Source organism: Pongo abelii, chromosome 8, assembly GCF_028885655.2.
Source record: "Pongo abelii isolate AG06213 chromosome 8, NHGRI_mPonAbe1-v2.0_pri, whole genome shotgun sequence".
Taxonomy (NCBI): Eukaryota; Metazoa; Chordata; class Mammalia; order Primates; family Hominidae; genus Pongo; species Pongo abelii.
In genome coordinates, this window is record NC_071993.2 from 49,533,901 (window position 1) to 49,678,079 (window position 144,179).

At 43.6% G+C, this 144,179-nt stretch overlaps 2 protein-coding genes and 1 non-coding gene across 24 annotated transcripts in view; 2 read left to right on the plus strand and 1 right to left on the minus strand.

Moving 5' to 3' along the window:
• The first annotated feature begins 17,417 nt into the window (after positions 1 to 17,417).
• Positions 17,418 to 103,508, plus strand: ZNF487 (zinc finger protein 487). 5 transcript variants are annotated; one of them, XM_054523276.2, is made up of 9 exons: positions 39,425 to 39,664; positions 53,250 to 53,376; positions 53,636 to 53,731; positions 58,871 to 61,463; positions 62,165 to 62,591; positions 68,828 to 71,007; positions 73,448 to 73,574; positions 73,866 to 73,961; positions 79,078 to 79,805. In XM_054523276.2, exons 2-4 carry the CDS (start codon positions 53,343 to 53,345, stop codon positions 59,359 to 59,361), a joined length of 621 nt encoding a protein of 206 aa, XP_054379251.1. In that variant the 5' UTR covers positions 39,425 to 39,664; positions 53,250 to 53,342; the 3' UTR covers positions 59,362 to 61,463; positions 62,165 to 62,591; positions 68,828 to 71,007; positions 73,448 to 73,574; positions 73,866 to 73,961; positions 79,078 to 79,805. The 5 variants fall into 5 exon arrangements, with proteins under 5 accessions (XP_054379256.1, XP_054379251.1, XP_063583614.1 ...); XM_054523277.2 differs by lacking the exon at positions 39,425 to 39,664 and having other exon boundaries at positions 58,871 to 60,584; positions 62,165 to 62,231; positions 62,536 to 62,591; XM_054523281.2 differs by lacking the exons at positions 39,425 to 39,664; positions 53,636 to 53,731 and adding an exon at positions 17,418 to 17,893.
• LOC112135313 (U7 small nuclear RNA) lies at positions 37,100 to 37,163 on the plus strand. The gene has a single exon (XR_002916613.1). It is a non-coding gene; the product is annotated as a U7 small nuclear RNA (small nuclear RNA).
• Positions 103,509 to 132,799: 29,291 nt separating the features above from the next.
• ZNF239 (zinc finger protein 239) overlaps positions 132,800 to 144,179 on the minus strand; it is an 18,253-nt gene continuing 6,873 nt past the window's right edge. For 9 of the 18 annotated variants that reach the window (XM_024253075.3, XM_063727120.1, XM_009245319.4 and 6 more), the window contains one exon: positions 132,800 to 134,628. In XM_024253075.3, the coding sequence (XP_024108843.2) occupies positions 133,160 to 134,628 (1,469 nt within the window). In that variant the 3' untranslated portion in view covers positions 132,800 to 133,159. 18 annotated transcript variants of the gene reach the window in all.

Here is a 144,179-nt window from a genome sequence, read left to right on the forward strand (position 1 = left end):
CAATTCTCCCGCCTCCCAAGTAGCTGGGATTACAAGCATGTGCCACCAAGCCCAACTAATCTTTGTATTTTTAGTAGAGATGGGGTTCCACCATTGGTTGGCCAGGCTGGTCTCAAACTCCTGACCTCAAGTGATCCACCTGCCTCGGACCCCCAAAGTGCTGGGATTACAGGCATGAGCCACCGTGCCTGGCCAAATCTGAGCTTTTTATAAAATCTTCATCATAATGGTTCTTAATGTTGACTTTGAAGTTTTCTTCCCTCCTACAACAGAGTGTGGGGAAAAAAGATAGTTCATAAAGATCAGTTGATCTTTTTAAAATAATTTTTTTTTTTAAGACGGAGTCTTGCTCTGTCGCCCAGGTTGGAGTGCAGTGGCATGATCTCAGCTCACTGCAAGCTCCGCCTCCAGGGTTCACGCCATTCTCCTGCCTCAGCCTCCCGAGTGGCTGGGATTACAGGCGCCCACCACCATGCTCGGCTAATTTTTTGTATTTTTAGTAGAGACGGGGTTTCACCGTGTTGGCCAGGATAGTCTCGATCTCCTGACCTCGTGATCCGCCCACCTCAGCCTCCCAAAGTGCTGGGATTACAGGCGTGAGCCACTGCACCTGGCCTAAAATAATTTTTAATTGACAAATAATTGTACATATTCATGGGGTACATAGTGATGTTTTGATACATATAACATATAGTGATCAGGATAATTAACATCCATCATCTCAAATATCTATCATTTCTTTCTGTTGGGAACATTCAATATTTTTCTCCTAGCTATTTGAAACTATTATGGTGAACCACAGTCATCCTATGGCATAGAAAACCAGATAGCTGTACTTATGTATATCCTTTAGCAAATCTCTCCTTATCCTTCCTTTCCCCCTACCATTCCCTTTTTAAATTTTTTTCATTTTTTTTACTTTTTGGAGACAGGGTCTCACTTTTTCGCCCGGGCTGGAGTGCAATGGCGCGCAGTCTGGGCTCACTACAACCTCTGCCTCCTGAGCTCAAGCGATCCTCCCATCTCTGCCTCCAGAGTAGCTGGGACCACAGGCTCTCGCCAGCACGCCCCGCTAATATTTGTATTTTTCTTTTTATAGAGACACGTCTCGCTATGTTGCCCAGGCTGATCTCGAACTCCTGGGCTCAAGCAATCCATCCGTCTCCGTTTTCCAAAGTGCTGGGATTACAGGCGTGTGCTACCGCGCCCAGCCTTGTTTTTTAAAATTATTTTTTGTTGAAGGGTCTTACTGTGTAGCCCAGGATGGAGTGCAGTGGTGCGATCCCGGCTCACTGCAGCCTCGACCTCCCGGGCTCAAGCGATCTCTCCGTCCTCAGCCTCCCAAGTATCTGGGACCACAGGCGCGTGCCACCACCCCAGCTCCTTCCCAGTTTAACTGTGGTTAAAACTGGTGTGTGAAGACAATGAGAGAGACCCGCGAAAAATGAGAAACAAGGGATAGGGCTGACCTCTTTTGCGGACAAAGAAAAAGAAACCAAAGTTTCCTCAGAAAACTTAAGTTGCCTCACAGCCGCCTGGTATCAGGAAGCACTGAGCCCGCCCAACGCGGGATCCTCCCGGGGCAGGCCGCCTGAGGCCCACCCGGAGCAGGCGGGGCGGCCGCAGGACCACGTGGCCCAGAGCGCCCATCCAGCGCTGCCGGCGGCTGGTGGGTGCCGGGCGTGCCTGCTGCGCGGGGCGGGACGCGGACTCCCAGGCTCTGCGGAGAGCTGCTGCCAGCCGCCTCTGTTTTTTTCTTGAGACCTGGTTTGGCTCTGTGGCTCAGGCTGGAGTGCAGTGGCGTAATCACCGCTCACTGCAGCCTCAGCCTCCTCTCGCCTCAGCCGCTCCGGTAGCTGGGACCACCAGCGGGCGCCACCACTGCCGGCTACATTTTTTGTATTTTTAGTAGAGACGTGGGTCTCGCCATGTTGGCTAGCCTGCTCCCAAACTCCGGAGCTCAAGCGATGCGCCCGCCTGGGCCTCCCAAAGTGCTGAGACTGCAGGCATGAGCCACCGCGCCCGGCAGAGAGCCTCTTTCGGCTCCTCCTTTCGCCTTTCCGGGGCCAGGCGTGTGCAGCTCTGTGGAGAAGGGTCCCCTCCCTCTGCGGGACGTCCTCGCTGCCGAGGTCAGAGGCGCGGAGAACATGAGACCCGAGGTGCGTTCCAGCATGTTCCTGCAGCCCTCCACTCCCTCCCGCGGTTGCGTAACGTCAGATCCCTGAAACACATCGCACATACGCGTGACTGGTGGTGTTTCTCCCTTTGAACCCTGATAGATACAGGAGGCCACTAACAGAGATAAGGAATTGTACCATGTACTCCATGCTTCAATAACTGGGTGCTTAGTGACAAGGCTGAGTTCTTACTGCCATCCTAACACCCGCAGCAGAAGTTAACCTACTATCTGAGAAGTGGTCAACTTTTCTGCCTTCGGGAAGACTTGGGGCTGGGCTGAGGGAGATAATCTAGAACTTTCATAGTGATCCCGTGTATATTTCCCCAGAATGATGGATTAGGGTATAGTGATTAAATATATAATGTATACTTTAATATACATTAAAAAGTTCTGGAAGGATGTACTTCAAAATGTTATCAGTGGTTTCTTCCATTTTTCCCGTTTGGAATATTGGAACAACCGACTATCTTATTTTAGCCCCTTCTCGTTCCTTCATTGCTTCTCCAAATTCAGGGGCCTCATTGGAGCAAACCTGTTTGCAGGTCATCTGGGCACCCTCTTGAAATAAATCGTCTCTCTTTGCTCTTACAGGTCTCAACTGCTTCTTACCAATGTTAATTCCAGTGACTACTATCAGAATCTGATGAGCAATCCACTCATCAGAGAAGCTGTTTCTACACTCTCCTGAATGACCATTTTATAGATGCTGGGAAAAAACTGTATTAAAGACTATGAGTTAGCTGGGCTTGGTGGCTCATGCCTGTAATCCCAGCATTTTGTGAAGCCAAGGCGGGAGCATCGATTGAGCCTAGCAGTTCAAGACCAACCTTGGCGGCATAAGCGAGACCCTATCTCTACAAAAAATTTTAAAATTAGCCAGGTGTGGTGGTGTGCACCTATAGTCTTAGCTACTTGGGAAGCTGAGGTGGGAGGATTACTTCAGCCTAGGAGGTTGAGGTTGCAGTGAGCTGGGATCACACCACTGCCCTTCAGCCTGGGTGACAGAGCAGGACCCTGTCTCTTAAAAAAAAAAAAAAGTCGTGGACTTTGTTATCCTTATGCATATGACTCATCAATATATCTGTACTTCCATATAGAAAGAACACTTAGACCGGGCACAGTGACTCATGCCTGTAATCCCAGCACTTTGGGAGGCCAAGGCTGGCGGATCACTTGAGGCCAGGAGTTCAAGACCAGCCTGGCCAACATGGCGAAACCCTGTCTCTACTAAAAAATACAAAAATTAGCCTGGTATGGTGGCACACGCCTGTAATCCCTGCTACTCTGGAGGCTGAGGAATGAGAATAGTTTGAACCTGGGAGGTGGAGGTGGCAGTGAATCAAGATTGCTTCACTGCACTCCAGCCTGGGCGACAGAGTGAGACTCCATTTCAAGAAATAGATAACTGAGTAAATAAAATAAAATAAAAGAGAACACTTAGAAAGGAACATGCTATAGAAAACTAAAATTATAGATGTCAAAAATTTAATCTGTTATTTGTTACTGGAATATGTTCATCCTTGCACTTGGGACTAGACTTAGAGTATTTTAGAAATTGCAAACCAAATAATGAAGCTCCCATGCAGATCTGACTCAGAAAAACACAGAACACTGTGCGGAACACCATCCCTTTTCTCACCTTATACCCCTATTCTGCCTCCTCCATCCCTGGAAACAAGGCAACAGTCCTCTTTTGTGGTTACACGGTACCTTGCTTTAGACATTCTAACTGCCTTCATCCTCTCAAAAGTAGATAATTTAGGTAAGACTTAAGAAGTTTCATACTGCTGGCCGGACACGGTGGCTCACGCCTGTAATCCCAGCACTTTGGGAGGCCAAGGTGGGCGGATCACCTGAGGTTGGGAGTTCAAGACCAGCCTGACCAACATGGAGAAACCCCGTCTCTACTGAAAATACAAAAATTAGCTGGGTGTAGGAAATATATATATTTCCATAAAGCATTGAGTCTTCTGTTTAATCACATCAGTAGGAATCTGAAAGCAATTTTGGATTTTTTTTTTTTTTTTGAGATGGAGTCTTGTTCTGTCACCCAGGCTGGTGTGCTATGGTGCAATCTTGGCTCACTGCAACCTCCACCTCCCGGGTTCGAGCGATTCTCCTGCCTCAGCCTCATGAGTAGCTGGGACTACAGGTGCGTGCCATCATGCCCAGCTAATTTTTGTATTTTTAGTAGGGATGGGGTTTCACCATGTTGGCCAGGATGGTCTTGATCTCTTGACTTCACGGTCTGCCCGCCTTGGCCTCCCAAAGTGCTGGGATTACAGACATGAGCACCGCACCTGGCTAATTTTGGAATTTTCTACAAAAAAATTAGATTTTGTTTCTGCTGCCATAAATATTAATTATTCCTACTCAAAAGCCTGGCAGCTGTCTGCCCACTGCTGTGTAGAACATATTTATGTGATCACTACTTCGCATGGTAACTCTGAGAGATGGGTGGTTTTATCTCTCGGAGGGACTTGTCCAATGTCATAGAAATACATTATACAGCCAGACTTCATTGTACAAGGCCCAGATATGCATGGATTTCGCTTACCATGGTTTTGTTAAGTAACATCAGTCTCCGAACAACAGGGTTCAAATATCAGTTACTATAGTGTATTAAGTATGAGCAATTACATAAAATATAAACTTCATTGCCAGCTCGTCAGTGTACAAAGCACTGTGTGAATAACAAATGTACATGATCAGTGACAAGTTGCGTAATTTCTTTGAAAGTCTGTTATTTCGTTCACTCATGCACAGAAAGGCATGTGGTTGTGTTGCTTCTTGTCTCCCACCATACCGGGCCTCTTGGTAGGCTTTTACGAAGAAAACTAATTCTCAATATTTCTTTCTTTCTCTTTTCTTTTTTTTGTTGTTGTTGTTGGGGGACGGAGTCTCACTCTGTCACCCAGGCTGGAGTGCAATAGTGTAATCTCAGCTCACTGCAAACTCTGCCTCCCGGTTCCAAGTGATTCTCCTGTCTCAGCCTCCCAAGTAGCTGAGCCTACAGGCGCCCACCACCACACCTGGCTAATTTTTGTATTTTTAGTAGAGACAGGGTTTCACCATGTTGACCAGGCTGGTCTCAAACTCCTGACTTCAGGTGATTTGCCCAACTTGGCCTCCCAAAGTGCTGGGATTATAAGTGTAAGCCACAGCGCCTGGCCTCAATATTTCTAATGTATTAAATTACATAGTACCAGATAAATATTAGTTTTACTATTTTCATTTCCCTGTACATTTAAAACTGAAAGAGTTTTTAATGTTTTGGCAAAAAATTTTGAAAGTCACAGAACAATCATAATTTTTCTCGTTGATCATTAAGATTGCTTTGCATGGTATCAGCTTGTATGTTCACTTTTACAGTCTTACACTACTTTGTACTTATGGTACGGTACTTATGGTACTTTTTACTGGGCAAAGCAAGGAGACACACACATGCATACACGCATAGCAAATAAATCAGTCTGGCTTGAGAGGAAGATGGTTAGAATAGGACCCGGGCACAGTGGGTTTCTGTGCAGCTATTCGCCATTTAGGCAACTTTTCCAAAGTTGCTTAGCTTAGCTTCCCCGGGATGAGTTTTCTGGACTGCAAAATAATGGGTCTTTTTTTTTTTTTTTGAGACAGAGTCTCGCTCTGCCGCCCAGGCTGGAGTGCAGTGGCACCACCTCAGCTCACTGCAAGCTCTGCCTCCCGGGTTCACACCATTCTCCTGCCTCAGCCTCCCGAGTAGCTGGGACTACAGGCGCCCGCCACCACGCCCAGCTAATTTTTTGTATTTTTAGTAGAGACGAGGTTTCACTCTGTTAGCCAGGATGGTCTCAATCTCCTGACCTCGTGATCTGCCCGCCTCAGCCTCCCAAAGTGCTGGGATTACAGGCGTGAGCCACCGTGCCCGGCTATAATGGGTCTTAACTGGGACTCTTTCTCTTCTATCCCAGCCAGTCTGACTTCTGCCAGCCAGGCCTAACTTTCATCCCCTAAGAGAGAGAGGGTCACTTGATTCAGTATACAACGAAGTAATGAATACTGAATCTATAAGTAAGTCTACCGATATCTGTAAAAGCAGTGAAAAGCAATTTGGTTTCCTGAAAATGTTAACTATAAGTATTATTTCCTATCAGTTTGCTGATTTCCTATAAGTTGGCTGACTTAGCCACAAAGTTAAGTTTTCTTTCATCTTGACCACACCTGACAGGCCTGTTTCCATGGCTGGGATCCTCTCCCCATGGTTCTTTCTGGTGCTGAAATGCACTTGGGCAACCATACCCCTTAAATGTGCCTTTATGGGTTAGATGTGGTGGCTCATGTCTGTAATTCCAGCACTTTGGGAGGCTAAAGCAGAAGAATTACTTGAGGTCAGTTTGAGACCAGCCTGGGCAACATAGTGAGACCCCCGCCTCCCCCTCGATCTCTTTAAAAAAATGTTTTTGGCCGGGCACGGTGACTCATGCCTATAATCCCAGCACTTTGGGAGGCCGAGCCAGATGGATCACCTGAGGTTGGGAGTTTGAGACCAGCCTGGCCAACATGGAAAAACTCCCGACTCTACTAAAAATACAAGATTAGCGGGGAGTGGTGGCGCTTGCCTGTAATCCCAGCTATTCAGGAGGCTGAGGCAGGAGAATCGCTTGAACCTGGGAGACAGAGGTTGCAGTGAGCCGAGATGGCGCCATTGCACTCCAGCATGGGCAACAAGAGCGAAACTCCGTCTCAAAAAAAAAAGTATTTATGGTTATAAAATCTGAGAGGATAGCTGGGTGTGGTGGCACATACCTGTAGTCTCAGCTACTCAGGAGGCTGAGGCAGGAGACTCGCTTGAACCCGGGAGGCGGAGGTTGCAGTGAGTCAAGATGATGCCACTGCACTCCAGCCTGTGTGCACAGTAAGACTCTGACTCGAAAAAAACAAAAACAGAGGATGTAAAAAATTTCACTTTTGCTTTATTTTTTAACATTTGAAATATTTATAAAATATGGAAGTTCTTTCTAAGGACTATTTCAACTTGCTTGTGTCCTTCCTTCAGGCAGGGGCCTTCCCAGCTGTACTGGATGCAGCAGTAACTAAGCTGAAATTGGTCGTTGCCCTTGATTACTGGTGAACAACAAAGCAATTTCCCCTTGTTAAATAAAACAGGATAATTTAATTCAAAATACATGTGGGGCCAGGTGCAGTGGCTCACGCCACTTTGGAGGCTGAGGCAGGTAGATCATTTGAGGTCAGGAGTTCAAGACCAGCCTGGCCAACATGGTGAAGCCCCCCCCCCCCCCCAGCAGTAGTGGCATGTGCCTGTAATCCCAGCTACTCGGGAGGCTGAAGCAGGAGAATCGCTTGAACCTGGGAGGTGGAGGTTGCAGTGAGCCATGATTGCACCACTGCACTCCAGTCTGGGCGATAGAGTGAGACCCTGCCTCAAAAAAAAAATAAAAAGGCCGGGCATGGTGGCTTACGCCTGTAATCTCACCACTTTGAGAGGCCAAGGCGGGTGGATCACCTGAGGTCAGGAGTTCAAGACTAGCCTAACCAACATGGTGAAACTCTGTCTCTACTAAAAATACAAAAATTAGCTGGGTGTGGTGGCGGGCGCCTGTAATCCCAGCTACTTGGGAGGCTGAGGCATGAGAGTCGCTTGAACCCGGGAGGTGGAGAAGGTTGCAGTGAGCTGAGATCATGCCATTTCACTCCAGCCTGGATGGCAGCCTGAGACTATCTCAAAAAAAAAAAAAAAAAAAAAAGAAAAAGAAAATACATGTGGGCCGGGCATGGTGGCTGACGCCTGTAATCCTAGCATTTTGGGAGGCCAGGTGGGCCTATCACTTGAATTCAGTGGTTTGAAACCAGCCTGGCCAACCAATAGTGAAACCCTGTCTCTAATACAAATTTAAATATAAGCCAGGCATGGTGGTGTGTGCCTGGAGTCCCAGTTACTTGGGAGGCTGAGGCAGGAGAATCACTAGAACCCAGCAGGGAGGCTGAGGCAGCAGAATCACTAGGATCCAGGAGGCGGAGGTTGCAGCGGGCCGAAATCGCACCACTGCACTCCAGCTTGGGTGACAGAGGAGACTCTGTCTCAAAAAAAAAAAAAAGAAACCAAAACCAAAAAAAACACAAAACACATGTGAACATGTGCTCACTTCAGCAGCATATATAGTAAGATTAAAATGCACATGAACTCTTACAGAAAAAATATTTCTAGTAGTCAGCAAATACTGAAAATTTATTGAGCTCTGTGCCTGATGGTATAGAAGGTAAGAAGAATTAAACTGTTCTGTCCTTGCTTTTATTTATTTTTTAACGTGTTGGATACCAGCATCCTTGCTTTGTTTTTTTTTTTTTTGAGACAGAGTCTCGCTCTATCGCCCGGGCTGGAGTGCAGTGGCGCGATGTTGGCTCATTGCAACCTCTGCCTCCTGGGTTCACGTGATTCTTCTGACTCAGCCTCCAGAGTAGCTGGGATTACAGGCGTGCACCACCATGACCAGCTAATTTTTTATATTTTTAGTAGAGACAGGGTTTCACCATGCTGGCCAGGCTGGTCTCAAACTCCTGACCTCGTGATCTGCCCGCCTCGGCCTTCCAAAGTGCTGGGATTACAGGCATGAGTCACCGCGCCTGGCCAGCATCCTTGCTTTTTAGAGCACTTACTGCCAAGCTGAGGGATAAGTCAGATATTATACATTTTCAGAAAAGAAGACATATACAGGAGCTGCATGTAACTGGAAACAAACAGAATATTTGAGAATTGAAAAGTTTGATTAAATCACACAACAATGAAATATAAAGACTAATATAAAAATAGCACATTTCCAATCAATCCTTATCTGAAATAAATGTATATTGTGCACCTGTTAGGAACCCTATACCATACTAAAAACTAAATTAAAACCAACCACATTAAGCCCTTGAGGCAAAGTCAGAACAAACCCTCCTGATGCCTATGGAGCAGCGCTCCTTCACCCTGTTTCAGATATCAAGTCCCTGTGCTGTTCATAAATGAGACAACCTTACAATAAGCTGCTTTCAATTCACAGACATTGGGTCAATGCCTTTGGTGTGAAGTCATCCATGTTAGGGTACAATTTCATGATTCGACAAATGGAGTTAGAGTAAGCTCCCTATGTCTCCCTTCTGAGAAATTTTGCATCGACAGAGTAAAAGTGGATGGATAGCATATTAGGAGGCTGCACTTTTCTTCTATACTTTTTTTTTTTTTTTAGGCAGAGTCTCTGTTGCCTAGCCTGGAGTGCAGTGACGCAATGTTGGATCACTGTAACCTCTGCCTCCTGGGTTCAAGCGATTCTACTGCCGCAGCCTCCTGAGTAGCTGGGATTACAGGCATGTGCCACCACGCCTGGCTAATTTTTGTATTTTTAGTAAAGTTGGGGTTTCACCATGTTGGCCAGGCTAGTCTCGAACTCCTGACCTCAGGTGATCCACTCACCTCAGCCTCCCAGAGTGTTGGGATTACAGGCATGAGCCACTGCACCCGGCCTCTTCTATACATATTAGTAAAACTCCCACAGCATACTGCAGCATATTGTGAAATAACAGAATAATAAGCAAGGCTTGTCAGATAAAGGGGTTCCAACCCTTCAGGGCAAGTCAAGAAAGGCAGTACCTTAGCACACAGACTGAGCAACAGGTCAGGTTTAAGATAGGACTTCCATTGTTCTGTCTCAGACTAGAGCTCATTGTATGATACAGGGGCCATGCAGAGTTGTTGAGCACCTGAAATGTGGTTAGTTTGGCCAGGTGCGGTGGCTCACGCCTATAATCCCAGCACTCTGGGAGGCCAAGGCTGGTGGATGACGTGATCAGGTGATCGAGACCATCCTAGTTAACATGGTGAAACCATGTCTCTACTAAAAATACAAAAAATTAGCCAGGCGTGGTGTCACGCACCTGTAGTCCCAGCTACTTGGGAGGCTGAGGCAGGAGAATCACTTGAACCTGGGAGGCAGAGGTTGCACTGAGCCGAGATCGTGCCACTGCACTCCAGCCTGGGTGACAGAGTGAGGTTCTGTCTGGAAAAAAAAAAAGAAATGTGGTTAGTGCCACTGAGAGGCTTTTTACTTTATTGTATTGTATTATTTTTTGAGCCAGGGTCTTGCTTTGTCTGTAATCTCAGCACTTTGGAAGGCTGGGGTGGGTGGATCACCTGAGGTTGGGAGTTCGAGACCAGCTTGGTCAACATGGTGAAACCCCGTCTCTACTACAAATACAAAAATGAGCCAGGTGTGGTGGTGTGCGCCTGTAATCCCAGCTACTAGGGAGGCTGAGGCAGGAGAATTGCTTGAACACAGGAGGTAGAGGTTGCAGTGAGCCAAGATGGTGCCACTGCACTCCAGCCTGGGCAACACAGCAAGACTCCGTCTCAGATAAAAAAACAACAATAAACTTCACTGTATGTATATACCACATTTTGTTCATCCATTCATCTAACCAGTGGACACTTGACTCACCTCTATCTTTTGACTATTGTGAATAATGCTGCTATGAACATGAACATACAGTATCTGAGTTTCTGCTTTGAATTCTTTTGCATATAGACCCAAAAGTGGTATTGCTGGATTGTATGTATGGTAATTCTATTTTGTTTCCTGAGGATCTACCAGAACTGTTTTCCGTAGTGGCTGCACCATTTTACATTTCTATCAACAGTACATAGAGCTGACATTTCTTCATGTCCTTGCCTTAAATTTAAAAACAAATACTCATTCAGTTATTAGAAGACTTTTTTTTTTCTTTTGAGACAGTTTTGCTCTTGTTGCCCAGGCTGGAGTGCAATGGAGTGATCCTGGCTCACTGCAACCTCTGCCTCATGGGTTCAAGCGATTCTCCTGCCTCAGCTTCCTTAGTAGCTGGGATTACAGGCGCCCACCACCACACCCAGCTAATTTTTTGTATTTTTAATAGAGAAAGGGTTTCACTATGTTGGCCAGGCTGGTCTTGAACTCCTGACCTCAGGCGATCCACCCGCCTCAGCCTCCCAAAGTGCTGGGATTACAGGCATGAGCCACTGTGCCCGGCCTAGAAGACTTTTAAGTATGTTTAGAACAACTTGGGTATGTGAATCTACTTTTTCAACTATTATTTTATTTTATTTTTGAGACGGAGTGTTGCTTTGTCGCCAGGCTGGAGTGCAGCGGCCTGATCTCGGCTCACTGCAACCTCAACCTCCAAGGTTCAAGCGATTATCCTGCCTCACCTTCCCGAGTAGCTGGGACTACAGGCACCCACCACCATGTCCAGCTAATTTTTGTATTTTTAGTAGAGACGGGGTTTCACCATATTGGCCAGGATAGTCTCGCTCTCTTGAACTCGTGATCTGCCTGCTTCGGGCTCCCAAAGTGCTGGGATTACAGGCTTGAGCCACTGCACCTGGCGTCAACTATTATTTTTTATGGATTCTAAATAAAAATTAAGTATACCCAGGAAAATATAGCATATGCATTGAGATGTGCTGTAATACCAGGTTTCAAAGACTTAATACAGAAAAAAAGAATGTCAAATGTCTCATGGATAACTTTATTAATCACATGTGAAATATAATATTTTGGATATATTGAATCAAATAAAATATTAACACGAATTTCACCCGTTTCTTTTTACTTTTATAAATGCAGCTAGTATCAGTTTTTTGTTTTTTTTTTTTGAGACAGAGTCCTGCTCCGTCGCCCAGGCTAGAGTGCAGTGGCGCGATCTCGGCTCACCACAACCTCCGCCTCCTGGGTTCAAGCAATTGTCCTGCCCCAACCTATGGAGTAGCTGGGATTACAGGCATGCGCCACCATGCCTGGCTAATTTTATATTTTTAGTAGAGACAAGGTTTCTCCATGTCAGTCAGGCTAGTCTTGAACTCCCGACCTCAGAGGATCCACCCACCTCTGCCTCCTACAGTGCTGGGATTACAGGCGTGAACCACTGTGCCTGGCTGGCTTATCTATTTCTATGATCTATTCTACAGCACTGCTACAGAGGTAGCCTCCACTCATACCACATAATTATGAAAGCCATCAGATTCTGGAGGACAGACTCCTTTCCAAGTTGCAATTGTTGTAAGTCAAGTAATCCCTCTTCTCCCTCTTTTCTGCCCTTAACATGCATATGCATCTTCCTTTTATTACTGGATTCCCTGAATGGAAACATCTGTCCACTATTACTGCAGAAGGCTGGGCTGTCCCATGGTGACTGTCTGGTGTCCAGGCTTGAGTAACCTATTTTCTGTTTTGTTGGTTGTCCTGTATAGTGTTGATTAATTTCTGTGTCTGGAGAAGTCTAGAAGTAGGGGATGGGGTCGGGTGATGCTGACAACACCAAGAAAAGCTCAGGAGATGTGTCAATGTGTTTGCAGAGTCTAAAGAGATACCTTACTTCCTTCTCTTTTGATTTGACAATGCCGCCTTACCAAAACTTTTCCTGTTCCTCCTGCAGATTTGTGGTTTTTATTTTTTATAGAGACAGGGTCCCACTGTGTTGCCCAGGCTGGTCTCAAACTCCTGGGCTTAATTGATCCTCCTGCCTCGGCCTCCCAATGTGCTAGGATTATAGGTGTAAGCCACCACACTCAGCCACATTTGGGGTTTTTAATTTTATATTTATTTTAATTAATTATTTTGACATAGAGTCTTACTCTGTTGCCCAGGCTGTAGTGCAGTGGCATGATCATGGCTCACTGTAGCCTCAATGTCCTGGGCTCAGGTGATCCTTCCACCTCAGCCTCCTGAGTAGCTGGGACCACCAGCACTTGCTACCACACCTAGCTAATTTTTTTGTATGTTTTTTGTAGAGACGGGTTTTAGCCATGTTCCCAGCCTGTTTTAGCTTATTAAAAAAAAAATTTTTTTTTTTGAGAAGGAGTTTTGCTCTTGTTGCCCAGGCTGGAGTGCCGTGGCACGATCTCGGCTCACCGCAACCTCCGCCTCCCAGGTTCAAGCAATTCTCTGCCTCAGCTTCTTGATTAGCTGGGATTACAGGCGCCTGTCATCACACCAGGATAATTTTTGTATTTTTTGTAGAGACAGGGTTTCACCATCTTGGCCAGGCTGGTCTTGAACTCCTGACCTCATGATCCACCTGCCTCAGCCTCTCAAAGTGCTGGGATTACAGGCGTGAGCCACCGCACCCAGCCTAAATTTTTTTTTTTTTAGAGATAGGGTCTCACTACGTTGCTTAGGCTGGTCTTAAACTTCCAGGCTCAAGTGATTCTCTCACCACAGCCTCCTGAGTAGCTGGGATTACACGCATCAGCCCCTGTGCCTGGCTACATCTGTGGTTCTTTTTTTTTTTTTTTTTTTTTGAGACGGAGCCTCCCTATATTGCAATGGCACGATCTCAGCTCACTGCAACGTCTGCCTCTCAAGTTCAAGCGATTGTCTCACCTCTGCCTCCCCAGTAGCTGAGACTACAGGCTTGCGCCACTACGCCCAGCTAATTTTTGTATTTTTTTTTTTTTTTTTGAGACAGAGTCTCGCACTGTTACCTAGGCAGTGGCACTGCAACCTCTGCCTCCCAGGTTCAAGCGATTTTCCCACCTCAGCCTGCCGAGTAGCTGGGATTACAGGCACCTGCCACCATGCCTGGCTAATTTTTTTTTTTTTTGAGGCGGGGTCGTGCTGTGTTGCCCAGGCTGGAGTGCAGTGGTGCAATCTTGGCCCACTGCAAGCGCCGCCTCCCGGGTTCATGCCATTCTCCTGCCTCAGCCTCCCGAGTAGCACTTTGGGAGGCTGAGGTGGGCAGATCACCTGAGGTCAGGAGTTTGAGACTAACCTGGCGAACATGACAAAACCCCGTCTCTACTAAAAATAAAAAAATTAGCTGGGTGCAGTGGCTCGCGTCTGTAATCCCAGCACTTTGGGAGGCCAAAGCAGGAGGATCACTTAAGCTCAGGAGTTCGAGACCAGCCTGGGCAACATGGTGAAACCTCGTCTCTACTAAAAATGCAAAAATGAGCCAGGCGTGGTGTCGTGCACCTGTAGTCCCAGCTACTTGGGAGGATGAGGCAGGAGAATCGCTTGAACCTGGGAGGCAGAGGTTGCAGTGAGTTGAGATCACGCCCCGGCACTCCAGCCTGGACGACAGAGCAAGCTTGACTCAGTGTCCAAAAAAAAAAAAAAAGAAATGTTTGTTTTGGCCAGATGCAGTGGCTCACAGCTGTAATCCCAGCACTTTGGGAGGCCGATGCGGGAGGAGGATCACTTGAACCCAGGAGTTAGAGATCAGCCTAGGTAACATAGCAAGTCTGTGTCTCTCCAAAAAAATTTAAAAATCAGCTGGGTGTGGCTGGGCATGGTGGCTCAATCCTGTAATCCCAGCACTTTGGGAGGCAAAGACAGGCAGATCACTTGAGATCAGGAGTTCAAGACCAGCCTGGCCAATACGGTGAAACCCCGTCTCTACTAAAAATCCAAAAATTAGCCAGGCGTGGTGGCATGAGCCTGTAGTTCCACCTACTTGGGAGGCTGAGGCAGGAGAATCGCTTGAACTTGGGAATCGGAGGTTGCAGTGAGCTGAGATTGTGTCACTGCACTCCAGCCTGGGCGTTGCAATGAGACTCCCATCTCAAAAAAAAAAAAAAAAAAAGGCCAGGCACGGTGGCTCACGCCTGTAATCCGAGCACTTCGGGAGGCCAAGAAGGACAGATCATGAGGTGAGGAGTTTGAGACCAGTCTGGCCAACATAGTGAAACCCCCTCTCTACTAAAAACACAACAAGCTAGCTGGGTGTGGTGGTGTGCGCCTGTAATCCCAACTACTCCAGAGGCTGAAGCAGGAGAATCGCGTGAACCTGGGAGGTGGAGGTTGCAATGAGCCGAGATCGCGCCATTGCACTCCAGCCCGGGAGACAGTGCGAGACACCATCTCAAAAAAAAAAAAAAGAAAAAAAAATCAGCTGGGTGTGGTGGTGACCCCCTGTCGTCCCAGTTACTGGGAGGCTGAGAGGCTGAGGTGGTAAGATTGCTTGAGCTGAGGTCAAGGCTGCAGCGAGCTGAGATCCTGCCACTGCACTTCTGCCTAGGGGATGGTGCAAGACCCTGTCTCAAAGAGAGTAAAAAAAAAAAAAAAGAAAAATTTATTTTGATTTCTCATTAGAGTATAGGCTCTGAAGTTTCATTTGTGCATGAGTTACGTATCCTTCATATATAAATATAAGTGTATCTATATTGGCCGTGTCTACCAGTCAGACTACCAAAGGCATACATATGGTGGAATGATTTGCTGTTTCAGTGACTGCATATATTCCTGTGAACTAGTTATTATTCGGGGCTATTAGTTGCTGCACTGAGACATCACACCTTTGAAACCATGGGGTGTCTTAGTAGACTTGTTAGAGGGCTTGTTATACCATTTGGACTTATGGCTGGTGATTTTGGGGAGGGTCCAAGGACAGGACTGTGTTTTGGATTGGGTGTTGTACTAACACAGGGGCAACTCAGAGATTATTTTAACAATTTTAGGTGGGGCGCGGTGGCTCACGCCTGTAATCCCAACACTCTGGGAGGCCGAGGCAGGCGGATCACTTGAGATCAGGAGTTTGAGACCAGCCTGGCCAACCTGGTGAAACCCCATCTCTACTAGGTGGCAGGTGCCTGTAATCCCAGCTATTTGAGAGGCTGAGGCAGGAGAATTGCTTGAACCTGGGAGGCAGAGGTTGCAGTGAGCCGAAATTGTGCCACTTCACTCCAGCCTGGGCGACAGAGCAAGACTCCTTCTCAAAAAGAAAAAAAATTTTTTTTTAATCCAGAAAGCAGGAGGAATAGAGAGGAGCTAAAGCTGTCATTGGAGAAAAAGCAGTAACTACTCATGCTAGCTGAAGAAGGGATGTTTATTCTTCTGTGTGTGTTGTTGCGCAGTGCCAGTTTTTATTTATGCAGGCAAGAGCACCGATCGGAATTATTTCTCCTTCCCTCAGTCACAGAGAGAACTCGTTTGATATCAATTTTCTGTGAACTTGTTTGTGTTCATCAAGTAATCCAGGCCAGCTACCGTGGTTCTCAGGGCTTTTCTTTTTTTTTTTGGGACAGAGTCTCGCTATTGTTGCCCAGGCTGGAGTGCAATGGCGAGATCTCGGCTCACAGCAACCTCTGCCTCCCGGGTTCAAGCTATTCTCCTGCCTCAGCCTCCCGAGTAGCTGGGATCACAGGCATGTGCCACCACACCCAGCTAATTTTGTATTTTTAGTAGAGATGGAGTTTCACCATGTAGGCCAGGCTGATCTTAAACTCCTGATCTCAGGTGATCCACCCGCCTTGGCCTCCCAATGTGTTAAGATTACAGGCGTAAGCCACCACGCCCGGGCTTTTTATTATTTTTCTTAATAATGCTGCACCTAACCACATTTAGGTGGCAGGCAAAAGAATATTGCTTAGCTGCTTTGCTATAGAAATGACAACTCTTGGGCAGGGGCGCGGTGGCTCACGCCTGTAATCCTACCACTTTGGGAGGCCGAGGCCAGTGGATCACCTGAGGTCAAGAGTTCGACACCAGCCTGGCCAAAATGGTGAAACCCCATCTCTACTAAAAACAAAAAAAATTAACCGGGCGTGGTGGCGGACGCCTGTAATCCCAGCTACTCGGGAGCCTGAGGCAGGAGAATCACTTGAACCCGGGAGGCGGAGGTTGCAGTGAGCCAAGATCGCGCCACTGCACTCCAGCCTGGGCAACAAGAGCGAAACTTCGTCTCAAAAAAAAAAAAAAGAAAAAAAGGACAACTTTTGATCCCTGAGGCTGCTAATTCCAACTGTGTGCATGTGCTTAACAAATACCTCCGCACCCAGGCCTGGGAAGTTGGCTGCTTTGTGTACAGCAAATACAGCAGGCCTGATGTAGCAGAACTCTGACGAAAACGAACTGGACGCGTATTTCTCCTGCAGCGAAGGTCATGCTGCTGACAACCTCTGCCTTGCACTTTGTCCCTGGGAAGGAGGCCTGTGGCCAGTCCTACCTCCTGGAAAGCCGGGGTGCGTCAGAGGACCTGATGCGGAGCGGGGACCCCATCCTCTCCGTGTCTCCCCAAGAGGCGGCGGCACAGGCTGCCTGCGCTCCTTAAGCTAGGTCAGTTCCCTGGCCCACAGTTCTCGTTCTCCCAACATCCTCAGCAGAAAACGACCTTCGTTTTTTCCTCTTGCGCCGGTCTTGAAGCGGGGCGTCCTTTGGGCTCACGTGCGGCGCCCAGCGGCCTCAAGCGTCAGCTGCCTCCAGGGCCTCAGGAGCAGTGGCTGGGGCCTGCCCTCCAGCGCCCGGGGTCCTCGGCCCAGCCCTGCTCCGAGCGCTTCACAATGGCGTCGCGGCCCCGCCCCCGGTCGCCCAGCCGCGGTCCCAGCCTCCTTCGGTTTCATGGGGAAGCCGGACTGCGCCGTGTCTTCCTGAAGAAGGCTGGGGTAAGAGTCCGGCCAGCGGACAAGAGGGCAGCTGATAGCAGGGTGGGATGCCCGCGGCATAGGGCCGAGCCCCCGCTAGGCACCCGTGAGCAGCAGGGCTTCCGGAAGCGCAGGGAGCGCTGGACTGGCGGGCGCCCGGGATTCCCGCAGGCCCGCCTCTCGGAGGCCCCGCCCAGGGAGCGCTGCGGCAGTTTCCATGGTGAGATGGTCAACAAGCCTGTAAGTTCCTCAGCTACGACGACCAGGTACCTCGGGTTCCTCCGTCCTCCGAGAGACCGCCGAGGTGCGGGCTGTGAGAAAGGGAGCGTGGAGCCTCCGAGGCCGAGGTGAGGGGCGGCTGGCGGGCAGGGGCCGGGTCTGAGGTCGAGGGCCGCACACCCAGGATCGAGCGGGGACTGGGCCCGCTGGGGGTGGGGACCGTGGGGCTGGGATTTGGGATCAGGGCGAGTCGTGGCAGAGAGAACCCAGAGGATTCTTGACCCCAGTGCGGGAGCGGCCAGCCCACCCTGGAGAAGCGAGACGAGGGCAACCAGAAGGAACCGAGTCTGAGGAAGCGCTTCCTCTGGGCAGGGATATTGGGAGAGTCCTGGACGAGTGACTCTGGACCTAGGAGGCATGAGAGGTCTACACACACTTGCAAGGAAGGATACCTCATGATTGTTGAGTTGTGGTGAGAAAAGAGGCCCTTTTTAGTTTATTTTTTAAGGCAGTACATTCACATACTTAAGAGTCAGAAACTTGCACAAGGCCTTATTACTCAAAACTCCCTTTTCCCAGTTCCTTCTGAGGAAATAGTTTCAAATCTTTGAACTTTTTTCTCCGGAAATTTTCTTTCTTTCTCTTACGTCGGCAGCTCTTCCCTGTGTTCTTCCTTCATTAGCTTTACTAAGTTTGTATTCTTTGGTTGGAAATATTTATTTATTTATTTATAAATAGAAACAGGGGTATCACTATGTTGCTCAGGCTGGTCTTGAACTCCTGGGCTCAAGTGATTCTCCTGCTTTAGCCTCCCAAAGCGCGGGGATTACGGGCTGAACCACCGCCTCCCACCGAAATATTTCTTCATTGATTTCCTTTGCCTCCTAGTGTTACTTTTCTGCTGTGTGTGTAATAGCCATTTGTTTTTTCTTTCTCCTTTCTAGTCATATCCTTAAATACATTTTGCACTAATTCTTTTTGAAACCTCATCATGGAGAGAACTTGAATTTAGCAGATGAGGGGTGAGTGCAGGCTTTTGTCTTAGGTTCCATATATATATATATATATATATATTTTTTTTTTGAGATGGAGTCTCCCTCTGTCGCCCAGGCTGGAGTGCAGTGGCGTGATTTTGGCTCACTGAAACCTCCACCTCCTGGGTTCAAGCAATTCTCCTGCCTCAGCCTCCCAAGTGACTAGGATTACAGGCACGTGCCACCACACCTGGCTAATTTTTGTATTTTTAGTAGAGACAGGGTTTTGCCTTGTTGGCCAGGCTGGTCTCGAATTACTGACCTCAGGTGATCCACCTGCCTCAGCCCCCCAAAGTGCTGGGATTACAGGCGTGAGCCACCACACCCAGCCCCCATATATTAAGAAATATACCCTTGTGTATTGTTGGTAAGAATGTAAAATGGTACAGCAGCTATGGAAAACAGTATGGCAGTTCCTCAAAAAATTAACAAATAGAATTGCCATATGATCCGGCAATACCACTTCTGGGTCTGAATCCAAGAGAAATGAAAGCGGGGACTCAGTTACTTGTACAGTCATGTTCATAGCAGCATTATTTGCAATAGTCAAAAGGGAGAGGTAACCCCAGTGTCCATTGATAGATGGATAAACAAAATGTGTCATATACAATAGAATATCATTCAGCCTTAGGAAGAAAATCTTGGCTGGATGCAGCGGCTTATGCTGGTAATCCCAGCACTTTGGGAGGCCAAGGTGGGAGGATTGCTTGAGTCCAGGAGTTCCAGACCAGCCTGGGCAACATAGCGAGATCCTGTTTCCACAAAAAATAAAATAAAATAAACAATACAAAAACTAGCTGGGCAGGCCAGGTGCGGTGTCTCACGCCTGTAATCCCAGCACTTTGGGAGGTCGAGGTGGGTGGATCAGAAGGTCAGGAGTTCGAGACCAGCCTGGCCAATATGGTGAAACCTTGTATCTACTAAAAGTACAAAAAAATTAGCCGGGCATGGTGGCACATGCCTGTAATCCCAGCTACTTGGGAGGCTGAGGCAGAAGAATTGCTTGAATCTGGGAGGCAGAGGTTGCAGTGAGCCGAGATCACGCCACTGCACTCCAGCCTGGGTGACAGAACGAGATTTCGTCTCAAAAAAAAAAAAAAAAAAAAAAATTAGCTGGGCATTGTGTTGTGGCATGTGCCTGTAGTCCTAGCTACTCTGGAAGCTGAAGTCGGAGGATTACATGTGCCTAGGAGGTTGAGGCTTCAGTGAGCCATGATTGCACTGCTGTACTCCAGCCTGAGTGACAGAGCAAGACTCCATCTCTTCAAGAAATAAAAATAAGATGGCCGGGTGCGGTGGCTAATGCCTGTAATCCCAGCACTTTGGGAGGCTGAGGAGGGCAGATCACCTAAGGTCAGGAGTTCAAGACCAGCCTGGCCAACATGGTGAAACCCTGCCTCTACTAAAAATACAAAAATTAGCTGGGCATGGTGGCAGTCGCCTGTAATCCCAGCTACTCAGGAAGCTGAGGCAGGGAGAATTGCTTGAACCTGGGAGGCAGAGGTTGCAGTGAGCCGAGATGGCACCACTACACTCTAGCCTGGGTGACAGAGTGAGACTCCATCTCAAAAATAAATAAATAAATAAATAAGTGAAAATAAAAAAGAAAATGTCATATACTGCAACATGGATGAATGTTGACGATATTATGTTAAGTGAAGTAAACCAGTAATGGACAAATATTGTATGATTCCACTTATATGAGAATCTAAAGTAGTCAAATTCATGTAAACAGAAAAGTAGAATGGCGGTTGCTAGAGGCTGTGGTAAGGAGGAATGGGAAGTTGTTTAATGGGTATAGAGTTTCAGATTTGCAAGATGAAAATGTTCTAGAGATGTTTCATAACAATGTGAATCTATTTAAGATTGAACTGTATACTTTAAAAAGATTAATTGGTAAGTTTTGTTTTATATATATATATATCTATATATATATATATATTTATTTTATTTTATTTTTTTTGAGACAAAGTTTCACTCACATTGTCCAGGCCGGAGTGCAGTGGAGAGATCTCAGCTAACTGCAGCCTCCGCCTGCCCGGCTCAAGCAATTCTCCTGCCTCAGCCTCCCGAGTAGCTGGGATTACAGGTGCCCGCCACCATGCCCGGCTAATTTTTTATATTTTTAGTAGAGATGGGCTTTTGGCATGTTGGCCAGGCTGATTTCGAACTCCTGGCCTCAGGTAATATGCCCGCCTTAGCATCCCAAAGTGCTGGGATTACAGGTGTGAACCATTGCGCCCTGCCTATATTTTTAATCAAAAGAGTTTAAGGAAGGGCACAGTGGCTCACACCTATAATCCCAGCACTTTGGGAGTCCGAAGTGGTAGGATCACCTGAGATCAGCAGTTTGAGACCAGCCTGTTCAACATGGTGGAACCCTATCTGTACCAAAAAATACAAAAATTAGCCCGGCATGGTAATGCTTGCCTGTAGTCCCAGCTACTTGGGAGGCTGATGTGGGAGAATCTCTTGAATCCGGGAGGCAGAGGCAGCAGTGAGCTGAGATTGCGCCACTGCACTCCAGCCTGGGCAACAGAGTGAGACTCTGTCTCAAAAAAAAAAGAAAAAAAGAAACAGACGACTACCCTCATATTTATGGTCCTTTGTGTAGTTCCTCCTCATGGCTCCCTCCTTTACCCTAGGGTGACCACTGTCTTCAACTTCATGCTTGTCACTTAACTTGCTTTTCTTTGTAATTTGACTAAAATTGTCTGTATCCCAAGAAAAGACATATTGAGTAGTTTTGCATGACCTTGGACTTTTTTTTTTTTTTTTTTTTGAGACAGAGTCACTCTGTTGCCTAGGCTGGAGTGCAGTTGTGTGATCATAGTTCACTGTAGCCTCGATCTTCTTGGCTCCAGAGATCCTCCCACCTTAGCCTCCCAAGTAGCTGGGACCACAGGTACATGCTACCACACCTGGTTAAATTTTTTTTTTTTTTTTTTTTTGGTGGAGACAGGGTCTCCCTGTGTTGCCCAGGCTGGTCTTGAACTCCTGGGCTTAAGCAATCCTTCCACCTCAGCCTCTCAAAGTGCAGGTATTACAGGCGTGAGCCAGGCTGCTCCCAAACTCCTAACCTCAAGTGATCCACTTGGCTTGGCCTCCCAAAGTGCTGGGATTATAGACATGAGCCACTGCACCAGACCGGTTTGCCTTTTTTTTTTTTTTTTTGAGATGGAGTCTCACTCCTTCGCCCAGGCTGGAGTGCAGTGGCACGATCTCGGCTCACTGCAACCTCCGCCTCCCGGGTTCAAGCAATTCTCCTGTGTCAGCCTCCCGACTAGCTGGGACTACAGGCACCTGCCACCATGCCCAGCTAATTTTTTGTATTTTTAGTAGAGACGGGGTTTCACCTTGTTGGTCAGGTTGGTCAGGAACTCCTGACCTCAGGTGATCCACCCACCTCGGCCTCCTAAAGTACTGGGATTACAGGCATGAGCCACCGTGCCCGGCCAATTTTTGTAGAGACAGGGTTTTGCCATGTTGCCCAGGCTAGTCAGGGCCTCACTCTGTCACCCAGGCGGGAGTTGCAGTGGTGCAATCTCGGCTCACTGCAACCTCTGCCTCCTGGGTTCAAGTGATTCTCCTGCCTCAGCCTCCTGAGTACCTTGGATTATAGGTGCATGCCACTGTGCTTGGCTAATTTTTGTATTTCTAGTTGAGATGGGGTTTCACCATGTTGGCCAGGCATGTCTTGAACTCCTGACCTCAAGTGATCCACCCGCGTTGGCCTCCCAAAGTTCTGGGATTACAGGCATGAGCCACCGTGCCCAGCCTTCTCCTGTCTTTACATATAAATTTTAGAATAAGGTTGTTTATAAAATATCTTGCTGTGGTTGGCCATGTAGGCTTATGCCTGTAATCTGAGTGCTTTGGGAGGTAGAGGCGGGAAAATCAAAGTCAGGAGTTCAAGACCAGTCTGGGCAATGTAGCTAACCCTGTCTGTACGAAAAAAAATTTTAAATTTAGCTGGATGTGATGGCACATGCCTGTACTGTAGTCCTAGCTACTTTGGACACTGCGGTGTAAGGATTGCTTGAGCTCAGAAGTTTGAGGTTATAGTGAGCTATGGTAACACCACTACACTGTACCCTAGCCTGGTCTACAGAGGGAGACCCTGTCTCTAAAAAAAAAAACAACAACAAAAAAAAAACAAAGAAAAAAACTCTTGCTGTGAATTTGATAGGGAAAATGTTAAATTTATATATTGTTTTGGAATTTTGGAGAGCACTGACATCTTTATTATATTGAGTCTTTTAATCCATTAACATAGTATGTCTCTTCATTTGCTTAGATGTTCCTGAATTTATTTTATAAGCATTTTGTAGTATTCAGGGTACAAGTTGTGTTCAGCATACAAGTCTGATATGTGTTTGTTAGATTTATAGCTAAGTGTGCTTGCTTCGACAGCACATATACTAAAATTGGAATGATACAGAGATTAGCAATTTAAAGTATTTTTAAATTTATAGCTTAGTAATTTTTTCAATTATTACGAATGGTATTTTATTTTTAATTTAGGTGTCCATGTTTTATTGCTAATATATAGAAATACAGTTGATTTTTTAGTTGAGCTTATGTTCTATGGCCTTTCTAAACTTACTCGTTCTAGCTTTTTTTTTTTTTTTTTTTTGAGACAGAGTTTTGCTCTTGTCGCTCAGGCTGGAGTGCAATGGCATGATCTCTGCTCACTGCAACCTCTGCCTCCCGGATTCAAGCAATTCTCCTGCCTCAGACTCCCGAGTAGCTGGGATTACAGCCACCCGCCACCACGCCTGGCTAATTTTTATATTTTTAGGAGAGACGAGGTTTCACCTTGTTAGCCAGGCTGGTCTCGAACTCCTGACCTCAGGTGATCCACCCACCTTGGCCTTCCAAAGTGCTGGGATGAAAGGCCTGAGCTACCCTGCTGGGCCTAGTTTTTTTTTTTTTTTTTTTTTTTGAGATGGAGTCTTGCTCTGTCGCCCAGGCTGGAGTGCAATGGAGCAGTCACGGCTCACTGCAACCTCCCCCTACCGGGTTCAAGAGATTCTCCTGCCTCAGCCTCCCAAGTAGCTGGGATTACAGGCACATGCCACCGCGCCCAGCTAATTTTTGTATTTTTAGTAGAGATGAGGTGTCACCATGTTGGCCAGGCTGGTCTCGAACTCCTGACCTCAGGTAATCCACCTGCCTCAGCCTCCCAAAGTGCTGGGATTACAGGAGTGAGCCACCATGCCCGGCCCGTTTTTTTTGTTTTAATTAATTTTTTTGTAGAGATGGAAGTCTCACTATGTCGCCTAGGCTGGTCTCAAACTCCTAGCCTCAAGCAATTCCCCCCAACTCAGCCTCCCAAAGTGTTGGGAGTACAGACATGAACCACTGCACCTGGTGGAGGAGTTGTCTTTTTGTATATTGCTTGAAATTTTTTTTTTTTTTTTTTTTGGAGACAGAGTCTCGCTCTGTCACCCGGGCTGGAGTGCAACGGCATGATCTTGGCTCACTGCAACCTCTGCCTCCCGGGTTCAAGCGATTCCTCTGCCTCAGCCTCCTGAGTAGCTGGGACTGCAGGTGTGCACCACCACACCCGGCTAATTTTTTGTATTTTTAGTAGAGACGTGGGTTTCACCATGTTAGCCAGGATGGTCTCCCATCTCCTGACCTCGTGATCCGCCTGTCTCGGCCTCCCAAAGTGCTGAGATTACAGGCGTGAGCCACCGTGCCCGGCTCCTAAAAGTTTTCTAACAAAGCTCCTTCTCTCCTTGTCCTTTGGCTAGAAAGCGACGGATTTTCTTAGGCTTTTAAAATCTGTACCCATTGATGTTTTCAGATTGCTGGCTTCTGTAACATCTAGTCTGGGATATATGAGGCAAAAAGAATACCCAGCGAACCCAGCACTGTGTCATTCTTTGAGTTCCAAGATCCCGTGCTGGTCTGCTATTTTCTACCTTTCAGTCCATATCATGTTTATTTATATATAATTTCAGAGTGTTGAGCTTCACTTAATGGGAGGAGTATGAAGCAGTACCCTGAACTGGAAGTGTTGCTTTCATTTTTGAAAGACATTTTTGTTGCCGGGCATGGTGGCTTTCCTTTGTTTAGGTTTCATTGAGCTTCTTGGAATTATAGGTTTACAGGTTGTTAGTTTTTTGTTTGTTTGTTTGTTTTTGAGATTAGGTTTCACTCTGTCACCCAGGCTGGAGTGGCATGATCTCAGCTCCCTGCAACCTCTGCCTCTGGGCTCAGGTCAGCCTCTCATCTCAGCATCCCAAGTGGCTGGGACCACAGGTGCACACCACCACTCCAGGCTAATTTTTTAATGTTTTTGGTAGAGATGGGGTTTCACCATGTTGCCCAACTTGTCTTGAACTCCTGAGCTCAAGTGATCCTCCTGCCTCGGCCTCCCAGGCAGTGCTGGGATTACAGGTGTGAGCCACTGCACCTGGCCTTAGATTTATGGGTTTTTATTGTAAGGGTAGAAAGATTTAGGCCATCATCTCTTTGAATATTTTTTATGCCAACAACCCCCCATCCTCCTTCCAGTTATGTATATCTTAGGCTGCTTTAAATCATCACACAGCTCAGTGATGTTCTTTTCATTGTTTTGGATTTTTTTTTCAGAAATGAACTTAGTTGCCTTCAGGTTCAGTAATCTTTTCTTCTGTAATGTCTAATCTGCTGTTCATTTCATTCAGTGTATTTTTCATCTCAAACATGGTTTTCATTTTCAGAATTTTTTTTTTTTTTCTTTAGAGACGAGATCTTGCTAGGTTGTGCAGGCTGGTCTTAAATTCCTGGGCTCAAACAATCTTCTCACCTCAGCCTTCCAAAGTGCTGGGATTATAGGTGTGAGTCACCACACCTCGCCCATTTTCAGAATTTTGACTGGATGTTTTTATATCTTTCCTATACTGTAATTCTCATTGTAGGTCATGTTTTCTTGCCTGTTTGCATGCCTGGTATCTTATTGGATGTTAGGCATTGTGAATTTTACTTTTTGGATGCAGGATATTTTTGTATTCCTGTGAATCTTCTTGAGCTTTATTCTGGGATATAGTTAAGTTACCTGAAAACAGTTTGTTCTCTTTGGTTTTTGTCTTTTTAGGATTATTAGGCAGGTCCAGGGCATTGTTCATTCTGGGGCAAATTATTCCCCACTGCTAAGGCTAGATCTTCCTGAGTACTTTACCCAGTGGGCCATGAATTATGACATTTTCTTTTCTTTTCTTTTTTTTTTGAGACAGAGTCTTGCTCTGTTGCCCAGGCTGGAGTGCAGTGGCACGATCTTAGCTCACTGCAACCTCCACCTCACGGGTTCAAGCGATTCTCCTGCCTCAGCCTCCTGAGAGCTGGGATTACAGGTATGTGCCACCATGCCCAGCTAATTTCTGTATTTTTAGTAGAGATGGGGTTTCACTATGTTGGCCAGGCTGGTCTTGAACTCCTGACCTCAAGTGATCTGCCCGCCTCGGCCTCCCAAAGTGCTGGGATTACAGGTGTGAGCCACCACGCACAGCCTGAATTATGACTTTTCTAATCTGCCTGGTGTGGGAACAGGCACTATTCCATGCCCTGTGTGAGCACTGGGCACTGTTCCCTCTGATCTTTTTAGATGGTTCTTTTGCCAGATGTGGGTAATGCCCTTATACTCATGTGCTGATCAATACACTGCTGAACTCTCAAGGGGGACGCTGCAGGTCTCTGGGGTTTTCTCTCCACCATGCAGCTCTTTCTTCTTTGGTGCTGTGTTCTGTGAATTCTAGCTGCCTGTGTCTCCCCAGACTATCAAATCTATCTTTTCAACTCAAGGAATCTGCCAGGCTCTGCCTTAGTTATTTTTCCTTGTAGCACATTCTACAAACTACTCAAGTCAGTTAGCTGGGGCACTTGTAGGACTCATCTCATTTGTTTCCTATCTCTTAGGGATTACTCTCTGTTTTCTGATGTTCAGGGTCTTAGAAACCATTTTTTTTTTTTTTTTTTTGAGACGGAGTCTCACTCTTTCGCCCAGGCTGGAGTGCAGTGGCGCGATCTCGGCTTACTGCAAGCTCCACCTCCCGGGTTCACGCCATTCTCCTGCCTCAGCCTCCGGAGTAGCTGGGACTGTAGGCGCCTGCCACCACGCCTGGCTAATTTTTTGTATTTTTACTAGAGACGGGGTTTCACCATGTTAGTCAGGATGGTCTCGATCTCCTGACCTCGTGATCCACCTGCCTCGGCCTCCCAAAGTGCTGGGATTACAGGCGTGAGCCACCATGCCTGGCCAATTGGAAACCATTTATTTTTATTTTTATTTATGAAGTATTTATTGATCATTCTTGGGTGTTTCTCGGAGAGGGGGATATGGCAGGGTCATAGGATAATAGTGGAGAGAAGGTCAGGAGATAAACACATGAACAAAGGTCTCTGGTTTTCCTAGGCAGAGGACCCTGCGGCCTTCTGCAGTTGGAAACCATTTTTGTCCTTATATTTTGTCAAAAAAAATTTTTTTTTCTAGTGTAACCTGGTCCCTGTTACTCAATTCGTCTTGCGCTGAAGTGGAGAATTGAAGATGGGGCATCAAGCATTCATTTAATCTATTATTGAATTCTAATAATAAAAGTACAGTTGACCCTTAAACAAAATGGGATTGACCTGTGTGGGTCCATGTATATGTGGATTTTTTTCTTTTTTAAAGAGATGGGGTTGGCTGGGTGCGGTGGCTCCCACTGTAATCCCAGCACATTGGGAGGCCGAGGCGAGTGGATCACTTGAGGCCAGGAGTTTGTGACTGACCTGGCCAACATGGCGAAACCCTGTCTCTACCAAAAATATAAAAAATTAGCTGGGCGTGGTGGTGCACACCTGTAGTCCCAGCTATCGGGGAGGCTGAGGCAGGAGAATCGCTTGAACCTTGGAGATGGAGGTTGCAGTGAGCCAAGATCTTGCCACTGTACTCCAGCCTAGGTGACAGAGGAAGACTCCGTTTCAAAAAAATAAATATATAAAAATAAAAAAAATGAGCTGGGCATTGTGGCGGATGCCCATAGTCCCAGCTACTGGAGAGGATGAAGCAGGAGGATCACTTGAGAGGAGATAGAGGCTGTGGTGAGCTATGATTGCATCACTGCACTCCAGGCTGGGTGACAGAGTAAGAACCTGTCTCCAAAAAAAAAAAAAAAAAAAGCTGGGTGCAGTGGCTCAGGCCTGTAATCCCAGCACTTTGGGAGGGTGAGCCAGGTGGATTGCCTGAGCTCAGGAGTTTGAGACCAGCCTGGGAAACATGATGAAACCCTGTCTCTACTGAAATACAAAAAATTAGCAGGGCGTGGCGGCATGCGCCTGTAATCCCAGCTACTCTGGAGGCTGAGGCAGGAGAATCGCTTGAACCTGGGAGGTGAAGGTTGCAGTGAGCCAAGATTTTGCCACTGCACTCCAGCCTCGGCGACAGACCGAGACTCTGTCTCCAAAAAAAAAAATCAACTGTATATCTAATGGTACTGAAAAGAGAGAAACCACAAGACACTAGTATATATTGACATACACAAGTCACAGAGAATAGAAATGGACTGGATGTTGAAGCACAGTGATGCATATATTATTAGTCAAGTCAACTCACTATTTAAAGCTAATTTCATAGGAAAATTCTACTTAATTCAGTCTAACATTATGTAAGTAACCAAGGAAGAGTTAACAGCTGTGTTACAGAAGTGAACTATAAGCTTGTGAAATCAGTATTTAAAAAAAATTCCTTTTCAGTATTTTGTAATGCTTCAACATGCATTTTGAGCTTATTTCTGTTTATATTGTTGTGATGTTCCTCAGCAGTTAACATGTATTGAAGCATTTTTTTTTCTTTTTTTTTTTTTTTTAATGAGACTGAGTCTCACTCTATCGCCCAGTCTGGAGTACAGTGGCACTATTTCAGCTCACTATAACCTCCTCCTCCTGTGTTCAAGCGATTTTCCTGCCTCAGCCTCCCAAGTAGCTCAAATTACAGGCACCTGCCACCACGCCTGGCTAATTTTTGTATTATTAGTAGAGACGGGGTTTCCCCATGTTGGCCAGGCTGGTCTCGAACTCCTGACCTCAGGTGATCCACCTGCCTTGGCCCCCAAAGTGCTGTGATTACAGGTGTGAGCCACCATGCCAGGCCTGAATGTTTACTTTTAATTTTAATGTAAGTTTTAATTTAAATACTGATACTTGATTCAGTTATTGGAAAACTTTTTTTTTTTTTTTTTTTTTTTTTTTAGAGGAGTTTTGCTCTTTTTGCCCGGGCTTGAGTGCAATGGCGTGATCTTGGCTGACTGCAACCTCCGCCTCTCGGGTTCAAGTGATTCTCCTGCATCAGCCTCTCGAGTAGCTGGGATTATTGGCATGTGCCACCACGCCTGGCTAGGCTAATTTTGTATTTTTAGTAGATACAGGGTTTCTCCATGTTGGTCAGTTTGGTCTCGAACTCCCAACCTCAGGTGATCCATCCGACTTGGCCTCCCAAAATGCTGGGATTACAGGCGTGAGCCACCAAGCCTGGCCTCTTTTTTGTTTTGTTCTTTTTTGAGACGGAGTCTCACTCTGTTGCCCAGGCTGGAGTGCAATGGTGAGATCTCGGCTCACTGCAACCTCTGCCTCCTGGGTTCAAGTGATTCTCCTGCCTGAGACTCCTGAGTATCTGGGATTACAGGAAATGTGCTACCACACCTGGCTAATTTTTTGTATTTTGAGTAGAGACGGGGTTTCACCATGTTGGCCAGGAGTTCAACTCCTGACCTCAGGTGATCTGCCCGCCTCGGCCTCCCAAAGTGCTGGGATTATAGGCGTGAGCCACCATGCCCAGCTGGAAAGCTTTTAAGTGCCCAGAATAATTTGGGTATGTGAATGCCTTTTTATCCATAGTAAATTTAATAAAATCTAATTATAGATCAAGTATTTCTGATGTAAATTTAGCATCTAAATTTAAGTGGCTGTTAAGTGTAAAATAACAGTAGATACCAACGATTTAGAAGAAAAAAAAGCCTTGACATCTCTATTTCCTCATCTCTAAAGGTGATAACACTTGCACTATGGTGATCCTACTAGTAATACATTTGGAGCCACATTGTAAACTTCAAAGTTTGCACCATTATTATTATTATTATTTTATTATTATTATTTTTTGAGATGGAGTTTCGCTCTTGTTGCCCAGGCTGGAGTGCAATAGCATGATCTTGGCTCACTGCAACCTCCATCTCCCAGGTTCAAGGATTCTCCTGCCCCAGCCTCCCTAATAGCTGGGATTACAGGCATGTGCCACTACACCCAGCTAATTTTGTATTTTTAGTAGAGACGGGGTTTCTCCATGTTGGTCAGACTGCTCTTGAACTCCCGACCTCAGGTGATACGCTTGCCTCAGCCTTCCAAAGTGCTGGGATTACAGGCGTGAGCCACCATGGACGGCCTATTATTATTATTATTAGAGATGGAGTTTTGCTCTTGTTGCCCAGGCTGGAGTGCAATGGTGCGATCTCAGCTCACTGCAACCTCCACCTCCTGGATTCAAGCGATTCTCCTGCCTCAGCCTCCTGAGTAGCTGGGATTACAGGTGTGCACCACCAGGCCTGGCTAATTTTGTATTTTTAGTAGAGACGGGGTTTCACCATGTTGGTCAGGCTGGTCTCGAAGTCCTGATCTCAGGTGATCCACCTGCCTTGGCCTCCCAAAGTGCTGGGATTACAGACGTGAGCCACTGTGCCTGGCCAAAGTTTGTACCATTATAATTATTATTATCATTTTTCTTTTGAGATGGAGTTTTGCTCTTGTTGCCCAGGCTGGAGTGCAATGGCGTGATCTTGGCTCACTGCAGCCTCCACCTCCCGGGTTCAAGCAATTCTCCTGCCTCAGCCTCCTGAGTAGCTGGGATTACAGGCATGGGCCACCACGCCCGGCTAATTTTGTATTTTTAGTAGAGACGGGGTTTCTCCATGTTGGTCAGGCTAGTCTCGAACTCCCGACTTCAGGTGATCCTCCTACCTCAGCCTCGCAAAGTGCTGGGATTACAGGCGTGAGCCACCACACCCGGCCAGTTTGCACCATTATTATAGGAGCGCTTGCAAAGCCTGCCAGTTGATGGTAGGGTGGAAAAGAAGAGGACAACTAGAAGAGAGTTCTTATACCACAAAGTAAATTTTGCTGGCTCTGCGAGGAACAGGAAACCTGCATGATGAGAACAAGGACTGGGTGGCACTGCAGGAAATGCTCAATTCCAGTTTCACTTCCTGTGTTATCACTTTTTCTTTGCTGCAATTTTATCTTTGTTGGTCAATTCTCTTTTAATTTTCCATTTTTTTTACATTCTATGTAAATGTAGTTTTTATGAACTAGAGAGTCTGACTCCATATTTTATCTTTGACTACTGTCAGCTCTCAAGCCCCACCTCTTCCCTCCCCTTCTGTCCCACACCTGGATGGCTGATTCGAAAGCCCAGGTGCTTCCTCCTTTGGCTCTAAAGGCAAGTTCAAGCCACGCAGGCCCCAGCATGTGCATTGGAGCCTTCACTTCCGCCCTACTCCTTAACCTTAATAACACCCAAAGCCAGTCTCTTTTCCCTGCTCTCAAGCCATTTTTTTTTTCTTCTTTTTCTGGAGACAGGGTCTTGTGTCGCCCAGGCTGGAGTGCAGGGCCATGATCACAGCTCACTGCAGCCTAGATCCCTGGGCTCAAGCGATCCTTCCAGCTCAGCTTGCCCAGTAGCTGGAACCACGGGGGTGTGCCACCACGCCTGGCTAATTTTTAAATTTTTTTTGTAGAGATGAGGAGTGCCACTGTGTTGCCCAGGCTGGTCTCAAAACTCCTGGGCTCAAGTGATCCTCTCTTGGCTTGGCCTCCCAAAATGCTGGGGTTACAGGCATGAGCCATTGCACCCAGCCTTAAGCTATTTTTGAACCCGTTTGGGATTCATCCCTGTTCTCCCCAGAAAGCCTCATGTGAGTCATAAGCCTTTACATATTCGCTCTGTGCATGTGGGGCTGTCACCAGTTTTGAAAAACCAGGTTTTGGGTGGGGAATCTATCTCGTATCTTTGGGTAATATCAAAGATAAACACAGCAGACATTAACATTTTATTCAGTAACCACTGACAGTAGGGGAAAGAGCTGAGCTCCATTCCGATTTGTGCAGTGATGATTGGGCTTTTTTTCTTTTTTTGGTGGTTGGATATTTTATATCTTTTTTTCATTTTCTTCCCTTTTTTTTTTTTTTTTTTCCAAATACTCTTCACTGAATGTAGTCGATTGGTGATTTTAAAGGGGGAATGAGGGAGTATGGAGGGGTACGAGTTGGGGCTCAGTAGAGTTGGGGATGTGAAAAATTACAAGGGACCAGTGTAAATGTGATGAGGCCAGCGGCGTCTGCCTGCTGGCAATGGTCAAAGTTAGGATTCCATCCTCCCACAGAGACTGGGAGACAGAGGCCTTATCTTTCCCAATCACTACATTTCAAAGCAATGGCTCCTTGAGAAAGCAATGTTCCTTGAGAAAGACACTTCTGAGCTGTAGGAGATACACACATGCATACACATACACAACATGTGTATCACATAAACATCTCAAAGGGACAGAGGACAGATTCATAATTGTAAGTCTTTTTACTTAATGCTGTAAGAGAGAGCGGTCAGGGGCCTATGGTCAGATATTGGCAAGAACAGTAAGTTATCCTGGCAGCACTGAGATTTCTCAGGCAGGCATTTTAATGGTGGGGACTGGGGTCATCCTGGGAACACAGGCTATGCTACTAGAAGCCATGCCAATTTGTCTCAGTGCAGAGTTTCAGATGGAGTTATGTGGGGAGAGTTCTGCAGTTCTCAGTAACCACAACAGTATATATCACTGGAAGATGAAGCCCACACAACTACAGATGTTACTGTTTCTGAGTGAGCTGAATAACAAACTTACAGTGAACAGTCACCAACAGAAGTGATGTGACTGGTTACTGATCATGACATTCATTTGTTATTAATGTGATGATGTGTAGACTGAAGAGCTAGCAGCCTGCACTTTATGCGAAGACTCACAGTTAATATACTGTGTACCTGAAATTTGAGTTGTGTTGTTGGGGGACTGGTGTTATTAAATCATGGTGACTGAATTCGTGCATATCAGAACTGTACCAAGCAAGGGCTGCCTGATGAGTATAATGCTCTCATGTTTTATGGGAATTTATACAAATTTAAAATAATATGAATAAATATTTGAAAGTTGTATGTTATGCACAAGGTTTGAAATAATGCAATTCTTTTAATATTTTAAAAAATTGTTAGGACTCAGATTTTCTTTTATCTTTTTTTTTTTAAGGTACGGAGTCTCGCTCTGTCGCCCAGGCTGAAGTGTAGAGTGCAGTGGCACGATCTCAGCTCATTGCAACTTACACCTCCTGGGTTGAAGCAATTCTTCTGCCTCAGCCTCCCGAGTAGCTGGGAATACAGGTGCACGCTGTCATGCCCGGCTCATTTTTGTGTTTTAGTAGAGATAGGGTTTCAGCATGTTGCCCAGGCTGCTCTCAACTCCTGAGCTTAGGCAATCCTCCAGCCTTAGCCTCCCAAAGTGGTAGGATTACAGGCGTGAGCCACTGCGCCTGGCCCTCGACTCACAGATTTTCAAAATACTTTTGAACAGTAAGCTGAGGACAGTGTTTATTATGACTATACTGGTCTCCTTTCACTAGCTCACAAAATTTAACTCCATCACTTGTCAGTCTCCTGAAAATGCTGTGTATGTGCTTTGAAATTGTGAATGATCTGCTGATTTGTGCTATTTTAATATTCAATGTTGTTGAAAGAATAGTTTTTAAACCAAGTAATGCAAAAATTTATTTAGTGTAACATTAATGCTTGTGCTGTAAAACATGCTGGAAAATCGATAGCTCTGGAATAAACTTTGGATTTTTAATTAAATTGATTTTGATGTACTTATGCAGTTAAATTGGTAGAGACTAATCTGAAAAGCTGAGAAAAGATAAAGCAGAATTAAAACAAAATCTGTCTTATTCGTAGAGCCATGTCAAGAATGCATTATCTCTACACCTATTCCAATGGGCACGTTAGTACTTGATTATGCAGGGAGTGAATCATGCCAAGTCTTCACGTACACATTGCTCCCATCACTGCTGTGCAGTGAGCTGTGACTGCACCACTGCACTCCAGCTTGGGCAACAGAGCCAGACCTTGTCTCAAAAAAAAAAAAAAAAAAAAAAGTCCTTTAAGGGATACGAGGCTGCGTGTGATAGTCGTTTTCTTTTAGTTTGCACTTTTTTTTTTTTTTTGAGACAGTCTCGCTCTGTTGCCCCGTCTGGAGTGCAGTGGCTCCATCTTGGCCCACTGCAAGCTCCGCCTCCCGGGTTCACGGCCTTCTCCTGCCTCAGCCTCCCAAGTAGCTGGAACTATAGGCGCCCGCCACCACGCCCGGCCAATTTTTTTTGTATTTTTTAGTGGAGACGGGGTTTCACCATGTTAGCCAGGATGGTCTCGATCTCCTGACCTCCTGATCCGCCCGCCTCGGCCTCCCAAAGTGCTGGGTTTACAGGCGTGAGCCACGGCGCCCGGCCTAGTTTGCACTTTTATTCACCCCCAAATTCTGTGTATTGCAAGTAAGTCTCAAATTTTGAGAAGCGAGCACCATCCCATTGGCATCGTGACTACGACCGCATCACTGAACTGCTTTGCTTTCCGGGAGAATCCCTGCGCCATGGATTCGCTCGCCTTTCCATGCCTGCCATGCAAGCGTCCTTTGTGGTGTCCGCGTCCTTTTGTCCGCGTCCGGGTCAACGCCTGACGCGCCCCTTCCCGGCTGGAGGATGCAGCTCGGGGCGGGGCGAGGCGAGGGTGTGTCACGGAACCTGACGGGAAAGGGCCCCTCTAGGTCCGTGGCGCGCGGCGCGCTTTGTGGCAGCGACGGGCACTGCCGCGCATGCGCGGCCCATTTCCGAGAGTGGCAGGGCTGGGCCCCAGTGGGGTCGCCTCTGGGGTCAAAGAGCACGCCGAGCCTGCGGGAGGGCGGGGCCGCGGCCTTGGCCCTTTGTCACGTAGGAGACAGCGCTCCAGGCTGGCAGGCGGCCTTAGCGGCGTTTGCCGCTCTTGTGCGGACACCAGTGCACGCCTTAGTGGTGACTACCGGGACGCTTCGCGCTCCAGGAAGGAGGCGGGCACCGCCCGCTCTACCACAGTCTGGGAGCTGGACCTCGGGGCTCGCCGCTCTGCCTGCCCACTAAAAGCCCATTCGGGGGAAGTCCAGTGTTGCGTGGTTACAGTACTGAGCCCCAGACATCGTTGCCAAGTGTAACGCAGGCTCTGTTTTATCCTGGGGCACTTGTAGTCAGGGTTCGTGGGCCCGCACTTCATAATGGAGGGCTGCGGGCCTCGTCTGAACCGTCCAGCCAGTGTGTCCTCAGTCGTCTTGGTTGGGTTTTTGAAGGACCAACCCGAGATTCTGGGGCACAGGGAGTTACAAGACTTGGGGCCCTGATGTAAGCCCCAAATAAAATGATTTTGGCCCCTAGGGCCAGATCCTAGTTTTTAAAAACAGAGCAGCACTTGTAAGGTAGAGGAAGCATGGCCCACCTGAATGGGGACCTCTCACCAGAGTTTCACAGCAGCGGAGGACGAGGCTGAGAAAGAGCACGGCCCAGATTTGCACGGAGAGGCAATATGTAATGCCTGTGCTCCACAAGCCACCCCAGCTGACTCAACGGGAGTTTTGCTCTAGCTGTCAGAGAGGTGAGCTGGGCCTAAGGCTAGGGTCAGGCTTGCCCAGGAAATGTCTCTCCATCTTCAGGGTTGAGAGAATCTGGTTGGGAGGGAAAGAAATGCTACCTACCTCTAAGAAAATTATTTTTCTTTTTCTTTTGAGATGGAGTGTCGCTCTGTCGCCCAGGCTGGAGTGCAGTGGCCCGATCTCGGCTCACTGTAGCCTCTCTGCCTCCCGGGTTCAAGCGATTCTCCTGCCTCAGCCTCCGGAGTAGCTGAGATTACAGGCACGCGACACCATGCCCGGCTAATTTTTGTATTTTTAGTAAAGATAGGTTTTCACTATGTTGGCCAGGCTGGTCTTGAACTCCTGACCTCCGGTGATGCGCGCTTCTGCCTCCCAAAGTGTTGGGATTACAGGCGTGAGCCACTGCTCCTGGCCAAGAAAATTATGTCTTAAACACCCCAACGGCCTTTGAATTTTTCTGAATTATTTACTCGTTCCAGATACTGAGAGCTTCCCATACTATGCCAATTACCACAGGTGGCCTTGAGAAATGTGGGTACTTCCACTATGCTTACTCAGAAAGTAGTTCAGGAAACAGTTTCCTGGATTACCAATTTCTGCCTGACATGAAAGATGAAAACCACTGAACTCCAGAGGGGTGAATGTCCAGGTCATCCCATTCATTAGCTACTCCAGAGGCTGAGGCAGGAGAATCCCTTGAGCCCGGAAGGCGGAGGTTGTAGTGAGCCGAGATAGAGCCACTGCACTCCAGCCTGGGTGACAGAGTGAGACTCCATCTCCAGAAAACAAAATAAAACAACAAAACAAAAACCCTAGCGCGGTGGCTCACGCCTGTAATCCCATCACTTTGGGAGGCCGGGGGGGGGGTGGTGTGGATCACGAGGTCAGGAGTTCGCGACCAGCCTGGCCAACATAGTGAAACACCGTCTCTACTAAAAATACAAAAGATAGCTGGGCATGGTGGCGCATGCCTGTAATCCCAGCTACTCCAGAGGCTGAGGCAGGAGAATCGCCTAAACCCTGGAGGTGGAGGTTGCAGTGAGCCGAGATTGCGTCACTGCACTCCAGGCTGGGCGACAGAGCAAGACTCCGTCTTGGGGAAAAAAAAAAAAAGAATTCCTCATGAGATCGCTTGAACGCGCGAGTTGGAGGTTGCAGTGAGCCGAGATCACGCCACTGCACTCCAGCCTGGGCAACAGAGGGAGACTCCGCCTCAATTAAAAAAAAAAAAAGAATTCCTCATGAGACATTAAGAGTTACAGCTCTTTGCTGGGCACGGTGGCTCACGCCTGTAATTCCAGCACTTTGGGAGGCCGAGGCGGGCGGATCACGAGGTCAGGAGATCGAGACCATCTTGGCTAACATGGTGAAACCCCGTCTCTACTAAAAATAAAAAAAAATTAGCCGGGCGTGGTGGCGGGCACCTGTAGTCCCAGCTACTCGGGAGGCTGAGGCAGGCGACTAGCCTGAACCCGGGAGGCGGAGCTTGCAGTGAGCCGAGATCGGGCCACTGCACTCCAGCCTGGGTAACAGAGCGAGACTCCGTCTCAAAAAAAAAAAAAAACAACAAAAAAACAAAAACAAGACAAAATAAAAAAGTTACAGCTCTTTTAGAATTTGTCTAGCAGGCTTTCCAGTTTTTGCCAGTATGAACCCAAAATATCTGAGACAGACCTCAGTTAATTTAGAAAGTTTATTTTGCCAAAGTTGAGGACATGCACCCATGACAGCCTCAGGAGGTGCTGATGACATGCGCCAATGTGGGCAAAGCACACTTTGGTTTCGTACATTTTAGGGAGACATGAGACATCAATCAATATATGTAAGATGAACATTGGTTCAGTCCGGAAAGGCAGGACAACTGGAAGCAAAGGTGGGACAACTTGAAGGGCAGGTGGCTTCCGGGGTCTTAGGTACAGAAGAGACAAATAGTTGCATTCTTTTGAGTTGCTAATTAGCCTCTTCAAAGGAGGCAATCAGCTTTGCATTTATCTTAGTGAGCAGAGAGGTGACTTTAAATAGAATGAGATGCAGGTTTGCCCTTAGCAGTTCCCAGCTTGACTTTTCTGTTTAGCTTAGTGATTTTGGTGCCCCAAGATTTATTTTCCTTTCACCCTGGAAAGCCCCTTAAAAACAAAAAACAAAAAACAGTTCTTGGCATTGAAGTCTAAAAAAATGTTCTTTTTCCGGTCTTCCTGTAGATGACTTAGTAGAGAGTCTTCAGTCTTTCAGTGGGTACCAGAAATCAGTGCAGTCTGCTGCCTGTAATTGAGTACTTCGTGTGGGTGGAGTACTCAGTCAGTACATTTCTAGGGATGGAGGCACCTTGGTCCCATAGACCTCTTTCTGATGGTCCTGCTTGATCCAGGCATAGAAGCTGGGATAGCTGCATGAAAGAATGGATTATATCACCTTCAGATAAACTCCTTAAATGTATGTATAGATTGTACAACAGCAAGGTTAAAGCTGTATTTCCTGGCAAGTATCTCCACATTTCCCTTTCTCATTTTGAACAACATGACTTGCTGGATCTGCCTGGTAGGGGTATCCAAATGTCATGGATACTTTAGTGCTTGCCTTAATTGAGCATTCTGTCCAGTTGATGCTCATGTTTAATCTCCCTAAAATGTCTTCTCAGTTGGTTTCTGATCTAGTCCTTCCTCTGTAATTATTTCTTTTCTGTCTTGTCCGTGAAGTCTTCTTCCTCTTCCTGCCTCTCATTATTGCTGTTCCCAAAGTATCCAGTCTTTTTCTTTCTTTCTTTCTTTTTTTAGGCGTAGTCTCACTTTGTCTCCCAGGCTAGAGTGCAGTGGCATGGTCTTGGCCCACTTCATCCTCCGCCTCCCAGATTCCAGTGATCTTCCTGCCTCAGCCTCCCGAGTAGCTTGGACTACAGGCGTATGGTACCACGCTTGGCTAATTTTTGTACTTTTAGTAGAGACAGGGTTTTGCCATGTTGGCCAGGCTGGTCTCAAACTCCTGACCTCAGGTGATCCACCCACCTTGGCCTCCCAAAATGCTGGGATTACAGACGTGAGCCACTGCACCTGGCCCTTGGTTTGCTGAGACTTTTTATCATCCAGTGGGTATTGAATTTGAACTTTTTAAAAAAAATTTTTAAGTCAGGTCTCACTCTGTCACCCAGTCTGGAGTGCAGTGTTGCGATCACAGCTCACTGCAGGTAACTCTGACTTCAGTCTCCCAGGTAGCTGGAACTGCAGGTGCACAGCAAAATGCCTGGCTAATTTTTTTATTTTTTGTACAGACAGGGTTTTGCCGTGTTGCTCAGGCTGTGAGTTAATTATTATTATTATTATTTTCTGAGATGGAGTCTCGCTCTGTTGTCCAGGCTGGAGTGCAGTGGCTCAATCTTGGCTCACTGGAAGCTCTGCCTCCTGGGTTCACGCCATTCTCCTGCCTCAGCCTCCCGAGTAGCTGGGACTACAGGCGCCTGCCACCATGCCCAGCTAATTTTTTGTATTTTTAGTTAGAGACAGGGTTTCACCGTGTCAGCGAGGATGGTCTTGATCTCCTGACCTCATGATCTGCCCGCCTCGGCCTCCCAAAGTACTGGGATTACAGGCGTGAGCCACCGCGCCCAGCCGTTTAATTATTATTATTATTTTTTAGCTAATAGACCAGAAGAATGAATTTAATTATTATTGAGATGATTATATTGTTTTATTCTTTTTCAGTGGATTGATTGATATTAACCTATGGCTCGAGTTAATTTTATTAATGTTTTGATTTTCAAATGTTAAACCAGCCTATTTTCCAGGAACAAAGTCATATTGTTGCTTTATCCTTTTAAAATGTATTCCATGACAAATTGTTAGATATTTTTCTGTCTTTGTTCCTGAAAGAGTCTGTTGTTTTCTTTCTTTCTTTCTTTTTTTTTTTGAGACCAAGTCTTGCTCTGTCGCCCAGGCTGGAGTGCAGTGGCATGATCTCAGTTCATGGCAACCTCTGCCTCCTGGGTTCAAGCGATTCTCATACCTCAGCCTCCTGAGTAGCTGAGATTACAGGCACCTGCCACCACGCCCAGCTAATTTTTTGTATTTTTAGTAGACACGGGGTTTCGCCATCTTGACCAGGCTGGTCTTGAACTCCTAACCTCAGATGCCACCCACCTCAGCCTCCCAAAGTGTTGAGACTACAGGTATGAGCCACCACACCTGGCTGTTATTTTCCTTTCTTAAAAGTCTTTTTTTTTTTTTTTTGAGAAAGAGTCTCACTCTAATGCCTAGTCTGGAGTGTAGTGGCCCTATCTCAGCTTACTGCAAACCTTCGCCTCCTGGGTTCAAGCGATTCTTGTGCCTCTGCCTCCCAAGTAGCTGGGATTACAGGCAGGCACCACCAGGACTGGCTAATTTTTGTATTTTTAGAGAGACAGGGTTTCACCATATTGGCCTGGCTGGTCTTAAACTCCTGGCCTCAACTGATCTAACCACCTTGGTCTCCCAAAGTGCTGGGATAACAGGTGTGAGCTATCACACCTGGCCTCTTCTAATATCTTATTTTTTTTTTTTTGAGACAGAGTTTCGCTCTTGTTGCCTAGGCTGGAGTGCAATGGCATGATCTCGGCTCACTGCAACCTCCACCTCCCCGGTTCAAGTGATTCTCCTGCCTTAGACTCCTGAGTAGCTAGGATTATAGGCGTTAGCCACCATGCCCAGCTAATTTTTGTATTTATAGTAGAGATGGGGTTTCACCATGTTTGTCAGGCTGGTCTCAAACTTCTGACTTCAGGTGATCTGCCTGCCTTGGCCTCCCAAAGTGTTGGGATTACGGGCTTGAGCCAACATGCCCGGCCCAGCGTTTTGTTTTTTTTGTCAAGGTCTTGCTCTGTCACCCAGGCTGGAGCACAGTGGTGTGATGATCATAACTCACCTCTCCCTTGAACTCCTGGGATCAAGCAATCCTCTGATCTCAGCCTCCTGAGTAGCTGGGACTACAGGCATGTATCATAATGCCTGGCTAAGTTTTTGTATTTTTTTTAGCGATGGTGTTTTGCTCTGTTGCCCAGGCTGGTCTTGAACTCCTGGGCTCAAGTGATCCTCCTGTCTTGGCCTCCCAAAACATCGGGATTACAGGTATGAGCCACTGCCCCCAGCCTTTGTTAGGTTTATATCAATTTTATGCCTGTTTCAGAAAACATGTTTAGTGTTTTCTCTTTATTCTCCATAAGTGCTTGTGTAAGGTTGGTGCTATTTATTCCTTAATTGCTTGTAAAATTGCAGCAGTGAATTTTTCTAGGGTCTGGCTTTTCTTTATGAATAATTTTAAAATTATAGATTTAATTTCTTTATATTAGGGAAATTATCCTTTAGAACTTGATACAAGTCCTAGTTGTTTCTTTCTACCTTGTCATTTGTCATCCCCAGGTGGGTGGCAGGTGTGTTTGTTCCAGGGCAAAGCTATGTCTCACACACACTAGTTCACATAACCCCATTCAGACCAAAAATTGTTCACAGTTTACTTTGCTTTTTGTCTCTTTATCTCCAAGGTTGGTCTGTAGTGAACTCAAAGCCTTAATTCTATCCCAGTCCTTTTAGTTAAGGTCAGCAGTGACCTCTAGTGGTAAAATCTTCAGTCTTCCTCTTAACATGTCTTTGTTTTTAAAAAATTGTCTAGTGAATTACTCTTTCTGTTTGTTTGTTTGTTTGTTTTTGAGATGGAGTCTTGCTCTGTTGCCCAGGCTGGAGTGCAGTGGCGCGACCCCAGATCACTGCAACCTCTGCCTCCCAAAGTGCTGGGATTATAGGGTTGAGCTACTATGCCTGGCCCCTCTTACGTGGCTTTCTAGCCATATTGATATCATTGATTACAGGCACACCTCGTTTTATTGTCCCTTGCTTTAATGTACTTTGCAGATATTGTGCTTTTTTTTCTTTTTTTAACAATTAAAAGTTTGTGGAAACCCAGCATTGAGCAAATCTGTAGACACCATTTTTTTTTTTTTTGAGACAGAGTCTCCCTCTGTCACCAGGCTAGGGTGCAGTGGCGTGATCTCAGGTCACTGCAACCTTGGCCTCCTGGGTTCAAGTGACTCACCTGCCTCAGCCTCCCGAGTAGCTGGGACTACAGGTGTGCACCACCATACCCAGCTAATTTTTGTATTTTTAGTAGAGGTGGGGTTTCACCATGTTGGCCAGGATGGTCACAATCTCTTGACCTCGTGATCCACCTGCCTCAGCCTCTTGAAGTGCTGGGATTACAGGCATGAGTCACCGCATCCGGCCTTTTTTTTTTTCTTTATAGAGACAGGGGTCTCATGTTGTCACCCAGGCTGGAGTGCAGTGGCATGATCTTAGCTCGTTGTAACCTTGAACTCTTCGACTCAGGGGATCCTCCTGCCTCAGCCCCCTGAGTAGCTGGGACCACAGCCATGCCTGGCTATGCCTGGCTAATTAAAAAAATTTTTTTTGGCCAGGTGCAGTGGCTCATGTCTGTAATCCCAGCACTTGGGGATGCCGAGGTGGGTGGATCAACTGAGGTCGGGAGTTTGAGACCAGCCTGACCAACATGGAGAAACCCCGTCTCTACTAAAAATACAAAATTAGCTGGGTGTGGTGGCGCATGCCTGTAATCCCAGCTGCTCAGGAGGCTGTGGCAGGAGAATTGCTTGAACCCAGGAGGCAGAGGTTGCGGTGAGCCGAGTTCACACCATTGCAATCCAGCTTGGGCAACGAGAGCAAAACTCCATCTCAAAAAAAAATTTTTTTTTCTTTTTGGGCCAGGCGGATGGCTCATGCCTGTAATCCCAGCACTTTGGGAAGCCAAGGCAGGTGGATCACCTGATGTTGGTAGTTTGAGACCAGCCTGGCCAACATGGCGAAACCCCGTCTCTACTAAAAATATAAAAATTAGCCAGGCGTGGTGGTGCACACTTGTAGTCTAGCTACTCGGGAGGCTGAGGCAGGACAATTGCTTGAACCTGGGAGGCTAAGGTTGCAGTGAGCCGAGATCATGCCACTGCATTGCAGTCTGGGTTTCAGAGCGAAACACTGTCTCAAAAAAAAGAAAAAAATTTTTTTTTTTTGGTGGAAACGTGGTCTCACTATGTTGCCCAAGTTGGTCTTGAACTCCTGGCATCAAGTGATCTTCCCACCTTGGTCCCCCAGAGCCCTGGGACTGTAGGCATGAGGCACCTCACCTAGCCTCACAACTGTTTTTCTTTTTTTTTTTTTTTTTAAACATGTGCTCATGTTGTGTCTCTGGGTCACATTTTGGTAATTCTTGCACTATTTCAGACTTTTTTTTATTATCTATTATGGCGATCTGTGATCTGTGATTTCTGTTATTATTATTGTAATTGTTTTGACCGTATATAAGATGGTTAAAATTAACAAATGTTGCCTGTGTTCTGACTGCTTCACTGACTGGCTGTTCCCCTTTCTCTCTCCCTTTCCTCTGGCCTCCCTGTTCCTTGAGACACAACAATATTGAAATTAGGATAGTTAACTACCCTGCAGTGGCCTCTCAGTGTTCAAGTGAGAGGAAGAGTCATACATTTCTCACTTTAAATCAGAAGCTAGAAATAATTAAGCTTAATGAGGAAGGCATATATCAAAAGCCAAGACAGGACCAAATTAGGCCTCTTGTGCCAAACAGCCCAAATGTAAATGCAAAGGAAAACTTTTTTTTTCTTTTTTGTTTTTGTTTTGAGACAAAGTCTCACTGTGTCACCCAGGCTGGAGTGCAGTGGCACAATCTCGGCTCACTGAAACCTCTGCCTCCTGGTTCAAGTGATTCTTCTGTCTCAGCCTCCTGAGTAGCTGGGATTACAGGTGTGTGCCACCATGCCCGGCTAATTTTTTGTATTTTTAGTAGAGACAGGGTTTCACCATGTTGGCCAGGCTGGTCTTGAACTCCTGATCTCAGGTGATCTACCCGTCTCGGCCTCCCAAAGTACTAGGATTACAGGCGTGAGCTACTGTGCCTGGCTGGCATATTTGTTTATAGCATGGTTTACTGAATTTTTTTTTTCTTTTCTTTTTCCTTTTTTTTTTTTTTTTGAGGTGGAGTCTTGCTTTGTCGCCCAGGCTGGAGTACAGTGGTGTGATCTCGGCTCACTGCAACCTCCGCCTCCTGGGTTCAAGTGATTCTCCTGCCTCAGCCTCCCGAGTAGCTGGGATTACAGGTGTGCACCACCACACCTGGCTAATTTTTGTATTATTAGTAGAGACGGGGTTTCACCATGTTTGTCAGGCTGGTCTCCAACTCCTGACCTTGTGATCCACCCGCCTCAGCATCCCTTAGTGCTGGGATTACAGGCGTGAGTCACCACGCCCAGCTGGTTTACTGATTATTTTAAACAAATTATTGAGTCCTAATGTTCAGAAAAAAATATTTCTTTCAAAATGTTACTGCTCATTGACAAGCTAGTCACATAAGAGCTATGAGGTATGAAATTAATGTTTTCATGCTTACTAGCATGCATCCATTCTACAGCCCATGGATCAAGGAGTAATTTTTTTTTGAGACAGAGTTTCGCTCTTGTTGTCCAGGCTGGATTACAATGGCGTGATCTCGGCTCACTGCAACCTCCGCCTCCTAGGTTTGGCGATTCTCCTGCCTCAGCCTCCTCAGTAGCTGAGATTACAAGTGCCTGCTGCCGCACCCAGCTAATTGTTTTGTGTTTTTTTTGGTAGAGATGGGGTTTCATCATGTTGGCCAGGCTGGTCTTGAACTCTTGTCCTCAAGTGATCTGCCTGCCTCAGCCTCCCAAAGTGCTAGGATTATAAGCATGAGCCGCTGTGCCCGGCCAAGGAGTAATTTTGACTTTCAAGTTTTATTTTTTATTTTTCTTTTTTTGAGATGGAGTCCTGCTGTGTCGCCCAGGCTGGAGTGCAGTGGCACGATCTCAGCTCACTGCAACCTCCGCCTCGCGGGTTCAAGTGATTCTTCTGCCTCAGCCTCCCGACTAGCTGGGACTACAGGCGCACGCCACCATGCCCGGCTAATTTTTGTATTTTTAGTAGAGACAGGGTTTCACCATATTGGCCAGGCTGGTCTCAAACTCCTGACCTTGTGATCCGCCTGCCTCGGCCTTCCAAAGTGCTGTTATTGCAGGTGTGAGCCACTGCGCCCGACCTTCAACTTTTATTATTTAAGAAATAAATTTGTGGCCAGGCGTGGTGACTCATGCCTATAATCCCAGCACTTTGGGAGGCCGAGGCTGGTGGATCACCTCAGGTCAGGAGTTTGAGACCAGCCTGGCAAACATGGTGAAACCTTGTCTCTACTAAAAATACAAAAATTAGCTGGGCGTGGTGGTGCATACCTATAATCCCAGCTACTTGGGAGGCTGGGGCAGGAGAATCGCTTGAACCTGGAAGGCAGAGGTTGCAGTGAGCCGAGATTGTGCCACTGCACTCCAGCATAGGCAACAGAATGAGACTCTATCTCAGAAAAAAAAAAAAAGAAAGAAATTTGTAAGGCTATATCTGCCATGGATAGTGATTCCTCTGATGGATCTGGGCAAAGTAAATTGAAAACCTTCTGGAATGGATTCACTGCTCAAGATGCCACTAAGACCATTTACGATTCATGAGAGTAGGTCCAATTAACAACATTAATAGGAATTTGGACGAACTTGAATCCAACCCTTATGGATGACTTTGAGGGGTTCAAGTCTTCAGTGGAGGAAGTCACTGCAGTTGTGGAAATAGCATAACTAGAATTAGAAGTGGAGCCTGAAGATGTGAGTGAATTGCTGCAATCTTATGATAGAACTTGAACAGATGAGGAGTTGCTTCTTATGCATGAGATAAGAAAATTGTTTCTTGTGATGGAATCTATTCCTGGTGAAGATACTGTGAACATTGTTAAGATGACAACAAAGGATTTAGACTTACATAAACTTACTTAATAAGGCAGCAGCAGGGTTTGAGAGGATTGAATCCAATTTTTAAAGAAGTTTTACTATAGGTAAAATTAAACAGCATCTCATGTTACAGAGAAATCTTTCATGAAAGGAAGAGTCGGCCAGGTACAATGGCTCATTCCTGTAACCCCAGCACTTTTGGAGGCTGAGGCAGGTGGATCACCTGAGGTCGGGAGTTTGAGACCAGCCTGACCAACATGGAGAAACCCCGTCTCTACTAAAAATACAAAATTAGCCGGGCATGGTGGCACATGCCTGTGATCCCAACTACTCGGGAGGTTGAGACAGGATAATTGCTTGAACCTGGGAGGCAGAGGTTGTGGTGAGCTGAGATCGCGCCATTGCACTCCAGCCTAGGCAACAAGAGTGAAACTCTGTCTCAAAAAAAAAAAAAAAAAAAAAAAAAGGCCGGGCACAGTGGCTCACGCCTGTAATCCCAGCACTTTGGGAGGCCGAGGCGGGCGGATCACGAGGTCAGGAGATCGACACCATCCTGGCTAACGTGGTGAAACCCCATCTCTACTAAAAATACAAAAAATTAGCTGGGTGTAGTGGTGGGCGCCTGTAGTCCCAGCTACTTGGGAGGCTGAGGCAGGAGAATGGTGTGAACCCAGGAGGCGGAGCTTGTAGTGAGCCGAGATTGTGCCACTGCATTCCAGCCTGGGCTACAGAGCGAAACTCTATCTCAAAAAAAAAAAAAAAAAAAGAAAAGGAAGAGTCAATCAGTGTGGCAGACTTAATTGTCCTTTTATTTTAAGAAATTGCACAGCCATCCCAGCCTTCAGCAAACAACCACTAGCAGTCATCAACATTGAGGCAAGACCATCTACCAGCAAAAAGATTATGATTCACTATAGGCTCAGATGATTGTTGGCATTTCTTTTATTTTACTTTATTTTTTGAGACATAGTCTGGCTCTTTCACCCAGGCTGGAGTGCAGTGGTGCGACCTTGGCTCACTGTGACCTCTGCCTCCCAGATTCAAGCGATTCTCCTGCCTCAGCCTCCTGAGCACCTGGGACTACAGGCGTGCACCACACCCGGCTAATTTTTGTATTTTTGTAGAGACAGGCTTTCAGCATGTCGGCCAGGCTGGTCTCAATCTCCTGACCTCAGGTGATCCACCAGCCTCGGCCTCCTAAAGTGCTGGGATTACAGGCGTGAGCCACTGTGCCTGGCCATCATTTATTTATTTATTTTTTTAAATAAATAAGAGACAGGGTCCCTTATGTTGCCCAGGCTGATCTTGGGCTTCTTGGTTCAAATGATCCTCCCACTTCAGCCTTCCAAAGTGCTGGGATTACAGGCATGAACCAATGTACTTGGCCTGCATTTTTAGGCGATGAAGTATTTTAAAATTAGGATTTATCTGTACACGGTGGCTCATGCACTTTGGGAGGCCAAAGTGGGTGGATCACTTGAGGCCAAGGGTTTGAGACCAGCCCGGCCAACATGGTGAAACCCTGTCTCTACCAAAAAATAGAAAAATTAGGTGGGCGTGGTGGTGTACTCCTGTAATTGTAGGTACTCAGGAGACTGAGGCATGAGAATTTCTTGAACCCAGGAGGCAGAGGTTGCAGTGAGCTGAGATCACACCACTGCACTCCAACCTGGGCAACAGAGCAAGACTCTGTCTTCCAAAAAAAAAATTAGGATATGTATATTGGTTTACTAGACATAATGCTATTGCACACTTAACAGACTATAGTATAGTGAAAACATAACTTTTACATGCATGGGAAACCAACATACTCGTGTGACTCAAGTGACATTTGCTTTATTGCAGTGGTCTGGAACTGAATGCACCTTATCTTTGAGGTATGCGTGTGTTTTTCCCTTCTGGTTGACTTTCTTCACTTGGCTTACAGGACACCACACTCTTTTAACTTTCCCTTTTAATTTTTTTTTGGTTGCGGGAACAGTGTTTTACTCTGTTGCCCAGGCTGGAGTGCAGTGGTGCCATCAAGGCTCACTTTAGCCTTGAGCTCCCTGGGCTTCAGTGATACTCCCACCTTAGCCTCCTGAGTAGCTGGGACTACAGGTGCATGCCACTATGCCCAGCTAATTTTTCTATTTATTTATTTAGAGACAGAGTTTCGCTTTTGTTGCCCAGGCTGGAGTGCAATGGCGTGATCTCAGCTCATTGCAACCTCCACCTCCCAGGTTCAAGCGATTCTCCTGCCTCAGCCTCCCGAGTACCTGGGATTACAGGCATGCGCCACTACACCTGGCTAATTTTTTTGTATTTTTAGTAGAGATGGGGTTTCTCCATGTTGGTCAGGCTGGTCTCGTACTCCCGACCTCAGATGATCCACTTGCCTCGGCCTTCCAAAGTGCTGGGATTACAGGCGTGAGCCAGCACACCCGGGCAATTTTTCTATTTATTGTAGAGATGGGATTTGCCACGTTGCCCAGGCTGATGTGGAAGTCCTGGGCTCAAGCAATTTTCTTACCTTGACCTCCCAAAGTGTTGGGATTACAGGTGAGAGCCACTGCACTTTGTCTTAACTTTTCCCTTTCTTTTTTGAACAGGGTCTCACTGTCACACAGACTAGAGTACAGTGGCATGATCATAGCTCACTGCAGCCTTGACATCCTGGGCTCAGGTGTTCAAGTGATCCTCCCACCTCAGCCTCTTGAGTAGTTGGGACTACAGGCATGCACCACCACACTAATTTTTGTATTTTTTTGTAGAGACGGGTTTCACCATGTTGCCGACCTTAACTTTTAACTTTCCTTCTCTCATCGTTTGCTGGTTCCTCCTTTTCTTCCTGTCTCTGAATGTTTATGTGTAGTCCTTGGTCATTGTGATGCAGGATTTTTCTTGGCCCCTTTGTTGGACTCGTGACAGGGCTGTCCCATTTACTTGGCCCACTGCGCTCAACCCCTTTCAGGATGGAGCACGTGAGTGAGTGCGGGATCTGGCTGGCTGCTCCAGGCACTGGCAGGAGCAAGCTCCATTGGTGTCCAAGAAGAATGTCACATGGGCAAACTGAAGGATGGTGAAGTCAGAGAATTTTATTGAGCAATGAAAATGGCTCTCAGCAGAGAGGGGAACTGGAAAGGGGATGGGAAGGGCAGGTTGCCTTCCCTGAGGTCAGGTTGCCCCTTCCCTGAAGTCAAGCCATCGCTCTGAAGTCAAGCTGTCTCTCTGAAGTCAAATTGTCTCTCTCTGAAGTCAAACTGTCTCCCCCTCTACTGACTGAGTCTGGGGTCTTTCTTTATAGCACTCAGAATGGAGAGTGTGTGCTCACTGGTTTGTGAGTATGCAAAAAACGTTAAAGTGAAGACACCACTCGATGGTGGGCATAGCAGTGTAGAAAACCAATTAGGAAAGGGTAGCTATATATAAAATAGGTGAAGAGTGGGGATTAGAGGAAAGCATGCCAAAGAGGAAGATAAGTTCTTAGTCTGGTCCGAGCATTTAACTTGTATCTTAGCTTTCAGGCTTTAAACTATCTTTGGCTTGGAGGTTTCACTGGGGACCTGCCCCTATTTACTTTGGCATTTGGCTGCCTCCGTTTGTTATCACTTGTACTTTTTCTGGCCGAGGCCTCTCCCTTGGCAATGTTTTGTCAGCAGTACTCTCTGGGGCCTGATCCCTCCTGGTAATCTCTCCAGCTCAGATTTCTTCTTACACTTCAGATGCATATGTTAACAGTCTACTCTGCATCTCTGCTTGAGTATTTTATAGACCCAAGCTCAACATGATTAAAACTGGCCTCTTGGATTTTCTCTCCCAAACCCACAACCTCTGGAGCATTCCTTCCCCTTCTTGTTTGATAGCAGACCCCTTGGAATTATTTTTGACCTGTTTTTTTCTTGTCTTACACATCTTATTTGTCAGAAAAACCTCTGGGGCATACATCCAGAATATATCCACAGAGTCTGACCTCTTGCAATCCTCTCTATGACATCTTTTGCCTGGATTACAGCAAGTTGCAGAGCAGTCTTGCTGCCGCTCAGACCTTGGCCTCTGGCATAGCACTTAGAGTGCCTGTAGGAAGAGTCAGGTTGCTAAACGCCAATCCTCTGCCCGACATCTACATTTTTCACTGAGTAAAAGCCAAAGTTCCACCAGTGGGTTATGTGATTCATTACATCTCTGACTTCACTTCCTTCTCAGCCTCTTGATCACTATGTTCCAGCTCGACTTGCCTTCTTGCTGGATGTACCAGGCATAACACCACCTTTGTCTTTGTACCGAATGTGCCCTTTTCCTGGAGTATGTTTCCTAGGGAGCCTTCCAACTTATTCTGTTATAATTTATAAAGGATTTATAATTTATAAGCATTTATAATTATGTCAACCATATTTAATAAGTTGATCATTGGCTGGGTGGGTGCAGTGGCTCATGCCTGTAATCCTAGCACTTTGGGAGGCTGAGGCGGGAGGATCACTTGAGCCTGGGAGGTAGAGGTTGCAGTGAGCCATGTTTGTGCCACTGCACTCCAGTCTGTGTGACAAAGCGAGACTCTGTCTCAAAAAAAAAAAAAAAAAAGGTTGATCATCCTTTGTATATGGTGACTTTACCATATATTAGGACACTTTTTTTTTTTTTTTGAGATAGAGTTTCCCTCTTGTACCCCCAGACTGGAGTGCAATGGCGTGATCTCGGCTCACTGCAACCTCTGCCTCCCAGGTTCAAGCGATTCTCCTGCCTCAGCCTCCCGAGTAGCCATGCCTGTCTAATTTTTTTGTATTATTAGTAGATATGGGGTTTCACCATGTTGGCCAGGGAACTCCTGACCTCAGGTGATCTGCCCGTTTCGGCCTCCCAAAGTGCTGGGACTAGAGGTGTGAGCCACTGCGCCTGGCATAGGACACTATTTAACTCTGTTTTGGGACTTTTTCTTTTCAATGGAGTATTTTTCTTTTTATTAGAGAAGTTCATAATAAACAGTAATATCTAGCAAGACAAGCCCATTTATAATTTTTGTTTTTGACATCCTTTTTTCCCTTTTTTCTTTTTTTTGAGATGGAGTCTTGCTCTGTCGCCCAGGCTGGAGTGCAGTGGCGCGATCTCAGCTCACTGCAAGCTCCTCCTCCTGGGTTCACGCCATTCTCCTGCCTCAGCCTCCTGAGTAGCTGGGATTACAGGTGCCCGCCACCATGCCTGGCTAATTTTTTGTATTTTCAGTAGAAACAGGGTTTCACCGTGTTAGACAGGATGGTCTCGATCTGCTGACCTCGTGATCTGCCCACCTTGGCCTCCCAAAGTGCTGGGATGAGAGGCCTCGAGCCACCGCACCCACCCTCCCCTCACCCCTTTTTTTTTTCTTCTTTTTTTGAGATGGAGTCTCTCTCTGTAGCCCAGGCTGGAGTGCAGTGTCACAATCTTGGCTCACTGCAACCTCCACCTCCCGGGTCCTGGTTCAAGCAATTCTCCTGCCTCAGCCTCCCGAGTAGCTGGGATTACAGGCATGCGCCACCAATGCCCAGCTAATTTTTGTATTTTTAGTGGAGACAGGGTTTCACCATGTTGGCCAGGCTGGTCTTGAACTCCTGACCTCATGATCCGCCCACCTCAGCCTCCCAAAGTGCTGAGATTACAGGTGTGAGCCACCGTGCCCGGCCCCTTTTTTGCCTTTTAAATAGAAATTCAGTGGATCTCCTTCACCTTTTTTTCTTTTTCTTTTTCTTTTTTTTTTTTTTGAGACAGAGTCTTGCTCTGTTGCCCAGGGTGGAGTGCAATGGTGCGATCTTGGCTCACTGCAACCTCCACCTCCCAGGTTCAAGCGATTCTCCTGCCTCAGCCTCTTGAGTAGCTGGGATTACAGGCCTTTTTTTTTCCCCCAGACCCAAACATCAACTTACCTTCTCCACCTTTTATAAAAGCAACTTAAGTACAACAGCCAGGCTGGGCAAGGTGGCTTATGCCTGTAATCACAACACTTTGGGAGGCTTGAGGTGGGAGGATCACTTGAGCCCAGGAGTTTGAGACCAACCTGGGTAACATAGTGAGACCCCATTTCTCCAAAAATTTAAAAATCAGCCCGATGCAGCGACTTATGCCTGTAATTGCAGTACTTTGGGAGGCTAAGGCAAGCAGATTGCTAGAGCCCAGGAGTTAGAGACTAACCTGGGCAACATGGTGAAACCTTGTCTCTGTGCAAAGACAAAAAAATTAACTGGGGATGGTGGTATGCATCTGTAGTCCTAGCTACTCAGGAGGCTGAGGTAAGAAGATTGCTTGAGCCCAGGAGGTCAAAGCTGCAGTGAGCTGTGTTTGTGCCACCGCATTCCAGCCTGGGTGACAGAACAAGACCGTGTTTCAAAAAAAAAAAAAAAAAAGAGCAGGGGCTGGGTGCGGTGGCTCAAGCCTGTAATCCTAGCACTTATGGGAGGCTGAGGTGGCCGAGGTCAGGAGTTTGAGATGAGCCTAACCAACATGATGAAACCCCGTCTCTACTAAAAATACAAAAATGAGCCAGGCGTGGTGGTGCGCCCCTGTAACCCCAGCTACTCAGGAGGCTGAAGCAGGAGAATTGCTTGAACCTGGGAGGTGGAGGTTGCGGTAAGCTGAGATCGTGCCATTGCACTACAGCCTGGGTGACATGCCTGGAGCCCCAGGTACTTGGGAGGCTGAGGCAGGAGTATTGCTTGAGCCCAGGAATTTGAGGCTGTAGTGTGCGATGATCATGCCTGTGAATGTACTCCAGCATGGGCAAAACAGCAAGACCTGGCCTCTAAAAGGAAAAATGATTTATTATCTATTTTTTGAGACAGAGTCTAGCTCTGTCACCCAGGCTGGAGTGCAGTGGCGTGATCTTGGCTCACTGCAACCTCCACCTCCCAGGTTCAAGTGATTCTCCTGTCTCAGCCTCCCCAGTAGCCGTAATTACAGGTGTGCACCACCAAGCTTGACTGATTTTTGTATTTTTAATAGAGACAGGGTTTCACCACATTGGCCAGGCTGGTCTTGAACTTCTGACCTCAAGTGATCTGCCTGCCTTGGCCACCCAAAGTGCTGGGATTACAGGCGTGAGCCACCACAGTCAGCCTAGGTTTCTTTTTCAATCAATTTTTTTTTTTTTTAAAAATCAATTCTGCTAAAAGGCTGCCTCCTCACAGATTGAATACCAGGCCACCACACAGTATCTTAAGAGGCCAGGCTCCTCCCCGCTGCACAAGGCGCCAACTTCCCCTGCCTCCACCTCATTCTCCCAGTGCGCAGGTGGGTCCCCAGTCTGTTGCAGGCATGTGCAGACAAGACCCTGGGCAGATTCCCTTATCTGCAGAAAAGCATCTGATGTAAACACTTGTGGGATTGGTCGGAGATTCTCCGGGGACCCTCCCTTATCTGCTTCCTGCATCTATCACTAGTGGGACCTCATATAATTTTTGTATGAATTAAGAAAGTAGGCCGGGCCTAGTGGTTCACTTCTGTAATCCCAGCACTTTGGGAGGCCAGGGCAGGAGGATCGCTTGAGCCTGGAGTTCAAGACCAGCCTGGGCAACATGGTGAGACCTTGTCTCTACAAACAAACAATTAGCTGGGTGTGGTGGTGCATGCCTGTTGTCCCAGCTACTTGGGAGGCTGAGGTGGCAGAATTGCTTGTGCCCCAGTGGTCAAGGTTGCAGTGAGTTGTGATCATGCCACAGCACTCTAGCCTGAGTGATAGCGCAAGACCCCGTCTGGAAAAAAAAAAAAACAAAACCAATTAATATACTGGCAGAGTCCTCATACCAGGATTTCTCATTTTCCTACAATGTATGATATTAATAGTAGGCATCCTATGTAGCATTTTCTCTTCAACTATCAACAGTGAACATGACAAGGTGTTAGATCTCACACATATTATGTGCTCTCCACTTCTGATCACTGTAGAATGAAAACAAATGTACTGTTCTAGGGATCAGTGTCCTTCAGTGATGTGGCTGTGGGCTTCACCCAGGAGGAGTGGCAGCATCTGGACCCTGCTCAGAGGACCCTGTACAGAGATGTGATGCTGGAGAACTACAGCCTCCTCCTCTCAGTGGGTAAGGATTGTGTAATTTGCAGCTCCAAATAACATTTATTTCCTTTTTAGCTGCTGATTACAGATGGTTTCTTTGTATGATTTTGAGTTAAAGGCTTGAGACTCAGGAGTTGAAGCTTGATTGATCCCTTTTGGGCACTGTAAAGGATATCTGTGGTGTTTTCTGTAATGAAATGCTCAAGTGGACCTATTTTTGTGCAGGCACACCTTTGTCCTCCGCAGGCTATCTGGCCCACGTCCTGTGTCATTTTCATTCATAGGATATTGCATTACCAAACCAGAGGTGGTTTGCAAGTTGGAGCGTGGAGAGGTGCTGTGGATATTAGAGGAAGAGTCCCCAAGTCAGAGCCACCTAGGTGAGTTAATAAGTATATAGGAAGCTATAAGCCCAGGGAGAAATTTGATCCTAGGGAGATACTTCACATATTGACATCTTTGAAATTTTCCAGAGATATGTTTTTAGAGTTACCAGAACTTTGGAAGTGACTAAGAAGAGCTGGCCTGCTTGCCTCAGATGTATATATTATTACACACTAGCAGATAACAGCTAAATGGTCTTTGTTTTCTTCCAAAACTTAATCCTTGCCTCTCTCAGTTTAGTCAAATGAATGTCATTTGACTCTTCCTTCTATATCAATTTCAGTTATCTTCTTTTCATCATATATTATGTATTTATTCAATATGTATTAATTTGGCAGCTACGATGTTGGCAATTCCATCTGTGTTAGAGATATAGCTCTAACACCATGGCTGTGTTCTATTGGTAGAAGAGAATGAGATGTAGTGTGCGCTTTATGCAAGGGCCTTTTTGAAGTCAGTAGTTTAATAAACACAGATTTGAATTGTGTGTCAGTGGAGTATTCTGGCCAGATGGTATACCCTGTGCTGTGAACCTTAGGCCAGAGTGTCATGTATGCAGGACAGCAGTGAGCCGGGCTGGGTGGAAGTCAAGGGGTGATGGGGAGCATGTGAGAGATGCTGTCAGACAGACTGCTCGCTGAGGTGCTGATATATTCGGAAGTTGTAGCCAAAACAGAATTTGCTGCTAAATTGGATTATGGGTATAAGAAAAAGATAATAAGCATGATCTCAAAGGTTTTATGCTGAGGCACTGGCTGTGTGTTGATACCATTAACTGGATGGGAGAAAATGGGGAGAAACAGTTTTGGGAAGAAATAAGAGATAGACACATAAATTTAAACAAATATTCTTTGTATAAAATAGTAATGATGCCTAGTTGGATATAAAACAATAAAAATAAAATACTGAAAAATGACCCAACATGTGAATCAGTTACCAGTTGATCTGAATTGTGTTCTAAAATCCTTTTTTTTTTTCCTTTCTTTCTTTCTTTTTTTTTTTTGAGACAGCCTCTGTCAGTCTCACAGGCTAGAGTGCAGTGGTGCAATCTTGGCTCAATGCAGCCTCTGCCTCCCAGCTCAGAGATTCTCATACCTCAGCCTCCCTAGTAGTTGGGACCACAGGTGTGTATCACCACGCCTGACTAATTTTTGTATTTTTAGTAGAGATGGGGTTTTGCCATGTTGGCCAAGCTGGTCTCAAACTCCTGGCCTCAAGTAATCTGCCCCCTTGGCCTCCCAAAGTGCTGGGATTACAGGTGTGAGCCACTGCGCCTGGCCTCTAAATTCCTTTCATTGTTAAGAAGAAATAATGTTGCATTAAATATAAATGGTAACATGTAATGAGTAAATGCTAAAAGAAAGTAATACGTGTAACTTCTAAACTTTTAAAAAGAAGAAAATGGAAAAGAAAAAAATTAAATGTATTGGATTAGACTAAAAAAAAAAAAAATGAGGTCGGGCTTGGTGGCTCAGGCCTGTAATCCCACCACTTTGGGAGGCCGAGGCGGGTTGGTCACCTGAGGTCAGGAGTTCGAGACCAGACTGACCAACATGGCGAAACGCCGTCTCTACTAAAAGTACAAAAATTAGCCGGGTGTGGTGGCGGATGCCTGTAATCCCAGCTATTCAGGAAGCTGAGGCAGGAGAAGCTTGAACCGGAGCAGCAGATGTTGGAGTGAGCAGAGATCGCACTACTGTACTCCAGCCTGGGTGACAAGAGCGAGACTCCATCTCAAAAAAAAAAAAAAAATGAAAAAGTGGGGAAAGGCAGGTAAAAATTAGAACAACTGGAAACTCTTAAGTGAAAAAGAGAAAACCAATCCAGATATTTTAGAAATCTTAATACAGTTAAAGGGGCTAAACCATCTTATTAAAAGATGGATATTGTCAAATTGGATTTTCAAAAACCAAATTATATAGGCTCAGTGCAGTGGCTCACTCCTGTAATCCCAGCACTTCGGGAGACCAACCCAAGAGGATTGCTTGAGGTCAAGAGTTTGAGACCAGCCTAGGCAGCATAATGAGGAGCCATCTGTACAAAAAAATAAAAAATTAGGCCAGGCGCGGTGGCTCACGCCTAGAATCCCAGCACTTTGGGAGGCCAAGGCATGCGGATCACCTGAGGTCGAGAGTTCGAGACCAGCCTGACCAACATGGAAAAACCCCATCTCTACAAAAAATACAAAATTAGCTGGCCGTGGTGGCACATGCCTGTAATCCCAGCTACTCGGGAGGCTGAGGCAGGAGAATCACTTGAACCCGGGAGGTGGAGGTTGTGGTAAGCCGAGATTGCGCCATTGCACTCCAGCTTGGGCAACGAGAGCGAACCTCTGTCTCAAAAATAAATAAAAAAAAATTAGCCAGGCATGGTCATACACCAGTATTCTCAGTTTTGGGAGGCTAAAGTGGGAGGATCGCTTGAGCTGAGGAGTTTGAAGCTGCAGTGAGCTATGATCATGCCACTGCATTCCAGTCTGGATGACAGGGTAAGAGCCTGTCTGTAAAAACAAAACAAAAATCAAGCTATATGGAGTTTGAGAATCATATATGAAATGTGAACATGAAACCTTAGAATATAAAAGGAATGTAAATGATATATGGTCCAAATAATAAACAAAATAGAATGTTACCTCTCAGTGGACCCAAATTTAGCTTTTGAGTTTATTTTTGATGCAGTTCGTTTTTCTTTTTTCTTTTTTTGTTTTTTTAATGAGATGGAGTCTTGCTTTGTCTTCCAGGCTGGAGTGCAGTAGCCGATCTCTTTTGATCCTATCTCAAAAAATTTTTTTTTTCTAACTTAGATAAACAAAGAGAAAATTTATATATATATGTGTGTGTGTGTGAATATATGTATGTATGTATGTATGTGTGTATATATACATATACACACACATATACACATATATATGTGTGTATATATGTATAAATTTGTACTGATGGGATCTTGCTGTGTTGCTCAGACTGGTCTTGAACTCCTGACCTTAAGCAATTCTTCCACCTCTGCCTCCCAGAATGCTGGTTTAGAGGCTTGATCTACTGTGCCTGGCCTACTTATATTTTTTGATTGAATGAAACTCATTCTATTTTTCCTGTTATCATTTGAGTGAATCGGTCCCATTTATAATCTAAGAAGCATGATACTATTTTAGTGATCTATTTTTCTTAAGTTTGAAACATTTTGCTATGTTATTTCCTTAGCAATTATTTCAACATTACTCATCAATTATGTCCAACTGTGGTAAAATAAGCTAAAATAGAAAAGAATAGAATGATGGAATTGCTTATCAGGATAATAGAATAGTGAAGAACTCTGTCACTATTACATCATCCTTCAATTTTCTTATTGAGCTGCTTGAAGTATTGCATTACTTGTGACAAAAATATAAAAGAAGCCTGGAGAAACCTTATTTGTAGTTTCTTTCTTTTTTTTGTTGTTTTTATTTTATTTATTCATTTCTTTTTGAGATGGAGTCTCACTCTGTTGCCCAGGCTGGACTGCAGCGGTGTGATCTCATCTCACTGCAACCTCCGCCTCTCGGGTTCAAGCGATTCTACTGCCTCAGCCACTCGAGTAGCTGGGACTACAGGCACCCACCACTGTGTCCTGGCTATTTTTTTTTTTTTTTTGTATTGTTACTAGAGACGGGGTCCGTGTTGGCAAGGCTGGTTTCAAACTCCTGACCTCAGGTGATCCTCCTGCCTCAGCCTCCCAAAGTGCTGGGATTACAGGTGTGAACCACTGCACCTGACTCTCTTTCTTCCTTTCTTCCTTCCTTCCTTCCTTCTCTTTCTTTTTCTTTCTCTCTCCCTTCCTTCCTTCCTTCTTTTCTTTTCTTTTTTTTGAGACGGAGTCTTGCTCTCTTGCCCAGGCTGGAGTGCAGCAGCACAATTTAGGCTCACTGCAAGCTCCACCTCCCAGGTTCAAGCCATTCTCCTGCTGCAGCCTCCTGAGTAGCTGGGATTACAGGTGCGCACCACCACACCCAGCTCATTTTTGTATTTTGAGTAGAGACAAGGTTTCACCACGTTGGCCAGGCTGGTCTTGAGCTCCTGACCTCGTGATCCACCCCCATCGGCCTCCCAAAGTGCTGGGATTACAAGCGTGAGCCACCACGCCTGGCCACTTTTTATTATTATTTTTTGAAACGGAGTCTTACTCTGTCACCCATGCTGGAATGCGGTGGCATGATCTTGGCTCACTGCAACCTCTGCCTCCCGGGTTCAAGCGATTCTCCTGCCTCAGCCTCCCGAGTAGCTGGGATTACAGATGCACACCACCACACCTGGCTAATTTTTGTATTTTTAGTAGAGATGGGGTTTTGCCATGTTGGCCAGGCTGGTCTGGAACGCTTGACTTCAGGTGATCCACCCTCCTTGGCCTTCCAAAGTGCTGGGATTACAGGCGTGAGCCACCGCGCCCACCTCTCTCTCTTTTTTTTTTTTTTTTTTTTAATAATTCAATGGGCACAGTTGAGAGTTCAGAACTTTTATTTTCTTCCATTAATTGCAAAGAGTAGAAAATTGACAAGAGGAAGACTCTTCACAATTATTAGGCAAATCAGAAGATGAAGCAGAACCACTGTAGACTCTAATAATTACAGTGTAATTGACCGTATAAGTGAAATCTCAGACTATGAGTTAGATGATGCTATTCTAGATAAATAAAGGTATGCATATGATTCTGTTATAAGAACAGCCTGGGCTGGGTGCAGTGTCTCATGCCTGTGATCTCAGCACTTTGGGAGCCGAGGCAGGTGGATTTCTTGAGCCCAGGTCAAGGCTGCAGTGAGCTGTGATGCTGCCACTGCATTACAGTCTGGGCAACAGGAGTTTGAGACCAGCCTGAGTAACATGGCAAAAAACTCCATCTCTACAAAAAATACAAAAAATTAGCCAGGCATGGTGGTACATACTTGTAATCCCATTTACTCGAGAAGCTGAGGTGGGAGCATCACCTGAGCCCGGGAGGTTGAGGCTGCAGTGAGCCATGATCGCACCACTGCACAATCCAGCCTGGGTGACAGAGCCAGACACTGTGCCAAAAAAAAAAAAAAAAAAGCATGTGAATATGTCTCTTTTTCATGAGAAATATGTTAACATTTTTAATCTGTGGTAACTTATTCTTATTTCTAGACTGCTGCATAGATGATGACCTGATGGAGAAGAGACAGGAAAATCAAGACCAGCATTTGCAGAAAGTTGATTTTGTCAACAACAAAACACTGACTATGGACAGAAATGGTGTATTAGGAAAAACATTTTCTCTTGACACAAACCCCATTCTATCAAGAAAAATACGTGGCAACTGTGACTCATCTGGAGTGAATTTGAATAATATTTTGGAATTAATTATTAGTAATAGAAGCTCCTTTGTAAGGAACCCTGCTGAGTGTAATGTACATGGGAAATTTCTCCTCTGTATGAAACGTGAGAATCCTTATGCCAGAGGGAAACCTTTGGAATATGATGGAAATGGGAAAGCCGTCTCTCAGAATGAGGACTTATTTAGGCATCAGTATATTCACACTCTTAAGCAGTGTTTTGAATACAATCAGTGTGGGAAGGCTTTTCATGAAGAGGCAGCCTCAGTACCCATAAGAGTGTGCTCATGGGAGACCCTGTGAATATAATGAACATGTGAGAGCCTTTTCCGATAGACCAATATTCATTGTTCATCAGAGAACTCACATAAGGAAGAGTCACTATGAATTCAATGAATGTGAGAGGAGGTCCGGTGAGAGGCCACCTGTAAATAAACACCACAGGGTTATGGAGATGGAACACTATGAGTGTAATGCGAGTGAGAATAGTTTTGGCAAGAAATCACTCCTCATTCTATGAAGTTACAGAGGAGAGAAAACTTTTGACTGTAATAGAGATTTGGAAGTATTCTGCAAGAAGCCAAATTTCACTCAACATCAAGAAACACATATAGGAAAGAATGCCTATAAAATTAATCAGTATGCTAGTACATTTTGCCGTAAGCCAAAGCATTCTGTATATCAGAAAACAGATACACAAGAAAAACTCTATGAATGTAGTGAATGTGGGAAAACCTTCAGCCATAAATCCTCTTTTATCCTACATCAGAGGATACACAGAGGAGAGAAACCCTATGAATGCACTGAATGTGGGAAAACTTTTGGATATAGGTCATGCCTTGCAGTACATCAAAGAACACACACGGGACAAAACCTATGAATGTAATGAATGTGGAAAAAACTTCTGTGAGAAGTCAAATCTTCATGTACATCAGAGAACACACACAGGAGAGAAACCCTATGGATGTAACGAATGTCAGAAAGCCTTTGGTGATAGGTCAGCTCTAAAAGTACATCAGAGAATACATACTGGCGAGAAACCCTATGAGTGTAAGGAATGTGGGAAAACTTTCTCCCAGAAGCCAAACTTCATTAATCATCAGTGAACTCACACAGGAGAGAGACCCTTTGAATGCAATGAATGTCAAAAATCCTTCTCTGTGAAGTCAAAACTTAGAGAACATCAGAGAATTCACACAGGGGAGAAATCCTATGAATGTAATGAATGTGAGAATATGTTCTACCACAAGTCATCCCTCACAGTACATCAGAGAACCCACACAGGAGAGAAACCCTATGCATGTAGTGAATGTGGGAAAACCTTCTACCAGAAGTCATCCCTCACAACACATCAGAGAACACACACAGGGGAGCAACCCTATGAATATAATGAAACCTTTTACCAGAATCCCAACTTCACTAAACATCAGAGAGACGACATAGAGGAAACCCTTGTCAACATCCTGAAGGCTCAGAAACCTTCACCTTCTTGGACTCATTCCATAGCAGAAACAACCCAGGTTGGGGTGAGAACACCCAATAAAGATGAGAAATCTTTTGCCTAGAAGTGATATTTCATCGAACAGCAAATAACTGATATTTTATCTTCTTTTCTTTTGTTGTTGTTACTTTTTTGAGACAGAGTTTCGCTCTTATTGCCCAGGCTGGAGCGCAATGGCATGATCTTGGCTCACCGCAACCTCTGTTTCCTGGATTCAAGCAATTCTCCTGCCTCAGCCTCCCAAGTAGCTGGGATTACAGGCATGCGCCACCATGCCTGGCTAATTTTGTATTTTTAGTAGACACGGGGTTTCACCATGTTGGTCAGGCTGCTCTTGAACTCCTGACCTCAGGTGTCCACCCGCCTTGGCCTGCCAAAGTGTTGGGATTACAGCCACCACGCCCAGCCCTTCTTTTTTTTTTGAATCAGAATCTCACTCTGTTGCCCAGGCTGGAGTGCAGTGGCACAATCTTGGTTCATTGCAACCTCCTCCTCCTGGGTTCAAGTGATTCTTGTACCTCAGCCTCCCAAGTAGCTGGGACTACAGGCATGTGTCACCATGCTCAGCTAATTTTTGTATTTTTTGTAAAGACAGATTTTCACTATGTTGGCCAGGGTGGTCTGGAACTCCTGACCTCAAGTGATCTGCCCGCCTTGGCCTCCCAAAGTGCTGGGATTACAGGTGTGAGCCACCATGCCTGACCAATAATTTATATTTTATTTTATTTTTATTTATTAATTTTTTGAGATGGAGTCTCACTCTGCTGCCCAGGCTGGAGTGCAGTGGCACGATCTCGGCTCACTGCAACCTCCGCCTCCCTGCAACCTCCACCTCCCTGCAACCTCCGCCTCCTGGCTTCAAGTGATTCTTCTGCCTCGGCCTCCTGAGTAGCTGGGGTTACAGGTGTGTGCCACTAGGCCCAGCTAATTTTTGTATTTTTAGTAGAGACAGGGTTTCGCCATGTTGGCCAGGCTGCTTTGGCCTCCCAAAGTGCTGGGATTATAGGCGTCAGCCACCACACCTGGCCTTTATTCTCACCTTAGAATCACTAAGATGGTAGTGCAGGAAGAGTATACAGTATTTAACTATTTCTGCCTCATTTGAAAGATAAAATGTATGGAGCCTGAGAGAATAAATGAATTATTACAGGTCACTCCTTTGTTACTGATCAAGATAAAAATTTGTTCCAGGCGCGGTGGCTCACACCTGTAATCCCAGCACTCTGGGAGGCCGAGGCAGGTGGATCACCTGAGGTCAGAAGTTCGAGACCAGCCTGGCCAACATGGGGAAACCCTGTCTCTACTAAAAATACAAAAAATTAGCCAGGCGTGGTGGCGGGCACCTGTAATCTCAGCTACTCGAGAGGCTGAGGCAGGAGAATTGCTTGAACCTGGGAGGTGGAGGTTGCAGTGAGCCGAGATCGTGCCACTGCATGCCAGCCTGGGCGACGGGGCAAGACTCTATTTCAAAAAAAAAAAGTTTCATGATTTCTTTATTTCTTTGCATAGCTGAAACAAGTCTTATCAAAAGATTGTGAAACTGTAATCAAATTAGAACAAATATTAAAAAAAATCTTGTACTGAAGCATTCATTCTCTTTTTTAGAGTTTCTGTGAATTGTTCAACAATATTCCCAGTATATATTCATAGGAAAACAGATAAACAGCATAACGTGAGTGTTTCCTACCACATCAGTTTTAATGAAGATGCTTTCTATATTAGGATCCTGTCATTTATAAATTGTTTGTATTTTAATTTTTTTTGTGTTAGCGACATAAATTGTTAATCATTGGGATACATGTGTTTACTTTCACCCAGTGAAAAATTGCATGTCTAAGCTCAACACAATCTGGTCATAGAGATATCTCCACATTGTTCAAATGGTCTCTTCTGTGTAGCATTTTAGGAAGTTGGATCCAGGAACAGCAAGGCGGGCCAGATTTCTCCTAACTTTATTCTTACCTCCTCTTTCCCAGCATTACCTTTACTCTTCACATTTTTCCAAGACCAGTAGAAAATGAACAGATCCCAGGTGAGTTGTTTAGTTGTTATTATCAGCTTTATTTATAATGCAATGTATGAGGCTTTTAAGGCTCATTAGAATGGAAATATAGAAATCAACAGGAAAATAGACAATAGCAGACTGAAAGCATGATTTAATACATAGGTAAGTACAAGTTTTATGGTCTTTCATAGTTATCAAAATTGAGCTGTAAATTTGAATCTTTTTGATAGCCATTGCACAATGCAGACATCTGTCACATGATTTACATTTCCATAAAGAAAAAACATATTGATTATGAATGGGGCATGAAGACTTCCTGGCAGTGAGTCTAAAATTGTTCTCTTTTTGCACTCTGTATGGGCGATGAAATGTACAACCTTCCAATAACTTCAATAAAAGAAATTCAGCCTCCTTCAATAGTTCTTCAGTGGGAACAAAGGACTCAAGAGCTATAAGAAAACTCAGTGAATATAGGTTTTCAGAGAATCAAAATATTGTAGTCTAGTGTAGTATGTAGATTAGTAGAGTAAGCACTAGCCATATGTGGATATTGAAATATAATTAAAATATATTTCATAAGTCACATAGTAACATTTTAAGTGCTTAGTTGCCACATGTGGCTAGTGGCTACCAAATTGGGCAGCACTGCTCTAGGCCATTTTCTGGTGTTGCTGCTTGATACAGGGATAAAATGTAGAGTATCTGGAGGAAGAAATCAAGTGCATCTTCAGACTATTTCAGTAAATCATTTTTTTCCCCATTTAGGCTGTATTTATGGGGTAGTATAGACAGTTCACAGTTATACTCTCTGGCATTTGTGCCTGTAATTCTATTTCACATTTCAGACCTTTCTTTTCTGAACAAACCAGAAGAGGTAAAGGAACTGAGAAAGTGTGATTAATGGTATAAATTGAAATGGATATGTTATGTTCAAACATTAATATAATAGTTGATAAACCAAGATTCAGAGCAAAACCAAAATACACACATTACAAAAAATATGAATGGCTGAATTTCTTATCCAAGACAGACTATCATACTGGTTTAAAAAACCAAAATACAGCCATATTGTTTCTTAAAAATATGCTTTTAAGAAATCTAAAAGGCTGGGCAGGGTGGCTCACACCTGTAATCCCAGCACTTTGGGAGGCCGAGGGGGGCGGATCACCTGAGGTTGGGAGTTCGAGACCAGCCTGACCAACATGGAAAAACTTCGTCTCCACTAAAAATACAAAATTAGCCTGGCGTGGTGGTGCATGCTTGTAATCCCAGCTACTTGGGAGGCTGAGGCAGGAGAATCGCTTGAACCTGGGAGGCGGAGGTTGCGGTGAGCCGAGATTGCGCCATAGCACTACAGCCTGGGCAACAAGAGTGAAACTCCTTCTCAAAAAAAAAAGAAAAAAAAGTCTAAAAGAGATGAAGGAAGGAAACCAAAGAAATGGGCAAAATATTTTTGGCAAAAGCAATTAAAAGGCAAATAAGAGCATCTTTATTTATATCAAAGTGGAACTTGTACCCGTAATGGTATGAAAATAGATATCACACAATGGTAAATAGCAAAATTAGGCAAGAGGATAAAAGTCATCTTTTTATATAGCCAAATAGAAAAGCAGCTGCTACCTTGATTATAGACAACTATTAAGAGAGGCAAGAAACCTCTTTCAGCTTATGACAGATCAAAGAGATTAAAAATAAGGAAAGATAGCTAGCTAGCCTGTATTCTGCCCAATGGAATATTTTATTCTTCAAGGAAAAATTGCAAAGATTGAAGAGATAATCATACCTAAAATTCAGTGGTATTTATTCTGTGTCAGTGGTTTTCTAAATATCTTAAACTTATATAATCTAATCTCAACAGCAAACGTGTAACATAGATATCATTGTTTTCCCAAAATAAAACTGAAGTAAAAAGATTAAGTGCCATGCCTATTATGGGATCTAGGTCAACAAATTTTTCATCACTCATTTTTCATCATTAGATCATATTCTGGTCACTAAGAATTTTTTTTTTTTTTTTTTTTGAGGCAGAGTCTTGCTCTATCACCCAGGCTGGAGTGCAGTGGCACGATCTCAGCTCACTGCAACCTCCGCCTTCCAGGATCAAGTGATTCTCCTGCCTCAGCCTCCCGGTTAGCTGGGATTACAGGCGCGTGCGACCATGCCTGGCTAATTTTTTGTGTTTTTAAATGAGATGGGGTTCCATCGTATTAGCCAGGATGGTCTCGATTTCCTGACCTTGTGATCTGCCTGCCTCTGCCTCCCAAAGTGCTGGGATTACAGGCGTGAGCCACCATGCCCGGCCCAGAAAAATTTTTTTCTTTTTTTTTTTTGAGATGGAGTTTTGCTCTTGTTGCCCAGGCTGGAGTGCAATGGCGCCATCTCCACTCACTATAGACTCTGCCTCCCGGGTTCAGGAAATTCTCCTGCCTCAGCCTCCCGAGTAGCTGGGATTACAGGCATGTGCCATCACGCTTGGCTAATTTTTTTGTATTTTTTTTTAGTAGAGGTGGGGTTTCACTGTGTTAGCCAGGATGGTGTCCATCTTCCGACTTCAGGTGATCCCTCGGCCTGGGCCTCCCAAAGTACTGGGATTACAGGCGTGAGCCACTGTGCCCGGCCCGAACATTTTTAATACTAAAAAGTAGAAATTTGTTAGAAGTAGAATTTTGAGGCCGGGCGCAGTGGCCCACGCCTTTATTCCCAGCACTTTGGGAGGCCAAGGTGGGTGGATCACCTGAGGTCAGGAGTTCGAGACCAGCCTGGCCAACTTGGCAAAACTCCGCCTCTACCAAAAATACGAAAAAAAAAAAAAAATTAGCCGGGCATGGTGGCAGGCGCCTATAGTCCCAGCTACTCAGGCTGAGGCAGGAGAATTGCTTAAACAGGGAGGCGGAGTTCGGAGTGAGCCAAGATGGCTCCACTGCATTCCAGCCTGGGTGACAGAGCGAGACCCTGTCTCAAAAAAAAAAAAAAGTAGAATTTCAAGATATTACATCCTTAATTGTGAACTTTAAAACTGAAAGGAATAGATAAATTACTTATGATATGTAATCATAAAAGAAATCATCCCTTAAATAAAACTTTGGACTTAAATATCAAAATCCTAATTATTAATTACCTGGAATAAATTGTAAGGAGAATACATGACAACCTTAGGGCAACAAGTAAATTTATTGCAGAATACTGTAACTTATTTTTAAAACTAAACTGAAAATAATTATGAATTATATATTTGCTCAAAGAAACTGGAAAAAAGGTGAAGCAGGACAAGATTAGGATAAAATCATAAATGAATATAATTAAAACATAATAAGGAGCAAAGCTAAGTGTAAAACTAAAAGCAGTTTGTTGCAACTGGTCATAAAAGTGATTAAATCTAAAGCTGGCATTAATAAGGAAGCAAGGTAATAAAGCAAAAATATAAACAGCTTTGAGAAAGTACACCTAATAACAAAATCTTGTAACACAACAAATGAAAATAACAAAAAATATAGGGAGACTACATCGAGGATTATACCAAAGAATAAATACAGCATGTTCTATTAGAATATCCTCTCCATGAAAGTAGTAATTTTGTTCACAACAATCTTTCCAACACTGTAGCAGCAGATGCTCAATATATATTCACTGAATAAGTGACTGACCAAGTAGGGTTTATATCAAAGAAAGTATGGCTACTTCAACAATAAGAAACTTACTGGAGGCCGGGAGTGGTGGCTTACTCCTGTAATCCCAGCACTTTGGGAGAATGAGGTGAGAGGATCGCTTGAGGCCAGGAGTTTGAGACCAGCCTGGGCGATACGGCAAAATCCTGTCTTTACAAAAAAAATATGAAAAATTAGCTGGGTATGGTGGCCTATGCGTGTAGTCCTGGCTACTTGGAAGAATCACCTGAGCCCAGGAGGTCAATGGTGTGGTGAACAGTGATCACACCAGCCCAGGCAACAGAGACAGACCCTGGCTCAAAAAGAAAAAACAAAACAAAAACACTCCCCAACTTCTTGGAGATACTACATCAATGTATATAACTTGAATACAGAATTATATGAAAGTCACTAGGCTGGGTGCAGTGGCTCATGCCAAGGAAGGAGGATTGCTTGAGGCCAGGAGTTCAAGACCAACCTGGCCAACATAGAAAGACTCCATTTCTAAAAAAGTGAAAAAAATTTTAAAAGTCACTAGCTAACAGGTAATTAGATACACATTTATTTATTTATTTATTTATTTATTTATTTTCATTTATTTATTTTTTGAGATGGAGTCTCGCTCTGTCGCCCTGGCTGGAGTGCAATGGTGCGATCTTGGCTCACTGCAACCTCCACCTCCTGGGTTCAAGCAATTCCCATGTCTCAGGCTCCTGAGTAGCTCAGTTTATAGGCGCCAGCCACCAAGCCTGGCTAATTTTTGTATTTTTAGTAGAGATGGGGTTTTACCATGTTGGCCAGGCTGATCTCGAACTCCTGACCTCAGGTGATCTGCCCGCCTCCGCCTCCCAAAGTGTTGGGATTACAGGCGTGAGCCACCACGCCTGGGCTAGATACAAATGTTAAACATGTTAGCCAATAACAAGTTCCAAATAGAAATGGAAGACAAATGGGAATACTTGTAATGTCAAAAATGATAAATTAGGCATAAATTTAGTTTCATTGAGAAAGGTACATTGGAGCAAAGTCCTGAAGGAGGAATCATAAAAAATACTAAATCCAATAGAAGGCTTAAAAAGAGAAAAAAGATCAAGGAACAGCTGGAACAAGAAGAAAAATAGAAACAAATAGGTTATAGACTTAAACAGTCACATCAGTATTCACGTTACATACAAATGTCCCAAATATCCAAAGGCAGATGTTGCCAAATTGGATTTTAAAAAAAGCAATGCCCATTTGTATACTACAGACAAGAAACTCATATTAATATAAAGACAGAAATAGCTTAAAAGTAGAAGGATTGAGGCCGGCGCGGTGGCTCATGCCTATAATCCCAGCACTTTGAGAGGCCAAAGGCGGGTGGATCGCCTGAGGTCAGGAGTTTGAGACCAGCCTGGGCAACATGATGAAACCCCATCTCTACTAAAAATACAAAAATTAGCCAGTGTGGTGGCAGATGCCTGTAATCCCAGCTACTCGAGAGGCTGAGGCAGGAGAATTGCTTGGCCTCGTGAGCTGGAGGTTGCAGTGAGCTGAGATCGTGCCACTGTAATCCAGCCTGGGCAACAGACCAAGACCCTGTCTCAAACAAAACAAAACAAAAAGAAAATAAATAAAACAAACAAACAGATTTTCTCCCATTTCTTCTTGTGATTTTCCCCCCATATTCAGTTGTTTTGCTTATCTTAGTTCTTACTGTTATAGCCTGAGTTTTCCTGAAGTAGCTCTACTTCTTTTTTTTTTTTTATGAGATGGAGTTTCGCTCTTGTTGCACGGGCTGGAGTGCAATGGCACAATCTTGGCTCACTGCAACCTCCACCTTCTGGGTTCAAGCAGTTCTCCTGCCTTAGCCTCCCAAGTAGCTGGGATTACAGGTGCCCGCCACCACGCCCGGCTAATTTTTTTTTTTTTTTTGAGATAGAATTTCACTCTTGTTGCACAGGCTGGAGTGCAATGGCATGATCTCAGCTCACCACAACCTCTGCCTCCCAGGTTCAAGCTATTCCCCTGCCTCAGCCTCCTGAGTAGCTGGGATTACAGGCATGCATCTCTATGCTTGACTAATTTTGTATTTTTAATAGAGATGGGGTTTCTCCATGTTGGTCAGGCTGGTCTCGAACTCCCAACCTCAGGTGATCTGCCCGCCTCGGACTCCCAAAGTGCTGGGATTATAGGCATGAGTCACCATGCCTGGCCTTTTTTTTTTTTTTTTTTTTTTTTTGAGACAGAGTCTCACTCTGTCTCCCAGGGGCATGATCTCGGCTCACTGCTACCTCCACCTCCCAGGTTCAAGTGATTCTCCTGCCTCAGCCTCCTGAGTAGCTGGGACTACAGACATGTGCCACTATGCCTGGCTAATTTTTAATTTTTGTATTTTTAGTAGAGACAGGGTTTCACCATGTTGGTCAGGATGGTCTCGAACTCCTCACCTCAGGTGATCCACCCGCCTCAGCCTCCCAAAGTACTGGGATTACAGGCCCGTGAACCACCATGCCCAGCCTCTACTTCATTTTTTATTCATTTTCCATAAGTGAATAACTCTATATTTAGTGCAGGTTGCTAATTTTATTGTTATGTTTCAGAGAATTTTATTCTTATTCTTTGTGTCCTGTTCTCTAGGCACCTGTGTGGGTTCCCTCAGACCTGGCCCCAGTACTTTTGCCTTTCCTTGGGAGCCATCTGATTCACTGCTGGTTTCAGCAGCCACCAACATGCCAGTGACTCCGCAGTCCTCAGCTTCATTACGGGCTTCCCTTCTGAGTGCCAGAACCACTCATCCAGCTGCCTCCTGAAGATCCCTGCCTGCCCGTTCCACAGACACTTCAAGCACAACATGTCCGAGACCCCTCTAGCCCTTACCTTTTGCCCAGCCTCTTTCTTTGCACTTCCCAGTCTTTGCAAATGGCACCTGGATTTACCTGGAGGCTCATAAAGAAACTCTGGGAGATAATTTCCCCATCTTTCTTTTGCACCATGAATTTGGGACCAATATCTCTTAATGTCTTATTTTGTAGGATCAGTTCTTTCCAGGAGTTAGCTAACATCTTTTGTAAAGAGCCAGATAGCGAATATTTTATGCCTTGTGGACCAAGAAATAAAATCAAGGATATATATAGGACTTACTGAGCAAGAGACAGAAGAAATTTCCACCAATTTTTTTTTGTTTTGTTTTATTTTGTTTGCTTGTTTTGATATGAGGTCTTTGGCCTCACTCTGTCGCCAGGCTGAAGTGCAATGGTGTGATCATGGCTCACTGTAGCCTAGACCTCCTAGGAGGTTCAAGTGATTCTTCCACGTCAGCCTCCTGAGTAGCTGGGACCACACAGCCACCACGCTGCCACATCCCGCCATGAGCTGCTAATTTTAAAAAATTTCTGTGAAGATGGGGTTTTGCCACATTGCCCAGGCTACCACCAATTTTTGTTGATGAAATTCAAAATATAATCATAATTGTGTTATAGTGTTTTGCAATACAGGTCTACTAATGAGAAAAGTGGAGTTCTTTTGGGGTGGTTAACATTTTGCTTAATTGAGGTTCTTCGTAATTATTCTATGTCATCAAAATCTATTGCAAATCATCATCTGCTAATGTTGAATTGTAATGAGATTTCACATATTTCATCTTTGAAAATGTGTTTCACATAGGTGCTACCAGTTACTGATATCAGTCCACAAACATGATTTTATTTTTTTATTTTATTTTATTTTATTTTATTTTAATTTGAGATGGAGTCTTGCTCTATTTCCCAGGCTGGAGTGTAGTGGCGTGATCTTGGCTCACTGCAAGCGCCACCTCCTGGGTTCATGCCATTCTCCTGCCTCAGCCTCCCAAGTAGCTGGGACTACAGGCGCCTGCCACCACGCCCGGCTAATTTTTTTGTATTTTTTTAGTAGAGATGGGGTTTCACCATGTTAGCCAGAATGATTTCAATTTCCTGACCTCGTGATCCGCCGGCCTCGGCCGCCTCCCAAAGTCATGATTTTATTTTTTAAAAATAAATTTAATGTGTATTTTTGAGGCTTACAACATATTATGGGATATATATAGATAGTAAAGTGTTTAGTGAAGCAGATTAATGGATCTGTCATCTCACATAGTTGCTTTTGTTGTGACAAGAGCAGCTACAATTTACTTAATAAAAATCCCTAATAGAATTTTACTAATTTTAGTCCTTATATTGTACATTAGAACTCTAAAGGTGTTCAGGCCAGGCGTGGTGGCTCATGCCTGTAATCCCAGCACTTTTGGAGGCCAAGGCGGGCGGATCACCTGAGGTCAGCAGTTTGAGACCAGCCTGACCAACATGGAGAAACCCCGTCTGTACTAAAAATACAAAATTAGCTAAGTGTGGTGTTGCATGCCTGTAATCCCAGCTACTCAGGTGGCTGAGGCAGGAGAATTCCTTGAACCTGGGAGGCAGAGGTTGCGGTGAGCTGAGATTGCCCCATTGCACTCCAGCCCAGGCAACAAGAGCGAAACTCCTTCTCAAAAACAAACAAACAACAACAACAAAAAAACTCTAATGGTGTTCATCCTACATATTTAAGAGTTTGTATCCTTTGACCTACATTTCCCCATTTCCTTTACCACCCCTCCAACACCTGTGGTAACCACTGCTTTATTCTCTTTGTATTTGAGCTCTTTTCAAAAATATGGCTAACAGCCTGGCGTGATGGCTCACACCTGTAATCCCAGCACCCTGGGAGGCTGAGGTGGGTGGATTGCCTGAGACTAGGAGTTCAGATCAGCCTGGGCGACATGGCGAAACCCTGTCTCTACAAACAGTAAAAATATCCAGGTGTGGTGATGCGTGCTTGTAGTCCCAGCTACTTGGGAGGTTGAGGTAGGAGGATCACTTGAGCCTGGGAGGTCGAGGATGCAGTGAGCCATGATTGTGCCACTGGACAGCCTGGGAGACAGAGCAAGACCCTTCCTCAAAAAAAAAAAAAAGATATATGGCTTCCAAATAAGCTGTGATGAAATATTCCAGCTAATTAGATAAGAAAACTACCCACACTCCACTGTGCCTTAAAAATCTGACACTCAAAGCCCATTTCTCTTGTTTTGACATGATATGCACTGGTAATAAAAAGCTAAAATAGGCCAGGCACGTTGGCTCATGCCTGTAATCCCAGTCCTTTGGGAGGCTAAGGCAGGAGAATGGCTTGAACCTGGGAGGCGGAGGATGTAGTCAGCCAAGATTGTGCCACTGCACTCCAGCCTAGGCGACAGAACAAGACTCCATCTCAAAAAAAAAAAAAAAAACTAACTAAAATAAAATGTCACAAGATGGCATTAGGCCTGGCACTTGAAATGCAGCGAAGTTATAACTGAATCCATGTCTTGTGATTTGCAGTGTGCTGGGCAGCAGTGAGAGTGCCACATACAGTCTGTGGTGACTACTTGTCCCTGCCGTCATGTGAAAGCAGCTTAGACAATACACAAACACGCATGCTTGTGTTCTTATAAAATTTTATTTATGGACACTGAAATTTGGATTTTGTATAATTTTTACATATATGTGTCCCAAAATATTCTTTTGATTTTTTCCTAACCATTTGAAAATGTAAAAAATGTAACAACCATTCCTGGTTCCTGTACAGAATGGGGCAGGCCAGATTTGGCTGTGAATTGCTTGCCAACTCCTGCCCGTTCTTACACCTGAATGTGGGTGGTCATCCTGCCCTCTGGTCTTTGCCCTGCATTTCCTCTTAAGCCCTTCTCCGCTCTTCTTAAAATCACTGCCCCTAAGATGCAAACCTGGACATCTAACTCTAGTGCTTACTTCACCTCTTTATTGGCTCCCTGTTACCCACAACTGTGATCTTGAAGTGGTGGGTTCGAGATATACCTTAGGGAGTGCTTAAGAAAATCAGTACACTTGAGGCTGAGCGTGGTGGCTCACGCCTGTAAGCCCAGCACTTGAGGTCAGGAGTTTGAGACCAGCCTGGCCAACATGGTAAAACCCCGTCTCTACTAAAAATACAAAAAAAAAAAAAAAAAAAAAAAAGCTGGGTATGGTGATGCGCTCCTGTAATCTCATCTACGCAGGAGGCTGAGGCAGGAGAATCACTTGGACCTGGGAGGCGGAGGTTGCAGTGAGCTGAGATCACACCACTGCACTCCAGCCTGGGCAGCAGAGTGAGACTCCATCTCAAAAAAAAAAAAAAGAAAAAATCAGCACGCTGGAAGAAAATACTAGCATAGCTGTTTACATTATTTACACTCACAAAAAAGAAACTTTATAATACATATGTTTAACTTACGATAAAATATTTAGGGAAAGTAATTCATCCCAAATTACTTATAATCATCTAGCTCTTGATTTTGCTTCTGCATCTGTATCTTAATATAGCTCTATCCTTTCACCAACAAACAGTACTATTTGTAGTTCTATTAACCTGCCCTGTGTTTTCAGTGTCCCCAGGCTTTTTTTTTTTGCTTTGTCTTTGGCCCATAATACATTGTTATTATTATTATTAGAGATGGAGTCTTGCTCTGTCTCCCAGTTTGGAGTACGATGGCATGATCTCAGCTCACTGCAACCTCCGCCTCCCAGGTTAAAGCGATTCTCCCACCTCAGCCTCCTGAGTAGCTGGGATTACAGGTGTATGCCACCACACCCAGCTAATTTTTGTAGTTTTAGTAGAGATGGGGTTTCACCATGTTGGCCAGGCTGGTCTTCAGTTCCTGACCTCAGGTGATCTGCCTGCCTGGGGCTCTCAATGTGCTGGGATTACAGGTGTGAGCCACCGTGCCCAGCCCCATGATACATTATTGACGTGTGAGGACTCAATGCTTTAATTTCGTAAGGTAGCAAAACAGAATTGAACACTTTCCCGGGTGTGGCCATTACCTTTTAGATTCTTCTTGCATTTATTCTGCAAAACCTTATTGCAGACATATTTTTTAACTATGTCTTTCAATGATATAATTAACCCTTTGAGAGCAGTGTTTTAAAGTATTAATTTTTATATCCCCAGAACATGAGACAGTTCCAGCACATTGGGGAACTTTAGATTTTTTTTTCTCACAAATCAATAAATTAATACATGGTTAGGGTACTTTTGTGATTTGTTCTCCCACAGGATATAATGCCAAATAAAGGACAGAGTAGGTATGCTGTGTGACATTTTTTCTTTGGGAGTCAACAGTGAACATGACAAGATATTAGATCCCAAACATTGCATAGTGTTTGTTGTAGTCACTGTAAAATGAACACAGATGTACTTTTTCAGGGATCAGTGTCGCTCAAGGATGTGACTGTGGCCTTCACCCAGGAGGAGTGGCAGCATCTGGGCCCTATTGAGAGGACCCTGTACATGAATGCAATGCTGGAGAACTACAGCCTCCTCATCTCAGTGGGTAAGGATTGTGTTTTATATACTTCAAATAGCATTCATTTCTTTTTTAGCAGTTGATATACGTGATCTTTTATAGAGATGAATTATTTTTAGGGTTGAAATTTAGGGTTCAAAGGAGACCCTGGGCTATAGGTATGAGGTGACCTTTTTTGGTCACTGGAAACTTTTTTCCCCTCTCCTAGTGAAAAGCTTAAATGGAACTATTGACTACAGCTCCTAAAACTGCACCTTTTTCTTCAGAAGCCTTGAAGCTATAAGCCTGGCTGAGTCCTGAGTCATTTCTCATTCACAGGGTATTGCATTAGCAAGCCAAAGGTGGTCTTCAAGTTGGAGCAAGGAGAGGAGGCATGGATATTAGAGGAAGAGTCCTCAAACCAAAGCCACTTTGGTGAGTAGTGAGTACCTACCCACTGTAAGCCTAGTGAGATTGGTCCCTGTCCATTCAGGTGTCTGCTCTTTGCTATTTTAAAGGAATTTTATATTTCATTTCATTTATTTATTTATTTTTTGGGTTACAAACAACTGAAATTTATTTCTCCCAGTTTTGGGGGCTAGAAGTCCAAGACCAGGGTGCTAGCATGGTCAGATTCTGGTGAGGGCTCTCTTCCAGGTTGCGGACTGCCAATGTCACGTTACGTCCTCACATAGTGGAGAGAGAGAGCTAGAGAGCTCTTTGGGGGTCTTTTTTTAAGACTTTTAGGTTCAGTGGGGTACATGTGAAGGTTTCTTTACATAGGTAAACTCGTGTCATGGGGGAATTTTATTTTTTAGAGGCACCACTGTAAAAGTGGCCTAGAATAATCGGTCTGTTTTCCTTAGATACATATAATACACTTCCAAGTAATGACCTCATAGCTGAGTGTTCTTGGGTTTTCACTTGAATTTTTTAGACAGAGTTATTATTCTCAGCATTTACAAAAATCTAATTCTTGCCTATCTCATTTTAGATCTTTTTCTTATTTACTCCCTTTCTATTGTCTTCTTTTAATTGTGTATCATTTATTCATTCAACAAGTATGAAGTTTTTTATTAATTTACATGCCAGTTAGGTTTACAGCTGGGGATAGACCTGTGGAAAATATAATGATCCTACTGTGAGGAAGTTTATACTTTTGTTTTGGAGGAGAGTAAAATGTGGTGTGATATTTTAGCAAATGTTTTTAAACCCCTTTGGGGTCAAAATCAGAACACAAATTTTAATGATGTGAGGGAGAATGTGAGCCATGTAGTTTCTGAATATTCTAGGCATTGGAGGATTTTGAGCAAAGAAGTGACGGGATCTGACTCACCTCTCTCTGGCTTCCATGAAAAGAACATGCCAGCTGAGGGGTGGCAGACTGGGGAGCAGGCAGCAATAAATCCTGCAATGGCCCGCAACAGTGATGGCGCCTGTACTAGCTCAGTAGCGTTAGAGAGGTCATGTGAAGGGTTTCGTTTCTGGATGTTTGTTGAATGTGTTCTCCAAACAGGATTTGTTAGATTGGTTTTGGAGTATAAGAAAAAGTGGTGTTTGATACGTAAGAGGTATATAGGCTGGGCGCGGTGGCTCACGCCTGTAATCCCAGCACTTTGGGAGGCCGAGGCGGGTGGATCATGAGGTCAGGAGATCGAGACCATCCTGGCCAACACGGTGAAACCCCATCTCTACTAAAAATACAAAAAATTAGCTGGGTGTGGTGTCAGGCACCTGTAGTCCCAGCTATTCCGGAGGCTGAGGCAGGAGAATGGCGTGAACCTGGGAGGCAGAGCTTGCAGTGAGCCGAGATCACACCACTGCACTCCAGCCTGGGCGACAGAGGGAGACTCCGTCTCAAAAAAAAAAAAAAGATATATATATATGTATATGGAGAGAGAGAGAGAGAGAGAGAGACATCTCTTATGTCACACAGCATACCTACTCTGTCCTGTATTTGGTATTTTATATATATATATATATATATATATATATATTTTTTTTTTTTTTTTTTTTTTTTTGAGTTGGAGTCTCACTCTGTTGCCCAGGCTGGAGTGCAGTGGCATGATCTCGGCTCACTGCAACTTTCGCCTCCCGGGTTCAAGTGATCCTCCTGCCTCAGCCTCCCAAGTAGTTGGGATTATAGCTGTGTTGCCACCATGCCAGCTAATTTTTGTATTTTTAGTAGAGACTGGGTTTTGCCACGGTGGCCAGGCTGGTCACGAACTCATGACTCAAGTGATCTGCCCACCTCGGCCTCCCAAAGTGCTGGGAATACATGCGTGAGCCACCGTGCCCAGTCCATAGAGATATAATTTATTGAGTTGGCGAAAAATGGGACGCAATAGTGCTGGGAGGAAATTGATAAGAATGTAGGTAAATCTAGGCTAGGTGTGATGGCTCACACCTGTAATCCCAAGCACTTTGGGAGGCCTAGGCCGGTGGATCACGAGGTCAGGAGATTGAGACCATCCTGGCTAACACGGAGAAACCCTGTCTCTACTAAAAATACAAAAAATTAGCCGGATGTAGTGGCGGGCGCCTGTAGTCCCAGCAACTCGGGAGGTTGAGGCAGGAGAATGGCGTGAACCTGGGAGGTGGAGCTTGTAGTGAGCCGAGATCGCGCCACTGCACTCTAGCCTGGGCAACACAGCGAGACTCCGTCTCAAAAAAAAAAAAAAAAAGATTGTAGGTAAATCTAAAGAAACATTTTCTTTGGTGAGTAATACTTGTTGCGTGTAAAAAGGATAAAACATAATACTGAAAAATAGCACATAGGTCAGTTAGCAGTTAGACTTCTGTTCTAAAATGTTTGTTTTTCTGAAGATACGTTAAGAAATATGCATGGTGAAATTTAATGAACAAATGCTAAAATAAGCAAAACACTATCACTTTCAAACCTGCAAATGAGAGAAAGTGGAAAATTAAAACCAACCATTGTAAACAAATTGAATCAGACCCAAAAAGGGTAATAAAGTACTGGAGAGTAAAGAGTGGTAAGTGTGGAACACATAAAAGCTGCGCCCCCGACCAAAAAAATAAAGAAACGGCCAGATATTTTAATAATTACAGGAAGTGAAAATTGCCTAAATTCTCCTGATAAAAGACAAAGATAAGTTGGATTTTGAGGGGTTTTTTTTGTTATTTTATTTTATTTTATTTGTTTGGAGACAGAGTCCTATTCTGATGCCCAGGCTGGAGTGCAGTGGTGTGATTACAGCTCACTCAAGCCTTGACCTTCTAGGCTCAAGCGATCTGCCCACCTCAGCCTCCCAGAAATTCGAGACCAGCCTGGGCACATGGCAAAACCCCATTTCTATAAAAAATACAAAAATTAGCCAGGCAAAGTGCCATACATCTGTAGTCCCATCTACTTGTGAGGCTGAGGTGGAAGGATCTCGTGAGCCTGGGCAGTCAAGGCCGCAGTGAGCAGAGGTTGCGCTGTCACACTCCAACTTGGGTGATGGAGTGAGACCCTGTCTCAAAAAAAAAAAAAAAAAAAAAGAAAAAAAGTTGTCTGCAGAGAGATGATTAAAAATACTCTGAGTATATAGCAAGTTGGCAAATGTAAGATCAATGTATATAATCTGTTGTCTTTCTAAGCACTAGTCATCTATTTCATTTTATTTTATTTTTTTGTTGAGACAGTCTCACTCTGTTGCCCATGCTGGAGTGCAATGGTGCGGTCTCGGTTCACTGCAACCTCCGCCTCCCAGGTTCAAGTGATTCTCCTGCCTCAGCCTCCTGAGTAGCTGGGATTACAGGCATGCACCACCACGCCTGGCTAATTTTTGTATTTTTAGTAAAGATGGGATTTCACCAGGCTGATCTCGAGCTCCTGACCTCAGATGATCCGCCTGCCTCGGCCTCCCAAAGTGTTGGGATTACAGGCATCAGCCACCCTGCCTGGCTTCATCTTTATATTTTTTTAGAGACAAGGTCTCACTATGTTGCCCAGGCTGGTCTTGAACTCCTGAGCTCAAGTGATCCTTTCACCTAGCCCTTCCAAAGTGCTAGGATTACAGGCATGAGCCACCACGCCTGGCCACACCAGTCATCTTTAGAAAACATGATTCAGGTTTGAGTGCAGGAGATCAAGGCTGTAGTGAGCTATGATCATACCACTGCACTCCAGTCTGGGTGACAGAGTGAGACCCTGTCTCAAAAAAACAAACAAAAAACAACCCCCCACCCCCGGCCCCAATTCAAAGAATTTAAACCGTTTGCAATAACAAGGCCTTTATTTTTAATTTTTTTTGAGACAAGATCTTGCTCAGTCACCCAGGCTGGAGTGCAGTGGTGCAATCTCAGCTCACTGCAACCTCTGCCTCCCGGGCTCAACTGATCCTCCCACCTCAGCCTCCTGAGTAGCTGGGACCACAGGCACACACCACCATGCCCAGCTAATTTTTTTTTTTTTTTTGTATTTTTGTGGAGACGGGGTTTCATCTTGTTGCCAGGCTGGTCCTGAACTTCTGGACTCAAGCGATTCTCTCGCCTTGGACTCCCAAAGTGTTGGAAATACAGACATGAGCCACTGGGCCTGGCCAGCAAGGCCTTTAATGGAGAAAACAAGAAAAGTATATTGAAAAGCATTAAAGGAAACATAAATATGGAGATAAGGAACACCTAATAATATCTTGAAGTTGTCACACTCTCTGAATTTACCTGTAGATTCAGCATACAGTTATGCCTTGCTTAGTGACAAGGATACACTCTGGGATATGTTAGGCAACTTCATTGTTGTGCAAACATCATAGAGTGTGTACTTACACAAACCTAGGTGGTATAGCCTACCACACATCTAGACTATATGATATAGCCTGTTGCTCCTGGGCTATAAACCTGTACAGCATGTTACTGTATGGAATACTGTAGACAATTGTAACACAATGGTAAGTATTTATGTATGTAAACATAGAAAAGGTACAGTAAAAATATAGTATAAAAGATGAAAAAAATGGTATACCTGTATAGGCACTTACCATGCATGGATCTTGGAGGTCTGAAAGTTTCTCTGCATGAGTCAATGGGTGAGTGGTGAGTGAGTGTGAAGGCCTAGTATGTTATTGTACACTACTGTAGGCTTTATAAACACTATACACTTAGGCTACAATGTTTACAAAAAATATTTTTCTTCAACAATATATTAATTTTAGTTTACTGTAACTTTTTTCCTTTACAAACTTTTAACTTTTCTAGGCCAGGCGCAGTGGCTCATGCCCGTAATCCTAGTACTTTGGGAGGCTGAGGTGGGCAGATCACCTGAGGTCAGGAATTCGAGACCAGCCTGGTCAACATGGCGAAACCCCGTCTCTACTGAAAATACAAAAATTAGCCGGGCGTGGTGGCATGTGCTTGTAGTCCCAGCTACTTGGGAGGCTGAGGCAGGAGAATCTTTTGAACCCAGGAGGTGGAGAGGTTGCAGTGAGCTGAGATAGTGCCACTGCACTCCAGCTTGGGCAACAGAGAGAGACTCTGTCTCAAAAAAAAAAAAACAAAAAAAAAACACAAAACCTTTTAACTTTCCTTTTTTTTTTTTTCTTTCCAGACAGGGTCTTGCTCTGTCACTCAGGCTGGAGTACAATGGTGCAGTCACCATTTACAATAGCATTAAAAAAATTAAGATACTTCAGAGTATATTTAACCAAATGAAGCAAGACTTGTACACTGAAACTATAAAACATTGTTGAAAGAAACTAAATACTACAACGTATGGCGATTCCTCAAGGATCTAGAACTAGAAATACCATTTGACCCAGCCATCCCAAAGGATTATAAATCATGCTGCTATAAAGACACATGCACACGTATGTTTATTGCGGCACTATTCACAATAGCAAAGACTTGGAACCAACCCAAATGTCCATCAATGATAGACTGGATTAAGAAAATGTGGCACATATACACCATGGAATACTATGCAGCCATAAAAAAGGATGAGTTCATGTCTTTTGTAGGGACATGGATGAAGCTGGAAACCATCATTCTCAGCAAACTATCGCAAGAACAGAAAACCAAACACCGCATGTTCTCACTCTTAGGTGGGAATTGAACAATGAGAACACTTGGACACAGGAAGGGGAACATCACACACTGGGGCCTGTCGTGGGGTGGCGGGAGGTTGGAGGGATAGCATCAGGAGATATACCTAATGTAAATGATGAGTTAATGGGTGCAGCACACCAACATGGCACACGTATACGTATGTAACAAACCTGCACATTGTGCACATGTACCCTAGAACTTTAAGTATAATAATAAAAAAAAGAAACTAAATACCTAAATAACTCATTATTCACGTTTGTGCTGGTGCTGTTCTAAATCTACTGCACTGACAGTCCTAAAAAGTATAGCACATACAACGATGTATCATACATAATACTTGATGATGATAATAAATGCCTATGTTACTGGTTTATGTATTTACTATACATTTTATCATTATTTCAGAGTTTACGTCTCCTACTTATTTAAAAAAGGGCAGGCCAGGTGCAGTGGCTCATGCCTGTAATACCAGCACTTTGCGGGGCCGAGCTGGGTGAATCACTTGAGCCTAGGTATTCAAGACCAGCTTGGGCAACATAGTGAGACCCCATCTCTACAGGAAATATAAAAATCAACCAGATGTGGTGGCACATGCCTGTAGTCTCAGCTACTCAAGAGGCGGAGATGGGAGGATCTCTTGAGCCTGGGAGTCAAGGCTGCAATAAACTGTGATTGTAGCACTGCATCTAGCCTGGTGGACAGTGAGACCCTGTCTCAAAAAAAAAAAAAAAGGTGGCTGTAAAACAGCTGCAGACAGTCTCTTCAAGAGGTATTCCAGAAGGCACTGTTATCATAGAGATGGCAACTTTATGTGTGTGTTAATTGCCCTTGAAGACCCTCCAGCTGGAACAAGATGTGGAGGTGGAAGACAGTGAGAATGATGATCCTGACCCTGTGTAGGCCTGGGCTAATGTGTATGTGTGTGTCTTAGTTTTTAACAAAACATTTAAAAAGTAAAAATAAACAAATAGATATATAGATAGAAAAAAGCTTGGAGAATAAGGATATAAAGAAACTGTTTTTGTACAGCTATACAATGATTACAAAAGAGTCAAAATGTTAAAAAAATTAAAAAGTTTATAAAGTAAAAAGTGTTACGGTAAACTATTATTGAAGAAAGAAAAACTATTTTAAAAATAAAGTTAGTGTAGCCCAAGTGTACAATGTTTATAAAGTCTAGAGTAATAGTACTGTTCTAGGGCTTCTCATTCAATCACCATTCACTGACTCACCCAGAGTAACTTCTAGTCCTGCAAGCTCCATTCATGGTAAGTGCCCTATACAGGTGTGCCATTTTTTAGTCTTTTTGTTTATTTGTTTTGAGACAAGTTCTCTCTCTGTCATCCAGGGTGGAGTACAGTGGCATGATCCTGGCTCACTGTAGCCTCGACTTCCTGGGCTCAATTGATCCTCCCACCTCAGCCTCCCAAATAGCTGGGACTACAAGGCATGCACCACCATGCCCAGCTAATTTTTGTATTTTTCTGTAGAGAAGGGTTTCACCATGTTGCCCAGGCTGGTCTCAAGCGATCCACCTGCCTCTACCTCCTGGGATTACAGGTGTGAGCCACTGTGCTTCAGCCTTTTTATCTTTAACGCTGTATACTTACTATACCTTTTCTATGTTTAGACACACAAATACTTACCATTGTGTTACACTTGCCTACAGTATTCAGTATAGTCACATGCTATACAGGTTTGTAGCGTAGGAGCAATAGGCCATATCATATAGCCTAGGTGTGTAGTAGCTATACCATTTAGGTTTTTGTAAACATATCTAATGACATATTTCTCAGAAATGTGTCACTGTCATTAAGTGACACATGATTGTACATTTAAATTGATTATTGATAATGAAGGATTTATGCCATTGTGGTTTTTGTTTTGTATATGTCTTATATATTTTTTGTTCCTAAGTTCCTCCTTTACTGGCTTATGTGTTAGATACATGTTTTCTTTCTTTCTTTCTTTTTTTTTTTTTTTTGAGGCGGAGTCTTGCACTGTTGCCCGAGCTGGAGTGCAATGACGCGATCTCGGCTCACTGCAACCTCTGCCTCCCAGGTTCAAGCGATTCTCCTGCCTCAGCTTCCCAAGTAGCTGGAATTGCAGGTGTCTGCCACCATGCCTGGCTAATTTTTTGTATTTTTTAGTAGAGATGGGGTTTCACTATGTTGGCCAGGCTGGTCGTGAACTCCTGACCTCGTGATCCACCCGCCTCAGCCTCCCAAAGTGCTGGGATTACAGGCGTGAGCCACCGTGCCCGGCACATGCTTTCTTACGTATCATTTTGAATTCTTTTTCATTTCTTTTACGAAATAACTTTTTTAGTGGTTGCTATGGGGATTACAGTTAACATCTTAATTTATACCACTCTAGTTTGTGTTGTTGTTGTTGTTGTTGTTTTTTTTTTTGGAGACAGTGTTGCCCAGGCTGGAGTGCAGTGGCACAATCTTGGCTCCCTGCAACCTCTGCCTCCTGGAGTCAAGCAATTCTCATGCCTCAGCCTCCTGAGTAGCTGGGACTATAGGCACCTGCCACCATGCCTGGCTAATTTTTTGTATTTTAGTAGAGACTGGGTTTCACATGTTGCCAAAGGTGGTCTCAAACTCCTGAGCTCAGGCATTCTGCCCACCTAAGCCTCCCAAAGTGCTGGGATTACAGGCGTGAGTCGCTGCACCCAGCCTGCTTGTTGCTGTTTTTTAAAGAGATGGAGTATTGCTGTGTTGCTCAAGCTGGAGTGCAGTGGCTATTCACAGGAACAGTCATAGTGCACTGTGACCTTGAACTCCTGGGCTCAAGCATTCCTCCTGCCTCAGCCTCCCTAATAGCTGGGATTATAGGCATGCAGCACCATGCTTGGCGTTACCACTCTGGTTTGAATGAATACCAACTTGATATTTATAGTATACAAAAATTTTTCTCCTATGTAGCTCTGTCCCCGTGAAGTTATTATGTCACATTTACATTTTTTTTTTTGTTTGAGACAGAGTCTTACTCTGTCACCTAGACTAGAGTTCAGTGGCGTGATCTTGGCTCACTGCAACCTCTGCCTCCCGGTTTCAAGTGATTCTCCTGCCTCAGCCTCCTGAGTAGCTGGGATTACAGGTGTGCGCCACCACGCCCAGCTAATTTTTGTATTTTTAGTAGAGACGGGGTTTCACCGTGTTAGTCAGGCTGGTCTTGAACTCCTGACCTTGTGGTCTGCCCGCTTCGGCCTCCCAAAGTGCTGAGATTACAGGTGTGAGCCACCACGCCTGGTCCATAATTACATTTTTATACAATGTTTGCTCATCAACGTTGTCTTGTAATTACTGTTTTATGTTTTATTCATTTTCTTTGAGATGGAGTTTTATTCTTGTCATGCAGGCTGAGTGCAGTGGTGTGATCTCGGCTCACTGCAACCTCTGCCTCCCAGGTTCAAGCAATTCTCCTGCCTCAGCCTCCTGAGTAGCTGGGATTACAGATGCCCGCCACCATGCCCAGCTAATTTCTGTATTTTTAGTAGAGACAGGATTTCACCATGTTGGCCAGCTGGTCTTGAACTTCTGATCTCAAGTGATCCACCCGCATCAGCCTCCTAAAGTACTGGGATTACAGGCGTGAGCCATCACACCCAGCCCGTTTTACGTTTTTTAAATCACATAGAAAAGAGGATTTCCGTTGTCAAAAATGCATGAATAGCGACTTTTATGTTTGCCTGTGTGATTACCTTTACCAGTGTTCCTTTCCTTTTCATTTGGATTTGAGTTACTGCCTGGTGTACTTTCACTTTGCCGTGAAGGATTTTTAGCATTTCTTGTCAGGAACATTTACTCATGATGGAGTAGCCACAGTTCTACTCCCCACTTTGCTCCTGTAGATGAAGTCCCTGAGCCAAAAAACCTTCCTTATCAAAAGGACCAGGCCCAGGCCCGGCTCTGTGGCTCACGCCTATAATCCCAGCACTTTGGGAGGTCAAGGTGGGAGGATTGCTTGAGCCCAGGAGTTCAAGACCAGCTTGGGTAACATAGTGAGACTTTGTCTCTACAAAAAATTGAAAAATTAATAGGGCATGCACACCTGTAGTCCCAGCTACTTGGGAGGCTGAGGCAGGATGATCACTTGGGCCCAGGAGGTTGAGGCTACAGTGAGCTGTGATAATGCCACTGCACTCCAGCCTGGATGACAGATTGAGACCTCGTCTCTAAAATAAAATAAAATAAATAAAATCAAATCCAGGCACAGTTCCTGCTTATCCCTGAGTAGTACGTTTCAGTTTCCTGCCAGCTCTCAGAATTAAACCAGACAATTGCATCCTCCTACAGGAACTAGGGGCATAAAGCTCTCTTGATAGTGAAAAGCCTGCCTCCCAAAGCCCTTGGTTGTTCACTTATTCCCGAGTGAAATATCTCTGTGGTCTTGCCTGTTGCAGTGCCCTCCTCTCCTGGGCCATAAGTACAAGTGACTGATAAATGCTGTCAAAATCACCTATGAGGTGTTGAGTATGCTTCAGCCATCCCACGACCCAAGGGTAGGAATTCCTTCCTCACCCACAGGGTGAAGAGGAGGGGATGACAATTGGCATCATGAACAGGATGGTCCCAGGGCCCCTGGTGAGCTGTAATTAACTGTTCTTGGCAGATAACTGGCTCCATGATACAGCAAAGGCTGCCTGGGCCCAAACTGGCCATTGCTGGTGGGCTTGTGCTTTGGCCTTCATTGTTTTCACTTCTTCCCATCCTAGGTAGATCTCACCTCCAACATGAGGATTGTTATTTGACTGTACAGTGGCATATTGTGCTCTTGGGTTTGATGTGTTCATAGGTGGTTTCTGAGGCTCCCTCCCATAGAGGCAGCAACAACACAGCACCCTAACCAGTTGGTGCTTGAGTTCAGCTTACCACGAGTCAGGCCAGATCTCTTTTGTTGCTGTGTCTACTCTGTGAACCATCACTGGCTACTTGGGGGAGCTATACAGATGTTATTTGTGATTGTGCACCCACCCCCTGGGACAGATCCGCCCTTCCTGAGGTTAGTGGAAAGGAAGAAAGAAGACCACCACTCCACGGAGAGTTAAACATGGCACCATGGATGTCTAGTGAGTGTTTTTCAGGCAAGAGTAGTGGCCTTGCCTGGCACTTGTGCTGTTGCTTCCCCTGCTTCTGTTCAGCGTGCTCTCCTGGTGTCTAAGAGCATGAAGGTGCAAATCCGTTGTAGCCCACAGCCCAGGGGCTGATGAAAAAATAGAAGGAGCATTTGGTACCAGCCTCTCCCGCTGGAGGATGTAGCTCAACTGCTTTCCCCATGCAAAACCCCTAGCCAGTGCACCTGGGCTTTGCTTAGTATGGCTGCTTACCAAGAAGCCAGAGGGCTAAGCTTGTAATGGTACAGCCTGTTGGCTCCCACCTGGGCCATAAACAAAATGACCTTCCTGGATGTGGATCCTAACCCTGGAGATATTGATTGGCCCTCCCTGTCAGAAGAGGCAGCTGCCTACAAGGTGGGCCATTGGGCCCCTGAACCTTTCCCTGTTCTTACCCAGAAGGTCCACATGGTGATGGGACAGTGACTGAAATGGAAAGCTGCAACTTATTGTGGCTAGAAATCTAAAATATTGTTTGGTAATTTATATATAGACAGCAATAAAAAAGCCCGTGTCATGGAAAAGGTGGGACTGTTGCTAAGGATAGTTTCAGTCCACCCACCACTAGGCCACGGGCATTGCAGATTTCCACTGCAGTACTTTGCTGCCTGAGCCTCCATTGCAAGAAAAATCCTCCTCTGTAGGGTCATAGGGAAAAGCCACCCTATGGCACCCTGTGGCATTGTGAGGGGGTTAATTCAAACCCAGCTTAAGCCTGAGGTTCTTAAACCCTGTGAACCAAGCATTGCCTTGCAGGGAAGGAGGAGGCCTCTCACTCTGATGATAATGATTTGAGGCTCTCTGGAGAAAGAAATCTATAAATATGAGCAGAATAAAAAGAACTTCCCCTCCTTGTCTGTATGTTTTTAGGGGAGTTTCTGAATACAAAATAGAGACTAAATAAGTATACCTCACCTTAACTGTTGTCTCTCCCAGATGCCCCATGGTCATAGCACTTACGACCTTAAAATGTACCATGGTGGACATGGAATCAGTGAGCAATAAATTAAAATGATGTCATTGGCACTTAACAACTTGGCTTAATGAAAAGAGACCTTGTGAAAACCACAGTTAAAATAATATCGGGCTGGGTACGGTGGCTCATGCCTGTAATCCCAGCACTTTGGGAGGCCGAGGCGGGTGGATCACCCGAGGTCAGGAGTTGGAGACCAGCCTGGCCAACGTGGCGAAATCCTGTCTCTACTAAAAATACAAAAATACAAAAAACAAAAACAAACAAACAAAAAAACTGGCCAGGTGTGGTGGTGCATGCCTGTAATCCCAGCTACTTGGGAGGCTGAGGCAGGAGAATCGTTTGAACCCGGGAGGCGGAGGTTGTAGTGAGCTAAGATTGCACCACTGCACTTCAGCCTGGGTGACAAGAGTGAAACTACATCTCAAAATAAATAAATAAAAAAAAATAAAAATAAGTAAAATAGTTAATATGGCCAATGTAAATTAAAACAGGGCCTTCAAGAATTAAGGCTGGGCACAGTGGCTCCCAGCATTTCAAGAGGCTGAGGCAGGCAGATTGCTTGAACTCAGGAGTTCAAGACCAGCTGGGGCACATGACAAAACCCTCTCTGTACTAAAAATACAAAAATTAGCTGGGCATGGTGGTGCACACCTGTAATCCCAGCTACTCGGGTGGCTGAGGCGTGAGAATCACTTGAACACAGGAGGTGGAGGTTGCAGTGAGTCAAGATTGCACTACTGCACTCCAGCCTGGGTGACAGAGCAAGACTCTGTCCAAAAAAAAAAAAAGAATTGAAACTTGTATGAAGGGGTGGTTATCCCACTGCACCTGCATTTAACAGCCAAACTTGGCCTCTTTAACCTGGAAAGCATGAATGTGAATAGTGCCTCATGGTGGATTACTGGAACCTTGAGGTCCTCAGACCTGATACCCAATATTATTGAAGTTACTGACTCTATCTAATAAGCAACTGGTAAATTGGTAAATATTTTCCTATTATAGATTTGGCTTGTATTACGGTTCTCTAGAGGGACAGAACTAATGGAATATATATAATATACATATATATATATATATATAAAATATGGGAGTTTATTAAGGATTAACTCACACAAACACAAGGTCCCACAACACGCCATCTGCAAGCTGAGGAGCAAGGAGAACCAGTCCAAGTTCCAAAACTGAAGGATTGGAGTCCAATGTTTGAGGGCAGGAAGCATCCAGCATGAGAGAAAGATGTAGGCGGGGAGGCTAGGCCAGTCTCTCTTTTCACATTTTTCTGCCTATATATATTCTAGCCTTACTCTCATCTGATTAGATTGTGCCCACCCAGATTAAGGTGGGTTTGCCTTTCCCAGCCCACTGACTCAAATGTTAATCTTCTTTGGCAACCCCCTCACAGACATGCCCAGGATCAATACTTTGTATCCTTCAATCCAATTAAGTTGACACTCAGTATTAACCATCACAAGTCCACCCGTTGTCAAGTTGAACCCATACACATCTCCTGAGATCATACATAATCTTCAAATAAAGACAATAATAAGGTCATAATTATGCCTAACATAATACAACTGTCCTTCATACAATGGGAAACGTACCAATTCCCAACCCAAATACTATTACATAAAGTTAACAATACATAAATGCTGATGTGAAGTCAATAAATCTTATGTCACATGATAAAGGGAAAGGAAATAAAATGAAGTTTTTTTTAGTACAAGTATATATATGCACAAACATGTTCTTAACAAAAGAGGGAGGAAATATGACAATTACAGTCCTCGTTTCTGCAGCTGGTCACATGGTCATAGCTGGTATTGATGACTACCTTCATCTACTACCCATTCTGTATTCCCTTTGCCTTCAGCAAGCACCTCAGTAGGTCATGGTTTTTTTCCTGGTGGAGTGACCCAAACCTTCATTCCTGAAGGGTCTGGGTCATTTGTAGTCCTGGCTGGATTGGGCTGTTGTAGTTTCCCATTGACCTAATTACAGCACTTGGTAATACCAAAAGACACCCTAATGGATCTCCTGTATTCCATGCATACTCTTCCTTTCCTCCATTGTGGAGTAGTAGACCGATTCCATCTTGATAGTCCGGGACAACCTCCTCAGGCAAGACTGTAACTCCCTTATTTTTTTGTTTTTTTTGAGAAGGAGTCTCACTCTGTCACCCAGGCTGGAGTGCAATGGCATGATCTCGGTTCACTGCAACCTCTGCCTTCTGGGTTCAAGCAATTCTCCTGCCTCAGCCTCCTGAGTAGCTGGCATTACAGGCATATGCCACCATGCCTGGCTAATTTTTGTATTTTTAGTAGAGACAGGGTTTCACCATGTTGGTCAGGCTGGTCTCGAACTCCTGACCTCATGATCCGCCCGCCTTGGCCTCCCAAAGTGCTGGGATTATAGGTGTGAGCCGCCGTGCCGGGCCCTGTAACTCCCTTCTTAGCCTGTTCGCTTAAAGGTAGAAGAAGCCCAAAGTGTCCAGGTGGCAATCTTCCAGTTTAATGGAATTGTTGGGTCTCCTGGTGGCAGTGTTCCTCCCTATGGAACTAAGACCTCTAGGCCAGCAGAATGTGATGTTGCAGGAACAGGAAGCAAAAATTTTGCTTGTGGAACACTAGGGGTGATGGTAAGTGGTGCTACTTTCACTTCCACCCCTTGATTCCTGGACCCATGAATCCTGGCTTTGGGAGAAATAGTACCATATATTGGAAGCTGATTCAGAGCATACACAGCCTTCTGGAGAACTTTGCCCCAGCCTTGCAAAATATTGTCACCTAGTTGGTGTTATATTTGTGACTTCAAAAGGCCATTCCACTGTTCTGTCAATCCAGCTGCTTCAGGATGATGGGGAACATGGTAAGATGAGTCAATTCCATGAGCATGAGCCCACTGCGGCACTTTTTTAGCCATAAAGTAAGCACCTTGGTTAGAGGACATGCTGTATGGAATACTGTGATGGTGGATAAGGCATTCTGTGAGTCCACAGATGGTAGCCTTGGCAGAAGCATTGCATGCAGGATAGGCAAACCCATATCTGGAGTAAGTGTCTATTCCAATGACAACAAACCTCTGCCCATTCCATGATGGAAGAGGTCCAATATAATCAACCTGCCACCAGGTAGCTGGCTGGTCACCTGAGGAATGGTGCCATATCAAGGGCTCAGTGTTGGTCTCTGCTGCTGGCAAATAGGGCACTCATCAGTGGCCACAGCCAGGTCAGCCTTGGTGAGTGGAAGTCCATGTTGCTGAGCCCATACATAACCTCCATTCTTGCCACCATGGCCACTTTGTTCATGGGCCCATTACGCGACGACAGGGGTGGCTGAGGAAAGAGGCTGAGTGCTGTCCACAGAACGGGTCATCCTATCCACTTGATTATTAAAATCCTCCTCTGCTGAGGTCACCTGTTGGTGAGCACTCACATGGGATACAAATATCTTCACAGTTTTTGACCACTGAGAGAGATCCAGCTACACACCTCTTTCCCAAATTTGTCACCAGTTTTCCAGTAATGCTCCTTCCAAGTCCCTGACCATCCAGCCAAACCATTGGCTACAGCCCATGAATCAATATATAATCGCACATCTGGCCATTTCTCCTTCCATGTAAAGTGCACAACCAGGTGCACTGCTCAACGTTCTGCCCACTGGGAAGATTTCCGTTCACCACTGTCCTTCAGAGATGTCCTAGAAAGGGGCCGTAGTGCTTCAGCTGTCCACTTTCAGGTGATGCCTGCATATCATGCAGAACCATCTGTGAACCAGGCCCTAGTCTTCTCTTCCTCTGTCCACTGATCATAGGGAACTCCCCATGAGGCCATCGGTGCAGGCTGGGGGAGAGAAGGCAGGGTGGCAGGAGTGGAGACCATGGGCATTTGAACCACTTCTTCATGTAACTCACTTGTGCCTTCAGGACCTGCTCGAGCCTGATCACGTATATACGACTTCCATTTGATGATGGAATGCTGCTGCGCATGACCCACTTTATGGCTATATGAGTCAGAAAGCACCCAGTTCATAATAGGCAGTTCAGGTTGCCAGGTGACTTGATGACCCATAGTCAAACCTTCAGTTTCCACCAGAGCCCAGTAATAGGCCAAGAACTGTCTCTCATAAGGAGGGTAGTTACCTGCAGAAGATGGCAGGGCCTTGCTCCAAAATCCTAGAAGCTTCCATTGTGATTCACCTATGGGTGAATTTGGGGGCCTGCTAAAGGCTCCAAACAGCATCCCTGTCTGCCACTGACACCTCCAGCACCATTGGATCTGTTGGGTCATATGGCCCAAGTGGCAGAGCAGCTTGCACAGCAGCCTGGACCTATTGCAGAGCATTCTCCTGTTCTGGACCCCACTCAAAACTGACAGCCTTTCAGGTCACTTGATAAATGGGCTGGAGTAACACACCCAAATGAGGAATGCGCTGCCTCCAAAATCCAAATAGGCCCACTAGGCATTGTGCCTCTTTCTTGGTTGAAGGAGGGGTCAAATGCAGCAACTTATTCTTCACCTTAGAAGGAATATCTCAACAGGCCCCACACCACTGGACCCCTAGAAATTTTACTGAGGTAGAAGTTCCCTGAATTTAAGTCGATTTTATTTCCCATCCTCTGGCACACAAATGTCTCACCAGTAAGTCCAGTGTGTTTGCTACTTCTTGCTCACTGGATCCAGTCAGCATAATGTCATCAATATAATGGACCAGTGTGATATCTTGCAGAAGCAAAAAGTGATCAAGGTGTCTCCAAATAAGAAAAAGCGATCAAGATGCTTCCGAATAAGATTATGACACAAAGCCAGAGAATTGATATACCCTGGAGGTAGGACAGTAAAGGTATATTGCTGGCCTTGGCAGCTGAAGGCAAATTGCTTCTGGTGGGCCTTATAGACAGGAATGGAGGAAAAGACATTTGCCAAGACAATGGCTGCATACCATCTACCAGGAAATGTGCTAATTTGCTCAAGCAATGAAACCACATCTGGTACAGCAGCTGCAACTGGGGTCACCACTTTGTTAAGCTTACAATAATCCGTGGTCATTCTCCAAGATCTGTCTTCTGCACAGGCCAAATGGGAGAGCTGAATGGGGATGTGGTGGGAATCACCACCCCAGCGTCTTTCAAGTCCTTGATGGTAGCACTAATCTCCACAATCTCTCCAGGGAGGGATGTGATATTGTTTTTGATTTACTATTCTTCTAGGTAAAGGCAGCTCTAATGGCTTTCATTTGGCCTTTACCACTGTAATAGCCCTTATTCTACCAGTCAGGGAGCCAATATGGGAGTTCTGCCAGCTGCTAAGTATGACTATGCCAATTATGCATTCTGGCACTCAGGAAATGACCACAGGATAAGTCCAGGGACCCACTGGACCCACTGTAAGTTGGGCCTGAGCTAAAATTTCATTAATTACCTGATCTCCATAAGCCCCTACTTTAACTGGAGGACCAGTGATGTTTTGGGTCCCCTGGAATCGTTAGCTCAGAGCCAGTGTACAGCAGTACCCGAAATGTCTGATCATTTCACTTTCCCCAGTGAACAGTTACCCTGGTAAAAGGTTGGAGGTCTCCTTGTGGAAGGATGGGAGAAAGAGTCACTACATAAATTGTCGGTAATGTAGTAGGGTCCTTCCTCAAAGGGACCTGGTCTCCCCTTCATTCAAGGGGTTCTGGATCTGTAAACTGGCTCAAGTCTGGAAATTGATTGAGGGGTTGTGATTCTCTATTTTGTTTTTTTGTTTGTTTTTGTTGTTTGTTTTTGAGATAGAGTCTCCCTCTGTCATTCAGGCTGGAATGCATTGGTGTGATCTCGGCTCACTGCAACCTCCACTTCCTGGGTTCAAGCAATTCTCCAGCCTCAGCCTCCTGAGTAGCTGGGATTACAGGTTTGTGCCACCATGCCTGGCTAATTTTTGTATTTTTAGTAGAGATGGGGTTTCACCATGTTGGCTAGGCTGGTCTTGAACTCCTGACCTCAGGTGATCCACCTGCCTTGGCCTCCCAAAGTGCTGGGATTATAGGCATGAGCCACTGTGCTGGCTGATTCTCTGTTTTTATAATTCGAATTAGACTTTTGTCCTTTTGACTTAGAAATTTGCTGCTTATATAAATTAAGTAGGTATGCAGTAGGCTTCCTATCACTTTCACTTGTAGGAACATCATGATTAGCCAATGCTAGAGCTCTACATTAGTCAGACTCTTCTGATTGCCACTTTGCCTCTGCTGTCCATTACAGTAGCCACGCCCACCTTGCCTTTGATGGTTGAGTGCTGCCACTTGGCCACTGCCACCTCGGGATCCAATTATTCCCATTGTATTTAAATTTTGTAGTTGAGTGTCTGCTGTTCCCACTGTTAGATCTGACATACAGAGAAGAGCAATTAGAGGGCTCTCCAAAGATGCAGGTGTTGCCCTCACAAATCTGTTTCACAAGGCATTGGTCAAGGGTATATCTTCTGGACCCTCCCAGCTGGGATGAGTAGGTCTAAAGTGACTAATCCACTCCACCATCCCAATCTCCCTAAGCCTTTGTATCCCTTCCTCTACATTAAACCAAGGGAGATGAGGCATTTCCAACTTGCTCACAGTGGATAATCTTCTAATCTGTATTTTAGCTAACCAAGCAAATAAACTATTAGAACCTTTTTTAACTACCCAAGTGGCAACATTAAATGCAGAGTCCCTACTTAGTGGACTCAAATCAATAAATTCAGCCTGATCAAACTCTATGTTCTTTCCACCATTATCTCACACCCTTAATATCCATTCCTGTGTCTGTTCTGCAGATTTATTTATATGAATTAGAAAACTCAAGCAGTTCTTTTTGAGTGTAGTGCACACTCTCAACCTCACCTGTAGGGGCCCATTGGGACTTTAGTTATAGGTCTAGAAGCAAACGGGTGTTGGGTGTGGCTCCTGAAGAAAATCAACATTATCTTGCCTGGCAACCATCACCATTGCCTCAGGCAGCACAGGATTTATCTCCTCAGACAAAGGTGGAAAGGCTGATGGCAGCATGGGTCAGGGAGGGGATGTTGCCACTACCGGGGATGGGGAAGCTGTTTCTTCTGGCAAAAAAGATTCATCAGAGTTTACAAACTCAGTGTCCTCAGCTTCATCGGGGTCCTCCCACAAGTCACCATTCCAAGTTGCAGGTCCTCTTCTTTTCCAATCAATGCCCTTACTTTTGCAATAGATACTCAGTGAGGCTGTGCATTCACCTTTTGTTGCAGATCAGCCACTCTCATGGTAAGAGCTTGTGTCTGTTTTTCCACAATTTTTGCTCTTTCTCTACAGAAGATAAGACTCACTCAGGGCAATCTTAGCAGATTTGAGTCTCAGTATCTGCTTCTGAAGCTGGGAGAGAGAATCCCTGAGTTCATTTTCTTTTTTAAATTTTGACGGAGTCTCGCTCGGCCGCCAGGCTGGAGTGCAGCGGTGCAATCTCGGCTCACTGCAACCTCCGCCTCCTGGGTTCAAGTGATTCCCCTGCCTCAGCTTCTTGAGTAGCTGGGACTACAGGAGTGCGCCACCACACCCATCTAATTTTTTTTTTTTTTGTGTGTGTGTGTATTTTAGTAGAGGGGATTTCACCATGTTGGCCAGGATGGTCTTGATCTCCTGACCTCATGATCTGCCCACTTTGGCCTCTCAAAGTGCTGGGATTATAGGTGTAAGCCACCACGCCCAGCCTAGTTCATCATTTTCTTTCACCACTTTGTCCACTGAATGTAGGAGCAACCAACCAGCTTCATTATGTTCCTTGGTTCTCCACATATGGTCAAAGGTATTATATATAGGGTTACTAAACTCCTTGCCTGTCACAAGCAATGAATCAGGAGTGTCAAATGCGTTTATTTTGCATAACTATCTAAACAGTTCATGCCAAGGACTATCAGTGTTTTTCATGCTATTAGAAGTAGAGTCCTTGGCATTTTTGGGTCTAATCATAGCAAGCAGCCAACTCCAGAAACTCCAAAACCAATGAAAGAACTTCATACTGAATATTCTCTTCCTCTAGAACCATTCCTAGTACCAAAATCTGTATTAGGGTTCTCTAGAGGGACAGAATAATGGAATATGTGTATTTGTGTGTGTGTATATATATATATGCACACACATACATATATATATGTATAGAGGGGTTTATTAAGTCTTAACTCACATCATCACAAGGTCCCACAATAGGCTGTCTGCATGCTGAGGGGCAAGGAGAGCCAGTCCAAATTCCAAAACTGAGGAGTCCAACGTTTGAGGGCAGGAAACATCCAGCATGGGAGAAAGATGTAGGCTGGGAGGCTAGGCCAGTCTTTTTCACGTTTTTCTGCCTGCTTATATTCTAGTCATGCTGGCAGCTGATTAGATTGTGCCCCACCCAGATTAAAGGTATGTCTGCCTTTCCCAGCCCACTGACTCAAATGTTAACCTCCTTTGGCAACACACTCACTGATACACTCAGGATCAATACTTTGTATCCTTCAATCCAATTGTTGACACCTGGTATTAACCATCACACGGCTAATGTGCTCTGTTCAGAGCCTATTTCAACAGCCTCTAGGCCGTAGTTTTCCTTCATCTCTAAAGGGACACAGTATGCCTCTACCAGGTTATCCATGGGGTACCGTAGCAGCCTTGTCATCACATAGTCTTTGTAGGCAAGATCTCAACTGCATCCAAATTCCTCTAAGAGGACAACTATCATATTACATTGATGACATCTTCTGAGAAGATACTTTCGACACACTAATTCAGGACATACAAGTACTGAAAAAGGAGCACACAAAAAGTGGTCTCCACACATTGTGTGAGGGGTCTTGCCACCTCTGTTAAATTCCTGAAAGTTATTTGGTAATCTGAGGGCCATTTCATCCCTGAGACCATCAAGAAGCAGCTATTGACTTTCTCAGTACACACAATGTTAATACAAATATCTTTCAGTCCTCTTTGAGATCTAGAGGTGACATATTCCTCATTTACAAGTTTTACTTAATTTCACTGATGCTGTGACTTGCAAGTTGGCCCACCTTGGATGGATTCCCTTCAACAAAAGGCTTTAGAATCTGTCCACATTGCAATATGACAGGAATCCCATGAGTCTCCTCAAAGACTCCTTTACCATAGGGGCTTTAGCAGCCTACTCTCATAACTCATGATGGCCACAAATTGCCCATGAGCCCCTGATGCAAGAAACTGCCCTCTTTGACATTGCACTGTACATCATTAGAGCAGCAACTGTTGGTCACATACTGGGGTCTCTTGGGAATAGAGGCTTTTACAGGTCCTGAGCTTGTGACCCTCCATACCAGCTGCTCATTGTTCCTTGGGTCACAGAAGCAGGGCCCTGCAAGTTTGGCACAGCTACCAAAACCTCCTTGATGTAGGATGGAGCCACACCCGAGCCCTCTGGCATACTCCATCTGTGGGAAGGGTGGCTTTCTTTGTTCTCAGTCTCTTGGAAAATACCATGGTACTGGAGGAGGTCCTTGGCTACCTGAGGATCCCTGTGAGATTAACTGAACAGAAATAGGAGTTTCTAGACTATACATGCTGGAGCTCAGTGGAATGTTGCTGTTTTCCATCCTTTATTCAGGATGCTCCTGACCAAGGGTCAGCACAAGTGGCCACTTTCAGGCAGTCGTCCTAGCACTGGATGTCCTAAACCTGGCCAAAAAATGATGCTGTCAGTACATTTTTAGGCCATTGCCTAAGAGTTGCCCCCTTTGGGGTAAAGATCTCTGGGAATCTCTTGCCTCACAGATACCCAGAATATAAATCAAAGTAACAGGTGTCAAGGCCACAATACAGGACCTCACCTGAACACACCTTTCTGACCAGACATTACTGATAGTGACCAAGGCACTTCACAGAATACACAGTGGTGAGCTTTTGGAAAAGGCATTCAATGAAAGTTCTACCTCCCATCTAGGCCCCAAGCAGCTGGTTTAGTTGGGAGTTCTCTGATTTAAGTTACAAAGGAGCAAATGTATACCCTGCTGTGTATCACTATTGCTACAGACAGTGATTGAATTTATGTCCCCTAGGTATAGCACTTCCTATGCCAGTGCCACACAGGTTCCCAGACTGTCTTCGTTGGCCATAAAGAGGGGGACACCTCTAAAGTTTATGTTTTTGATGACCATCTTGCCATATTGCCCCTTTCTGTCAACTTAATCTTGAAGTGCTTATCCACCTCTTGTCTGCCCTGCTCAGACCATCATACTCTGTTCCTGGAATGAAGCCTGGCACACAATTGTCCCATAAAAACATATCTATTAGATGGATGGATGGTGATTCCCAGGGCTCTTCTATGCATCTTCAGAAACTACCCTATGGACCTTCTGTTCTCTCTTACAGCAATTCTCTCAAAACGTTATTCACAACTCTCTTATACATTCTCAAGACTTAAAGCTTATGATTCTCAAATTTTATCACTCTCTCACTTGTCCCATTTGCTCTAGAGCCCTACAGTATTTTACCTACTTACGTTAAATTCTTCTTGGGTTTTAATTCTAACTTTCTCAATACAGCAAAAGCTAAAAAGTAAAATTATATCTCACAAATCTTAAATTTTCACTTCATATTTTTAATTCATCACTTGACATTTTTAATTCATTAGGTCTACTATAACCGACAAAAATGAAATCACATTAAATCTTCTAGCTCTCTCAAAAAATTTTTTTTGAGATGGGGTCTTGCTGTGCTGCCCCGGCTGGTCCTGGACTCCCGGGCTCAAATGTTTCTTCTGCCTTAGCCTCCTGAGTGGCTGGGATTACAAGTGTGAGCCACCATACGTTATCACACTCTTAACGTTGTTTTGCAGTTCTTGTTTCACTTTTATAAAGTGTCTTCAAAATACCTTCTTATTCTTACTTTCTACTGACATCACCCACAAGCAGACCCACATATTTATTATGATCTTGCTCTGATTAATCTAATTCATGATAGAATTAGACTTAAAATGTAAAACTTCAAACTTCTGATTTACCTTGTTATTAGCCTGGCAGGATAAATCTATGATTTCTCTCCTCTTACCTAACACCTAAAATGTAAGTTTTTTTTGTTTTTTTTTTTTGAGATGGAGTCTTGCTCTGTTGCCCAGGCCAGAGTGCACTGGTGTGATCTTGGCTCACTAGAAGCTCCACCTCCCAGGTTCAGGCATTTCTCCTGCCTCAGCCTCCCAAGCAGCTGGGACTACAGGCGCCTGCCACCACACCCAGCTAATTTTTGTATTTTTAGTAGAAACGGAGTTTTACCATATTGGCCAGGCTGGTCTCAAACACCTGACCTTGCGATCCACCTATCTTGGCCTCCCAAAGTGCTGGGATTACAGGCGTGAGCCACTGTGCCTGGCCTAAAATGTCAGTTCTTTAACAAGCCTCATATGTGGCCACATTTAGCCTGACCAAATTTATTTTTCTCTGTTGCCCCAAATCCTGCCTAACTCCATTTGGTAAAGTCACCTAGATGTCTTTCAAACATGTAGTGCTCCTTACCTTGTTTGCCCTTTTCATTCTAGCGTGTATCTTTCCTGTCCAGATGGTTAAATGAATGAATAAGTGAAAAGTGGTTAAAGCAGTGCCTTGCATAGACAATAAAGTCTTATTGCTGTTGTTCTTGTTACATACATTTTAGGTTAGAGCTGAAGTTTGCTAATTTTTTGTGTGTGAAACATCCATTAGCTGCATTATTCATGTACACAAAATGACTGTGTGTTAATCTAATATTAGATTATCTAATACCTGATTGTCTGATACCTGACCAGATTAAGTTCTTGACTAGTTTTTTTTTTCCAATTAAATTTTTCTACCCCCAGAGAGAAAGATCCCTCTTTTACTCTTCTTTCCTTTACATGTTCCTTCCTAACATGCAGTAGATATTTCTTTGTTGATTGTATAGCCTGGGTTGTGAGTACTCTTTTATATTTATTCACACAGAAAACCAAGGAACTCTTTTTAAGTAGATATGCTAAGGTGAAAATATTCAGCTTGATTATTGGGTGTAAATTGGCAAGAAGTTTAAGGTTTGTTTTTTGAAATAGCTTTCCAAGAAATTGTGATGCATCCAACTTACTAGTATGTGTCCACTGATTTACTACTCATTCAGATAATTTAAAAGAAATCAGAGATAGAGCAACACCTGCTAGGACCTTAGGGTGCATTTGTGGCAAAAGAAAAAAACCAGCATGAAATATTTTAAAGTTAAACAGTTAGAAAGAAATATTTGTTATAGAGCAGTGCCATACAAAGTGATAAAGTTAATATCACCACCTTTTAACTGTAAAGATTTATGAATATTTTTTGGGATATTATGGGATAATAGCTATTTCTTGAAGGTATCCAGCTGCTGAGTAGGCTAAGAATGAAAGGCCCAGTAACCAAGTGGATGCTTATAATGCAGGTCTGTGGTTGGGGATGAGCAATTATGGAGGAAAGATTGTTTGGATTGTGGACAGCAGAGGATGGTGATTGTGGTAATAAGGAGTGACAGTTGCCAATAGCAAATGGAATCCATTTGTGAGATCTGGTCTGTGAGTGTCGACTTTATCTGTTTTGTTTCTTAGTCCTTTGGGACACTAGGCTCAGGGATGTGGTAGGTTTTTGACCATAGTATTGTTAATATTGTGTTGAATCTGGGTAAGAACAGGGTGATAGTTGTCAGAGGAAGCTTCATAATAAAAAGATATGGTTGATTATCATGATTCATGGTATTCATGTTCTGGAAAGTTACCACAAGCACTGAATTAATGAATATTGAATCATTGCTCCCAGATGAAATACAGGGTTAGTTCCTGCCAGCCTCTGCCCACATTTTTGTTAGCTGATCTATACATAATCTTTTTTAATATGGGTTTATTTTAAAAAATATACCCATATATATAGCTGATTTATTAATATTGAATTTATGGCCAATGGCACTACATCTCATGCCTGAATAAAGCTAATTTAACACACATATATTCTCCACAGGCACATCACAGCCTTCTTGCACTTAGGAACATGAGAGACAGTACTTCAGTCCTACACTAGGGGACTATTTTAAACAGTGAAATCACCAGCAAAACCCACAAAACTGAAAAATGTGGCACTAACAGTACCAGGGAAGGGCACTTGTTTATAGTATGAGAACTGAAACAAGAAGCTAGAGCATTGCCTTGTTCAGTTTCACCTGGGAATATGTGTGTTGGGTGACTGAAGTTTTTAAGTGGTCAGTGCATGTTCTTGACAATGAAAGCACCAAGAGTCTTGATTTTGAGTTTACAAATAAGTTTTAATGAGTAGATGAATTTGCTGTCACAAAATCCATGAATAATGAAGATTAACTGTATGAAGATCTGTAAAGATTCTAAGATTAGGTTGAAAACTATGGTCTTTAAAACTCACACTGGAAAGATAAACCAGACATGCTGAAATAAATAAATGGTTAAAAAATTATATATGTATATTCATATATGTAACATATACACAGTTATATATATTATATATTATATGTATATGAAAAGTAAAGGATGACTTTATATATAGAAAAATAGAGTTGTGTGAGGTACAAGACTGTTTGTGAAATAAATTGATAAATAGGGAAATTTTATGATTTGATGGCTATGACAGGTTCATTAATGACAACTGTGGTAGAAGAAAATGAAGATACAACAGCAGAATAAAACTACATACCTGATCTTGTTTCCATAGCCTACATGTGTACTTTTTCTGGACATTGGCTTTTGGTGTGAATCAGCTAGAGTAAGAATTACTGTCTGGGAAACAGGAGTTTTCTTTTGCACATGGAAAATTATTGCTGTCTGAAATTGTAATTTGGTGTTGATGAGTGGAAGAGAAAAGAAGAGCCAGGCAAAGTGGCTCATGCCTGTAATCCCAGCACTTTGGAAGGCTGAGGTGGGCAGATCACTTGAAATTGGGAGTTTGAGACCAGCCTGGCCAATATGGTGAAATTCCATCTCTACTAAAAATACAAATACCACTTGCTAGTATGTGTCCACTGATTTACTACTCATTCAGATAATTTAAAAGAAATCAGAGATAGAGCAACACCTGCTAGGACCTTAGGGTGTGGTGGCTCATGCCTGTAATCTCTGCACTTTGGGAGGCTGAGGCGGGTGGTTCGCCTGAGGTCAGGAGTTCAAGACCAGCCTGGCAAAGATGGCGAAACCCTGTCTCTACTAAAAATACAAAAATCAGCTGGGCACAGTGGTGGGCACCTGTAATCCCAGCTACTTGAGAGGATGAGGCAGGAGAATCACTTGAACCTGGGAGGTGGAGGTTGCAATGAGCCAAGATTGTGCCATTGCAATCCAGCCTGGGCAAAGAGCTAGATTCTGTCTCAAAAAACAAAAAATAAAAAAAAAAAACAAAGAAAAGAATTAGTGATGCATTGGAAACATATGTATTAGTGAGTATTTTACAGCAGGAGATAAAAACCTACATTTGCCTCCTCCAAACTTAATTTTTCCTTTGCTGTCGCCTCTCAAAGACTATCATCTAATTTTTTTTCTGGCAATTTTACCTACTATTCAATGCTTTCATGATTCCCCTTCCTGCCTCTACCTTTCATCCTAAAATACTATTTGTTGTATTTGTTTATTCCACTTTATCCAGTTTTGAAGTTCACATTTCTAAAGTGCCAGATTGCTGTGTTTTTATTTGCAGATTCCTCTCATTTTTTCATATTCAGTTTGTTTTGCCTAATCCTAAGGGAGTGAGATGTATGCCTTCAGGATTACTTTCAGACCAGATGCCTGGGCTATCCTAGAGCATTTGCATGTTACATCCCCTTTCCACATGAAATGTGTTAATATTTATAAGATATGGTAAACTATTCTCATTTCTAGAATTCTGGAAAGTTGACCTGATGGAGAAGAACCAGGAAAACCAAGACCAGCATTTGAGGAAAGCTGGTTTTGTCACCAACAAAATACTGACAGAAGACAGAAATAGTGTTTTAGGAGAAACATTTAATGTAAATTCAAACCTTGTTCCAATGAGAAAAATACCTGATAAATATGACTTATGTATAATGAATGTGAATTATATTTCAAAATTATATTTCAAAATTAATTGTTAGTAATAGAAACTATTACTCAGTGCACATGCGAAATTGCTCCTTCATATGACATGAGCATCCTTATGCCAGACAGAAATCTTTTGAGTGTGACAGAAATGAGAAAGCCATCTGTCAGAATGAGGACTTATTTCAGCATCAGGATATTCAAACTCTGAAGCAAATTTTTGAATACCTTGAGTGTAGGAAAGCTTTTCATGAGGAGGCAGCCTTCAGTACCCATATGAGAGTGTGCTTCTGGGAGAAACCCTGTGAATATAATGAACAACTAAGAGCCTTTTCTGAATCCAAACCTCCTTGTTCATCAGAGTACTCACACAAGGGAAAATCACTATGAGTTTAATTACTGTGGGAGGAGGTCTGTTGGTGAGAAATCTCTAAATAAACAACATGGAGGAATCATGGGGAAAAATACTATGAGTGTGAGAATAATTTTGGCAAAAGTCGCTCTTCATTGACACTGAAAGAACTCAAAAAGGAAAAACAAGCTTTGAATGTAATGAAGGTAGGGAAATCTTTAAGAAACCAAGTCTCTCTCAACAGCATACATACACAGAAAAGAAAACCTTTCAAAATAGTCATTATGGGAGTTCTTTTTGGCATATGTCAGTTCTCCCTAAACATCAGCAGACACATGTAGGAGAAAAATTCTATGAATGTAATGAGTATGGGAAAGCTCTCAGCCACAGTTCATCTCTCATAATACATAATAGTATATACACAGGGGAGAAACCTTATGAATGTACTGAATGTGAGAAAACCTTCACAAATAGGTCAGGCCTTACAGTTTATCAGCAGATACACACAGGGCAAATACCCTATGAATGTGTTGAATGTGTCATGCACATTCAATATATACAAATGCAAAGTGTCATTAGGTTATGTGACTTATATCTGAAGGGAAGCCTTCAGATATAAGTCAGGCCTTACATCAGTACATCAGAGAACACACACAGATGATAAACCCAATGAGTGTAGTGAATGTGGGAAAAAATTCTGTGAGAAGTCAAATCTCCAAGTACATCAGAGAACTCACACAGGGGAGAAATCCTATGAGTGTAAAGAATGTGGAAAACTTTTGTTTACAATTCATTCCTCATAGTACATCAAAGGATATACATAGGTGTAAGACCCTATGAATGTAACGAATGTGGGAAAACATTCTCACAAAAGCCAGACTTCACTTATCATCAGAGAACTCATACTGGAGAAAGGCCCTGTGAATGTAATGAATGTGGGAAGTCTTTCTCAGTGAAGCCAAAACTTATTGTGCATCAGAGAACTCACACAGGGGAAAAATCCTATGAATGTAATGAATGTGGGAAAACCTTTTCCTGAAGTCATCTCTTACAGTACATAAGAGAACACACACAGGGGAGAAACCATATAAATGTAATGCATGTGGGAAAAGTTTTTCCCAGAAGTTATCCCTTACTGTACATCAAAAAAGACATAAAAAGAGAAGCCATATAAATGTATTCACTGCAGCAAAACATTTAACCAGAAATCAGCTCTTACTAAACATCAAAGAATTCACTCAGGAGAGAAACTTCCTAAATATAATGAATGCAGCAAAACTTTTTACCACAAGTCATCCCTCACAGTACATCAGAGAACCCACACAGGAGAGAAACCCTACAAATGTAATGAATGTGAGAAGACTTTCTACCAGAAGTCATCACTTATAGCACATCAGAAAACACACAGAAGGCAGAAATTCTGTGAATCTACAAATGTGGAGAGCCTTTTATCAGAATTCACTAATCTGGGAAAGTACAGGGAGAAGTCCCTGTTAGCATCTTCTGAAAGTCCAGAAACCTTTTCTTACTTAACCTACTCAGTTTACATTAAAAACAGTGAAGGGGAGAAACTTTGTAAGTATGAGAAATATTTTGCCCAGAAATAAAGGGCCATCTTAGTGAGCAGCAGATATTTGATATTTGAAACATCTTACGAATATTTTGAATAAGTTGTAGCTTTGAAAATGATTCATTTTTGGTTATACATCAGAGATTTTAGCTCACTGAAAATACACCACTTTGGTAATTGAGACTAAAAACTTCCTTTAGAAATATTATACTAAAATTATTGTTTCTGATATACCAAAATTTTATTGAAAATATTCAGTTATGGACATACTGTGTACTAGGAATCTAACTTCAAAAAGCACAATTCAGTCAAATAGTCATAAATACACCAAACACAAATGCAAAGTGTCATTAGGTTATGTGAGTGTGCTTTATTTTTATTTTTTATTTCATTTTATTTTATTTTTTGTGTTCCAGTAAAACTTTACTTACTCAAGTCCAACAGAGCTTAAAGGTTAAAAAAAAAGTACTTACAAAGACAGGCAACGGGCTGGACTTGGCCTACAGCCACTAATTTGCGGACCCCTGTGCTAAAATCAAGGTGCTGCTAATGCAATCAATACTCTTTTTAACAGCACCTTACATGCATGCCATTATCCTTCAAAGGCAGACCTTTGGCCAGGCGCCGTGGCTCACGCCTGTAATCCCAGCACTTTGGGAGGCCGAGGTGGGCAGATCACGAGGTCAGGATATCGAGACCATTCTGGTTAACACGGTGAAACCCCATCTCTACTAAAAGTACAAAAAAAATTAGCCAGGTGCGGTGGCGGGCACCTGTAGTCCCAGCTTCTCAGGAGGCTGAGGCAGGAGAATGGCGTGAACCTGGGAGGCAGAGCTTGCAGTGAGCCGAGATCGCGCTGCTGCACTCCAGCCTGGGCGACAGAGTGAGACTCTGTTTCAAAAAAAAAAAAAAAAAAAAAAGGCAGACCTTTATGCTACATGCTTTCATTTTGATTTTTCAAATGTTCAGTTTGCAAATTACAATACAAGTGCTGTAAGGGAATAATATCTTGTGGGACTCAATACAGAACTTCAATGTCAAAGCAATTTTTCATTGTATTAAAGCGCAGAAGTGTGAATAAAGCCAGTATAATGGGAAGAAATAGTTCTACACAAATACATCCTATAGTAATAAATCTGCAATCAAGAAATCTACTTGGGTGCTGGAGTAAATGGCCTTGAACAGAAAGAACTAGTATCTAGGAAATGCATAATCATATAAATAAAAATTTCTAAAATAAAGCAAAAGTTTACATTTCTAAGCCTTATTTTTCTTTCTTCACACTTGAATTTTTATTCTAAGTGACTGAACAAAAAATACACTATCAAGATGAAAAGGCAATTCAGAAAAGAAATACAAACACCTAGCAAATAAGTGTAAATATATGCAATCTCCAAAAAAAGTATATTATAACCAGAAGAAAGAATCGGTTAAAAAAAATTAGGGTGCATAATTTGCATTTGAAGCTTTCCCTTACAAGCCTGAATCCTCAATACCAGATCTTCATCTTCTGTATCTCAGGTCAGCCTCTCCAAATATAGCCGCCTCATCAGATATTTCAGTTTAGATCTGGCCAGATGATCAGGCTATTCCCCTAACTAGTGTGGGCCACAAAAGACTCAAGTGACATTGAGAAAAATCAAAGAAGATGAACCAGGCTTGGTAGCTCATGCCTGTAATTATCTGGAGGCTGATTGGGGAGGATTGCTCGAGCCTGGGAGTTCAAAGGCATCCTGGGCTCACAAAAAAATGGCGGGGGGCAGTGGGAATTTTGATGCTTAAATTCCTTGGCCCCTTCTGTAGTGGATTTCTTTTTTTTTTTATTATTATACTTTAAGTTCTAGGGTACATGTGCACAACGTGCAGGTTTGATACATAGGTATACATGTGCCATGTTGGTTTGCTGCATCCATCAACTCATCATTTACATTAGGTATTTCTCCTAATGCTATCCCTCCCCCAGACCCCCACCCCCTGACAGGCCCTGGTGTGATGTTCCCGGTCCTGTGTCCAAGTGATCTCATTGTTCAATTCCCACCCATGAGTGAGAACATGCGATGTTTGGTTTTCTGTCCTTGTGATAGTTTTTTGAGAATGATGGTTTCCAGCTTCATCCATGTCCCTGCAAAGGACATGAACTCATCCTTTTTTATGGCTGCATAGTATTCCATGGTGTATATGTGCCAAATTTTCTTAATCCAGTCTATCATTGATGGACATTTGGGTTGGTTCCAAGTCTTTAATATTGTGAATAGTGCCACAATAAACATACTTGTGCATGTGTCTTTATAGCAGCATGATTTATAATCCTTTGGGTGTATATACCCAGTAATGGGATTGCTGGGTCATATGGTAATTCTAGTTCGAGATCCTTGAGGAATCACCACACTGTCTTCCACAATGGTTGAACTAATTTACACTCCCACCAACAGTGTAAAAGCGTTCCTATTTCTCCACATCCTCTCCAGCATCTGTTGTTTCCTGACTTTTTAATGATTGCCATTGTAACTGGCAAGAGATGGTATCTCATTGTGGTTTTGATTTGTATTTCTCTGACGACCAGTGGTGATGAGCATTTTTTCATGTGTCTGTTGACTGCATAGATGTCTTCTTTTTTTTTTTTTTTTTTTTTGAGACAGAGTCTTGCTCTGTTGCCCAGGCTCAAGTGCAGTGACACGATCTCGGCTCACTGCAAGCTCTGCCTCCCGGGTTCATGCCATTCTACTGCCTCAGCCTCTGGTGCTTGCCACCATGCCCAGCTAATTTTTTTTTTTTTTGTATTTTTAGTAGAGACAGGGTTTCACCATGTTAGCCAGGATGGTCTCGATCTCCTGATCTCGTGATCCACCCGCCTCAGCCTCCCAAAGTGCTGGGATTACAGGCATGAGCCGCCGCGCCCAGCCAGATGTCTTCTTTTGAGAAGTGTCTGTTCATATCCTTTGCCCACTTTTTGATGGGGTTGTTTGTTTTTTTTCTTGTAAATTTGTTTGACTTCTTTGTAGATTCTGGATATTAGCTCTTTGTCAGATGGGTAGATTGCAAAAATTTTCGCCCATTCTGTAGGTTGCCTGTTCACTCTGATGGTAGTTTCTTTTGCTGTGCAGAAGCTCTTTAGTTTAATTAGATCCCATTTGTCAATTTTGGCTTTTGTTGTCATTGCTTTTGGTGTTTTAGTCATGAAGTCCTTGCCCATGCCAATGTCCTGAATGGTATTGCCTAGGTTTTCTTCCACGGTGTTTTATGGTTTTAGGTGTAACATTTAAGTCTTTAATCCATCTTGAATTAATTTTTGTATAAGGTGTAAGGAAGGGATCCAGTTTCCACTTTCTACACATGGCTAGCCAGTTTTCCCAGCACCATTTATTACATAGGGAATCCTTTCCCCATTTCTTGTTTTTGTCAGGTTTGTCAAAGATCAGTTGGTTGTAGATGTGTGGTGTTATTTCTGAGGCCTCTGTTCTGTTCTATTGGTCTACATATCAGTTTTGATACCAGTACCATGATGTTTTGGTTACTGTAGCCTTGTAGTATAGTTTGAAGTCAGGTAGCATGATGCCTCCAGCTTTGTTCTTTTGGCTTAGGATTGTCTTGGCAATGCGGGCTCTTTATTGGTTCTATATGAACTTTAAAGTAGTTTTTTCTAATTCTGTGAAGAAAGTCATTGGTAGCTTGATGGGGATGGCATTGAATCTATAAATTACTTTGGGCAGCATGGCCATTTTCACGATATTGGTTCTTCCTATCCATGAGCATGGAATATTCTTCCATTTGTTTGTGTCCTCTTTTATTTCGTTGAGCGGTGGTTTGTAGTTCTCCTTGAAGAGGTCCTTCACATCCCTTGTAAGTTGGATTCCTAGGTATTTTATTGTCTTTGTAGCAATTGTGAATAGGAGTTCACTCATAATTTGGCTTTCTGTTTGTCTGTTATTGGTGTATAGGAATGCTTGTGATTTTTGCACATTGATTTTGTATCCTGAGACTTTGCTGAAGTTGCTTATCAGCTTAAGGAGATTTTGGGCTGAGACGATGGGGTTTTCTAGATATACAATCATGTCATCTGCAAACAGGGACAATTTGATTTCCTCTTATCCTAATTGAATACCCTTTTTTTCTTTCTCTTGCCTGATTGCCCTGGCCAGAACTTCCAACACTATGTTGAATAGGAGTGGTGAGAGAGGGCATCCCTGTCTTGTGCCAGTTTTCAAAGGGAATGCTTCCAGTTTTTGCCCATTTAGTATGATATTGGCTGTGGGTTTGTCATAGATAGATAGCTCTTATTGTTTTGAGATTCATCCCATCAATACCTAATTTATTGAGAGTTTTTAGCATGAAGTGCTGTTGAATTTTGTCAAAGGCCTTTTCTGCATCTGTTGAGATAATCATGTGGTTTTTGTTGTTGGTTCTGTTTATGTGATGGATTATGTTTATTGATTTGCATATATTGAACCAGCCTTGCATCCCAGGGATGAAGCCCACTTGACCGTGGTGGATAAGCTTTTTGTTGTGCTGCTGGATTCAGTTTGCCAGTATTTTATTGAGGATTTTTGCATCGATATTCATCAGGGATATTGGTCTAAAATTCTCTTTTTTTGTTGTGTCTCTGCCAGGCTTTGGTATCAGGATGATGCTGGCCTCATAAAATGAGTTAGGGAGGATTCCCTCTTTTTCTATTGATTGGAATAGTTTCAGAAGGTGTGGTACCAGCTCCTCTTTCTAGCTGTGGTAGAATTCAGCTGTGAATCCATCTGGTCCTGGACTTTTTTTGGTTGGTAGGCTATTAATTATTGCCTCAATTTGAGAGCCTGTTATTGGTCTATTCAGAGATTCAACTTCTTCCTGGTTTAGTCTTGGGAGGGTGTATGTGTGGAGGAATTTATCCATTTCTTCTAGATTTTCCAGTTTATTTGCATAGAGGTGTTTATAGTATTCTCTGGTGGTAGTTTGTATTTCTGTTAGCCCAGTGGTGATATCCCCTTTATCATTTTTTATTGTGTCTATTTGATTCTTTTCTCTTCTCTTCTTTATTAGTCTTGCTAGCAGTCTATCAATTTTGTTGCTCTTTTCAAAAAACCAGCTCCTGGATTCATTGATTTTTTGAAGGGTATTTTTGTGTCTCTATCTTTTTCAGTTCTGCTCTGATCTTAGTTATTTCTTGCCTTCTGCTAGCTTTTGAATTTGTTTGCTCTTGCTTCTCTGGTTGTTTTAATTGTGATGTTAGGGTGTCAATTTTAGATCTTTGCTGCTTTCTCTTGTGGGCATTTAGTGCTATAAATTTCCCTCTACACACTGCTTTAAATGTGTCCTAGAGATTCTGGTATGTTGTGTCTTTGTTCTCATTGGTTTCGAAGAACATCTTTATTTCTGCCTTCATTTCGTTATTTAGTCAGTAGTCATTCTGGGGCAAGTTGTTTAGTTTCCATGTAGTTGTGTGGTTTTGAGTGAGTTTCTTAATCCTGAGTTCTAATTTGATTGCACTGTGATCTGAGACACAGGTTTGTTGTGATTTCTTTTACATTTGCTGAGGAGTGCTGTACTTCCAATTATGTGGTCACTTTTAGAATAAGTGCAATGTGGTGCTGAGAAGAATGTATATTCTGTTGCTTTGGGCTGGAGAGTTCTGTAGATGTCTATTAGGTCTGCTTGTTGCAGAGCTGAGTTCAGGTCCTGGATATCCTTTTTAACCTTTTGTCTTGTTGATCTGTCTAATATTGACAGAGGGGTGTTAAAGTCTCCCATTATTATTGTGTGGGAGTCAAAGTCTCTTTGTAGGTCTCTAAGGACTTGCTTTATGAATTTGGGTGCTCCTGTATTGGGTGCATATATATTTAGGATAGTTAGCTCTTCTTGTTGAATTGATCCCTTTACCATTATGTAACGGTCTTCTTTGTCTCTTTTTATCTTTGTTGGTTTAAAGTTTGTTTTATCAGAGACTAGGATTGCAACCCCTGCCTTTTTTTGTTTTCCATTTGCTTGGTAGATCTTCCTCCATCCCTTTATTTTGAGCCTATATGTGTCTCTGCACCTGAGATGGGTCTCCTGAATATAGCACACTGGTGGGTCTTGACTCTTTATCCAATTTTCCAGTCTGTGTCTTTTAACTGGAGCATTTAGCCCATTTACATTTAAGGTTAATATTGTTATGTGTGAATTTGATCCTGTCGTTATGATGTTAGCTGGTTATTTTGCCCATTAATTGATGTAGTTTCTTCATAGCATTGATGGTCTTTACAATTTGGCATGTTTTTGCAGTGGTTGGTACTGGTTGTTTCTTTCTATGTTTAGTGCTTCCTTCAGGAGCATTTGTAAGGCAGGCCTAGTGGTGACAAAATCTCTCAGCATTTGCTTGTCTGTAAAGGATTTTATTTCTCCTTCACTTGTGAAGCTTAGATGGATATGAAATTCTGGGTTGAAAATTCTTTTCTTTAAGAATGTTGAATATTGGCCCCCGCTCTCTTCTGGCTTGCAGGGTTTCTGCCAAGAGATCTGCTCTCTGATGAGCTTCCCTTTGTGGGTAACTCGACCTTTCTCTCTGGCTGCCTTAACATCTTTTCCTTCATTTCAACGTTGGTGAATCTGACAATTATGTGTCTTGGGGTTGCTCTTCTCGAGGAGTATCTTTGTGGTGTTCTCTGTATTTCCTGAATTTGAATGTTGGTCTGCCTTGCTAGGTTGGGGAAGTTCTCCTGGATAATATCCTGAATACTGTTTTCCAACTTGGTTCCATTCTCCCCGTCACTTTCATGTACACCAATCAGACGTAGATTTGGTCTTTTCACATAGTCCCATATTTCTTGGAGGCTTTGTTCGTTTCTTTTTACTCTTTTTTCTCTAACCTTGTCTTTTTGCTTTATTTCATTAATTTGATCTTCAATCATTGATACCCTTTCTTCCACTTCATTGAATTGGCTATTGAAGCTTGTGCATGCATCACGAAGTTCTCGTGCCATGGTTTTCAACTCCATCATGTCATTTAAGGTCTTCTCTACACTGTTTATTCTAGTTAGCCATTTGTCTAATCTTTTTTTAAGGTTTTTAGCTTCCTTGCAATGGGTTTGAACATCCTCCTTTAGCTCCGAGAAGTTTGTTATTACCGACCTTCTGAAGCCTACTTCTGTCAACTCGTCAGTCATTCTCCATCCAGCTTTTTTCCATTGCTGGTGAGGAGCGGCAATCCTTTGGAGGGAAGAAGCACTCTGATTTTTAGAATTTTTAGCTTTTCTGTTCTAGTTTCTCCCCATCTTTGTGGTTTTATCTACCTTTGGTCTTTGATGATGGTGACCTACAGATGGGGTTTTGGTGTAGATGACCTTTTTGTTGATGTTGATGCTATTCCTGTTTGTTAGTTTTCCTTCTAACAGTCAGGTCCCTCAACTGCAGGTCTGTTGGAGTTTGGTGGAGTTCCACTCCAGATCCTGTTTGCCTGGGTATCACCAGTGGAGGCTGCAGAACAGCAAATATTGCAGAACAGCAAATATCGTTGCCTGATCCTTCCTCTGGAAGCTTTATCCCAAAGGGGAAGCCACCTATATGAGGTGTCTGTTGGCCCCTACTGTGAGATGTCTCCCAGTTAGGCTACATGAGGGTGAGGGATCCACTTGAGGAGGCAGTCTGTCCATTCTCAGAGCTCAAACACTGTGCTGGGAGAAACACTGCTCTCTTCACAGCTGTCAGACAGGGAGGTTTAAGTCTGCAGAAGTTTCTGCTGCCTTTTGTTCAGCTATGCCTTGCCCACAGAGATGGAGTTTAGAGGCAATAGGCCTTGTTGAGCTGTGGTGGGCTCTGCCCAGTTTGAGCTTCCAGGCCACTTTGTTTACCTACTCAAGCCTCAGCAATGGCAGATGCCCCTCCCCCAGCCAGGCTGCTGCTTCACAGATCAATCTCAGACTGCTACCTTAGCAGTGAGCAAGGCTCCGTGGGAGTGGGACCTGCCAAACCAGGCACAGGAGACAATCACCACGTCTGCCGGTTGCTAAGACCTTGGGAAAAGTGCAATATTTAGGTGGGAGTGCCCCATTTTTCCAGGTAGTCTGTCACAGCTTCCCTTGGCTAGAAAAGGGAAATCTCCTGAGCCCTTGTGCTTCCAGGGTGAGGCAACATCCTGCCCTGCTTTAGCTCACCCTCTGTGGACTGCACCCACTGTCCAACCAGTCCCAATGAGATGAACCAGGTACCTCAGTTGGAAATGCAGAAATCACCTGTCTTCTGCGTTGATCATGCTGGGAGCTGCAGACCGGAGCTGTTCCTATTCAGCCATCTTGCAATGCCTGCTGTGAGTGTGCTTTATAAGAGCACACTCTTATATATTATATATATATATAATATATTATATGTGTTGATTTTGTCACAGGAACTCATCATAATCTTATGTAAATGTGCCCTTAATTTAATAATTTTAATGATGTGTTTAAAATTTCCCACACTTAATGTTTTTCTTTTTTTAGCTATAAGAAAAAAATGTATATTTTAAATAAAATATTTGTAGAGAGTAAATTGATGTGTTGAAACTTGTTACATTCTACTCTTACATAAATAAGTGTTAGCATTTGATATGGTTTGGTTCTGTGTGCCCACAGAAATCTCACGTCCAATTGTAATCCCCATGTGTCATGGGAGGGGCTGGGTGGGAGGTGATTAGATCATGGGGGTGGAGTTCCTCCTTGCCGTTCTTGTGATTGTGAGTTCTCATGAGATCTGATAGTTTAAAAGTGTAGCACTTACCCCTTTTCTCTGTCTCTCCTGCTCTGCCATGGTAAGATGTGCCTTGCTTCCCCTTCACTTTCAGCCATGATTGTAAGTTTCCTTAGGCATCCTCAGCCATATGGGACAGGACTGTGAGTCAATTAAACCTCTTTTCTTTATAAATTACCCAATCTCATATAGTTCTTTATACCAGCATGATAACGGACTAATACACCATTATTACTAAACTACTTACTTGGTAAGAAATCCAGAGAGGCCAGACATGGTGGCTCATGCCTGTAATCCCAGCACCTTGGGAGACCAAGGCACCAAGGCAGGAGGATTGCTTGAGCCCAGGATTTTGAGACCAGCCTAGGCAACATGATGAGACCCTGTCTCTATATTAAAAATGTATTATTAAACAAAAAAGAATCCACACAGTGTGACTGTAAACTCAGAGTCAGCCAAATGGAATAATAAACTATGCAACAGTTAAATACAAAATTATTTAAAGGATTTTTGCTTCCACCTATAAAAGGAATTTTTGCTTCCACCCATTCTCCAGGATTTGTTGTCTTAAACGACTGGCAAACTGGCCAAGATATATGAAATAACTAGAAAACTGGAAAAATGTATGAAATAACTGTTTTAAGACTTGGATATTAGGAATTGCACAACCATGATTCTTGAAAGAAAGGAAGCAAATATGGCCAGTCTTATGATTGGCACAGCTTCTTGTCAGAAGGAAGTTCCTAGACTATGGCATAGATAGAGATAACTCCAAACATATTCTTATTCTATGAAGCATAAATATTTCAGAGTTCAAGAAGGTTAAGGCAGCTGTAGTATGTGGACTAGCATACTGGAAAGGGAGCTAGCAGAGACAATTTGAGAAATCTCAGTACCAATCTGCATATGCAATGGGTCATGTTCTTTAAGGCTTGGCAAAGAACAGCTGCTGCCAAAGAAGTAATTATTGGGGAACTCAAAGACAAATACTTCCCAGAGCTCATACAGAGTTGGGAATAATTCAAGCTCCCACCAGCCAAGACTCTTCCTCCTTCAGTTCCTGAGATGACAGTCTCTTTCTTCGTTAGTATGGATTTTTGAAGATCCCATGGATATATTGGGAGTGGGCAAGGATTGGGCATGTTTGAGATGCTGTATTGGTCTGCTTGCGCTGCCATAACAAAATACCACAGACTTGGTGGCATAAACAACAGACATTTATTTTTGCATAATTCTGTAGGCTTGAAGTCCATCATCAAGGTGCTGGCAAATTCTCTTTCTGGTAAGTTCTTCCTGGCTTCTGGATCGCTGCCTTCTCACTATATCCTCACATGGCACTTCCTCATGGCTTGCAGGGTGGGGCATAGGGGAGACAGAGTGTGTGCTCTAGTATCTTTTATTTGAAAGACATATTCTATTAGATCAGGGCCCACTCCTACTACCTTATTTAACCTTCCCTGCTGCCAAAGAGGCCCTATCTCAAAATAAAGCCACACTGGGGCTTAGCGCTTCAATGTATGAATTTTGGGGGGACACAAACATTTCATTTATTATATTCTGCCCCTAGCCCCTCAAGGTTCATGTCCTTGCACTTGAAATACATGCATTACATCCCAACGATCCCAAAAGTGTTACTCATTCCAGCATCAATTCTGTAGATCTAAAGTCCAAAGTGTCATCTAAATATTATCTAAATCATGAAAGGGTGACCACTGAGGTATGATTCATTCTGAGGCAAAGTTCCTTTCCAGATATGAAACAAGTAAAACCTGATAAGGTATGGGCTTCCAAAATGTAGTGGTGGTATATGCATAGGATAGACATTCCTGTTCTACAAGGAAGAAATCTGAAAGAAAGGGGTGACGGTCCCAAGCCAGTCCAAAACCAGCAAAACAAATTCCATTAGATCTAAGGCTTGAGAATGACCTCTTTATTGGCCAAGCATGGTGGCTCATGCTTGTAATCCCAGCACTTTGGGAGGCCAAAGCGGGTGGATCACTTGAGGTCAGGAGTTCGAGACATGTTTCAGACTGAAACATGGTGAAACCCGTTCTCTACTAAGATTATAAAATTCACTGCGCGTGGTAGCACATGCCTGTAATCCCAGCTACTTGGGAGGATGAGGCAGGAGAATTGCTTGAATCCGGGAGATGGAGGTTGCAGTGAGCCAAGATCGTGCCATTGCACTCTAGCCTGGGCAACAATAGCAAAACTCTGTCTCAAGGGAAAAAAATCCCACCTCTTTGGCTCAATGCCCTTCCTACCTGGGGTGGTGGCCTCAACCCCCATGGCCCTAGGTGGTTGTCCCACCACATACTCTTGTCGGTTGGACCTGCCCACAAGGCCCTAGGCAGGGTTAGCCTGGCCTGTTTAAACTGAAGAAGTGGTGGCTTTATTCTTTGAAACCAAGGAGGGAGCCCTTATGATCTTTGGGTTCACTCTTCCCTTTCAAAGAATAGTGCATCTCCCAACCAAATAGCTCTGTTGTCCCATCCTGCAAAATCCAAGAAGCCCAGCAGCCTTCCCTTTTCCATCACCTTCAGTTCAATTTGACAGTATTTCTGCTTATATAATCCCTTAATCTCTTTGTTGAGTGGCAATCCAGTCACATCATCAGTGTTTTCTTCAGAACATGCTTCTGTTTTGCAGTGTGGATAGGCTCAGAATTTTATAAATCTTTAAGTTCTTGTTCTCTTTTGCCAATCATTTCTTCAATTCTCTGTCTTCTCAGATTTTACTGTAAGCAATCAGAAAGACCCAGGCCACACCTTCCTTGTTTTGCTTAGAAATCTCAACTAAATATCTGGTTTTATCACTTGCAAATTCTACTTTCCACAAAACTAGAACACAACTCAGCCAGCTTTGCCACCTGATAACAAGGATTGCCTTTCCTCCAGTTTCCAATAACACGGTCCTCATTTCTGTTTAGGCCTCCCCAGAATGGCCTTTAAAATCCACATATCTATGAACATTGTGTTCATGATGACATATGTATTCTGGGACAATAGAGGCTCTCTCTGTTTCTCTTACTTTCTTTCTGAGCTCTCACCAGAATTTCCTTTAATCTTAGTATTTTCACCAACAGTCCCTTAAAGCAATCTAGGCTTTTTCTAGCATGTACTTCAAAGCTCTTTTGGCCTCTTCCCATCACCCAGTCCCAAAGCCACTTCCACATTTTTAGGTATTATAGCAGCACCCCACGTTATGGTGCCAAAATCTGTATTAATATGCTCGTGCTGCCTTAAAATACTACAGAAGTGGCCAGGTGCAGTGGCTCATGCCTGTAATCCTAGCACTTTGGGAGGCCAAAGCCAGCAGATCACTTGAGCTCAGGAGTTCAAGACTAGCCTGGGCAACATGGTGAAACCCTGTCTCTATTAAAAATACAAAAATTAGCTGGGCATGGTGGTGGGCACCGGCAGTCCCAGCTACTCAGGAGGCTGAGGTGGGAGGATCGCTTGAACCCAGGAGGCAGAGGTTGTAGTGAGCCAAGATAGCACCACTGCACTCCAGCCTGGGTGACAGATTGAGACTCTGTAAAACAAAACAAAATAAAATAAAATAAAATAAAATAAAATAAAATACAATTCTACGGAAGAGATGGCTTAACTAACAGAAACGTATTCTCTCACAGTTCTGAAGGCTAGAAGTCTCAGACTGAGTTCCTGGAAGATTAAGTTTCTTGTGAGTGCTCTCTTTTTTCCTGGCTTACAGATGGCCAGCTTCTTGCTATGTCCTCACATAGCCAGCCAGCCTTCCTTCCTTCCTTCCTCTTCCTTCCTCTTCCTTCCTTCTTCTTTTCTCCTTCCTTCCTTCCTTCCTTTGTTGTGGGAAGTCAGGGACCCTGAACGGAGGGACCGGCTGGAGCTGTGGCAAAGGAACATAAATTGTGAAGATTTCATTTTAATATGGATGTATGAGAGTTCCCAAATAATACTTTTATAATTTCTTACACCTGTCTTTACTTCAGTCTCCGAACATAAATTGTGAAGATTTCATTTTAATATGGACATTTATCAATTCCCCAATAATACTTTTATAATTTCTTATGCCTGTCTTTAATCTCTTAATCCTGTTATCTTCGTAAGCTGAGAACATACATCACCTCAGGACCACTGTGATAATTGTGTTAACTGTACAAATTGATTGTAAAATGTGTGTTTGAACAATATGAAATCAGTGCTCCTTGAAAAAAAACAGAATAACAGCGATTTTCAGGGAACAAGGGAAGACAACCATAAGGTCTGACTGCCTGCGGGGTCAGGCAAAATAGAGCCATATTTTTCTTCTTGCAGGTAGCCTATAAAAGGACATGCAAGTAGGGAAGATATCACTAAATTATTTTCCTAGCAAGGAATATTAATAACTAATACGCTGGGGAAGGAATGCATTCCTGGGGGGAGGTCTATAAGTGGCCGCTCTGGGAGTGTCTGTCTTAGGCCGTTGAGATAAGGACTGAAATACACCCTGGTGTCCTGCAGTACCCTCAGGCTTACTTGGATTGGGAAACTCCACCCTGGTAAATTTGTGGTCAGACTGGTTCTCTGCTCTTGAACCCTGTTTTCTTTTGTTTAAGATGTTTATCAAGACAATATGTGCACAGCTGAACATAGATCCTTATCAGTAGTTCTGATTTTGCCCTTGTCCTGTTTCCTCAAAAGCATGTGATCTTTGTTCTGCCTTTTGCCCTTTGAAGCATGTGATCTTTGTGACCTACTCCCTACTCATACACCCCCTCCCCTTTTGAAATCCTTAATAAAAACTTGCTGGTTTTGCGGCTCAGGTGGACATCACAGTCCTGTTGATATGTGATATCACCCCCAGAGGCTCAGCTGTAAAATTCCTCTCTTTGTACTCCTTCCTTTATTTCTCAGCCAGCCAACACTTATGGAAAATAGAAAGAATCTACATCGAAATATTGGGGGCTGGTTCCCCCGATATTCTTCCTTCCTTCCTTCTTTCTTTTCTTTCTTTTTTTCTCTCTCTTTCTTCTTTCTTTCTCTCTCCTTCCTTTCCTTCCCCTCCTTCTCTTCTCTTTCTTTATTTCAGAGTCTTGCTCTGTCTCCCAGGCTGGAGTGTAGTGGTGCCATCTCGGCTCACCGCAACTTCCACCTCCCAGGTTCAAGCGATTCTCCTGCCTCAGCCTTCTGAGTAGCTGGGATTACAGGCGTGCACCACCATGCCCAACTAATTTTTGTATTTTTAATATAGACAGGGTTTCACTATGTTGGCCAGGCTCGTCTGGAACTCCTGACTTCAGGTGACCCACCTGCCTCAGCCTCCCAAAGTGCTGGGATTACAGGCATGAGCCACCTCTTTCTCTCTTTTCCTTCCTTCCTTTTTTCCTTCCTTCCTTCCTTCTCTCTCTCTTTCTTTCTTCTTTCTCTCTCTCTCCCTCTCTTTCTTTCTTGTTTTAAGACAGAATCTTGGCTGGGTGCGGCGGCTCATGCCTGTAATCCCAGCACTTTGGGAGGCTGAGGCGGGTGGATCATGATGTCAGGAGATTGAGACCATCCTCGCTAACATGGTGAAATCCCATCTCTACTAAAAATACAAAAAAAATTAGCCAGTTGTGGTGGCGGACGCCTGTAATCCCAGCTACTCAGGAGGCTGAGGGAGGAGAATGGTGTGAACCTGGGAGGTGGAGCTTGCAGTGAGCCGAGACTGCACCACCGCACTCCAGCCTGGGCGACAGAGTGAGACTCCATCTCAAAAAAAAAAAAAAAAAAAAAAAGAGTCTTGCTCTGTCACCCAGGCTGGAGTGCAGTGGCACAATCTTGACTCACTGCAACTCTGCCTCCCAGGTTCAAGTGATTCTCTTGCCTCAGCCTCCTGAGTAGCTGGGATTATAGGCATGTGCCGCCACACCTAGCTAATTTTTGTATTTTTATTAGAGAGGGGGTTTCATCATGTTGGCCAGGCTAGTCTTGAACTCCTGGCCTCAAGCCATCCACCTGCCTCAGCCTTCCAAAGTGCTGGATTATGGGCATGAGCCACTGTGCCTGGCCTCACATTGCCTTTCTTTGGTGCTTCAGTGCAGAGAGAGAGAGAGACAGAGAGCTCCCTGATGTCTCTCCCTATAAAGATACCAATCCTATCAGATCCGGATGCCACCCTTATGACCTCATTTTACCTTAGTTGCATCCTTAATTGAGGATGTAATTTGGAGGCAGAATCTCCAAATACAGCCATATTGGGGATTATGACTTCAACATAGGAGACGCAAACATTCAGTCCATAACAAATGCTTAAAATGAGCCTTTCAGGCCCCAATTACTCAGCCTTTTCTCCTCCCATTGAAGCCTCTATCTCTTCATCTACAAATGGGTAGAATTATCTATATCTGGAAGAGTGGAACTAAGCCTTGAACATACCATTATTACTCGTCTAATGTGTGCCCCCTGCCTGGTGCTCAGTGGGTCCAGGAGACGGAGCTCCGATGTTAAGGCTGCACAAGTACAGCTTAGCACCTGGGTGCCATCATGTTCTGTGGTCTCAGAGTAACATTCTGTTAAAGAGAAAGGGAAATTGAGAGAGATTAGGAACCACACTCAGTCTCCATGGAGTGTTAGGGCCCTCATGTCTTCCTCAGCATTGATGGTTCCTGGGTTTATGGCTGATATGGTCAGGATGTGTGTCCCCTCCACATTTCATGTTGAAATATGACTTCCACTGTCAGAGGTGGGGCCTAGTGAGGTACTGGATCATGGGGGCGGATCCCTCATGAATGGCTTAGCACCCATCCCCTTGGTGATGAGTGAGTTCTCGGTCAGTTCTCTGGAGAGCTGAGTGCTGGTTGTTTAAAAGAGTTTGGCCCCTCCTTCCTCAGGTCTCTCTTCTTCCTCTCTTGCCATGTGATGTGCTGGCTCATCCTTTGCCTTCCAGCATCATTGGAAGCTTCCTGAAGCCCTCAGCAGAAGCTGAGCAGATGCTGGCACCATGCTTCCTGTACAGCCTGCAGAACCATGAGCCAAGTAAGCCTCTTTTCATAAATTACCAGCCTCAGGTGTTCCTTTATGGCAATGCGATAATGGGCTAACACAGCGGCCCTGGGCTCAGCATTAACAAGGCTGTGCTAGCACCAAGTAATCATACTGGAAGGCTGAGGTGGGAGGGTCACTTGAGCTGGGGAGGTCAAGGCTGTGATGAGCTTCCTGGGTTCAAGTGATTCTCATGCCTCAGCCTCTTGAGTAGCTGGGATTACAGGTCTGCGCCACCATGCCCAGCTAATTTTTGCATTTTTAGTAGAGACGGGGTTTCACCATGTTGGCCAGGCTGGTCTTGAACTCCTGGCCTCAAGTGATCCTCCTGCTTCAGCCTCACAAAGTGCTGGGATTACTGGCATAAACCACTGTGACTGGCCCAAGTAATTGTTTTGTATTGATTGAATTTTTCTTTGTTTCTTACACTTCAGTTTAGATTTTAGGATATATGTATACTTATAAAAAAGTGAGATTATGTCTTAAATATTCTTTTTTTTGAGACAGAGTCTTGCTCTGTTGCCCAGTGCCCAGGCTGGAGTGCAGTGGTGTGGTCTCGGTTCACTGCAACCTGTGCCCTCTGGGTTCAAGTGATTCTCCTGCCTCAGCCTCCCAAGTAGCTGGGATTACAGGTGCTCACCACCATGCCCGGCTAATTTTTGTATTTTTAGTAGAGTTAGTAGAGACAGGGTTTCACCATTTTGGCCAGGCTGGTCTCGAACTCCTGACCTCAAGTGATCCACCCGCCTCGGCCTCCCAAAGTGCTAGGATTATAGGGGTGAGCCACCATACCCAGCCAATATTCTTGTGTAACTTGCATTTAAAATTTTGTGATATGCTGTAAACTCTTTCCATGCCCCATTCTATCTTGAAAATATGCTTAATGGCCAAATATTTTTCCACTTTTCAAAACTGCATTTGGTTTTACCCATATCCTATATTTTGACATTTAGACAACTTCTGCTTTTCCTCGTGTAGGGGATTTTTCCATTAAAAGTAGACAAGATAATTTTGATCAACCTGTGAAATAAAGAAAATGGACAAAGCTGAAAAAAATATTTTAGGCTGGGTGCAGTGGCTCTTTCCTGTAATCTCAGCACTTTGGGAGGCCGAGGCAGACGGATCACATGAGGTCAGGAGTTTGAGACCAGGTTGGCCAACATGGTGAAACCCCATCTCTACTAAAAATACAGAAAATAGCCAGGCTTTGTGGCACATGCCTGTAATCCCAGCTACTGGGAAGGCTGAGGCGGCATGAGAATCACTTGAACCCAGGAGGTGGAGGTTGCAGTGGGCCAAGATGCATCAATGCACTCCAGCCTGGGTGACAGAGTGAGACTCTGTCTCGAAAAAAATAAAAATACTTTCAACATTCTTTCTAAGCATATAACTAATAAGACAGTGATCACTGGGGTATGATGTAAAAAGAATGGGAATTCCATGTCAGCACAACGTATGAGGCTGCCTTTGCTCTGGAGACTCAGGCTGACCTTAGAGAGGCAATAGGCTGAGGTTTGCTTTTAAGGGTGTTGCAGGGATGATGGGGCAGAAAGAGACCTCTGTGGCCCATGGATGAGATGGACCAGGATACCTCTGCCTTGACCGGACCCTTGGAGGATTCTGTACGGGTAGCACGAACAAGAAGAAAATCAGCCTTCCCACAAATTGCAGTGGACTTCAAGATGTTTAGGAAGCCCAGAATATTCTTAAGCCCTGAAATCTCTTTTTATTTTTATTTTTTTTGAGATATGGTTTTGCTCTGTTGCCCAGGCTGGAGTGCAGTGGTGTGATCATGGCTCACTGCATTCTCAACTTCCTGGGCTCAAATGATCCTCCCAAATAGCTGGGACTACAGGCATGTGCCACCATGCCCAGGTATTTTTTTTTTTTTTTTTTTGTAGAGATAGGGTCTGTTGTCCAGTTGCCCAGGCTGGTCTCAAACTTTTGGACTCAAGCAATCCTCCTGCCTTGGCCTCCCAAAGTGTTGGGATTATAGGCATGAGGCACTGCACACAACATGAAATTCCTTTAAAGATATCAAGGAATGTGTCCCTTGTTATCAGCAAGAAAAATTCCTCTGGAGGAGGAAACATCATCTTAGGTCTCTCTCTCTTTTTTTTTTTTTGAGATGGAGTCTCGCTATGTCATCCAGGCTGGAGAGCAGTGGTGCGATCTCGGCTCACTGCAACCTCTGCCTCTTGGGTTCAAGCAATTCTCTGCCTCAGCCTCCAGAGTAGCTGGGATTACAGGAGCCCACTACCACGCCTGGCTAATTTATTTTTATTTATTTATTTTTGAGACAGAGTCTTGTCTGTCCCCCAGGCTGGAGTGCAGTGGCATGATCTCTGCTCACTGCAAGCTCCGCCTCCCGGGTTCACGCCATTCTCCTGCCTCAGCCTCCTGAGTAGCTGGGACTACAGGTGCCCGTCACCACGCCCGGTTATTTTTTTGTATTTTTAGTAGAGACGGAGTTTCACCGTGTTAGCCAGGATGGTCTTGATCTCCTGACCTCGTGATCCACCCGCCTCGGCCTTCCAAAGTGCTGGGATTACAGGAGTGAGCCATCACACACGGCATCTTTTTTTTTTTTTTAGAGCTAGAAGAGAACGTCATACACATAAATTCATTGCATTATACAAATAAACACCTGATTGACAGATCACATCATGTGAAATTTATATAGAAAATAATTGATACAGATTATAATAATTTACGCAAAGATAATATTAGAAAAATTGCAAAAGATTAAATTATGCAGAATTAAAAATTCACTTAAGAATAAAAGTGGCAGCAGGGCACTGTGGCTTACTGTAATCCCGGAAATTTGGGAGGCTGAGGTGGGTGGATTGTCTGAGGTCAGGAGTTCAAGACCAGCCTGGCCAACATGGTGAAACCCCGTCTCTACTAAAAATACAAAAATAAACTGGGCGTGGAGGCAGGCGCCTGTAATCGCAGCTACTCGGGAGGCTGAGGCAGGCGAATCGCTTGAACCTGGGAGGCGGAGGTTGTAGTGAGCTGAGATCATGCCACTTCACTCTAGCCTGGGCGAAAGAGCAAAACTCTGTCTCAAAAAATAAAATAAAATAAAACAATAAAATAAAATACAATCAAATAAAATAGGCATCACTGTTTTGCTGCAGAAAATCCTCTTTCAAAGCAAATTCACTGGTATTGGTATAATTCTGATAACTGTGTTTACATTTCTAAATGTTTTCAAACATTCTGGTATCCAAATGCTGTGTCAAAAGATGCTAAAATGTCTTGTGCCACCCACCTTCTTACTACAATCTTACATACTTTCATCGTGCCCCATAATGATCTTCATGGATGCTATATCCATTTATAATTCCATGGGTGAGGCCAGGTGCAGTAGCACTGTAATCCCAGTGCTTTGGGAGGCTGAGGCGGGAGGATCACTTGAGTTCTAGGAGTTTCAGCTTGCAGTGAGTTATGATCACGCCACTGCACTGCAGCCTGGGTGACAGATCCAGACCTTGTCTCAAAAAAAAAAAAAAAAAGTCCATAGTTGCATTGTTCATTATTTAATCAATCTCTATTCTACTGTGAAGACAGGAGTGTTCACGATAGCTTCCACAGCACAAAGGACATGTTTTGCTACATGCCAAGTACTCTTTAAGTGTTGAGGTGAATCTGTGAAGTAGGTTAATGATTGCTGTCCCTTATTTTTATAAACATTTGCATAAACAGAGCTTCTAAAAATTGCAAGTAACTGAGGTTTGCTTTTGGAGTACAAAGGGTCACCAGTGCGTGGGTGTTTGCAAAAATATTACCTAGGCAGGACATCCAGGTTCCATCTCACAGGGTAGACACTAATGGAAAGAGGGACTTGTAAATCACTTAACGAGATGGGATTTAATTAGAGTCACCAGGTGTTACATCTAACAATCCCACCCACCCTCCCTTCCAAATCTAGCTATTTTTTCCTTTGAGAATTATCACTGCAGAACTTGTTCATCAACTAGTATATATCTGGTTCTTTCATATTTCCCATTTTCCTTTCATGAGAAGATTCAATGAAGATGTGAAAGTGTGTCTGAAGTGGATTCCCTTGAAGTTTGTTTTTAATTTTAATTAATTAATTAATTAATTTTTTTTTTTGAGACAAGGTCTTGCTCTGTTGTCCTTGAACTCCTGGCTTCAAGTGATTACTGCTTTGGCCTCCCAAAGTGGTGGGATTACAAGGATGAACCATCATGCTCAGCCTAGAAGTTTTGTTTTTATTTATTCTGCAAAATTGTTGTGTACCTTCTCCAGTCTAGAAACTTCATTAGCCTCAAGGGAAACAATTGAACAGGAGTTTCAATTCCTGCTGCAAAGACCTTTTGTATTCCCTACTGGGTCCCTTGTGGATTTTTATTAGGGACAGTCCCTAAGTGATAATTTTGCCATAAGAAGTGAGGTCCTGGCTGGGCATGGTGGGTCACGCCTGTAATCCCAGCACTTTAGGAGGCCAAGGTGGGCAGATCACGAGGTCAGGAGATCGAGACCAACCTGGCTAACATGGTGAAACTCCGTTTCTATTAAAAAATACAAAAAATTAGCTGGGCATGGTGGTGGGCGCCTGTAGTCCCAGCTACTCAGGAGGCTGAGGCAGGAGAATGGTGTGAACCCAGGAGGTGGAGCTTGCAGTGAGCAGAGATCACGCCACTGCACTCCAGCCTGGGCAACAGAGCGAGACTCCTTCCCCCCGCCAAAAAAAAAAAAAGGTGAGATCTTCCAAATAATTGGCTTATTTTTGGAGTCAGGGCTTTGGAAGGAAGGATACAGATACTGAAATCTTGAAAACTTGGGCAAACACCACTGAGAAACAGTAGGAAAATTTGAATATTGACATGCACTGGTTTCTTTTTGCTGCATTCAGCAAAGTTCTGATAATAGATTTAAACTAATACTACATCTAGGCATATTGCATGCAGAGATGGAAGGAAATCATGTATTTCTTTTTTTTTTTTTTTTGTGAGACAGGGTCTTACTCTGTTGCCCATGCTGGAGCGCAGTGGCACAATCATAGCTCACTGTAGCCTCAACCTGCCAGGCCTGAGTGATCCTCCCACTTCAGCCTTCTGAGTAGCTGAGACTACAGGTGAGCACCACCACGCCTGGCTAATTTATTTTTATTTTTGTAGAGATAGGGTTTCACTTTGCTGCCCACTTTGAAGTTCCAGGCTCTGGTGATCCTCCTGCCTCAGGCTCCAAAAGTGCTGGAATTAGAGGCATGAGCCACTGAGCCTGGCCCCGAAGGGCTTTTTTTTTTTTTCTCTTGAGACAGAGTCTCACTCTGTTATCCAGGTTGGAGTGCAGTGGCACAATCTTGGCTGACTGCAACCTCTGCCTCCCAGGCTCAAGCGATTCTCGTGCCTCAGCCTCCTGAGGAGTTGGGATTATAGGCGTGCACTACCACACCCGGCTAATTTTTAAAATATTTTTGGCTGGGTGCAGTGGCTCACATCTGTGATCCCAGCACTTTGGGAGGCCGAGACAGGTGGATCACGAGGTCAGGAGATCAAGACCAGCTTGGCCAACATGGTGAAACTCCATATCTACTAAAAAAAAAAATTATCTGGTTGTGGTGGCACGAGCCTGTAATCCCAGCTACTTGGGAGGCTGAGGCAGGAGAATTGCTTGAACTCAGGAGGTGGAGGCTGCAGTGAGCCGAGATCGCATCACTTCACTCCAGCCTGGCGACAGAGCAAGACTGTCTCACCAAAAAAAAAAAAAATTTTTTTTTAAGTAGAGATGGGGTTTCTTCATGTTGGCTAGGCTGGTCTTGAACTCCTTGCCTCAAGTCCATCTGCCTCAGCTTCCCAAAGTACTGGGATTACAGGTGTGAGCCACCACGCCTGGCTCCAAAGGGCTTTTAAGAAGAAACTTTCCTATGCATTTATTTACTAGACAAATCCATTGAACTTGTGGCACAGATGGGTTGAAGTGTGTTACCTCTTCAGCAGAACTGGTCCTTTTTTTCAGTTGCATTTTTATTTACTTAGAAATTAAAGTTATAGAGTATGAATAAAAATCTCATGTCTAAAAAAAGTTTGATTAAAAATGTCCAGTTTATTATACATATTTAAATGTTATGAATGTGGCTGTTAGACTGATTTTTTTTCTCTGCAAGTTTTTATACAGGGTAAATGGATTTAAAAAGTGTCATACAAGTACTAGGTATTAAAATTAGCTTTATTGAATTAAAATTTATGAACAATAATATTTGCCAATGTCATTAAATGTACAATATAAGGAATTTTTGACAAATATATACATCTGTGTTACCACCACCACAAACATATACTGCAGCAGTTGGCAAACGTTTTCTGTAAAGGGCCACATAGTAAATGTTTTAAGTTTTGCATGACATCCAGTCTCTGTCACAACTACTCAACTCTGCAACTGTAGTGCAAAATACATATATGAACAAATCCTTATTCCAATAAAACTTTACAAAACCAGGTGGCAGGCTGAATTGGGCCTGTGCACTGTAGTTTGTTGACATGATATAGAATCTTTCCATCACTGCAAAAATGTCCTTATGCCACTTTGTAATTATTTCTTTTTCACACTCCCACCCACTGGCAACAACTGGTCTGCTGCTTATCACTAGTTTTGTCTTTTCTACAGTTTCATAAAAGTAGAATTGTAATCATGCAGTGTGTATTCTTTTTTGCCTGGCTTTTTTACTTAGCATAACAGTTACAAGATTCATCTGTGTGTTCTATTTATGCATGTTACAAGATTCATCTGTGTGTTCTATTTATGCATGTTACAAGATTCATCTGTGTGTTCTATTTATGCATGTTACAAGATTCATCTGTGTGTTCTATTTATGCATGTTACAAGATTCATCTGTGTGTTCTATTTGTGCATGTTCTGCAATTTTTTAAACTCTACAATGTAGGACATTTAGATTATCTCCAGTTTTGGGCTATTATGAAGAAAGGTGTAATGAACATTTATGTGTACATTTTCTGTGAACATAAGTTTAACTTCTCTGGGAAAAAGGCACAGGGGTACAACTGCTGGGTCATATAGTGTTTGTTTACATTTTAAAGAAACTGCCAAACTAATTTCGGGAGTGGGATGCCATTCTACATTCCTACCATTAATTTCTCAAGATGCACTTTTTTTCTTTTCTTTTCTTTTTTTTTTTTTTGAGACAGAGTCTTACTCTGTCACCCAGGCTGGAGTGCAGTGGCACGATCTCGGCTGACTGTGGCCTCTGCCTTCTGGGTTCAAGTGATTCTCCTGCCTCAGCCTCCCGCGTAGCTGGGACTACAGGCATGCCCCACCACACCCGGCTAATTTTTGTATTTTTAGTAGAGACGGGGTTTCACTATGTTGGCCAGGCTGGTCTCAAACTCCTGACCTCAGGTAATCTACCTGCCTTGGCCTCCCAAAGTGCTGGGATTACAGGGGTGAGCCACCACACCTGGCCAAGATCCACTTTTTCATATCCTTGCCTGCATTTGTTATATTTACTATTTTATCTCTTCTAATATGTGTGTAGTGATAACTCATTCTGGTTTGAATTTGTATTTCTCTAATGGCTAACGATGTTTGACATCTTTTTATGTGCTTATCTGCCATTTGTATCTTCACTTTAGTGAAATATGTCTTTGTGTCTTTTGTTCATTCTCTAACTGGATTGTTTGTTTTCTTACTGTTGAATTTTGACAGTTCTTACTTGATACAGTCCTTTGTCAGATATGGTTTATAAACATTTTCTTCCAGTATGTAGCTTGAGACAGCGTCTTGCTCTGTCACCTAGGCTGGAGTACAGTGGCACGATCTCGGCTCACTGCAACCTCTGCCTACCTGCAACCTCCACCTCCCAAGTTCAAGCTAGTCTCCTGCCTCAGCCACCCAAGTAGCTGGGATTACAGGCACCTGCCACCATGTCCAGCTAAATTTTTTTTTTTTTTTTTTTTTTTTTAGTAGAGACGGAGTTTCACCATGTTGGCCAGGCTGGTCTCGAACTCCTGACCTCAGGTGATCTGCCTGCCTCGGCCTTCTTTTCATCTTCTTAAGAGGTCTTTTACAGTGCAAACGTTTTAAATTTTGATAAAATTCTATTTTTTCCATTATTGTTTTATGCATTATGATTTTCATATGTCAAGAACTCTTTGCCAACTTATGTACTAAAGATTTTCTCCAGTGTTTTCTTCAGCAAGTGGTATAGTTTTAAATTTAAAACCAGGATCCATTTTGAATGAATTTTTATATTAGGTGTGAGGTTTAGGTTGAAGTTTTTTTTTTTTTTCTAACTCACGGCTATCTATCTGCTCCAGCACTATTTGTTTAAAATATTGTCCTTTCTCCATTGAATTGCTTTTGCACTCTTTTATCAAAAACTAGTTTTCTTTACTTGTGTGGGTCTATTTCTGGATTCTCTCTTCTGTTCCATTGAACTGTTTTATCTCTGCCAATTCCAAACTGATTGTTTTTAATTATAAGGAAGTCTTAAAGTCAGGTAGAATGATTTCTTTCATTGTATTCTTTTTCAAAAAGATTTTCAGTGGTTGCAGTTCCTTTGCTCTGCCATATAAATTTCAGAGTAAGCCTGTATACATCGACAATAAAGTCTTGCTGAGATTTTGATAGGAATTATGTTAAAACTACAGATCAGTTTGAAGAGAACTGACATCTCAAATATCAATGAATATGTATGTCTCGACTTATTTAGATCTTCTTTGATTTCTTTTATTAGTGTTTTGTAATTTTCAGCATACAAGTCCTGTACATGTTTTATTAGATTTATACCTAAGTAATTTTTTGTTGTTGTTGAGTGATTGTAAATGGTATTCAGCCTTTAACTTCAGTTTTCACATAATCATTGCTAGTACACAGAAATGCAGTTCATATTGGTATGCTGATCTTGTATTCTGTGATCTTGATGAACTCATTTATTCTCGCAGTGTGTATGCATGTATCCCTTTGAATTTTCTGTGTAGATAATTGTGTCATTTGCAAACAGTGGCAGTTTTTAAAAATCTGTATGTCTTTTTCCTTTTTATTGCCTTATTGCACTGACTAGGACTTCCTGTACTATGCTGAATACGAGCTGTGGGAGTGGAATCCCTGCCTTGTTCCCAATCTTATGAAGAAAGCACTGCTTTTTTTACCATTAAGTATGATAGTAACTGTACATATTTTTAGGTGCTCTGTGTAAAGCTGAGGAGGTTTCTCTCTTTTCCTAGCTTGGTGAGGTTACTATGAATGGATGTTGAATTTTGTCACATTTTTTCCTACATTATTTGATATGTGATTTTGCTTCACTGGCCTATTAATATGGTAGATTAATATATTGAACTATTCTTGCCTTCGTGGAATAAGCCTCACTTAGTCGTAGTGCATGATTCTGTTGATATATTTTTGGGTTCAATTTGCTAATTTTTTTTTTTTTTTTTTTTTTTTGAGATGGAGTTTCGCTCTTGTTGCCCAGGCTGGAGTGCAATGGTGCGATCTCGGCTCACTGCAACCTCCACCTCCCACGTTCAAGCGATTCCCCTGCCTCAGCCTCCTGAGTAGCTGGAATTACAGGCATGTGCCACCATGCCTGGTTAATTCTGTATTTTTAAAAGAGATGGGGTTCCTCCATGTTGGCCAGGCTAGTCTCCCACTCCTGACCTCAGGTGATCCACCCACCTTGGCCTCCCGAAGTGCTGTGATTACAGGCGTGAGCCACCATGCCCAGTCTCAATTTGCTAATGTTTTTTGAGGACTTTGTGTATGTAGGATATGAAGGGTATTGATCTGTATCCTGTATCCTTCAATATTAAGGATATTGGGCTGGGTATGTAATGTAATGTAATGTAATGAAAACTGTAATCCCAGTTTTCTTAGTACTGTCTGACGACTTTGGTATTAGGAAAATATTGGCATCATAAAATGAATTTGTACTTCTCTGATGATTAATGATATTGACCATCCTTTCATGTGCTTACTGACCATTTGCATATGTTCCTTCATAAAATGCCCATTCTTTCGTCTAGTTTTTTTTCTTTTCTTTTTTTTTTGAGGCAGAATTTCGCTCTTGTTGTCCAGGCTGGAGTGCAGTGGTGCGATCTTGGCTCACTGCAACCTCTGCCTCCTGGGTTCAAGCGATTCTCCTGCCTCAGCCTCCTGAGTAGCTGAGATTGCAGATGAGCGCCACCACACCCAGCTATTTTTTTTTTTTTTTTGTATTTTTAGTAGAGACGGGGTTTCACCATGTTGATCAGGCTGGTCTCAAACTCTTGACCTCAGGTGATCCGCCCACCTCAGCCTCCCACAGTACTGGGATTACAGGTGTGAGATACCGTGCCTGGCCTTTTGTCCAGTTTTGAATGTTTTTCTGAATTACTGGGTTGTAACAGTCTTTAATATATTCTGTATATAAGTCCCTCTTCATCACATATTATTTGTCCTATAAATATTTCCCCCCACTCCGTAACTTTCATTTTCTTGATATGAAGTTTCAAACAACATAAGTTTTAAAACTGATGAAACCCAACTTAATTTTTTCTTCTAAGATTTATGTTTTTCATGTCCTCTTTAATGAAGATTTTCTTCTAGGCACTTCATGGTTTTCATGCTTATATTACTCATTTTTCCCCTATACAAAGATTCAATTGTTACAGAACTGTGTTGAAAACTCTATCTCTTCCCTTTATCTTTGCATCTTTGTTGAAAACCACTTGAAAATATATGAGTGAGTCCAATTCTGTTTACCTGTATGTGTAGCCTAGATCCAGTACCATACTATTGTGATCACTATAGCTTTAGTCTTGAAAAAAGTCTGTAATCCCAGCACTTTGGGAGGCTGAGGCGGGTGGATCACCTGAGGTCTGGAGTTCAAGATCAGCCTGGTCAACATGGTGAAACCTTGTCTCTACTAAAAATACAAAAAAAATTAGCCGGATGTGGTGGCACACGCCTGTAATCCCAGCTACTTGGGAGGCTGAGGGAGGAGAATCACTTGAACCTGGGAGGCAGAGGTTGCAGTGAGCCGAGATTGTGCCACTGCACTCCAGCCTGGGTGACAGAGGGAGACTCCATCTCAAAGAAGAAAAAAATCTTAAAAAATTGTTTTGACTTTGTAGGTCCTTGAGGTTTATAACTCATGAATACAGTGTATCTTTTTATTTTTAGGACTTATTTACTTTCTTCTAGCATTAGTACATGTTTTGTAGCTTTAGTACAGGTCTAGCAACTTTGTCCCTACATTTCATAATTTTGATGCTGTTTTCATAATTTTGACTTTTTAAAAATATTGAGCATGCATCCTGTGACCTTGCTAAACACACTTACTAGTTTTTAAAACATTTTCAGACACTTTATGCTTTTCCATATAGACAATCATGTCACAGCAAACAGTCTCATGCCTTCTTTCACATTCTGTATCCCTTTTCTTTGAGACAGGGTCTCACTCTGTTGCCCAGGCTGGAGTGCAGTGGTGCGCTCACAGCTCCCTGCAGCCTTGACCTCCTGGGCCTCCAGTGATCCACCTGTTCAGCCTCCTGAGTAGGTGGCACTACAGGCACATGCCACCATGCCTGGCTAATTTTTATTTAAGTATTGGTAGAAATGAGGTCTCACTATGTTGTCCAGGTTAGTCTTGAACTCCTAAGCTCAAGCAATCTTCCCACCTTGGCCTCCCAAAATGCCAGGATTATAGGCATGAGCTACCACACCCAGCCTCTTTTTTATTGGCTTATTGTACTGGCTAGGACATCCACTACAAGGTTGACTGGAAGTGGTGACTAGACATCTTTACCTTGTTTCCAATCTTAGGAGAAAAGTGCTTTTTACTTCACCAGTAAGTACGATGTCAGATGTAGGTTCTCCCACAGATGCTCTTTCTTAGATTCTTGAAGCTCAATTTAATTCCTAATCAACTGAGCGGTTTTATCATGAATGGGTGTTAAATTTTTTCAAATGTTTTCCTACATTAAAAAAATTATGTGGTTTTTCTTTTTAGTATTAATATGAAACATTGCTTTTTGAATGTTAAAGCTTGCATTTCTAGGATAAACCCTACTTGGCCATATGTGTTTCCTTTTATAGATTGCTGTGTTCAACTTGATATTTTAAACAGGATTTTTACATCTATATTATTATTAAGAGATGTTGATCTATGAGTTTTTCCTATGATGTCCTTTTTGGCTTCGGTATCTGGGTAATGTTGGTCTCATAACTTTTCTTTGGGAGAAGGTTATCAGCTAAAAATTCAATTTAATAGGACTATTCAAGTTCTCTCTCTCAAGTGGGCTTTGGTTCTATATTCCTTACAATAAAATTTTCCAATCCATTTAAGTTGCTGAATTTTTTGGAATTAAGTTACTAATAAAATTCCTGTATTACCGTCTTGGTGTATAGGACCTATAGTGATATTTACTCTTTCATTCCTGATACTAGGAATCCTTTCAACCCTTTCAAAGAGTTAGGTTTTGGTTCCATTAAATTTTCTCTATTGTTTGTCCATTTGTGATTTTGTGACTTTTAGCTCTGTATCATCTCCTGTTCTACTTGCTTTGGATGATTTCTGTTCTTTTTCTCATTTCATAAGGTGAAGTTTAGACTATCGAATTGAAAACTTTTTATCTAATGTAAGTATTTAATACTCTGATTTCACCTGTAAGCACTGCTTTAGCTACATTTCACAAATTCTGACATTTTCATTCAGTTCAAAATATTTTCAAATTTTTCTTACTTTCTCTTTATTGCTCATTTAGGAGTATGATGTTTAATTTCCAAATATTAAGAGATTGTTTAGACATCTTTGTTATTGGTCTCTTACTTAATTCTGTCCTGGTGAGAGAATATACCTTGTATGGTTTTCATTCTTTAAAAATTTTTAAGACTGTTTTATTATAGTCCATAGTAGGCACACTTGAAAAGAATGTATACAGGTTGGGCACAGTGGCTCACATCTGTAATTCTAGTGCTTTGGGAGGTCCTGGAGGGAGGATTGCTTGAGCCTGTGAGTTTGAGACCAGCCTGGGCAACAGAGCTAGACCCCATCCCTACAAAAATAAAAAATAGCTGGGTGTGGTGGCACATGCCTATAGTCCTAGCTACTCTGGCAGCTGAGACAGGAGGATTGATTGAACCCAGGAATTCAAGGTTGCAATTAACTGCTTGTATCACTGCACTTCAGCCTGGGTGAAAGAGTGACACACTGTCCCTAAAAAATAAAAATACATTAATATATCATGCTAATGAGTGAAGTGTTCTACAAATGCCAATTAGTCAAGTTAGTTGATAGTGCTGTTCAAGGCTTATACCTCCTAAGTGACTTGTACTATCAATTACTTGATTATTTAACTAATTATAATTGAAATTGTGCCTCTTTCAATTTTGCCAGTTTTTATTTCATGAATTTTGAAGCTCTGTTTCATGTGTACTTAAGCTAGAAAGTAGCTTTGCTGTAGGATTCCCAGATTCCCATAATACAGAGGTCTTTCCCTTGGGTCCATTCAACTTCTGCAGAGAAGAAAATTCCTATTTCTTGCTGGACATTAAACCTCTGGTCAGCCAAGTACAGGAGTTGGGGAGCAGTGTGTGTTTATGTAATGAGGAGGTATGTTCCATATACAAATGGCCATTAGTTTCATTGCTTTCTCTGCACATCTCACTCCCATCCTCCAAGGTACTAAGCATTTCTGAGCCTGGAGCCAAACGGGTTCCTTCTTTTCCTTATCCCCATATGCAAGCAGTGTAACTGTGCCTGCTTCTGCTCTACTGGCTGTCTTTCCATTTTTCAAATTTTCATTTGCTGATAGTCTTTCTCCTATTCTCCTTATTGCTGTAGTTTGATAAATTTTCCTCGCATCTTAATGTTGTCCAATGTGATGAGACATGTTTAACAAAAGTGCATTCTCAAATACTTTCTGTGCTAGCAATTTTTAGCTTATCAAGCCCCAACATGATTTCTGCAGCCTCTAAGCTGCCCCCTGCTCCTTATGTATTCATTTTTCCAGCTCTGCCTCTGGAATCTATTTGTTATTATCACCTGCTCTCAGGTACCCTCCTGAGTAGCTGGGTCTGCAGGTCTGTGCCAGCACACCAGCTAATTTTTGCACTTTTTTGTAGAGACAAGGTTTTGCCATGTTGACCAGGCTGGTCACGAACTCCTAGGCTCAAGTGATGCACCCTCTTCAGCCTCCCAAAGTGCCAGGCATGTTACTTTGGACCCTCCCTCACATTCACTCTGGAAGTATCCCAATAAACTAGCTGTACTCACCAAAAAGGACTACTTATGTTCCTAAATAGTTGCCTGGGAGGGGCTGTTCAACTTCCTATCAAAATGGTATACGGGAATGTACTACATGAGTAACTCTCTTCCAGCTTTTTGTTGTGTGGCTACAAACTATTATATCTTTTTGCAATAAACACAAGAATTTCCACGTCCATTGTATTTCCAACTGCCCTCTTGGCCTAAAATGGATGCAGTGTACAATCATAGTTTAGAGGGGGCTAATCAGGACTGGAAAGAAATATGAAAAACACAAGGCACATAATTTGAAGAGAAACCAGAGTTTCAATTTCTCAGAGAATGTGAACAAAGGGAAACATGCCCTGCTTGAGAATAAATATAAAGTTCTTGCCGTTAAAATGCTGGGTAGAATATGTAGTTGAATTGTAAAGTACAGACACTTTTACTCTACCCATCTGAGAAACAAGAACAATCCATTCATTGTACAGCATAACAAAGTGCTTGATATTTAAATACTTTGAATGAATGATTTTTCAGTGAGGGAACATATCTAAATAACCCTTACATCTCTCTCCTTTGTAGAATATAAAGGTAAGAGTGATACTAAATATTTAACAGTTTTTACAGTATGAGCGCTGTGAAGACCTGAATGGGCTAATGTCACTTAGCGAGGATCTTTCTTGTGAACCCGCTGGTGGATGTGAAGGTTGGAGCTCTGGCTGAAGCCCTTCCCACACTTGCTGCACTCATAGGGCTTCTCTCCAGTATGTACTCTCTGGTGGATGAGGAGTTTGGAACTCTGGCTAAATCCCTTCCCACACTTGCCACAGTGATAGGGCTTCTCTCCAGTGTGGACTCTGAGATGGATGCGAAGATCCGAGCTCTGGCTGAAACCCTTCCCACACTCATAGCATTGATAAGGCTTCTCTCCCGTGTGGATGCACCGGTGAATGTGAAGGTTCGAGCTCTGACTGAAGCCCTTCCCACACTCACCACACTTGTAGGGCCTCTCTCCCGTGTGTACTCGCTGATGGATGTGCAGGTTTGAGCGCTGACTGAAGCTCATACCACACTCCCCACACTCATAGGGCTTCTCTCCAGTGTGGACTCGCTGGTGGATGTGCAGTTTGGAGCTCTGACTAAAGCCCTTCCCACACTTGTCACATTTATAAGGTTTCTCGCCTGTATGGACGGCATGATGGATGAGCAGACTTGAGCTCCTGGTGAAGCCCTTCCCACACTTGTCACACTTATAAGGCTTCTCATCTGTGTGGACTGCCTGATGGATAAGCAGACTCGAGCTCCTTGTGAAGCCCTTCCCACATTGCTCACATTTGTAGGGTTTTTCTTCTGTGTGGTCTCTCTGATGAAGTAGTAGCTCTGAGCTTTGACTGAAGTTCTTACCACACTGACTACATTCGTATTGTTTCTCTGCAGTGTGGATTTTCTCATATGGATGACCATCTGGGCTGGTGTTAAGTATTTTCCCACAGTTATTATGGTCACAGGGTTTCTCCTCTGTGTGAGCTCTCTGATGACTACAACTGACCACCTGTGATTTCCATCCATGAATGTCTTTGCAGTTACAGTCAATGGGATCCGAAGATTCTTCTAACTGGCCATTCTGGCAAGTTGCCTCACCATTTAACAATGGCGAGGCCAGTTCTTGTCTATCAGACACCAGTTTAACTTGAAGGTTCCCTGAACAACTTTCCCCCTTTATCACTTTTCTCTCAGTGCTTTCTTCCATTACAAAGAGACGTTTGCTTTCCTGATGACCCCGAGGCTCATTCTTACAGAACTTCACTGAAGAGTATTGTGTGTCTATTTGGCTTGAGACTTTCAAAGGCAAATATGTTTCACTTTCAATGTTTTTGAAACAATCACTTTGAAGAGTCATCACACTGTCCCTGTTTCTGGAAATAGGAGAAGATGCTTCTCCCCAGTGTTGACAAGGGGAAATATCTAGTTCAGGCTCCCCATCCATTTCCCCTCGATGATTCACAATACAATCCTGACTTCCAGTAATTGTACTGGCCATGCCTTCCAAAACTAGCCAGAAGGAAAGCTCATGTAACAGATCCTGAAGTGTTTCCTGCTGAAGATTCTCCACAGAATTTTCATTCAAGTCTCCTAGGGAACAAAGACAATTCAGTGGTAAGAACAAAGGGTAGACTTCAAGATTTCAGAGTGACAGTGCCTAAGGCCTGAAGTCTTAGTAACTAGGAAAAAGTTCAGCTTGTCTTCATAGTCATGTCCTTTGGGTTAAGGTCAGGTACATTTGTATCTGGGTACAAGACAGAAATTTTCTCTTGGCTTTTAAGCATAGCCAAGGAAAGTCTTCCCTAACTAATCCTATAGAAGGCTGTAAGTCCTATATCCTTGCTAACAATAACATTTCATCTCATCTCACTTCATTTTTTTTTTTGAGACAGAGTTTCACTCTGCTGCCCAGGCTGGAGTATAGTGGCGTGATCTGGTCTCACTGTAACCTTCACCTCCCAGGTTCAAGCAATTTTCCCACCTCAGCCTCCCAAGTAGCTGGGATTATAGGCACATGCCACCATGCCCAGCTAATTTTTGTATTTTTAGTAGAGGTGTGGTTTTTCCATGTTGACCAGGCTGGCCTCGAACTCCTGGCCTCAAGTGATCCATCCGCGTCAGCCTCCTAAAGTGCTGGGATTACAGGCATGAGTCACCACACCTGGCCTACTTTCCTTTAAGTCAATTTGCATTTAATTGGTATTCTGCTTTCATAGGTGTGGGGGATACAAGGAAGAAAATATAAATCCTTTTGCTTAACAAGCTAAAGCTTCCTGGGAAGACAAATATACCAAATAATGATAATACTAAGTGAGTGGTGTAGATGAACGTATAGTACAATACAGTACAGGTGATGTATGCCTAACCAGCCACGAAAGCACAGCAGAGGAACACTCAACTCAGACCCTGTGTTTAGGAAGATTTCTGGGAGAAAATGACAGGGGGGAAAAAAAAAAAAGAAGTGAAACATGGAGAGAAAATATGACATGCTAAAGAAAACTACAAGTGGCTTCTTATGAAGGAGATAAAAACAGTTAAGAGTGGTGAAGAATGTGCTACGGAGGGGAAGTAAGAGGCCAGAGCAAAGGGCTTAGTGTCTAATAATAAGGACCTCGGGGCTAAACCCTGAAGGGTTTGAAAACTATTAAAGAATTTTAATTCAGAGTGAAATGACTGACTTTGTGACAATAAACACCACTGGAAAGCAAGACTTTAGGTAGCGAGACGGCTGCCATAGCAAATCAGAAGAAAAACGGTAAGGATGATAGTTGTGGAGAGAATGGGAGAAATTCATTCTAGATCATGTGATGACAAACTAAACCTAGAAGAGAAAGGAGGCACCAAGCCTGTTCCTTGGGATCCCTGCCTGAGTGACGGTATGGTGGTGCTATATAATCAGATAGGAAATGCAAAAGGAAGAGGCTGAAGTAGGGAAGGCAGCAGAACTCAAATCTGCCTTGTATAATCTGTGGTGTTGGTGGAACATTCTTGCAGTACTGGTCAGTAAACTGTGAGATATATATAGGTCTGGAACTCCTGTGAGAGAACTGTGCTAGGAATACAGAGTTTAGACTTACTGGTATATTAAAAAACAAAACCAAAAACAAAACCCTCCCCTAGACTTAAACAATTAGAGTGAATAGCCTAATATTAAACTGAAATGTCAAGAAATCCATAATACTCTTGGGAAAACAGAAAGGCTGACATCGTCAGAATAAAAACATTGAGGAACTCCTAAATGATAACGAGCAGATGGATTAGGAGTGATGGAGGAACTAGGGGAAAAAATGTACAGCTCAAATTATGTATAACAGGAGGCTTCTTCATGGGTAAAACATCCTAAGAAATCATAGAAATTCAATTACTAAACTCAGAATCAATAATTGCAAAGGGAGCACTGACCCCATTTCTCTGGAGTTTATGTCTCAGAAAATAATAAACAATGATAAAGTAAGACATTTCTTAATTCAACTTAGGCATTCCTAACAGCTGTGCTAGTTTTTGCTGTTAGCAGCACTCTCCCAGCCCACCCTCTTCCTCTTAGAAATAGAAATATTGGATGGCTAGCAGCAGTGCCCTCATATAAAGCCTCAAGAATAAAATAAATGATCTGCCAAAGAAAGACTGCTAATAACATTAACTGGACTGAAGACAGAAGCAGAGGTTGAGGTAATGTTGAACCTACACAATGACCAATGGATTAAGGTACAAAAAAGAAGTAATTGACAACATAAGTGCCCAGGATAAAACTTCAAGCTAAACTTTTTAATAGGAGTTCTGACAAGGAAGACAGCCCAGCACTGGAAATGAAGAAGCAGGGCATGCCCCAGATAACTCAGTGGCAAAAGAGGTGGACTTAAAAAATGGCCTACATCACTGTGCAGGGGAGTACAGGGAATAGGAGGCCCACCTGAGGCTCAGCCCTAGCCCTTAGCCCACCCGTGGGGGGAGTTTACTGCCCGGGTAGCCCCCTTGCCCATGTATCCAGCTACAAAACAATTCAAATTTTTTCTTTTTCCCAAGATAAAACCTCAGCTAGCTCTGCCAACTGTCAAAAAAAAAAAAAAAAAAAAAAAGGCCTATAACATCCACCATCTGGATTCTTATTACCTCCCTCCCTAGCCCAATCAGCAGAAGTGTCCCCTAAAGTAGAACACACATGCATGCCACAGTGGGTCAAGCATGGGTTGAGGACACACTCCAATATCATGCTGAGAACACAAGAATTTTGAAAAAATATATAAGGAGACAAACAGAATTTAAAAGGTACATAATTAAAATCCCAGAAAAACTGGAGTGGATATCACATTTAAACACAATCTAATAATAAAATATAAACATATTGCTATGAAAAATAATAATTCTAAATAAAATGACTGAAGATGATGATAGGTTATGTCACTTGTTTCCTAGATATGTATCAGACTGTTTTAGTCAAACGCCTGCAATCTAGATGAGTTAAATAGTAAAATGAACACATGGCTAAGATGGAAGATTGAGGAATTCTCCAAGAATGCATATGAAAAGACAGACAAATAGAAAGATAAAAGTAAAAGCCCATCTCCAAGGAGCTGCATGAGGACAGTGAAGATGGAACACAGGGAGAGAAAATGATCAAAGAAATAACAACAAAAAAATGTTTCCTAGAATTCAAGATTCAGGGCCCAATAAATGCTAAAAAATGGTATGTAAAAAGACCCTAAACTAAACATACTCTTTTAAAACCTCAGGACTTCAAGGAAAAAACAAGCAAACAAACAAACAAACAAAAAAACAGAAAATGCTAAAAGCTTCCAAACAGAAAAGCCAGGTTATGTGCAAATAAATGAGAATTATATTGACACTGAACAACTAATCGGCAATATTGCAAATCTTCAATATCTTCAAATTTTGGGTTAAAAGTCATTGCGAAATTATAATTTTTACCCAGCCAATTAACCATTTCAATGGGAGGAAAAAATAGACACTCTTTCAGACATGAAAAGATTCAATTACTAAAACAATCATTCAGGAATATACTATAGCAAAATTTTTTAAAATTTAAGAAAAAGGATACATGCTGCAAGAAATAACAGTAAGCCAAGAAGTCAATACAATACATAATTAGGCCAGGCGTGGTGGTTCATGTCTGTAATCCCAGCATTTTGGGAGGTTGAGGCGAGGTGATTGCTTGAGCTCAGGAGTTCAAGAACAGTGTGTGCAACATGGCAAAACTCTCTCTCTACAAAATACAAAACAAAAACCCCCAAACCCCAAAATCATAGTTGAAAAATAAAAGAAAAAAATAAACAAAACTCTACAATAACAGTATGGAATCAAAACCCCCCAAATAAAATATATTTTTAAAAAGCAAGTATTAGCTTCAGAGGAAAAATAAAAAAAAAGGAACTATAATCATACTGTACTACTTGACTCTAGAGTGAACAACTAATTACAAAGTCAAAGCACTGTAAGCATTCATCACTGACATGACTCTAACATAAATTCTTGGGAGGCTAGGCATTTGAGGAGGTAATATAAAAAAGCTACATCCTCATCTATAATATGGGGAAGTCAATAGAAATTACAAAATATTGACAAACTGAGAAATAACAGTATATCACAATGCACTAAATTTAAAGGATACTGAAGTACCATTTTCCACCTGTTACACTAGCACAAACCCGAAGTCTGAAGATACACATTACTTGTGAATGTAAACTGATATGAAGGACAGACATTTTGACAATTATCAATGTCATAAATATATGCACTCAGCATTCCAACTTAGAGCTTTACTCTTCAGATTTTCAGGCATAATTTGTGAAATGACATTTACATGAGACAGCTCACTTTTTAAAGGCCAATGACCAGAACCTGGATAGACAAGAGCTACAGACATGAAAGAAACTTTTCATTGTGCACGTTTTATATTTATTTTTTAACCATGTGAATGCATTTATTGTTTACATGAGAGAGAAAAATAACAAAATGTAAACATATTGTCTGGAGTAGGAAGACAAACCCAATATGGAACAGCTAGAAAGGTGAAAACTGAGTGCCTTTGGAAGCCACACTGTGGCTGATGGAGCAGCAGAGTCAGGAAACAGAAATGTTTTTACTATGAGCTGTCCACACAACTTGTTTTACCCAGGTGAGTGTATCACTTTGTTTATAAATTTCAAAAGTAATGGCAAAAATGAAAAAGAAAAATGACAAAAGAAAAACAGGGCAGTTTGTAGCGTTAAATCATCAAATGGGCTGAAATGATTAAATGGATTTTAAAGGATATTGCTTCAACAGCCATATCGTACAATACTTGGAAATGGCTAGTGGTTATAGAAATTATAGGTATATGAAAATGAATGTGGGAGGAATTTTATGAAAGATGCATTTTAATGAAAGTGTGATGTTAGCTTTTAAAAAAATGTTTAAAATAATATGAAGAATGAGGCCGGGCACGGTGGCTCATGCCTGTAATCCCAGCACTTTGGGAGGCTGAGGTGTGTGGATTACTTGAGGTCAGGAGTTTGAGATCAGCCTGACCAACACGGTGAAACCCAGTCTCTTCTGAATATACAAAAAATAGCAGGGCGTGGTAGCGGGCACCTGTAGTCCCAGCTACTCAGGAGGCTGGGTCAGGAGAAATCACTTGAACCCGGGAGGTGGAGCTTACAGTAAGCCGAGATTGTGTCATTGCACTCCAGCCTGGGCGACAGAGTGAGACTTCGTCTAAAAGAAAAAGAAGAAGAAAAAAAATATGAAGAATGAGTGTATAACATTAGGAGAAAATAGACATGAGAAAAGGGGTCCTTTTACAGGGAGTTAACATGGCAGAAAAAAGCTCTAACACATACTGCATAAAACAGCACATTAAAAATACGCACAGTGTAATCTCATAAAATTTTAATATATATACTTGTACATACATAAGTACAGAGTCCATAGAAAGTGATTTGATTTCATATTATACTGTGTTGAGCTTTTGAGACTTTTATGTCTTACTTGCATAAAAGAAAAATGTTGAACAAGTATGTTCCATTTTATGTTAATAACAATGAAAACCTAGAGCAGAGCTTGAAATTGGAAGCCCATCTCCTACTTCATTTTTGTCTACTTGTAAATCACTCTCTACAGAGCAGTCACAGTGATACTGGGTCAATCAGAGCACACCATTCCCTGATACAATGGCTGCCCACTGAAGATAAATCTACTTTTTTTTTTTTTGAGATGGGGTCACACAGTGTCTCCTAGGCTGGAGTGCACTGGCACTATCTCAGCTCACTGCAACCTCCACCTCCTGGGCTCAAGCGATTCTCCCACCTCAGCCTCCAAGAAGCTGGGATTACAGGCATGCGCCACCACGCCTGGCTAATTTTTTGTCATAAATCCACTTTTTACCAGTGCCTTCAACGCCATAACTGAGCCAGGCCATGTTCACCACCTCTTCTCAGTCCTTCTTAGATGCACCCTGTGGTCTACCACACTCCTCCTTCCAGGTCTTTGGGTCTCCTCTTGTGTGGTTCTCTTTGCCTGGAATGTTCTTCTCCTCCCTAGCCACCTGTTTAAACTATTGATCCCTTAGCTCCCAGTTTAATGTCACTTCAGAGGCTCTCCCTAAGACACATACACAACCCACATTCCATCACATGCCTTTGTTCTCTCAGAGCAGTGTTCCATTCTTCATAGGACTTACCGACTGTATAGTAATACTCCAAAGAATGACATCATAAATGATGTTTAAAGGAGACAAGTGTACCTGTAACATCTAACTTAAGCTTGAAAAACGATGGCAACAATCTGACTAATTTTTACCCTATTTTAAGTGTTAAACAGACTCATTTTAGGGCAACATCTGTGGGATCTAGGAGTGTTAATAAACTTAAAAGAAGTTAAGGTTAAAAAAGAATTGGTGGGAGATTTTAGATACTGAGGACGAGAAGAGAGAAACTTTTTTTTTATTTTGAGACAGGGTCTCACTCTGTTGCCCAGGCTGCAGCCTGGAGATCTTTACTTGCTGCAGCCTGGAGAATTTTGCTCTCTGACGCCTCAACCTCTCTGGCTTAGGTGATCCTCCCACCTCAGCCTCCCAAGTAGCTGGGACTACAGGTGTATGCCACCAGGCCCGGATAATTTTTTATATTTTTTGTAGAAGGGGTTTTGCCATGTTGCCCAGGCTGGTCTCCAACTCCTGGGCTCAAGTGATCCTCCTGCTTCTGCCTCCCAAAGTGCTGGGATTACAGGCATGAGCCACCACGCCTGGCCCAAGAGAAATTGAATATAGTCATGGCCTATTTCTAAACTAGGAGACTGGAACAACTTTAATACTGACAAAAGTGGGAATATAAGAAGGGAACTTAAAAAGGAAAATAATTTTAGGCTTATCAAAATACAAAGGCGAGTTGAACACCATTAAATGTGTAACAGCTCCTCCTATAAGTGGACATACCATGCATTCTCAGGGGCAATAATGTCCCCAAGGGTGAGAATTGGTTCATAGGGGGCACAACAAATCTTTTTATTTTATTTTTTGGGAAGGAGTCTTGCTCTGTCACCCAGGCTGGAGTGCAGTGGCATGATCTCAGCTCACTGCAACCTCCACCTTCCGGGTTTAAGCAATTCTCCTGCCTCAGCCTCCTGAGGAGCTGGGATTACAGGCACCTGCCACCACGCCCAGCTAATTTGTGTATTTTTAGTAGAGACGGGGTTTTGCCATGTTGGCCAGGCTGGTCTCGAACTCCTGACCTCAGGTGATCCGCCCACCTCGGCCTCCCAAAGTGCTGGGATTATAGGTGTGAGCCACCACACCTGGCCAAACAAATCTTACATATTATGCTGGTTTGGGACTGACAAAAACAATCCTACCTGACAAAACCTTATTCCTTCATACTTAAATTTCTCTAAAGGAGAAATTTAATTTGTCTCCTTTTGGCAGGGAGAGAGTAATGATAAAGAAAAAGGCCGAGAAACACTGATGATGTAACTTAAAACCAAAGAGCCCTTTGAGATTTCAAGTTAGAAAAAAAGACAGAAGCCAGGAGATCAAGACCAGCCTGGCTAACATGGTAAAACCCTGTCTCTACTAAAAATACAAAAAATTAGCTGGGCATGGTGGCATGTGCCTGTAGTCCCAGCTACTCAGGAGTCTGAGGCAGGAGAATTGCTTGAACCTAGGAGGCGGAGGTTGCAGTGAGCCCAGATCACGCCACTGCACTCCAGCCTGGGCGACAGAGCAAGACTCCATCTCAAAAAAAAAAAAAAGCCAGAGAATCTACAGAGAAAAGGACTAAGAGAGAAGCTGGAGGAAACAGAAAAACTATGATTTCATGCATGACAAAGAATTTCAAGAGAAGGTCAACACTATAGAAACCATCAGTAAAACTGATAATGGTAAATATGCTGAAATAAAAATTAAAAAAGGAACAAACTCTGAAAGAGACAAAAGTTCAGTGGTGACTTCCAAGTGGGCAATTTTGGTACAAGAACAGAGCACAGGCACTGGGTTTATATAAAGAACGTGGAAAGGCCTGGTTCACTACCTGGAGGTAACCACTTTGCCCTGTAGCATTCTCTTTACTCCCCAGGATTAGCTGAAAATAGAAACTGAAAGGCCACAGTTACTGAGGGAAGAGAACCAGGGCCCCACGGTGGACTGAGGGAGGCAAAAACCCTGAAAGCTAACATGATGGCACATTTTTCAGTGTTTTTTTTTTAAAGAAGGGTCTCACGGTCACCAGGGCAGGAGTGCAGTAGTGTCATCTTGGCTCACTGCAACTCTGCCTTCCTGGCTCAAGGGGTCCTCCCACCTCAGCCTCCCGAGTAGCTGGGATTACAGGTAACTGCCACCATGTCCTGCTAATTTTTGCATATTTTGTAGAGACAGGGTTTCGCTGTGTTGCCCAGGCTGGTCTCTAACTCATGAGCTCAAGCCATCTGCCCGCCTTAGCCTCCCAAAGTGCTGGGATTATAGGCAGGAGCCACTGTGCCCAGCCACTTTTCAGTGTTTTTTGTAGAATGGCTGCTTTTGGCTATAAAATGGCAAGTTCATGTGGTTCAACCTAGTAGGTATACATTCATTTCCCCATCTAATTTAAGTTCTTTATGAACATATTTTTTAATGGCTACATACTTTTCTGTGATCCATGATAATTTGCCTGACCAATCCCCTGTGATACATTTAGTGGGCAAATAATTTTTTCACTATTTTGAATAATTCTATAATGAATATCTTTGTTCACAATTTTCAGTTAAAATTACTAATTATTGCCTTAGACTAGATATCTAAAAAATGAATTACTGCATTTGAAAATGTTTAAGGCTCCTTGATTCAGGCAGTCAAAAAGTGTTTTATCTGGCCGGGTGTGGTGGCTCATGCCTGTAATCCCAGCCACTCCGGAGGCCGAGGCAGGAGAATCACTTGAACCTGGGAGGTGGGGGTTGCAGTGAGCTGAGATCGTGCCACTGCACTCGACTCCAGCCTGGGCGAAAGAGGGAGACTCCGTCTCAAAAACAAACAAACAAACAAAAAAACAAAAGACTCCTTCTCAAAAAACAAAAAACAAAAAACAAAGAAGTGTTTTATCTATTTGTAGGGTATGAGAGTGTCTCACCATGAGTTTTGATTATTTTTGGGAGGGGAGAGGGATGAATTCCTGAATGTGTAAGAAAAGAAATAATGGAAACTGGATATTGTCAGGCAGGGGGAGGACATTCAATGAAAAATAAAGTCCAAGCAAAGATGGCACAAGACCAATGTGGGGGAAATGTGGGGAAAGGCAAGAGTACAGAGAAGCAAGTGACCATTACTGGGAAAGACCACAACCTCCTGCAGAGGTAGAAGGGAAGTAAGTGAATAGATCAGGTAAAACAGTAGCACATAGGAAACATTCCGGAAGTCCCTGCTTTCGACACAGACTGCAAGATATCAGATAACTCCTGGAACATTGAAAAAGGGACTCCTCTGTTGTGGATTAGCCTGACTTATAACTTGCCATGATGCCTGGTGCTCTTTGGGGTTCACTTGTTATTATATAATGATCTTTATCTCGCTCCATCTGAGAGATCACATTTCAGAAACTCACAGGGATTGGGTGATTGTGCAGAAAGCAAAATCAGTCCCACCTCTGGCTTATAAAGGATGGAAAAGGTATAGTTTTTGAGAC

Excerpts from the sequence above, each read along its gene's own strand:
- ZNF487 (XM_054523276.2), top strand. The coding sequence starts at position 53,343 with ATGCTGGAGAACTACAGCCTCCTCCTCTCAGTGG. Across the intron at positions 53,377-53,635 it reads CAGCCTCCTCCTCTCAGTGG|GATATTGCATTACCAAACCA; the intron begins GTAAGGATTGTG and ends TTTCATTCATAG. Across the intron at positions 53,732-58,870 it reads CCCAAGTCAGAGCCACCTAG|ACTGCTGCATAGATGATGAC; the intron begins GTGAGTTAATAA and ends TCTTATTTCTAG.